Here is a 144,179-nt window from a genome sequence, read left to right on the forward strand (position 1 = left end):
GCAAGTGAGTCCCGGTGGGAGGGTGGGAGGGTGGGAGGGCCAGTGATGCACGTCCGGGGCGGTAGGCAGGGTGAGGGGTATTTAACCTCCCCTCGCCATCTTTACTGCCTCTTTACTGCTCCGGACGTCGCGCGATGCCTCCTAGGACACTCTTTTGCTTGGCGGTGAGTGCAGGCCTTTCGGCCGGTTCCCCCTCTGCCTACTCCCTCTTCGTGGAGGTTGAGCAGGGCTAGGCGGCCCGCTTATCGACGGGCCACTGAGGAGGCGTGGGTTTTGAGCGTTTGCGTGTGCCGTCGCAGCCGACCTCGTGGTCGTGCTTGTGGTGGCCGAGCAGGCTGAGTCGGCCGGTTTGTCGCTCGGGCCACGTGTCTCATCTCGCCTGCTACAAGGCTTTCGGGCCGCTCCCCTGGCATTCGTTGGTTTACAAGATTGTGCCCCGTTGTGGGGCGGGTTGTGGGTGCAGGATCCAACTCCCCGTCCCCGTCTGCCAGGCGGAGCGGACAACGTTAGCACGCTTAGGTCGGGGGTTTGGGGGTTGCCGTGGCTGGCGGTGACTAGTGGCTGTGTTCCCCCCCCCTGGCACCTCTACCCGAGTGTTCGTGGGGGCTTGCTCGGCTCTGAGGAGCGTCCGCCGGACCACCCCCGCCTCCCCCCTCCAATACGGTCGTCTGTCCCCAGTTTTCTCCTTTCCTGGAAAGGCGGAAGGGGCCTGGGGCGGCGAACGGGCCCTGAGAAGCTGGTTCACTTGTCGACCCAGTCCCACGTGCTGGTGGACCGGCTTGCCCACAGGGTACTGTCCAGGGGGGCGCCGCCGCTTTGTCCCAATTGTGGTGGCGGCGGCGCCTCCTCGTGGTCGGGCCTTGCGGGAGTAGAAGTACACACAGTGCTCGAATCGGATATTTTGTTGTTTGCTCCCAAGTTATGGTGTTATGTACCATCGTCACATGCTCTGCGGGTTTCCTTGCGTTGGGCGGCTAGCCACTATGCAGGTTTGAGCACTATGCCTCCCCCTTTCCGCCCCCCCCCCTGGAACTGGTCGTGAGCGGTCGCCTTCCTGCCGGAGCACGCAATGCCTGCATGCCTCTGCCGAACGTCTGTTAGGCTCGCCCCGGTGTCGGCCTCTCTCTGGAGCCTCTGCCTATTGCCACATTAGGAGGTCAGTGCTTCCAGGGAGAGGGCACGACAGGCCTGTCCTCTTCGAGCGGGGGCTTGCCTCCACCGGCGGCTCGTTCCTGGCGGGGGCGCGTGCCTTGGCTCGCTATTTGGGATCAGTTCAGTTCGGTTGAGTCTCGGTGGCTGGTGGTCCCTCCGCCTCGCTGACCGGCCTCTGCTGTATTATGCTGGTCGTCCCGCTGTGCCCTGCTCCTTTGCTGAAAGCCCCCCCCCCTACACGGATAAAAAATATAAAGGCTGCAAAGGTGCAGGTTGCGTGGTAATCGGCGCTGACTGCAATCGACGGAGTCTCTTGGCCCGTGTTATGTGGAGGGTATTGCATTTTACTAGCATTGAAAGCGCTTCTAAAATCGTGAAACAAAACATTGTCACGCTAGTAGCGGGCGGGGGACTGCAGCCTTGGGTGGAAGCGGGCGACAGGTACGGGGGTTTCAGGGCCATGCAGCTATGCCATACCGCGGTGCTTTGCAACTCTTGGTGTCCACGAGACTCTCCAAGTTGACTGAAATTTGTAACTTGTTGGGGGCTATCTTCGAGCATCCCATGTCCCGGGCCCCAGATCAGGTCTATTGCCCGGTTGTACATGCTGTGTGTCATGCTTCTCACGTTCATTGCTTGCTTAGACCCTGTGGGCCCACACGGGACCACGCACTTGTGGGCCTCGCGCTCATGTTTTCCCGGGCACCCAGTTATTAGCCTGTCTCGTGTTTTTCTCATGCATTACTTTGCTTTTCAGACCGACGTCGTGCCCGCTCCTGTCCGCTCACGCTTTTGTGCCCCATTTCTCGCTTTAGGACCCAACAGTCAGAGGTATGTATGGGGCCTGCGGTGGCCATGTTGCGCCATTCGGGCGAAGCACGTGCAGGATGAATGGAGGTTGAACTAGGATTACCTGAGGGGTGGCCATATTCCTGTCCTTCTGCCAGCTCACACTGACTTTCTTTTGCAGGGAAAGAGTCCGAGTCGGAATGGACAGCCAGGGTTCCCCCCCGCTTTTCACCCAGACGTCTCAAGTCGTTGAGTCATTGCTAGGACCCTCCCAGGACGCGCAACTGAAAGCTGTCATGGATTTGATAAAGGCCAAGGGGGTTGCCTGGGCAAGTGAACTTTTGAATGCCAGCAATCCCGGGGACTCCGGGGTCGACCCGTAGCCATCGGCATCTGAACATGAGATTATAGAGGATGCGGGGCCCTCCAGGCCCAAGAGGGTGCGTAGGGCTACCGTGAAGGACTTTCCCGCGGACCCAGCACCTGCCAAAGCCCGTGCACCTGAGTTGGTCAGAAATGTAGTCGTGCACGCGGCCGCTTCCCCACCTCCTCCTGCCAGAGCATCCCCTCCTCCGCCGGCTGTTGCTCACTCCTCGGACTTTGTCACACATGAGGACCTAGGTAAGCTCACGAACTCCCTCGCGGACTTTATGGCCGAGGTCAGAGCTGGCCTTCGGGCACCACTCGCTTCAACGGGGGCAGCAGCCAGGGCCCCTAGGGATGAGTCCTTGGCACCTGCACCAGCAGTCCAGCTCCCAGCCGACGCAGCGGTTACACACGTGTGGGGCGGGCTCCCTGACCTGAGTGGGCCTAGCACTAGCAGCACATCGAGCACCCCTCTCTCTGCCCACGCTACCCCGCCTGCCTCAAGCGTCCAGCTAGGCCCAGCACCTACACCGCTCCCTGCGCTAGTTCAGCCAACCGCCACCCCGGCCTGGTCAGCGCCGTCTGCCGCGCTTGCACCCTCTCCCAGCCCGGCTGCCACCGCCCAGCCGGCATCCATGACCATGGCTCTCTTGCTATCGGGCAAGTGCTCCCTCGCATGGCAGGTACCCCTGGCGGCCAAGGAAGGCATCTGGCGCAGGGAGTTCATTGACATTTTCTCCCTCCTCATGCTGGGGGCAGAAGGGGTGGACATCAGGAAGATGGGGGGCAAAGAGGAGGAGAAGAAGGTTAGCTTTCAGGCATGGCCAGAGAAATCGATCAAGAACTGGAGGCAGGCTTTTTCTATCTTAGCCATTACAGATTGCTTTCCTGAGCAGGCTCATGGCCTTTTCCAGTATGCAAGCGTCATAACGGAAGAGGTTGAATCTACTGCGGGCATGGGTTGGTACAGGTACGACTGTGAGTTTAGGATGAAGATGGCTGTCTGTCCAGAGTTAGATTGGGACCAAATGGAAGTTAGGCTCTGGATGCAGTACATGGGCAAAGGTAGGGCAGACGTGGCGGACAAAGGCAGCTCCCTCGATAAAAAGGGGGAGGCAGGTAAGGGCCAATACCTAGAGAGGAGAGGGCAATTCAAGCAGCCCTTTCGAGGGGGACGTGGTGGGGGGGGGGGGGGGGGGGGGCTCCACAGACACGGTTTCAGAAAGGGCGCTCCAGCAACGTGCAGGTTGTTCAACGGAGGTAATTGCACGTTCGGCAAAGCTTGCAGATTTGCGCACTCCTGCAGCAAGTGCAGCAGATCTTCAGGTAGGTGCTGGCAATGAGAGAGACAAAATGTAGTGACTGCATTATAAACAAGGAGATTTTCAGGCGCGTGCTAAGACCGGGAGATGTTTCTGGTTTTAGCACGCGCTATTGAGAAGACCTCTGGGTGGAGTGTTAACAGTAATGCATTGTGGGAGAATGCTGCTTCGTAACCACAGCCTGGGCGTCAAAGCGCTACCAGGGGCGCCGCGGTAAGGCTGATTATTTAAAAAGCACCACACGGGCATCCAGAAAGGCGCAAGGCACATGAAAGAAGGGTATCGTAATTCAAATGAGGGCCTGTCACTGACAGGACCAAAGCCAGCATAGAGTGTGTAAAGAGTGTGGCCAGGCGCTTCAGACAGCTCTCCTTGTCTAACTCATACTTACATACTCTGATGTCTCCGTCTCTACCCTCGCACGTGCCTGGACACCGGTCATAATAAGCAGCAGAGGAGTAAACATTCAATGCCACAACATATGATACTTAACAGCTACGTATAGTTTTCCTTCTGTGAAGTTAGTGTAGTCAGAGAACACTTTTCACAATTGGCCTGTGTGTGGAATTCAGGGAGGCGCCTTTAACGTCGTCCATCCTCGCCGCTCCTCGGCAGCAGGCTGAATTTATTGGCCCTCAAGGTCTTCCCTGGCTCTGGGATTGTGGACTTCTAGAAAAAAAACTTCATATTTCCTGTTCTTAAGACTCACCCCCACCCCTAGAGCCGCGAGCTTCGGCTGGAACAAAGAAACCGCAGCCGGGGACTGGGGCGCGAGCGAGAGGGGCGCGAGGAGGAGAGCTGGGATAGGCTGCGCGCGGGACGGTGAGGAGAGAGCAACACCAGGACACCAGCGCGCGCGGGGCAGACACTGCGCGCGAGACACAGCAAGCAGAGGGAGCCAGAAACACCGTGTGAGATTGAGGCAAGCACGAGACTGTGTGAGACACGAGAGAGAGCCGGGCTGCGTGACACTGAGAGAAGGAAGATTCTAGAAAGAGACTGCGCGATACAGAAGAAAGAGAGAGCAAGAATCTTTGATTCTTATTCCTGCCGAGGCGAGACACTGCGTGAGACACTAGAGAGTGCGCACGGACTGTGTGACACTGAGAGAAGGAAAAAGTCAAGAAAGAAACTGAGCGAGATATCACAGAGACACGGAGCAGGTTTAAGTGTGTGAAATTGGGTAAATTGAAGAGTCAAGAAACGAAATTCATAAACTGCGTGAGACACTGAAGAGAAAGAGTACAAGCAAAGTCTGTGAGACTGAGGCAGTAAAGAGAGTCAAGTGAGAGACTGTGTGAAACCGAAGATAAAACTAGCACGGGTCGCGTGTGAGACTGCGAGGCAGCACGGGCAGTCAAGAAAGAGACAGCGCTTGAGACCGAAGAGGTGGGTCGAGGAGGTGAGGGAGACAAACGAGAGTCAACAAAGAGACGCCGAGACACCGAACAGAGAGCAAGCAAGGTGCAGCTTGTAAAACTGTACATCGACAGAGACATACAGTGTCGAAGAGACTGCGTGGAGAGACAGTTGTGAGTCCTTGGGTGCAAGAGGTCCATTCTAGCGCTCCAAGTACACCCCAACTCCAGACGATGGGAGGGTGCTGGAGAGGCCTGCTCCTCATACTCCTGTGCCAGAGCTGGGCCCGCGGGGGCCAAGGAGCGGAACCAGCGGCAGAGGGGCCCACGGCCGAGACACAGCTCAGGAGAGGAGACTCGCTGACTGAGGACGAGATCGAGCGCATCCTGGGGCAGGTGAGTCCCGCACTTGGCTTAAGATGGGGTTTTGCAGGTATTGGGGCCGAAAGGATGGATGGGTGGTGTGCTGCGACATCAGAAGAGCTTTGGGGGGACCATGGCGCCGGAAAAAAGCGGAAAACGCCCAAGAACTTAAGGTTTATGGAGGTGGTTATTTCTGAAAAACAACTTATAGTTCTTGAGGTCTCGGAGTCCTGTGAATTAAAGAAACTGCACCAGTACTCAGCATCAAAGAACCTGCACCTGGAGTAGGAATCAAAGAACCTCTTTGATTCCCTACTCCAGGTCCAGGTTCTTTGATGCTGAGTCCTGGTGCAGTTTCTTTAATTCCGAGTCCTGGTGCAGGTTCCTTAATTCCTAGTTCTGGTGCAGGTTCTTTGATCTTGAGTCCTGGTGCAGGTTCTTTGATTCCTAGTCTTGGTACAGGTCCTTTGAATCAAAGAACCTGCACGGGGCTAGGGTTCAGAGTCCTGCTGTGGGTTCTTTGATTCCTAGCCCTGATGCACGTTCATTGATTCAGAGTCCTGGTGCAGTTTCTTTGATCTTGAGTCCTGGTTCAGGTTCTTTGATTCTGGTTCCTGGGTGAGGTTTCTTTGATTCTGATTCCTGGGTGAGGTTTCTTTGATTCCGAGTCCTGAGTGCAGGTTCTTTGATTCCAAGAATTGGTCCCTGTTCTTTGATTCCGAGTCCTGGTGCAAGTTCTTTGATTCCTAGTCTTGGTGCAGGTTCTTTGATTCTGAGTTCTGGTGCAGGTTCTTTGATTCTGGTTCCTGGGTGAGGTTTCTTTGATTCCGAGTCCTGGGTGCAGGTTCTTTGATTCCAAGACCTGGTCCCTGTTTTTTGATTCCGAGTCCTAGTGCAGGTTCTTGGATCTAGAGTCCTGGTGCAGGTTATTTGATTCCGAGTGCTGGTGCAGGTTCTTTGATTCCAAAACCTGGCCCCTGTTCTTTGACCCCGAGTAGTGGTGCAGGTTCTTTGATTCCGAGTCCTGGTTCAGGTTCATTGATTCAAGTCCTGGTGAAGTTTCTTTGATCCAGAATACTGACGGGGGTTCTTCAATTCTGAGTCCTAGTGGAGGTTCTTTGTTTCCAACTCCTATTTCAGGCTCTTTGATCCCTAGTTCTGGTGAAGGTTCTTTGATACTGACTCCAGGTGCAGGTTTTTGATTCTGAGTCCTGGTGCAGGTTTTTGATTCTTAGTCCTGGTGCAGGTTTTTGATGCTGACTCCAGGTGCAGGTTTTTGATTCTGAATCCTGGTGCAGGCTTTTGATGCTGACTCCAGGTGCAGGTTTTTGATTCTGAGACCTGGTGCAGGTTTTTGATGCTGACTCCAGGTGCAGGTTTTTGATTCTGAATCCTGGTGCAGGTTTTTGATGCTGACTCCAGGTGCAGGTTTTTGAATCTGAATCCTGGTTCAGGTTCTTTGATTCGGAGTCCTGGTGCATGTTCTTTAATTCCTAGTTCTGGGGCAGGTTCTTTGATTCCAAGACCCGGTCCCTGTTCTTTAATTCCGAGTAGTGGTGCAGGTTCTTTGACTTCGAGTCCTGGTTCAGGTTCTTTGATTCGGAGTCCTGGTGCATGTTCTTTAATTCCTAGTTCTGGTGCAGGTTCTTTGATTCCAAGTTCTGGTGCAGGTTCTTTGATTCAAGTCCTGGTGCAGTTTCTTTGATCCAGAATACTGATGGAGGTCTTTAATTCTGAGTCCTAGTGGAGGTTCTTTGATTTCAACTCCTATTCCAGGTTATTTGATTCCTAGTCCTGGTGAAGGTTCTTTGATTCCAAGTTCTGGTGCAGGTTCTTTGATTCAAATCCTGGTGCAGGTTCTTTGATTCCAATTCCTGGGTGAGGTTACTTTGATTCCGATTCCTGGGTGAGGTTACTTTGATTCTGATTCCTGGGTGAGGTTACTTTGATTCCAAGTCCTGGGTGCAGGTTCCTTGATACCAAGAATTGGTCCCTGCTCTTTGATTCCGAGTCCTGGTGCAAGTTCTTTGATTCCTAGTCTTGGTGCAGGTTCTTTGATTCTGAGTTCTGGTGCAGGTTCTTTGATTCTGGTTCCTGGGTGAGGTTTCTTTGATTCCGAGTCCTGAGTGCAGGTTCTTTGATTCCAAGACCTGGTCCCTGTTCTTTGATTCCGAGTCCTAGTGCAGGTTCTTGGATCTCGAGTTCTGGTGCAGGTTATTTGATTCCGAGTGCTGGTGCAGGTTCTTTGATTCCAAAACCTGGCCCCTGTTCTTTGACCCCGAGTAGTGGTGCAGGTTCTTTGATTCCGAGTATTGGTTTAGGTTCATTGATTCAAGTCCTGGTGCAGTTTCTTTGATCCAGAAGACTGATGGAGGTTCTTCAATTCTGAGTCCTAGTGGAGGTTCTTTGTTTCCTACTCCTATTTCAGGTTCTTTGATTCCTAGTCCGGCTGAAGGTTCTTTGATGCTGACTCCAGGTGCAGGTTTTTGATTCTGAATCCTGGTGCAGGTTTTTGATTCTGAGTCCTGGTGCAGGTTTTTGATTCTGAGTCCTGGTGCAGGTTTTTGATTCTGAGTCCTGGTGCAGGTTTTTGATTCTGAGTCCTGGTGCAAGTTCTTGATTCTGAATCCTGGTGCAGGTTCTTGATTCTGCGTCCTGGTGCAGGCACTTTGATTCATAGTCCTGGAGCAGGTGCTTTGAGTCCTAGTCTTGGTGCAGGTTCTTTGATTCTCAGTCCTGATGCAGGTTGTTTGACTCCAAGTCCTGGTGCGGATTCTTTTATTACGAGCCCTGGTGCAGGTTTTTTTATTATGAGTCCTGGTGCAGGTACTTTGATTCTGAATCCTGATGCACATTCTTTAATTCCGAGTCCCACTTCAGGTTCTTTGATTCCTAGTTCTGGTGCAGGTTCTTTGATCTCAAGTCCTGGTACAGGATCTTTGATCTCAAGTCCTGGTATAGGTTCTTTGATTTCAAGTCCTGGTGCGGGTTCTTTGATCTTGAGTCCTGCTGCAGGTTCTTTGATTCCTAGTTTTGGTACAGGTTCCTTGATTCCTAGTCCTGGTGCAGTTTCTTTGATCTTGAGTCCTGGTGCAGGTCCTTTGAATCCTAGTCCCGGTGCAGGTTCTTTGATTCAGAGTCCTGCTGTGGGCTCTTTGATTCCGATTCCTGGATGAAGTTTCTTTGATTCCGAGTCCTGGTGCAGGTTCTTTGATTCCGAGTAGTGATGCACGTTCTTTGATTCCTAGCCCTGATGCACGTTCATTGATTAAGAGTCTTGGTGTAGGTTCTTTGATCTTCAGTCCTGGTTGAGGTTCTTTGATTCTGATTCCTGGGTGAGGTTACTTTGATTCCAAGTCCTGAGTGCAGGTTCTTTGATTCCAAGGATTGGTCCCTGTTCTTTGATGCCGAGTCGTGGTGCAGGTTCTTTGATTCCTAGTCCTGATGCAGATTGTTTGATTCTGATTCCTGGGTGAGGTTTCTTTGATTCCAAGTCCTGACTGCAGGTTCTTTGATTCCAAGACCTGGTCTTTGATTCAGAGTCCTAGTGCGGGTTCTTTGATCTCGAGTCCTGGTGCAGGTTATTTGATTCCAAGACCCGGTCCCTGTTCTTTAATTCCGAGTAGTGGTGCAGGTTCTTTGACTTCGAGTCCTGGTTCAGGTTCTTTGATTCGGAGTCCTGGTGCATGTTCTTTAATTCCTAGTCCTGGGGCAGGTTCTTTGATTCCAAGACCCAGTCCCTGTTCTTTAATTCCGAGTCCTGGTGCAGGTTCTTTGACTTCGAGTCCTGGTTCAGGTTCTTTGATTCGGAGTCCTGGTGCATGTTCTTTAATTCCTAGTTCTGGTGCAGGTTCTTTGATTCCAAGTTCTGGTGCAGGTTCTTTGATTCAAGTCCTGGTGCAGTTTCTTTGATCCAGAATACTGATGGAGGACTTTAATTCTGAGTCCTAGTGGAGGTTCTTTGATTTCAACTCCTATTCCAGGTTATTTGATTCCTTGTCCTGGTGCAGGTTCTTTGATTCCAAGTTCTGGTGCAGGTTCTTTGATTCAAATCCTGGTGCAGGTTCTTTGATTCCAATTCCTGGGTGAGGTTACTTTGATTCCGATTCCTGGGTGAGGTTACTTTGATTCTGATTCCTGGGTGAGGTTACTTTGATTCCAAGTCCTGGGTGCAGGTTCCTTGATACCAAGAATTGGTCCCTGTTCTTTGATTCCGAGTCCTGGTGCAAGTTCTTTGATTCCTAGTCTTGGTGCAGGTTCTTTGATTCTGAGTTCTGGTGCAGGTTCTTTGATTCTGGTTCCTGGGTGAGGTTTCTTTGATTCCGAGTCCTGAGTGCAGGTTCTTTGATTCCAAGACCTGGTCCCTGTTCTTCGATTCCGAGTCCTAGTGCAGGTTCTTGGATCTCGAGTTCTGGTGCAGGTTATTTGATTCCGAGTGCTGGTGCAGGTTCTTTGATTCCAAAACCTGGCCCCTGTTCTTTGACCCCGAGTAGTGGTGCAGGTTCTTTGATTCCGAGTATTGGTTTAGGTTCATTGATTCAAGTCCTGGTGCAGTTTCTTTGATCCAGAATACTGATGGAGGTTCTTCAATTCTGAGTCCTAGTGGAGGTTCTTTGTTTCCTATCCTATTTCAGGTTCTTTGATTCCTAGTCCGGCTGAAGGTTCTTTGATGCTGACTCCAGGTGCAGGTTTTTGATTCTGAGTCCTGGTGCAGGTTTTTGATTCTGAGTCCTGGTGCAGGTTTTTGATTCTGAGTCCTGGTGCAGGTTTTTGATTCTGAGTCCTGGTGCAAGTTCTTGATTCTGAATCCTGGTGCAGGTTCTTGATTCTGCGTCCTGGTGCAGGCACTTTGATTCATAGTCCTGGAGCAGGTGCTGTGAGTCCTAGGCTTGGTGCAGGTTCTTTGATTCTCAGTCCTGATGCAGGTTGTTTGACTCCAAGTCCTGGTGCGGATTCTTTTATTACGAACCCTGGTGCAGGTTTTTTTATTATGAGTCCTGGTGCAGGTACTTTGATTCTGAATCCTGATGCACATTCTTTAATTCCGAGTCCCACTTCAGGTTCTTTGATTCCTAGTTCTGGTGCAAGTTCTTTGATCTCAAGTCCTGGTACAGGATCTTTGATCTCAAGTCCTGGTATAGGTTCTTTGATTTCAAGTCCTGGTGCGGGTTCTTTGATCTTGAGTCCTGCTGCAGGTTCTTTGATTCCTAGTCTTGGTACAGGTTCCTTGATTCCTAGTCCTGGTGCAGTTTCTTTAATCTTGAGTCCTGGTGCAGGTCCTTTGAATCCTAGTCCCGGTGCAGGTTCTTTGATTCAGAGTCCTGCCGTGGGCTCTTTGATTCCGATTCCTGGATGAAGTTTCTTTGATTCCGAGTCCTGGTGCAGGTTCTTTGATTCCGAGTAGTGATGCACGTTCTTTGATTCCTAGCCCTGATGCACGTTCATTGATTAAGAGTCTTGGTGTAGGTTCTTTGATCTTCAGTCCTGGTTCGGGTTCTTTGATTCTGATTCCTGGGTGAGGTTACTTTGATTCCAAGTCCTGAGTGCAGGTTCTTTGATTCCAAGGATTGGTCCCTGTTCTTTGATGCCGAGTCGTGGTGCAGGTTCTTTGATTCCTAGTCCTGATGCAGATTGTTTGATTCTGATTCCTGGGTGAGGTTTCTTTGATTCCAAGTCCTGACTGCAGGTTCTTTGATTCCAAGACCTGGTCTTTGATTCTGAGTCCTAGTGCGGGTTCTTTGATCTCGAGTCCTGGTGCAGGTTATTTGATTCCAAGACCCGGTCCCTGTTCTTTAATTCCGAGTAGTGGTGCAGGTTCTTTGACTTCGAGTCCTGGTTCAGGTTCTTTGATTCGGAGTCCTGGTGCATGTTCTTTAATTCCTAGTTCTGGGGCAGGTTCTTTGATTCCAAGACCCGGTCCCTGTTCTTTAATTCCGAGTAGTGGTGCAGGTTCTTTGACTTCGAGTCCTGGTTCAGGTTCTTTGATTCTGAGTCCTGGTGCATGTTCTTTAATTCCTAGTTCTGGTGCAGGTTCTTTGATTCAAGTCCTGGTGCAGTTTCTTTGATCCAGAATACTGATGGAGGTCTTTAATTCTGAGTCCTAGTGGAGGTTCTTTGATTTCAACTCCTATTCCAGGTTATTTGATTCCTTGTCCTGGTGCAGGTTCTTTGATTCCAAGTTCTGGTGCAGGTTCTTTGATTCAAATCCTGGTGCAGGTTCTTTGATTCCAATTCCTGGGTGAGGTTACTTTGATTCCGATTCCTGGGTGAGGTTTCTTTGATTCTGATTCCTGGGTGAGGTTACTTTGATTCCAAGTCCTGGGTGCAGGTTCCTTGATACCAAGAATTGGTCCCTGTTCTTTGATTCCGAGTCCTGGTGCAAGTTCTTTGATTCCTAGTCTTGATGCAGGTTCTTTGATTATGAGTTCTGGTGCAGGTTCTTTGATTCTGGTTCCTGGGTGAGGTTTCTTTGATTCCGAGTCCTGAGTGCAGGTTCTTTGATTCCAAGACCTGGTCCCTGTTCTTCGATTCCGAGTCCTAGTGCAGGTTCTTGGATCTCGAGTTCTGGTGCAGGTTATTTGATTCCGAGTGCTGGTGCAGGTTTTTTGATTCCAAAACCTGGCCCCTGTTCTTTGACCCCGAGTAGTGGTGCAGGTTCTTTGATTCCGAGTATTGGTTTAGGTTCATTGATTCAAGTCCTGGTGCAGTTTCTTTGATCCAGAATACTGATGGAGGTTCTTCAATTCTGAGTCCTAGTGGAGGTTCTTTGTTTCCTATCCTATTTCAGGTTCTTTGATTCCTAGTCCGGCTGAAGGTTCTTTGATGCTGACTCCAGGTGCAGGTTTTTGATTCTGAGTCCTGGTGCAGGTTTTTGATTCTGAGTCCTGGTGCAGGTTTTTGATTCTGAGTCCTGGTGCAGGTTTTTGATTCTGAGTCCTGGTGCAAGTTCTTGATTCTGAATCCTGGTGCAGGTTCTTGATTCTGCGTCCTGGTGCAGGCACTTTGATTCATAGTCCTGGAGCAGGTGCTTTGAGTCCTAGGCTTGGTGCAGGTTCTTTGATTCTCAGTCCTGATGCAGGTTGTTTGACTCCAAGTCCTGGTGCGGATTCTTTTATTACGAACCCTGGTGCAGGTTTTTTTATTATGAGTCCTGGTGCAGGTACTTTGATTCTGAATCCTGATGCACATTCTTTAATTCCGAGTCCCACTTCAGGTTCTTTGATTCCTAGTTCTGGTGCAAGTTCTTTGATCTCAAGTCCTGGTACAGGATCTTTGATCTCAAGTCCTGGTATAGGTTCTTTGATTTCAAGTCCTGGTGCGGGTTCTTTGATCTTGAGTCCTGCTGCAGGTTCTTTGATTCCTAGTCTTGGTACAGGTTCCTTGATTCCTAGTCCTGGTGCAGTTTCTTTAATCTTGAGTCCTGGTGCAGGTCCTTTGAATCCTAGTCCCGGTGCAGGTTCTTTGATTCAGAGTCCTGCCGTGGGCTCTTTGATTCCGATTCCTGGATGAAGTTTCTTTGATTCCGAGTCCTGGTGCAGGTTCTTTGATTCCGAGTAGTGATGCACGTTCTTTGATTCCTAGCCCTGATGCACGTTCATTGATTAAGAGTCTTGGTGTAGGTTCTTTGATCTTCAGTCCTGGTTCGGGTTCTTTGATTCTGATTCCTGGGTGAGGTTACTTTGATTCCAAGTCCTGAGTGCAGGTTCTTTGATTCCAAGGATTGGTCCCTGTTCTTTGATGCCGAGTCGTGGTGCAGGTTCTTTGATTCCTAGTCCTGATGCAGATTGTTTGATTCTGATTCCTGGGTGAGGTTTCTTTGATTCCAAGTCCTGACTGCAGGTTCTTTGATTCCAAGACCTGGTCTTTGATTCTGAGTCCTAGTGCGGGTTCTTTGATCTCGAGTCCTGGTGCAGGTTATTTGATTCCAAGACCCGGTCCCTGTTCTTTAATTCCGAGTAGTGGTGCAGGTTCTTTGACTTCGAGTCCTGGTTCAGGTTCTTTGATTCGGAGTCCTGGTGCATGTTCTTTAATTCCTAGTTCTGGGGCAGGTTCTTTGATTCCAAGACCCGGTCCCTGTTCTTTAATTCCGAGTAGTGGTGCAGGTTCTTTGACTTCGAGTCCTGGTTCAGGTTCTTTGATTCGGAGTCCTGGTGCATGTTCTTTAATTCCTAGTTCTGGTGCAGGTTCTTTGATTCAAGTCCTGGTGCAGTTTCTTTGATCCAGAATACTGATGGAGGTCTTTAATTCTGAGTCCTAGTGGAGGTTCTTTGATTTCAACTCCTATTCCAGGTTATTTGATTCCTTGTCCTGGTGCAGGTTCTTTGATTCCAAGTTCTGGTGCAGGTTCTTTGATTCAAATCCTGGTGCAGGTTCTTTGATTCCAATTCCTGGGTGAGGTTACTTTGATTCCGATTCCTGGGTGAGGTTTCTTTGATTCTGATTCCTGGGTGAGGTTACTTTGATTCCAAGTCCTGGGTGCAGGTTCCTTGATACCAAGAATTGGTCCTTGTTCTTTGATTCCGAGTCCTGGTGCAAGTTCTTTGATTCCTAGTCTTGGTGCAGGTTCTTTGATTCTGAGTTCTGGTGCAGGTTCTTTGATTCTGGTTCCTGGGTGAGGTTTCTTTGATTCCGAGTCCTGAGTGCAGGTTCTTTGATTCCAAGACCTGGTCCCTGTTCTTTGATTCCGAGTCCTAGTGCAGGTTCTTGGATCTCGAGTTCTGGTGCAGGTTATTTGATTCCGAGTGCTGGTGCAGGTTCTTTGATTCCAAAACCTGGCCCCTGTTCTTTGACCCCGAGTAGTGGTGCAGGTTCTTTGATTCCGAGTATTGGTTTAGGTTCATTGATTCAAGTCCTGGTGCAGTTTCTTTGATCCAGAAGACTGATGGAGGTTCTTCAATTCTGAGTCCTAGTGGAGGTTCTTTGTTTCCTAATCCTATTTCAGGTTCTTTGATTCCTAGTCCGGCTGAAGGTTCTTTGATGCTGACTCCAGGTGCAGGTTTTTGGTTCTGAATCCTGGTGCAGGTTTTTGATTCTGAGTCCTGGTGCAGGTTTTTGATTCTGAGTCCTGGTGCAGGTTTTTGATTCTGAGTCCTGGTGCAAGTTCTTGATTCTGAATCCTGGTGCAGGTTCTTGATTCTGCGTCCTGGTGCAGGCACTTTGATTCATAGTCCTGGAGCAGGTGCTTTGAGTCCTAGTCTTGGTGCAGGTTCTTTGATTCTCAGTCCTGATGCAGGTTGTTTGACTCCAAGTCCTGGTGCGGATTCTTTTATTACGAGCACTGGTGCAGGTTTTTTTATTATGAGTCCTGGTGCAGGTACTTTGATTCTGAATCCTGGTGCACATTTTTTAATTCCGAGTCCCACTTCAGGTTCTTTGATTCCTAGTTCTGGTGCAGGTTCTTTGATCTCAAGTCCTGGTACAGGATCTTTGATCTCAAGTCCTGGTATAGGTTCTTTCATTTCAAGTCCTGGTGCGGGTTCTTTGATCTTGAGTCCTGCTGCAGGCTCTTTGATTCCTAGTCTTGGTACAGGTTCCTTGATTCCTAGTCCTGGTGCAGTTTCTTTAATCTTGAGTCCTGGTGCAGGTCCTTTGAATCCTAGTCCCGGTGCAGGTTCTTTGATTCAGAGTCCTGCCGTGGGCTCTTTGATTCCGATTCCTGGATGAAGTTTCTTTGATTCCGAGTCCTGGTGCAGGTTCTTTGATTCCGAGTAGTGATGCACGTTCTTTGATTCCTAGCCCTGATGCACGTTCATTGATTAAGAGTCTTGGTGTAGGTTCTTTGATCTTCAGTCCTGGTTCAGGTTCTTTGATTCTGATTCCTGGGTGAGGTTACTTTGATTCCAAGTCCTGAGTGCAGGTTCTTTGATTCCAAGGATTGGTCCCTGTTCTTTGATGCCGAGTCGTGGTGCAGGTTCTTTGATTCCTAGTCCTGATGCAGATTGTTTGATTCTGATTCCTGGGTGAGGTTTCTTTGATTCCAAGTCCTGACTGCAGGTTCTTTGATTCCAAGACCTGGTCTTTGATTCTGAGTCCTAGTGCAGGTTCTTTGATCTCGAGTCCTGCTGCAGGTTATTTGATTCCAAGACCCGGTCCCTGTTCTTTAATTCCGAGTAGTGGTGCAGGTTCTTTGACTTCGAGTCCTGGTTCAGGTTCTTTGATTCGGAGTCCTGGTGCATGTTCTTTAATTCCTAGTTCTGGGGCAGGTTCTTTGATTCCAAGACCCGGTCCCTGTTCTTTAATTCCGAGTAGTGGTGCAGGTTCTTTGACTTCGAGTCCTGGTTCAGGTTCTTTGATTCGGAGTCCTGGTGCATGTTCTTTAATTCCTAGTTCTGGTGCAGGTTCTTTGATTCCAAGTTCTGGTGCAGGTTCTTTGATTCAAGTCCTGGTGCAGTTTCTTTGATCCAGAATACTGATGAAGGTCTTTAATTCTGAGTCCTAGTGGAGGTTCTTTAATTTCAACTCCTATTCCAGGTTATTTGATTCCAAGTTCTGGTGCAGGTTCTTTGATTCCAAGTTCTGGTGCAGGTTCTTTGATTCAAATCCTGGTGCAGGTTCTTTGATTCCAATTCCTGGGTGAGGTTACTTTGATTCCGATTCCTGGGTGAGGTTATTCTGATTCTGATTCCTGGGTGAGGTTACTTTGATTCCAAGTCCTGGGTGCAGGTTCCTTGATACCAAGAATTGGTCCCTGTTCTTTGATTCCGAGTCCTGGTGCAAGTTCTTTGATTCCTAGTCTTGGTGCAGGTTCTTTGATTCTGAGTTCTGGTGCAGGTTCTTTGATTCTGGTTCCTGGGTGAGGTTTCTTTGATTCCGAGTCCTGAGTGCAGGTTCTTTGATTCCAAGACCTGGTCCCTGTTCTTTGATTCCGAGTCCTAGTGCAGGTTCTTGGATCTCGAGTTCTGGTGCAGGTTATTTGATTCCGAGTGCTGGTGCAGGTTCTTTGATTCCAAAACCTGGCCCCTGTTCTTTGACCCCGAGTAGTGGTGCAGGTTCTTTGATTCCGAGTATTGGTTTAGGTTCATTGATTCAAGTCCTGGTGCAGTTTCTTTGATCCAGAATACTGATGGAGGTTCTTCAATTCTGAGTCCTAGTGGAGGTTCTTTGTTTCCTACTCCTATTTCAGGTTCTTTGATTCCTAGTCCGGCTGAAGGTTCTTTGATGCTGACTCCAGGTGCAGGTTTTTGATTCTGAATCCTGGTGCAGGTTTTTGATTCTGAGTCCTGGTGCAAGTTCTTGATTCTGAATCCTGGTGCAGGTTCTTGATTCTGCGTCCTGGTGCAGGCACTTTGATTCCTAGTCCTGGAGCAGGTGCTTTGAGTCCTAGTCTTGGTGCAGGTTCTTTGATTCCTAGTCCTGGAGTAGGTTCTTTGATTCTCAGTCCTGATGCAGGTTGTTTGACTCCAAGTCCTGGCGCGGATTCTTTTATTTTACGAGTCCTGGTGCAGGTTTTTTTATTCTGAGTCCTGGTGCAGGTACTTTGATTCTGAATCCTGGTGCACATTCTTTAATTCAGAGTCCTACTTCAGGTTCTTTGATTCCTAGTTCTGGTACAGGTTTTTTTGATCTCAAGTCCTGGTACAGCATCTTTGATCTCAAGTCCTGGTACAGGTTCTTTGATTTCGAGTCCTGGTGCGGGTTCTTTGATCTTGAGTCCTGGTGCAGGTTCTTTAATTCCTAGTCCTGGTGCAGGTTCTTTGATTCCGAGTCCTGGTGGAGTTTCTTTAATTTCGAGACCCGGTCCCTGTTCTTTGATTCCAAGACCTGGTCCCTGTTCTTTGATTCCGAGTTCTGGTGCAGGTTCTTTGATTCCGAGTCCTGGTTCAGGTTCATTGATTCAAGTCCTGGTGCAGTTTCTTTGATCCAGAATACTGATGGAGGTTCTTCAATTCTGAGTCCTAGTGGAGGTTTTTTGTTTCCAACTCCTATTTCAGGTTCTTTGATTCCTAGTCCGGGTGAAGGTTATTTGATGCTGACTCCAGGTGCAGGTTTTTGATTCTGAGTCCTGGTGCAGGTTTTTGATTCTGAGCCTGGTGCAAGTTCTTGATTCTGAATCCTGGTGCAGGTTCTTGATTCTGCGTCCTGGTGCAGGCTCTTTGATTCATAGTCCTGGTGCCGGTGCTTTGAGTCCTAGTCTTGGTGCAGGTTCTTTGATTCCTAGTCCTGGAGCAGGTTCTTTGATTCTCCGTCCTGGTGCAGGTTGTTTGACTCCAAGCCCTGGCGCGGATTCTTTTATTTTACGAGTCCTGGTGCAGGTTTTTTTATTCTGAGTCCTGGTGCAGGTACTTTGATTCTGAATCCTGGTGCACATTCTTTAATTCAGAGTCCTACTTCAGGTTCTTTGATTCCTAGTTCTGGTACATGTTTTTTGATCTCAAGTCCTGGTACAGGATCTTTGATCTCAAGTCCTGGTACCGGTTCTTTGATTTCGAGTCCTGGTGCAGGATCTTTAATTCCGAGTCCTGGTGGAATTTCTTTAATTTCGAGACCCGGTCCCTGTTCTTTGATTCCAAGACCTGGTTCAGGTACTTTGATTCTGAGTCCTGGTACACATTCTTTAATTTCGAGCCCTTCTTCAGGTTCTTTGATTCCTAGACCAGATTCTTTGATTCCTGGTGCAGGTTATTTTGATTCCGAGTCCACGTGCAGGGTCTTTGATTCTGATTCCTCTGTGAGGTTTCTTTGATTTCGAGTCTTGGGTGCAGATTCTTTGATTTCAAGACCTGGTCCCTGTTCTTTGACCCTGAGTAGTGGTGCACATTCTTTGATTCAGAGTCCTGATTCAGGTTCATTGATTCTGAGTCCTTGTGCAGGGTCTTTAATTCTTAGTCCTGGCGCAGGTTCTTTGATTCCAAATTCTGGTGCAGGTTCTTTGATTCCGAGTCCTGGTTCAGGTTCATTGATTCAAGTCCTGGTGCAGTTTTTTTGATCCAGAATACTGATTGAGGTTCTTTAATTCTGAGTCCTAGTGGAGGTTCTTTGATTCCAACTCCTATTTCAGGTTCTTTGATTCCTAGTTCTGGTCAAGGTTCTTTGATGCTGAATCCAGGTGCAGGTACTTGATTCTGAGTCCTGGTGCAGGTTTTTAATTCTGAGTCCTGTTGCAAGTTCTTGATTCTGAGTCCTGGTGCAGGTTCTTCATTCCTAGTCCTGGTGCAAGTTCTTGATTCTGAATCCTGGTGCAGGTTCTTGATTCTGCGTCCTGGTGCAGGCACTTTGATTCCTAGTCCTGGAGCAGGTGCTTTGAGTCCTAGTCTTGGTGCAGGTTCTTTGATTCCTAGTCCTGGAGTAGGTTCTTTGATTCTCAGTCCTGATGCAGGTTGTTTGACTCCAAGTCCTGGCGCGGATTCTTTTATTTTACGAGTCCTGGTGCAGGTTTTTTTATTCTGAGTCCTGGTGCAGGTACTTTGATTCTGAATCCTGGTGCACATTCTTTAATTCAGAGTCCTACTTCAGGTTCTTTGATTCCTAGTTCTGGTACAGGTTTTTTTGATCTCAAGTCCTGGTACAGCATCTTTGATCTCAAGTCCTGGTACAGGTTCTTTGATTTCGAGTCCTGGTGCGGGTTCTTTGATCTTGAGTCCTGGTGCAGGTTCTTTAATTCCTAGTCCTGGTGCAGGTTCTTTGATTCCGAGTCCTGGTGGAGTTTCTTTAATTTCGAGACCCGGTCCCTGTTCTTTGATTCCAAGACCTGGTCCCTGTTCTTTGATTCCGAGTTCTGGTGCAGGTTCTTTGATTCCGAGTCCTGGTTCAGGTTCATTGATTCAAGTCCTGGTGCAGTTTCTTTGATCCAGAATACTGATGGAGGTTCTTCAATTCTGAGTCCTAGTGGAGGTTTTTTGTTTCCAACTCCTATTTCAGGTTCTTTGATTCCTAGTCCGGGTGAAGGTTATTTGATGCTGACTCCAGGTGCAGGTTTTTGATTCTGAGTCCTGGTGCAGGTTTTTGATTCTGAGCCTGGTGCAAGTTCTTGATTCTGAATCCTGGTGCAGGTTCTTGATTCTGCGTCCTGGTGCAGGCTCTTTGATTCATAGTCCTGGTGCCGGTGCTTTGAGTCCTAGTCTTGGTGCAGGTTCTTTGATTCCTAGTCCTGGAGCAGGTTCTTTGATTCTCCGTCCTGGTGCAGGTTGTTTGACTCCAAGTCCTGGCGCGGATTCTTTTATTTTACGAGTCCTGGTGCAGGTTTTTTTATTCTGAGTCCTGGTGCAGGTACTTTGATTCTGAATCCTGGTGCACATTCTTTAATTCAGAGTCCTACTTCAGGTTCTTTGATTCCTAGTTCTGGTACATGTTTTTTGATCTCAAGTCCTGGTACAGGATCTTTGATCTCAAGTCCTGGTACCGGTTCTTTGATTTCGAGTCCTGGTGCAGGATCTTTAATTCCGAGTCCTGGTGGAATTTCTTTAATTTCGAGACCCGGTCCCTGTTCTTTGATTCCAAGACCTGGTTCAGGTACTTTGATTCTGAGTCCTGGTACACATTCTTTAATTTCGAGCCCTTCTTCAGGTTCTTTGATTCCTAGACCAGATTCTTTGATTCCTGGTGCAGGTTATTTTGATTCCGAGTCCACGTGCAGGGTCTTTGATTCTGATTCCTCTGTGAGGTTTCTTTGATTTCGAGTCTTGGGTGCAGATTCTTTGATTTCAAGACCTTGTCCCTGTTCTTTGACCCTGAGTAGTGGTGCACATTCTTTGATTCAGAGTCCTGATTCAGGTTCATTGATTCTGAGTCCTTGTGCAGGGTCTTTAATTCTTAGTCCTGGCGCAGGTTCTTTGATTCCAAATTCTGGTGCAGGTTCTTTGATTCCGAGTCCTGGTTCAGGTTCATTGATTCAAGTCCTGGTGCAGTTTTTTTGATCCAGAATACTGATTGAGGTTCTTTAATTCTGAGTCCTAGTGGAGGTTCTTTGATTCCAACTCCTATTTCAGGTTCTTTGATTCCTAGTCCTGGTCAAGGTTCTTTGATGCTGAATCCAGGTGCAGGTACTTGATTCTGAGTCCTGGTGCAGGTTTTTAATTCTGAGTCCTGTTGCAAGTTCTTGATTCTGAGTCCTGGTGCAGGTTCTTCATTCCTAGTCCTGGTGCAGGTTCTTGATTCTGAGTCCTGGTGCAGGTTCTTGATTCTGCGTACCGGTGCAGGTACTTTGATTCATAGTCCTGGAGCAGGTGCTTTGAGTCCTAGTCTTGGTGCAGGGTCTTTGATTCTTAGTCCTGGTGCAGGTTCTTTGACTCCTAGTCCTGGTGTGGATTCTTTTGTTACGAGTCCTGGTGCAGGCTTTTTTATTATGAGTCCTGGTGCAGCTACTTTGATTCTGAGTCCTGGTGCACATTCTTTAATTCTGAGTCCTACTTCAGGTTCTTTGATTCCTAGTCCAGGTGCTTTGATTCATACTCCTACTTCAGGTTCTTTGATTCCTAGTCCTGGTTCAGGTTCTTTGATTCAGAGTACTGAAGCATGTTCTTTAATTCTGAGTACTAATGTAGGTTCTTTGATTCCAACTCCTACTTCGGGTTCTTTGATTCTCAGTCCTCGTGTAGGTTATTTGATTTCCAGTCCTCGTGCAGGTTCTTTGATTTCCAGCCCTGGTGCAGGTTCTTTGATTCCGAGTCCTGATGCGATTTCTTTGATTCCGAGTCCTGGTGCGGGTTATTTAATTCTGAGTCCTAGGGGGGTTCTTTGATTCCAACTCCTACTTCAGGTTCTTTGATTCCTAGTCCTGGTGCAGGTTCTTGATTCTGAATCCTGGTGCACATTCTTTAATTCAGAGTCCTACTTCAGGTTCTTTGATTCCTAGTTCTGGTACATGTTTTTTTATCTCAAGTCCTGGTACAGGATCTTTGATCTCAAGTCCTGGTACAGGTTCTTTGATTTCGAGTCCTGGTGCAGGTTCTTTAATTCCGAGTCCTGGTGGAATTTCTTTAATTTCGAGACCCGGTCCCTGTTCTTTGATTCCAATACCTGGTTCAGGTACTTTGATTCTGAGTCCTGGTACCCATTCTTTAATTTCGAGCCCTTCTTCAGGTTCTTTGATTCCTAGACCAGATTCTTTGATTCCTGGTGCAGGTTATTTTGATTCCGAGTCCACGTGCAGGGTCTTTGATTCTGATTCCTCTGTGAGGTTTTTTTGATTTCGAGTCTTGGGTGCAAATTCTTTGATTTCAAGACCTGGTCCCTGTTCTTTGACCCTGAGTAGTGGTGCACATTCTTTGATTCAGAGTCCTGATTCAGGTTCATTGATTCTGAGTCCTTGTGCAGGGTCTTTAATTCTTAGTCCTGGCGCAGGTTCTTTGATTCCAAATTCTGGTGCAGGTTCTTTGATTCCGAGTCCTGGTTCAGGTTCATTGATTCAAGTCCTGGTGCAGTTTCTTTGATCCAGAATACTGATTGAGGTTCTTTAATTCTGAGTCCTAGTGGAGGTTCTTTGATTCCAACTCCTATTTCAGGTTCTTTGATTCCTAGTCCTGGTCAAGGTTCTTTGATGCTGAATCCAGGTGCAGGTACTTGATTCTGAGTCCTGGTGCAGGTTTTTAATTCTGAGTCCTGTTGCAAGTTCTTGATTCTGAGTCCTGGTGCAGGTTCTTCATTCCTAGTCCTGGTGCAGGTTCTTGATTCTGAGTCCTGGTGCAGGTTCTTGATTCTGCGTACCGGTGCAGGTACTTTGATTCATAGTCCTGGAGCAGGTGCTTTGAGTCCTAGTCTTGGTGCAGGGTCTTTGATTCTTAGTCCTGGTGCAGGTTCTTTGACTCCAAGTCCTGGTGTGGATTCTTTTGTTACGAGTCCTGGTGCAGGCTTTTTTATTATGAGTCCTGGTGCAGCTACTTTGATTCTGAGTCCTGGTGCACATTCTTTAATTCCGAGTCCTACTTCAGGTTCTTTGATTCCTAGTCCAGGTGCTTTGATTCATACTCCTACTTCAGGTTCTTTGATTCCTAGTCCTGGTTCAGGTTCTTTGATTCAGAGTACTGAAGCATGTTCTTTAATTCTGAGTCCTAATGTAGGTTCTTTGATTCCAACTCCTACTTCAGGCTCTTTGATTCTCAGTCCTCGTGTAGGTTCTTTGATTCCCAGTCCTCGTGCAGGTTCTTTGATTTCCAGTCCTGGTGCAGGTTCTTTGATTCCGAGTCCTGATGCGATTTCTTTGATTCCGAGTCCTGGTGCGGGTTATTTAATTCTGAGTCCTAGGGGGGTTCTTTGATTCCAACTCCTACTTCAGGTTCTTTGATTCCTAGTCCTGGTGCAGGTTCTTGATTCTGAGTCCTGGTGCATGTTCTTGATTCTGAGTCCTGGTTTAGGTTCTATGATTCTTAGTCCTGGTGCCGGTTCTTTAAATCCCAGTTCTGGTTCAGGTTCTTTGATTCAGAGCTCTGGTGCACGTTCTTTAATTCCTTGTCCTGGTGCAAGTTCTTTGGTTCTGAGTCTTGGTGTATGTTTGTTGTTCCTGAGTCATGATGTAGGTTCTTTGATCTGGAGTCCTGGTGTAGGTTCTTTGATTCTGACTACTAATGCAGATTCTTTCATTTTGATTCCTGGTTCAAATTCTTTGATTTCATGTCCTACTTACGGTTCTTTGATTTCTAGTCCTGGTGAAAATTATTTGATTGTGAGTCCTGGTGCTTGTTCTTGGATTCCTATTCCAGGTGCAGGTTCTTGATTGTGAGTCCTAGTGCACGTTCTTTGATTCTTAGTCCTGGTGGATGTGCTTTGATTCCTAGTCCTGGTGCAGGTTATTTAATTCAAAGTTCTGATGCAGGTTATTTAATTCAGAGTTCTTGTGCTGGTTTTTAATTCATACTCCTACTTCAGGTTCTTTGACTCCAAGTCCTGGTGTGGATTCTTTTATTACGAGTCCTGGTGCAGGCTTTTTTATTATGAGTCCTGGTGCCGCTACTTTGATTCTGAGTCCTGGTGCACATTCTTTAATTCCGAGTCCTACTTCAGGTTCTTTGATTCCTAGTCCAGGTGCTTTGATTCCTAGTTCTGGTGCAGGTTCTTTTGATTCCGAGTCCTGGTTCAGGTTCTTTGATTCAGAGTACTGAAGCATGTTCTTTAATTCTGAGTCCTAATGTAGGTTCTTTGATTCCAACTCCTACTTCAGGTTCTTTGATTCCCAGTCCTCGTGCAGGTTCTTTGATTTCCAGTCCTCGTGCAGGTTCTTTGATTTCCAGCCCTGTTGCAGGTTCTTTGATTCCAAGTCCTGATGCGATTTCTTTAATTCCGAGTCCCAGTGCAGGTTATTTAATTCTGAGTCCTAGGGGGGGTTCTTTGATTCCAACTCCTACTTCAGGTTTGATTCCTAGTCCTAGTGAAGGTTCTTTGATGCTGAATCCAGGTGCAGGTACTTGATTCGGAGTCCTGGTGCAGGTTTTTAATTCTGAGTCCTGGTGCAGGTTCTTGATTCTGAGTCCTGGTGCAGGTTCTTGATTCTGCGTCCCGGTGCAGGTACTTTGATTCATAGTCCTGGAGCAGGTGCTTTGAGTCCTAGTCTTGGTGCACGTTCTTTGATTCCTAGTCCTGGAGCAGGGTCTTTGATTCTTAGTCCTGGTGCAGGTTCTTTGACTCCAAGTCCTGGTGTGGATTCTTTTATTACGAGTCCTGGTGCAGGCTTTTTTATTATGAGTCCTGGTGCAGCTACTTTGATTCTGAGTCCTGGTGCACATCCTTTAATTCCGAGTCCTACTTCAGGTTCTTTGATTCCTAGTCCAGGTGCTTTGATTCCTAGTCCTGGTTCAGGTTCTTTGATTCCAAGTCCTGATGCGATTTCTTTAATTCCGAGTCCCAGTGCAGGTTATTTAATTCTGAGTCCTAGGGGGGGTTCTTTGATTCCAACTCCTACTTCAGGTTTGATTCCTAGTCCTGGTGAAGGTTCTTTGATGCTGAATCCAGGTGCAGGTACTTGATTCGGAGTCCTGGTGCAGGTTTTTAATTCTGAGTCCTGGTGCAGGTTCTTGATTCTGAGTCCTGGTGCAGGTTCTTGATTCTGCGTCCCGGTGCAGGTACTTTGATTCATAGTCCTGGAGCAGGTGCTTTGAGTCCTAGTCTTGGTGCACGTTCTTTGTTTCCTAGTCCTGGAGCAGGGTCTTTGATTCTTAGTCCTGGTGCAGGTTCTTTGACTCCAAGTCCTGGTGTGGATTCTTTTATTACGAGTCCTGGTGCAGGCTTTTTTATTATGAGTCCTGGTGCAGCTACTTTGATTCTGAGTCCTGGTGCACATCCTTTAATTCCGAGTCCTACTTCAGGTTCTTTGATTCCTAGTCCAGGTGCTTTGATTCCTAGTCTTGGTTCAGGTTCTTTGATTCAGAGTACTGAAGCATGTTCTTTAATTCTGAGTCCTAATGTAGGTTCTTTGATTCCAACTCCTACTTCAGGTTCTTTGATTCTCAGTCCTCGTGTAGGTTATTTGATTTCCAGTCCTCGTGCAGGTTCTTTGGTTTCCAGTCCTGGTGCAGGTTCTTTGATTCCGAGTCCTGATGCGATTTCTTTGATTCCGAGTCCTGGTGCGGGTTATTTAATTCTGAGTCCTAGGGGGGTTCTTTGATTCCAACTCCTACTTCAGGTTCTTTGATTCCTAGTCCTGGTGCAGGTTCTTGATTCTGAGTCCCGGTGCACGTTCCTGATTCTGAGTCCTGGTTTAGGTTCTATGATTCTTAGTCCTGGTGCCGGTTCTTTAAATCCCAGTTCTGGTTCAGGTTCTTTGATTCAGAGCTCTGGTGCACTTTCTTTAATTCCTTGTCCTGGTGCAAGTTCTTTGGTTCTGAGTCTTGGTGTATGTTTGTTGTTCCTGAGTCATGATGTAGGTTCTTTGATCTGGAGTCCTGGTGTAGGTTCTTTGATTCTGACTACTGATGCAGATTCTTTTATTTTGATTCCTGGTTCAAATTCTTTGATTTCATGTCCTACTTACGGTTCTTTGATTTCTAGTCCTGGTGAAAATTATTTGATTGTGAGTCCTGGTGCTTGTTCTTTGATTCCTATTCCAGGTGCAGGTTCTTGATTGTGAGTCCTAGTGCATGTTCTTTGATTCTTAGTCCTGGTGGATGTGCTTTGATTCCTAGTCCTGGTGCAGGTTATTTAATTCAAAGTTCTGATGCAGGTTATTTAATTCAGAGTTCTTGTGCTGGTTTTTAATTCATACTCCTACTTCAGGTTCTTTGATTCCTAGTCCTGGTTAAAGTTATTTGATTCTGAGTCTTAGTGCCAGTTCTTTGATATGTACTCCTGGTGCAGGTTCTTGATTGTGAGTCCTGGTGCAGGTTCTTTGATTCATAGTCCCAGTGCAGGTTGTTTGATACAGAGGCTTGGTTAAGGCTCTATAATTCTGAGTCCTGGTGCAGGTTCTTTCATTCTGAGTGCAGGTGCAGAGTCTTTGATTTGTGTCCTGATTCCATTATTCCTAATGCACATTCTTTTTTCAGAACAAAATGTTATTGTTTTCATGAGAGAGATTGCATGTAACACCGGAGGGGCTGTGAGCATATATTCAAAATGCACAGAGTTGCAATCAATACATTCGTTCAAAGAAGCATATTTATCACAACTCTCCCACCCCCCTGCTCTTTATTACCTACCCCCACCCGGATCCCACCCTAGCCCCTTGCACGATGTCCTCACAGGTCCAAGAAAGAAGATAGTTTTGTAACAGGTAATGCATATTTTCCTCCACCCAGGTTCTTACAGCACCAGTCCTTCATCTACATCACGTTGTGCTGGCGGTTCCAGCCACTAATGCACATTTTTTGATTCTGAATCCTGGTGCAGGTTCTTTGATACCGAGTCCTGGTGCAGGTTCTTTGATTCAGAATCCTGGTTCAGGTTCTTTGATTCACAGTCCTGGTTCAGGTTCTTTGATTCAGAATCCTGGTTTAGGTTTTTTGATTGATAGTCCTGTTGCACATTCTTTTATAACGAATCCTGGTACAGGTTCTTTGATTCCGAGTCCTAGTTCAAGTACTAATTCAAGGTTTGTTTTTCCCAAGTCCTGGTGTAGGTTCTTTGATCCAGAGTCCTGGTGCAGGTTCTTTTATTCCAAGTCATCTCGCAGGCTCTTTGATTCTGAGTCCCGCTGTAGGTTCTTAGATTGTGATTCCTGGGTGAAGGTTCCTTGATTATTAGCCCTGGTTCACGTTCTTTGGTTGCAGTCCTGGTGTAGGTTTGTTGTTCCAGAGTCCTGGTGTAGGTTCTTTGATTCCGAGTCCTACTTCAGGTTCTTTGATTCCTAGTCCAGGTGCTTTGATTCCTAGTCCTGGTGCAGGTTCTTTTGATTCCGAGTCCTGGTGCAGGTTCTTTGATTCAGAGTACTGAAGCATGTTCTTTAATTCTGAGTCCTAATGTAGGTTCTTTGATTCCAACTCCTACTTCAGGTTCTTTGATTCTCAGTCCTCGTGCAGGTTCTTTGATTCCCAGTCCTCGTGCAGGTTCTTTGATTTCCAGTCCTCGTGCAGGTTCTTTGATTTCCAGCCCTGTTGCAGGTTCTTTGATTCCAAGTCCTGATGCGATTTCTTTAATTCCGAGTCCCGGTGCAGGTTATTTAATTCTGAGTCCTAGGGGGGGGTTCTTTGATTCCAACTCCTACTTCAGGTTTGATTCCTAGTCCTGGTGAAGGTTCTTTGATGCTGAATCCAGGTGCAGGTACTTGATTCGGAGTCCTGGTGCAGGTTTTTAATTCAGAGTCCTGGTGCAGGTTCTTGATTCTGAGTCCTGGTGCAGGTTCTTGATTCTGCGTCCCAGTGCAGGTACTTTGATTCATAGTCCTGGAGCAGGTGCTTTGAGTCCTAGTCCTGGGGCAGGTTCTTTGATTCCTAGTCCTGGAGCAGGGTCTTTGATTCTTAGTCCTGGTGCAGGTTCTTTGACTCCAAGTCCTGGTGTGGATTCTTTTATTACGAGTCCTGGTGCAGGCTTTTTTATTATGAGTCCTGATGCAGCTACTTTGATTCTGAGTCCTGGTGCACATCCTTGAATTCCGAGTCCTACTTCAGGTTCTTTGATTCCTAGTCCAGGTGCTTTGATTCCTAGTCCTGGTTCAGGTTCTTTGATTCAGAATACTGAAGCATGTTCTTTAATTCTGAGTCCTAATGTAGTTTCTTTGATTCCAACTCCTACTTCAGGTTCTTTGATTCTCAGTCCTCGTGTAGGTTCTTTGATTCCCAGTCCTCGTGCAGGTTCTTTGGTTTCCAGTCCTGGTGCAGGTTCTTTGATTCCGAGTCCTGATGCGATTTCTTTGATTCCGAGTCCTGGTGCGGGTTATTTAATTCTGAGTCCTAGGGGGGTTCTTTGATTCCAACTCCTACTTCAGGTTCTTTGATTCCTAGTCCTGGTGCAGGTTCTTGATTCTGAGCCTTGGTGCATGTTCTTGATTCTGAGTCCTGGTTTAGGTTCTATGATTCTTAGTCCTGGTGCCGGTTCTTTAAATCCCAGTTCTGGTTGAGGTTCTTTGATTCAGAGCTCTGGTGCACGTTCTTTAATTCCATGTCCTGGTGCAAGTTCTTTGGTTCTGAGTCTTGGTGTATGTTTGTTGTTCCTGAGCCATGATGTAGGTTCTTTGATCTGGAGTCCTGGTGTAGGTTCTTTGATTCTGACTACTGATGCAGATTCTTTTATTTTGATTCCTGGTTCAAATTCTTTGATTTCATGTCCTACTTACGGTTCTTTGATTTCTAGTCCTGGTGAAAATTATTTGATTGTGAGTCCTGGTGCTTGTTCTTTGATTCCTATTCCAGGTGCAGGTTCTTGATTGTGAGTCCTAGTGCACGTTCTTTGATTCTTAGTCCTGGTGGATGTGCTTTGATTCCTAGTCCTGGTGCAGGTTATTTAATTCAAAGTTCTGATGCAGGTTATTTAATTCAGAGTTCTTGTGCTGGTTTTTAATTCATACTCCTACTTCAGGTTCTTTGATTCCTAGTCCTGGTTAAAGTTATTTGATTCTGAGTCTTAGTGCCAGTTCTTTGATATGTACTCCTGGTGCAGGTTCTTGATTGTGAGTCCTGGTGCAGGTTCTTTGATTCATAGTCCCAGTGCAGGTTGTTTGATACAGAGGCTTGGTTAAGGCTCTATAATTCTGAGTCCTGGTGCAGGTTCTTTCATTCTGAGTGCAGGTGCAGAGTCTTTGATTTGTGTCCTGATTCCATTATTCCTAATGCACATTCTTTTTTCAGAACAAAATGTTATTGTTTTCATGAGAGAGATTGCATGTAACACCGGAGGGGCTGTGAGCATATATTCAAAATGCACAGAGTTGCAATCAATACATTCGTTCAAAGAAGCATATTTATCACAACTCTCCCACCCCCCTGCTCTTTATTACCTACCCCCACCCGGATCCCACCCTAGCCCCTTGCACGATGTCCTCACAGGTCCAAGAAAGAAGATAGTTTTGTAACAGGTAATGCATATTTTCCTCCACCCAGGTTCTTACAGCACCAGTCCTTCATCTACATCACGTTGTGCTGGCGGTTCCAGCCACTAATGCACATTTTTTGATTCTGAATCCTGGTGCAGGTTCTTTGATACCGAGTCCTGGTGCAGGTTCTTTGATTCAGAATCCTGGTTCAGGTTCTTTGATTCACAGTCCTGGTTCAGGTTCTTTGATTCAGAATCCTGGTTTAGGTTTTTTGATTGATAGTCCTGTTGCACATTCTTTTATAACGAATCCTGGTACAGGTTCTTTGATTCCGAGTCCTAGTTCAAGTACTAATTCAAGGTTTGTTTTTCCCAAGTCCTGGTGTAGGTTCTTTGATCCAGAGTCCTGGTGCAGGTTCTTTTATTCCAAGTCATCTCGCAGGCTCTTTGATTCTGAGTCCCGCTGTAGGTTCTTAGATTGTGATTCCTGGGTGAAGGTTCCTTGATTATTAGCCCTGGTTCACGTTCTTTGGTTGCAGTCCTGGTGTAGGTTTGTTGTTCCAGAGTCCTGGTGTAGGTTCTTTGATTCCGAGTCCTGGTGCAGGTTCTTTGACATTGAGTCCTGGTTAACGTTCTTTACTTCTGAGTCCTCTTGCATGCTCTTTAAATCTGAGTCCTGGTGCAGGATCTTTGATTCTGAGTCCTCTTGCATGCTCTTTAAATCTGAGTCCTGGTGCAGGATCTTTGATTCTGAGTCCTGGTGCAGGATCTTTGATTCTGAGTCCTGGTGCAGGATCTTTGATTATGAGTCCTGCTGCAGGTTCTTTGATTTTGAGTCCTGGTGCAGGTTCTTTGATTCTGAGTCCTGGTGCAGGTTCTTTGATTCTGAGTCCTGCTGCAGGTTTTTGGATTCTGAGTCCTGCTGCAGGTTCTTTGATTCTGAGTCCTGGTGCAGGTTCTTTGATTCTGAGTCCTGCTGCAGGTTCTTAGATTATGATTCCTTAATATTAGCCTAGTTCACGTTCTTTGGTTGCAGTCCCGGTGTAGGTTTGTTGTTCCAGAGTCCTGGTGTAGGTTCTTTGATTCCGAGTCCTGGTGCAGGTTCTTTGACATTGAGTCCTGGTTAAGGTTCTTTACTTCTGAGTCCTCTTGCATGCTCTTTAAATCTGAGTCCCGGTGCAGGATCTTTGATTCTGAGTCCTGGTTAAGGTTCTTTACTTCTGAGTCCTCTTGCATGCTCTTTAAATCTGAGTCCCGGTGCAGGATCTTTGATTCTGAGTCCTGGTGCAGGATCTTTGATTCTGAGTCCTGGTGCAGGATCTTTGATTATGAGTCCTGCTGCAGGTTCTTTGATTCTGAGTCCTGGTGCAGGTTCTTTGATTCTGAGTCCTGCTGCAGGTTTTTGGATTCTGAGTCCTGCTGTAGGTTCTTTGATTCTGAGTCCTGCTGCAGGTTATTTGATTCTGAGTCCTGCTGCAGGTTCTTTGATTCTGAGTCCTGCTGCAGGTTCTTTGATTCTGAGTCCTGCTGCAGGTTCTTTGATTCTGAGTCCTGCTGCAGGTTTTTTGATTCTGAGTCCTGCTGCAGGTTCTTTGATTCTGAGTCCTGCTGCAGGTTCTTTGATTTCGAGTCCTGATGCAGGTTCTTTGACTTCGAGTCCTGGTGTAAGTTCTTTGATTTCAAATCTTGGTGCGGGTTCTTTGAGTCTGAGTCCTCGATTGAGTTCTTGGATTGAATGTCCTGGTGCCGGGTCTTTGTTTCCGAGTCTTGGTGCAGATTCTAGTAAGCTTCTGATGATATCATGCAGGTCTTTTGGGGGTTTCAAGTATGAAGGGGCTTTAAAATAAAGGCATGGTGCAGGTCCCTGTAGAGCTTCAGACACTGGGATATATAAATATAAAGTATGGTGCAGGTGGGGGAGGGCTCTCAGAGATGCAGTGAAGGTCAAGTGACATGGAAGGACTGGTCCAGCTCCAGTCTTTTTGTCTAAAAGAAATTTCCTTTGGGTACACATATGAAACCGTCTACACCTTTTACACTCTCTTTGGGTCTCCACTCACACTATGATCACATGGAAATTTGAACATTCTCATTGCAATATTTCAAACAATATTGGTTTCTTAATTTTTCGAAAAATTGATAGCTTCAACCGATGAGTCTAACATTAGTCACATTACATAAGCCAATTACAAAGTTAAAAACATTGTTATATCATCGCTTAAAAAACTTTTTTCATAAAAATAACACTTAAAAACATGATCAGTACAGAAAAGTCAACACAAAATGGGAGAATACAACAGACAAACAGATATACCTTTTTGTCAAAAGAGGTGTGGCGCAGCAGCCAGGGCGACTGACTCCGGAGTCTGGGGGAATCAGTTCGATCCCCGGTGCCAGCGGCAGATTAGCCAAGCACCATGTGACATTGCTTAATCTTCCCGACGGCCCCCAGCGCCCATTGCTTAATCTTCCCGACGGCCCCCAGCGCCTAGAGACCCTTACGGGTGATTGTTCGCGCTTTACAAATGTGGATTATTATTATTATTATTATTTGTCAGTAATCTGTTTGGTTCCCTTTTTTACACAGGGTATATTTAAAGAGTCAAAATCCACTGTACCCGTCAACGTTCATCAGATTTAGTATATCTAAGGGCATTGTGGGGCTACTCAAATTTCCATGTGATCATATATGAAGTGTGAGTGGAGCTGCAACGTGAGTGTTAAAGGTGTAGGGGGTTTTATATGTGTACCCAAAGGGAAATTTCTTTTTGACTTTGCAGTCTGACGGTGCTCTGTCCATTTGGGAAAAGTGGGGCCCCTCTCTATCGATTGAGACCAGTTTCAGTCTTGCCTTGAGGTGCATTAGACTGTAAATGTAGGGTCACATTATGAGGCATTGGCTTAGGGCGGGAATGCACTGTAAATCTGAAATAAGGTGCATTCCTGTTCTTTCCCCCTGCGCTGGTGCCAATTTGCTTCCATGCACTAATGTAGCCACCCATGCATGCTGGTGCAAGGGTGTCTCGGTTGCAGGCAGCATAGCGCATAGTAGGAGCGATGGAGGATCATTAACTAGACCAGTTGGAAGCCTGATCATATAGCCACCTCCCTGGGCTGCGTGGGCCTTCTTCCATTTTCCATCCTTGAGACCGCCCCACCTCTCAATCCCATTGATACCATATGTGCTGCAGGACATCTGATGTGTGGCTCAGTAGTTTTTTATAGGTCAGTGATGTGGTCTTTTGGGGCATGACCTCGTCCAATAGACTATCCTCTAACTATCCTTTGGTAGCACAGCTCTAAGCGCATATCGGAGTTGCATATATCTGTATGTCTCAGAGGGTGCTAGCTGATATTACCTCTGCAAGTCGGGCCAGGGAGTGACATCTCCCTGGGGCCATACATCACCCACTGTGGAGTTTCCTATGAGTTCCCATTTGTCAAACCCCTGCAGCTTCTTCATTGTACCCAGAATCTCAGCGTCCCAGAGTGGAGCCGCCTGTGTAAAATGTTTTGGCACCCATAATGGCTGTTTTTCAAAGCTGCACTACTGTCTTGGCGTAGTCAGTCCAGTCCACTATCCTCCCACTGCCATATGGGGGATTAAGGTGTCTCTGTGGCAACTGTAAATGCCTACTATCCATATAGAATGCTTGTTCCATCTGTGGGAGGAAAACCCAACTGTTGATCGGGCTCAGCTGTGTCGCCCAATGGTATTTCCGAATGTACGGCAAAGCGATGCCTTTATATTACCAACCTCGTGTTAACTTGGGTAGCGCTATTCGTTCTGGTCCTCCATTCCATAACAGTGAGCGGACCTCCACCTCAAGCTCTTTGAAGTAGGAATTGGGGACCCTGAATGGGGTGTTCTGTAGTGCATATAGAAAGTGCACTGAAGACATAATTTTAAATAGCGCCACTCTCCTTAGTAGCAAGAGCGGCAAAGGTTGCCAATGTCATACATCTTGCTAGTCTGTCCAATAGCCAGGCCGGACTGGGAAGCATAACTGACCCTATCAACCTGCTGGCGGCCCCCTTGGGGCACAGCCGAGCTGTGTCCTAGGGCCTGTTTCGGCCGATTTTGTTACAGGGGGCCGATATTTCCGGCTCCCGGTAACAAAAACGGCCCCACAGGGACCCAAAATTGGCATCCACCCTCACGGCCCGACGGTGAAACGCCGGGTGCCCGCTACGGCCAGTCCGGCTCTGCCAACTCTGTGGAGCGGTGTGGCTCACTGGTTAGAGGCGGCAGACCCGAGAGCAGAGAACCGCCCGGGACCAGGGTTCGATTCCCGACGCGGCAGGGTCTCAGACCAGGATCAGCGGACTCGATAATTCTCGCATCAGTGCCTACTCCAACCAGAGATCACACTCAGCAACTCTGGGCATTAGCTTGCCTCATCCCCACAACGGCCCCTCACAAACGCCGGGGATGCCTGGTTTCACCTTGGAGACTCCCAGGAGGGACTATCTCACAGGGAAAGCCAGGACGGGTTCCCCAGCGGTCTATAGCGCTACGAGGCCTGCGGTGTGGGTAGAAGTGCGCTTTATAAGACACACACAATTTCAATAGCGGCCAAGTTACTTTTGAAAAAGTGTTAAGTGACTGGTTTGATATATATTCCCAAGTACCGGAAGCCCGTCCTCGCCACTGTTACTGCACAGTCGGGCGGCAGGCACGCGATCAGACCCTTGAGCTGATATAGCAACGATTTGCTACACATACTAATTTGAGTTCCTCTGTTCTTTGTGGTGAAGAAGATTGAAAAAAGATGTGCCTTACAGCAGCCTTATTTTTGTAGAGATTACAGTAATTATCTATTGCAAAACAGAGAGGCGCATGTTTAAGAGATGGCAGCAGCAGGTGCAGATACAGGTGTGGGGATGATCAGCAGGCGGCTTAACAATCTTCCAAGAAGCCCCATTGGCGGTCTTGTCCCATTCCAGAAAACATCACTGCACTCTTCAAACCTTTGGATGAAGGTCACACTCTTCTCTGAATCAAGCCTTTAAGTAGTCAGTGGATTGCAGATAGATGCATGATCAACACGTCTTTTTATCCAACAGGGAGATGCAGTCGCTATAGAGGAAGGTGAGCCAGATGGACCCTTTCTGGGTTTACCACTGTTCTTGCTCCGCTGGTGAGAGGTGCCTGATACTAGGCAACTGTTGACAATTTTCTGGAAGGTTTCAGGGTTCCTGTTTTGCAGCATCCAAGTATCCCCTTTCTCAACTAATACGAGCAATGAAACTGCCCAAAAACCATCTTGGTGTTCAAACTATAGCCACCCTCAGTATTGCAGAATTTTGTGAGGTTGATGGGCATTGGAACAGTACCCGCAAATACTGCTGTAGAGTAATAGTCAGATTCCGAACCCGCATTGAGGGCTGCTAAGTGATGGTGCTAATCTGGAATGCACTCAGTTTTTCTGAATTATGGTGCAAACTTCAGTATGCATTGAGTATTACAGAATGATGGTGCAAATCTAGGTACCTACTAGGGGATTACTGAGTGATGAGGTGACTCTAACCATGCAAAAAGGATTAATGAGTGATGAGGTAATACTAACCAGCACATAACGGCATTCCCTTCCCAGATTAATTCCTCCTGGACTTACTGTGTCTGTTGTCTTGTAAAACAGGGTGCACTGCCCCACAATACAATGGATGACTGAGCGACATGCCTGGGGGATTGCGGGTGCGGGGAGTTGCACAAGTGGGGGGGGGGGGTAGTTTAGTTTCTTTTATTATATGTTATGCTCCTAAGAAGTCTGAATTGGGGCAGACAGTCGAAATATTGATCTCCTGCTGTAAGGATGGCGAGCCTAGCTACCCTGAGAATTCATTTATGAGGCCCCTTGCGCCATCGGAACGTCACTTTTTGTGACGTTCTATGGCGCAGAAGCCTGCGTGATATTTATCAGGCAGCGCTAAGCCACTTTTTTGGGCTTACTTCTGCCTGATAGATATCAGTCCCTTTAACGCAGTGTTCTCCAGTATTGGGGTGTCTTTCATAGATTCACATGCGTGAATATTCCCCGTCGTCGGAGTGGGAGTCCCACGGTAAATAAAATAGCAATAAATACTAAATATATATATATATGCATATATACCCATATATAATTAGAAGAAAAAAACAGAAATATGTAAAGAAGAGGCATAGGTCGCCTGCCCAAAATTCTACATAGGAATGCATGGGAATAGAAAAGACCTAATGCAGCCTATCCTTGTCATTATGTTGGTCCAAACTGCAGCCAATCAGGTGACAGCAGCCCTCTAGAACCTTCTCCTCAGAGCTCAACACCTCAGATTTTCTACCGCACGTCGTGTGTAAGGGAGTCTCCCTGAGCTCTGCTCAGTTTCTTTCTCTTCAGGTTTTTTCCTGTTCTCTACAATGTCTACTAGCAAGAAGTCTCTTTTCAGAGCCTGTTCATCCTGTGGAAAGCTTAGACTATTTCATGAGGGCCCACACAGTAAGTGTATTTACTGCCTTTACCCTGACCATGAGGTGGGAAGCTGTAAGTTCTGAAGAACTTTCTCCACTAAGACTCTTAAGGATAGAGAAGGCCGCTTACGACTCAGGCTTCAGAGGCTGAAGGATAAAGACAATGTACTTTCTGATGCTGAAAGTCTCATTTCAGGCCAGTCTAAAGCAGCTTCAAAGCGTGGTATGTGCAGGAGGTGCCTTCTCCATTTTTGAAAAAGAAGAGAATCTCTCTCTCATTAACCCCTGCGGTGTCTTCCCCTTTGCCTACCACTTCTGGGCCCACGAGACATGGCTCTCAGGCTCCTTCTGCTTCCACTTCCAGTTTTTCTCTGAAGAAAACTGATTTTCCGTCGACGACGGTGGCTTCTACTCCGTCGACGAGAATGGCTGTCTCTGGATCAAAGTCGGCAACGACAGTCACGACGCCGCTGGCCTCTGGATCGTCATCAGCCCCTGCCTCGACGTCTTCGTCGTCGATGAGGGTTGTTCTCAGCTCCAAGACTGTTTCTTCAATTATTCCAATTTCGTCCTCGTCGACGAAGAAACTTCAGTCGTCGACAGTCCGATCGTCGTCGACGAAAGGCTCGAAGATGTTGGTTTCATCGACGCCTTCGCCGACGAGTGTTCCATCGACTGTTGCCCCGTCGACGAGAGTGTCTGCTTCCTCTGTCCCGTCGACGGCTGCTCCGTCGACGGCTGCTCCGTCGACGACTGTCTCGTCGACGAAAAAGTTCAAATTGAAGGTTCCGTCGACGACTACGTCCATAAAGGTTCCGTCGACGGCTCCACTGCTGACGTCTCCGTCGACGATGTCCTCGTCGACGACGATTTCAATGACAGCTCCCTCAAAGAAGACGACCAATAGATTGCCATCGACACGGTCGCAAGATGCGGTTTCAATGTCAGCTTCTTCATTTGCCTCACTGCCTTTGTTACCGCTACAGTCCAGCAAATCGGACCATTTCGGAACTTTCACAGAAGGGGAAATGGCTCTTCCACCCTCTCCTTCGTTTGCTACTGACTCAGATCAGGAGTCTGACGGCCAAGCTCAAAGTCTTTCGGACTTGAATATAAAGTGCCAAGACTTCAGTAATGATGAAGAGGAACAGTATGGCCAACATCATGAAGTTCACTCTCAAATACCAGCTGCGATGTTGCCTTTATCTATGATTTCGAGCCTCCAAAGCATGTTGGAGAATTACAATCGGCGATTCCCACCATCTCCACAAGTAACTACTGTCCCATCGGTTTTGAACCCGATTACGGAGCGGTCACCTGCTCCTTCACAACCAGCACCGCCTGTTACCATTCATAGAAGCACATCAGTTCAAGTTCACGCAACTCTTTATCCCGATGATGATGATGAGAATCCTCCAGAGCGTGAGGATGGAAAAGTTTCGGATGTGGATGGTGATGATGATCAGATGGCGGAGTGGGATGACTATAGTGCACAGATACCATCCCCATCTCAGGTGACGCCAGGAGATTCTCCTCCGGTGGATATTGCAGGCTTCCACCAATTAATGGACAGGGCGGCACAACGATTCAAGTTACCACGAGTCCGGAGAGAGGAAGATTACTTCCTCTATGATTTTAAGAACCAACCGTTCAAACAGATTCACACTGTCCCGATTATAGATTTCATCTGGACTGAAGGGGTTAAACTCATGAAGACCCCAAACTCTTTACCAGCACAATTGCCAAGGTTGGAAAAGAAATATAAGGCGCCGGTGGGATCCCCGGCATGCCTTACGGGCCAGCCTAAGCCTGATTCTGTCGTTACGCAGGCAGCTCAGAGAGGATCGAGAAATCCAGCATCTACTATCACCGCTCCTCCAGACCGAGAGGGCCGACGCCTGGATGCAATAGGGCGTAAGTTTTCCTCCATGTCCTCTACAACTGTACGAGTGGCTAACGCTATAGCCATTTTAGGTCGCTATGACTGTCAGGTTTGGGCGGATATGTCCGCCTATGTGGCGTTACTTCCAGATGCTTCCAAGGCAGAAGCACAGCAGCTTCTGCAAGAAGGTGAGAGAACTTCCGAAGAGCTCATTGATTGTGCAGTGGATGTGGCCTGCACTGGTTTTCGATAACTCGCTGGAGCGGCCGTCCTACGTTGACAAGGTTGGCTGCGCTCGACTTCTTTTCGGCAGGAAGTTCAAACAAAAATTCTAGATATGCCATATGACGGCGAATCACTTTTTGGAGCGCATATTGACGAAGCGTTGCAATCCATAAAGAAAGACACTGACACTGCACGTGCCTTAGGTACCCTTCAATTTAAGAAGCAGCCCTTTCGGGGTGCTCGAGGACGAGGCACTACCTCCACTTTTCGAGGAGGAAACAGTCAATATCGGTCCTAATACCAAGGCAACCAATGTTTCACCGGAAACCGACAACAGTCTTCTCGTCAGCAGCCTGCCAGAAACTATCGAGGAAAGTCCACTTTCAGGGGAACTTCCAACAAACGTCAATGACTTGCCTGTCAATCTGAGAATTGGAGGTCAAATCTCTCTGTTTGGTTCTCAATGGTCCTCCATTACAACAGACCGTTGGGTACTCGACATTGTGGAAAAAGGCCATGCATTGGAATTTGTCAAAGTACCTCCTCCAACACCACCTTCCGGACTACCACCTCCGCACCTCAAGGAACTATTTCATCAAGTTCGCCTTCTCATTCAGAAGGGTGCGGTAGAAGTAGTGCCAAGGTCTCAGAGAGGGAAGGGGTTTTATTCCCGTTTTTTCCTTATTGTCAAGAAAAACGGAGAATAGAGACCCATATTGGACTTGAGAGTGCTCAATCAATATCTCAAGGATCAATCCTTCCGTATGCTGACGCTTGCAGAAATCTTGCGCTTACTCTCGGTCGGAGATTTCATGACAACCATCGACCTCCGAGACGCCTACTTCCATGTCCCAATGCTCGCAGGTCATCGGAAGTTCCTGCGCTTCAAGGTGGGGCACCTGCATTTCCAGTTCAAGGTCCTTCCATTTGGCCTCCGGTCGGCCCCCCGAGTCTTTACCAAGAAATTGGCTCCGGTCATGGCCTTCCTTCGCCTCCAAGATATCCAGATATTCCCATATCTCGACGACTGCCTCCTGAAATCGCAGTCCCGCTCACAACTGCTGCACCATACCTCCATTTGTCAGACAGTATTTTGTTCCTTGGGTCTGTCCATCAACCTGGAAAAATCTCAATTGCAGCCAACAACTTGCAAGGATTTCCTAGGAGCCACGCTGGACACCAAGCTGGCAAAGGCGTTTGTTTCCCTGGAACGTCAATAAAGGATTCTACGCCTAGTCTTGCTTCCACTGACAAAGAGGTGCATTTCAGTCCGTCTGTTGAAGTCCTTTCTAGGGATGGCTTCTTCGTGCATCGCTCTTATCCCTCATTGCAGACTACGGACATGACCTATTCAAGAGGGACTGGACGGACAGTGGCGTCAAGTCACCGGATCCTTCAACTATCAGATCTCTGTCACCATTCCCATGAGGAAACCGCTCAGATGGTGGGCACAGCCACGTCATCTTGCAGCAGGGATGTCCTTCCTGTTCAACACCCCAGATCTGACACTAACTACGGACACATCTCTGGAGGGTTGGGGAGCGCACCTCCAAGACCTGCCCATCAAGGGGAAATGGACTCTGCACCAGAAAGCCTGGCACATCAACAAATTGGAGCTCATGGCTATCTTTGTAGCCCTGAAATCGTTTCAACCTGTGCTGCAGGGAGAGTCTGTCCTCATACAGACAGACAACACAACCTGCATGCACTACATAAACAAGCAGGGCGGAACGAAGTCTCCAGTGTTATCCAGCCTAGCACAGGCGATTTGGGACTGGTCCATCAATCATCAAATCACAATCACTGCAGTTCATCTTCCGGGGTTGTCCAACCTCCTGGCAGATTCCCTAAGCAGATCCCGATCATCCACTCACGAGTGGGAACTACATCAACGGACACTCGATATGATCTTTCGTCGCTGGGGTCACCCAGGGCTGGACCTCTTCGCAACTCCAGAGAACCGCAAATGCCCCGCTTACGCAAGCTGGCATCCCCACAAAGGGTCACAGGGCAATGCCCTTTTGATGGATTGGTCGAATCTCTTTGCTTACGCCTTTCCTCCAATCCCTCTGGTGCCGCGAGTGCTTTGGAAGATACGGAGAGAACCCTGCCACATCCTTCTCATTGCTCCCAGGTGGCCACGGCAGGCGTGGTTCTCAGAGCTGCTCCTCCTGTCTCAATGCAAGCCCATCCTTCTTCATCCTCGGATGGATCTTCTTTCCATGGACAGGGGTCTAGTCTACCATCCGGACCCCTCTTCTCTGAGCTTATCGACCTGGAACCTGAGCACTGTGAATTTGCACATCTAGCCATTCCTCAAGAGTGTTGTGACATCCTTGCTCAGGCCAGAGCTCCATCAACTATAAAGACTTACAAGTTAAAATGGAAACGTTCTGCCATTGGTGTGCTGAGGCCGGTGTGCATCCCTTGCGTGCAACGCCCGCTCAGCTCCTCCCTGTCTTCTTGTATTTAGCGCAATCAGGATTGTCTCATGCTACTTTAAGAGTTTTTCTGGCGGCAATTTCAAGCTTCCGCCATAATGGCTCCACCTCCCTATGTTCCTCCAGGATATTACGCCAATTTTTCAAGGGACTCTTTCGAACATTTCCTCCAGTTCGGCGTCCCCCTCCCGAGTGGCGCCTCAACATTGTCTTAACACAGTTAATGAATGCACCATTTCAACCAATCCATAGAGCAGACCTCAAGTATATCACCTGGAAGGTCGCTCTTCTTCTTGCTTTGATGTCTTCACGTCGAGTGAGTGACATGCATGCATTCACGATCAAACCACCTTTTCTTCAGTTTAAACTGGATTCTGTGCTATTACGCACTAACCCTACTTTTCTTCCAAAAGTGCCTTCAGACTTCCATATTAATGAGCCTGTTATCCTGAAGTCTTTCTTTGCTAACCCGCAGTCTCCTGCGGAACAACGCTTGCACTCCTTAGACATTAGACGGTGCTTGAAGTTCTACATCAGCAAAACAGCCCAGTTCTGAAGATCGGATCAGCTCTTCGTGGCCTATGGCCGCTTTCAAAAGGGACGACCAGTCACCAAACCTACAATAGCCCGATGGGTGGCTTCGGCTATTGCTTTCTGCCATCACAAGGCGGGAAAGCCTTTGTAGACTGTAGTAAGGGCCCATTCCACCAGATCTATGGCATCTTCTACTGCACTCTTTGCCGGTGTCCCATTGCATCAGATTTGCAGAGCAGCCACGTGGTCCAGCAGGCACACGTTCACGAAGCACTACTGTCTGGGTGCCATGGCTGAAGGGGATACCGCAGTAGGACAAGTGCTCCGTAATCTTTTTCAATAAGGTGAGCCTTTGTTCTACCCTCCTCCTATTAGTTTCCATATGATTTATGTCTATTTATTGTGTATACATATGTGTATATATTTTCTATTGCATGTGTTCTTACACCTAAAATTGTTTTTCAGTGTTTGTTTATGCATTGTATTATGGAAACTTTGTGTTATAGTACGGACTGCTAACTATTCTATATTCAAGCATGTGAATCTATGAAAGACACCCCAATACTGGAGAAGAACAATTGTTCCTTACCTGTAAACATGTGGGGCCCGATTCACAGAATGAACTTAAGACTCAATCCTAAACTTACTACTATTTTGGTATTCACAGAATGCACTTACTACCTGTGGTATTCACAAAAGTTAGGATTTTGTCTTAAATCTGTCTTAAGTCTGTCTTAAGTTTGTCTTAAGACAAACTTAAGACAAAATCCTAACTTCTGTGAATACCAAAAGTAGTAAGTTCATTCTGTGAATGCCAAAAGTAGTAAGTGCATTCTGTGAATACCAAAATAGTAGTAAGTTTAGGATTGAGTCTTAAGTTTATTCTGTGAATCGGGCCCGTGGTTCTCCAGTATTGGTGTCTTTCATAGATTCACATGCGACCCTCCCTCCTCCCCTCAGAGGCTCTCTTCTCCTCATAGACTCTTTGGGTCACTCTGTGCTACGAAAATCTGAGGTGCTGAGCTCTGAGGAGAAGGTTCTAGAGGGCTGCTGTCGCCTGATTGGCTGCAGTTTGGACCAACATAATGATAAGGATAGGCTGCATTAGGTCTTTTGTATTCCCATGCATTCCTATGTAGAATTTTGGGCAGGCGACCTATGCCTCTTCTTTACATATTTCTGGTTTTTTCTTCTAAATATATATGGGTATATATGCATATATATATATATATATTTAGTATTTATTGCTATTTTATTTACCGTGGGACTCCTACTCCGACGACGGGGAATATTCAAGCATGTGAATCTATGAAAGACACCAATACTGGAGAACCACCTGTTTACAGGTAAGTAACAATTGTTCTTCTGCAATAAAGGCAGTGCAATGGGTGTTGCTGGGGGCGTTCCCAGCAACATCCATGGCCTTTTGACACTGCCCCAGATTTATGAGAAATCGTAAATTTAAGGCAGTGCCAAAAGAATAGGGAGGCGCAAGGGGGAGAAATAGCTTTATTTCTCCTTGTTTTTCCTTTTTAGGTCTCGCTAGAACCAGCGCATGCGCTGACCTGGCAAAACATGTAGTAAGCGAGTATTTCAAGTGCTACCAAAGGCAGCCACCAGCTTGCTGTTACGCGCACAAGCACACGCACGCGCACTCTCTTTCACTTTCGCGCGCGCACACGCTCACACCTCCCGTTTGCGCCTGCAATTCACTTCCCCTTTTTAATGCTGTTGCGCCTGCGCGAGCATCACTAGATCAATGCTTGTTCTACGGATTATCTGGTTACCCTCCATGTGCACCTCCTCTGACGTTTAGGCCCTCAAGGTCCCGCCGCTGCCAGCACCAACAAAAGGCTCCCCCCTACTGGTGTGTTCCGCCTCCGCTGGCCAGGCCTCACGCCTCCCGCCAGGTAGCACGCGCTCTGAGAGGCTCCACCACTCGCTGCCATTCTCTCTCACCCTTGCCGCCGGGCCTACAGCGCCACCTCCAGGGCGCCCCACCACAGTCCAGTGGAGTCCGAGTATGCAGCACTTGTTGGCACTGAATCTCTTTGTCAGGTTGGCTTCCGCTCTCTAGAAGCTTTACTTGTCTGAAGTTCTCACCTTGCTGACTGCCGATTTTTTATGTTTGGTGGAGCAGTTTTCTCGGGCCTGCCAAATCTGCTGCTTGTGTTCCGAACTTGGCGCCTGCTCGGGAACACCCAGGTGCCCCTCCTTCCTTTCACATGTGCCCCTCCACCCCCAGGTTTTTACTGCGGGATTTTGGGCCAGAAGGCAGACGGTCGAAGCAGAATGATACAACTTGTGGCCTACTCCAGGCTGACCCAGGTCACTCCCAATCCTGAGTTTTTAGTGAGTACTTTTAATTGAGATCTGCTTCGACTCCTGGCATGTGAAAGTTACGTAAGAACATGAGCTTTGTCAAGTAAAAACTTGAGTAGCTGTAACTTGAATATCTTATATTTATACATGTGTGTGTGAATCAGCCCTCAGTCTGAAGTGCTCTTATATTCGGAGATTTATATTAGGATTTAGATTATAAGAAATAATTTAAGTATCGATGGAAATCATTAAAAACAAGCATTTACATAGCCAATAGGTCTCACCTTTGGGACCTCATAAGTGTTTAGCCATGCAACAGTTAATCTTGTTGCATCAAGGATTTTGTGCTGCATAACTAAATACTTATAAGGTCCCAAAAGCGAGACCTATTGGCTATGCCAATGCTTGTTCTATGTGTACCGTATTCTGCAGCACACATAGAAAGAGGAAAATCCTCTTGTGAATATTTTTGTACAGAGAGGTTTCCCTTCCTGTACAAAAATAATCATCCCCGCAAGGCCGGCATACTTGCACCATTGTGCAAAGGTGCCTGCGCTGGCGCAGGCAGCCCATTGTGCGCCGGCGCACAAGGGGCACATTCAGCCGTATTGCGCATTGGTTGCAATACGGCCTATTCCTGCCCTTTTCTTTTGCTGTAGGGTAGCGCAGCAGGAAGGCCTGCTGTGCTGCCCTACGGCAAAACCTCATAAATGAGGCCCTCTGTATTGACCGCCAGACTCCGCTCACATTTTGTACCTGGGTCTCATAGAGTGGGATCCTGCGCCAGGAATGGATGTTCAGCAGACATAAATGCAGATATCTGATATTTGGACACATGATGCATGCTCTAAACTCCATTGTAATACTTGTGCACTTGAAAATTGCTGAATAAAATAGGTTTAAAAAAACAAATGAGGTAATCCTAACCATGTACAAAGGATTACTGAGGGAGGAGGTGATTTGAAACATGCACTAAGGATTACTGAGTGATGAGGTGATACTAAACCTGCACTAAGGATTACTGAGTGATGAGGCGATTCTAATTATGCACTAAGGATTACTGGGTGATGAGGTGATTCTAATTATGCACTGAGGATTACTGGGTGATGAGGTGATTCTAACCATGCACTAAGGATTACTGAGTGACTAGGTGATCCTAACCATGCACTAAGGATTACTGAGTGATGAGGCGATCCTAACCATGCACTAATGATTACTGAGTGATGTGGTGATCCTAACCATGCACTAATGATTACTGAGTGATGAGGTGATCCTAACCATGCACTAATGATTACTGAGTGATGAGGTGATCCTAACCATGCACTAAGGATTACTGAGTTATGAGGTTATGTGAAACATGAACTAAGGATTACTGCATGATGAGGTGATTCTAACCCCGCACTAAGGATTACAGAGTGATGAGGTGATCCTAGCCATGCACTAAGGATTACTGAGTTATGAGGTGATCCTAGCCATGCACTAAGGATTACTGAGTTATGAGGTGATTCGAAACATGTGATAAGGATTACTGCATGATGAGGTGATTCTAACCCCGCACTATGGATTGCTGAGTTATGAGGTGATCCTAGCCATGCACTAAGGATTACTGAGTTATGAGGTGATTCGAAACGTGATAAGGATTACTGACTGATGAGGTGATCCTAACCCTGCACTAAGGATTACGGAGTGATGAGGTGATTCTAATTATGCACTAAGGATTACTGGGTGATGAGGTGATTCTAATTATGCACTAAGGATTACTGAGTGACTAGGTGATCCTATCCCTGCACTAAGGATTACTGAGTGACTAGGGGATCCTAACCCTGCACTAAGGATTACTGAGTGACAAGGGGATCCTTACCCTGCACTAAAAGTCACTGAGTGATGAGGTGAATCTAACACTCTACTAAGTATTACCGAGTGATTGTCCATACCTAAACATGCATTTAGGATTGAGTATTGGGATACATCTGACATGTACTAAGGATTGGTGACTGGCAGTACAATTGGGCACCCGTCCATACAATTACTTAGTAATGGAGCAAATTTAAACACAAACTAAGGATTAATGAGTGGTGGTGCAAACTTGTGAATGCATTCAGGATTTATGGATCCTGGTGGAAATTGGGCAAGTACTCAAAGATTTCTGAGTGACGGTTAAAATATCAGCATTCAATGAGAATTACTTTTTGCTGGTGCAAAGATGGCTGAGATGTTATGAGTGATGGTGCAAATCTAATCTTGCACTAAGGCTTATTGAGTGATTGGGCCAATCTGAACTTGCACTAGAACACTTCTAAACAAATGTAAACAAATACTAAGAATTGCTCAGTGTTGATAAAAATCTGAATATGCACAAATGATTAAAGAGTTATTATGTAAATATGGGAATGCAGTTGCGATTTACAAATAAAAGAGCAAATCTGGACAGCCTCTCAGGATTTCAAAGTGATGGCGAAACTTCCAGCTGGACAATCACCGTTGCTTTATGAAAGATGGTAAAATTGCCGAAGGGTTATTAAGTGAAAGTATACTGATGTATATGTACTAAAGAGTAGTGAGTAATGACAGATATACAGATATCATGCACTTAATATAAATTAGTGATGGAGCAAATTTAAACATGTACTGGGATTACTGAGTGATGGTGCAGATCTGGACATGTACGAAGGTTTAACGAGAGGGTTAACTTTGTATATACATTCAATATTTCGAAAACTTGAAAATGTAGGCAGGCACTCAACAATTCTGAATCACTGTGCACATCTAAACGTACATTTAAAATGAACGAGAGATGGTGTAAATCTGAATATGAATTTATGATTACTGACCATTTGTACCCCCTTCAATACAGTCTCACACTTTTGATCGCTCCAGTATTCCAACTCCTCTCAAGGGAAGCTCCTAAGATGATTTCCATCATCAAAGTTTTCCATGGAGAGACTCTCACACCTTCTCTATATTGTCAATTCAATCTTAAGAAAAGATACTCCTAAGATAGGTCAGATACTTCCCCTACTAACGATACATCCTTGGAGTCAGCTGACCTCACAAACATCTGCTCTGTTTCCCACTTTTTATTCATAGGAAAAATAATTGAGAAAACAGCTATTACCCATATACAGGAGCACATCAGCAAGAATAATCTTCTACAGGGCTACCAATCAGGCTGATGGCCTTGCTGCAACACTGAGACATCTACACTTTAAGCAGCCAACAGAACTCTCCTCCTCAATGACAGGAACAACTCCTGCCTCATGATCCTGCTTGACATAGCCTTGGACATAGTCGAGCATCCAGCTCTGATCAACACCCTGAAAACATACATTGGATTTTCAAGCACGCTCTTGACATGGTTCACATTCTATCTCACAAACTGGTTTCAGCTTGTGCAGATAAGCTCCACAAGACCACGGATACTCCTATTTACTGTGAGTATGCTAGGTCTCCATCCTTTCTCTCATCAACTTTTACTTCTTGGATCCTTTCTTGAAGTCAGCAGAATCAAAATCCACCAAGGCACAGATGATACCAAACTCTACCTTCAAATATCATCACCCAATGACATACAGAGACTCAGATTAGCCTCAAACTCCCGATCTTGGATGTCAATTAACTTAAACTAAACCCCACAAAGACCGAATTCCTCCTGTGTACCAACAGCACCAAACAACCCCAGATTCAAGCCTGGCTCTCCAACTTAAACCTACCACGTTCCACTCCCCAGCTGACATAAACATGCAAAGTCTCTGGAATTCACCATCAACACAGACCTTTCATTCAAGCAGTACATTGCCAAACCCAATCAGTTTGATGTAAACTCTTCCTCTAGAAGAATGTAAAGCCATTTCTCCTGGTAGATCACTTCAGAGCGACCATACAAGTCTTACTCTTCTTCCATCCGGTCGGAGGCAACGCCCTGATCAGTGATGTCCCCGATACCACCTTAGCACACTTTAAATGTGTCCTACATGCAGTGGCACAACTCATGAATCGCTCAGAAAAATCAGACACATCACCAGCATGTTAAAAGAACTACCGTGCCTCTCCCTTCCAACCTGTATCATCTTCAAGACGAACTGCATCACTTAAAATGCCCTCAACAACAAGACCCCAGCTTACCTGACAAAAAAGTTGAAATGTCCTGGTGGTGGGGATGGGGGGAGGGGTAGTTTGAGGGTCATTGGCAGCCCAGGAGTCAGGATACCGCTAGACTGGAGACAAAACGTTGCAAGAAGGTAAAAAATAGAAGGCAAGCCTTTTTTGGTTATGCTCCCAGGATATGGAACAGTATCCCTATCGACATGACAGCAGCACCAACTCTCCTATAATTCAGACAAATTTGAAGACACACCTCTTCAAGGAGCACTGTCCCTAAGCCGACAATCTACTTTTGATCGTCTCCCAATAATTGTACTTTTCTGGAGACCATGCCCCCTGTTTAGCTCTCTGTTGATGTCACACTGACTTCACGCTCTACAATACCAACACAAACATACATACATCCAAGGCACACTCTATAGCTGTCCTTTAACTGCCCTTTAGCTGCCCTTTCACTGGTGTCTCTGATTACGCTTAATGACAGTCTCACTTGTGTGTCTGGCACTGATATCACTGGTTGTCAGTTTTACTGGTGTTTATGCATGGCGGTCTCATCAGTGTCTACGAATGACAGCCTCCCTGGCAACTTCAGCTTATGGTCACACTGTTGTCTTTGGCTGAAAGTGTGTGTGTTTGGTTGTCTGTGTCTCTGTTGGTCACAGTTCTGCCTCTTGACTGTCTATTTGGTGTGTATGGCAGCCAGTCTCACCAGTGTCTTTCTTCCTTTTTTATCTATCAAAAAGGGAACAGCAGGGAGCATATTTACAAGGAATTAACGCCACTAAAACGTCACTTTTTTAGACATTTTGGTGGCGTTAACTCCTTCGCCTTATTTACAAGGTAGCGTTTTGGTTTTTTTCCACATTTTTTCATTTGGTTTTTACTTTTCCACGCAATGAGTATACCAACAACAGAAATTATTTCATCTTGGAATTACACTGATCTTTGTCTATTAGTTGTCGAGAAATCACATAAAAAAATCACTCGTACATGTTTTAACATTGCGGACACAGTATAATAGTCGTCTTGAGGGTTATCTCATGACCGACCTCTGATGAGGTGAAAGCCTTCGGCTGTGCACGTCAGTTTTTGAGTCAGAGACCTTTGTGTGTCCCTTCTGTGTTCCCTTATGGTGCGTTCTCGCTGGGTATTGGATTTGCATGTTTCCATTGATATTTCATCGGATTCTGGATCTTCGGTGTGGGAAAAAAACCATGAACCATGGAGGTGAACTGGGGGGGTCTGGTGCGGAGTTACTGGTGGAAGGTGATTGGCTGTGGTTACTGTCCATGGTACTATGTCAGCCACCTGGGGATTTACAGGCAGCGTTAAGCCACTTAATGTGGCTTAACGCCGCTTTGTTAATAATGCACCTTAGCTTAGCACTTAGCTTGAAAGATGGAATGCAATGGTGTGTTGCAGGGGCCGTTCTGCCCCAATACCCATTGCTTTTTGACTCTGACTTATATTTTTAAAGGTAAGGTGCTGTGCCAAAAATACAGCCAGGAATCCTAGTCTAAAGCAGGTGATAGTAGGAGAAATGTTTTATTTCTCCTCGTATTTTGCTCTTTCTATGTGCGCTGGGTTCTGCAGCACATATATATATAGAGGAAACAGCCTGTAAAGGGTTATGTGCAGGAAGGTGTCCCTTCCTGCACATAAACAGTTGCCCCAACAGCGCAAGCACCTAAGCAAAACGGCGCTAAGGTGCCTGCTCTGGCACTAGATAGCTTTGTTAACGCTATGGGTAATGCAGGGGTGCGCCGCATTCTTGTGAATATGGTGCATTCCTGCGCTTTTAAACTGTCAGAGCGCTGCGTTACCAATTTTGGCGTAACCCCCTTGCACTGCCAGATTATTGTAAATATGCCCCCAGGTGTATGGAGTTAACTTTCTTCTCACTTCGCCCTGCACAGATTGACACTATCTGAGCAATGGGCAAGTGGAGATCTGGAGCAGAGGAGCAGGAGGAGTTAATTGTATCCTAGTTCTCTGTGTGCATCTTCCTTAAATTAAATCCATTCGCACAGGAATATATCCTCTCTCCCTTTGCCATATTGTTTTAAGAAATGCAACTTGGAGACAACTAAAAAACAAAACAAAATGAAACGCGGCTAAAAAAACAGCTGGGTTGTTTTGGCCCTTTTTTTGCGTGTAGCAGATGTAGCTTTAACCCATACACTGAGCTTGTGTACTCTACAAGAAAAGGGGCACGAGGGGAGGCCGTCGTATTCATCATTTTGTTATTGTGTAAGGGAACTGGCTAGTCCATTGGTGCAGCAGTGAGATGTGTCCCCAGAGGAAGGAACTAAACTTTTTTCGATTTATTTGTGTAGTGCAGCTGTTTTCTGACTTGGAAAAACAACATTTTTATCATATTTTGAGTGTCTGGAATGGTACATGATTAATATGTTTTTACACAGATGTCAGAGAAAACACACAAACGTATCCTTGGTGACTCTGTATTTGGTTTTGAATATGCTGTAGTGCAGTATTAAGATGTGCCCATTTAGCAGATGTTTTTTTGCCAAACTCAGCAACAGTAGGCAGAAAGGATGATTAATCCATTTTGATTCGCCATATTTCCATCTGGGTACCATGGTAACACCCTCTTAGTAGAAGGGTGATTTACTCGGACCGGTGAGATGCATCCCATGAGTAGTCGTCTCGGATTCACAGGGCCTGCGAACTGAAGCTAGTTTAGAATATCTGCTCTTTTTTCTCAATCGCTTTACCATGCAACCTAAATTTAAAATTCCAATTTCAGCTCTACAATAACTCGTTCAGAATCAAGGTCTCTTTTACATGCAGTGCTGGCTGCCCCTCTTTGTGGCTTCATAACGCTACACGCGACAAATGTTAGTATTATCCAGGTTCTTGGAAGGTGATTTATTCTGCTGCCATTGAAATCTATTCTGTGAAAGTCACACAGATCTTTCGGCAATAGGTGATTTACCCACTGAGGTATTTTATCAGCTTTGGAAGTAAAAGATCCACAATATTCAGTGGCTCTATGTTGACTCTTGTCTCTGATGACACCTGCTCCAAGACATTCGAGATCAAATCTACCATAAACAGAGAAGGTGGAAGGATCCAGAGAAGGTAGAAAAATCCAGAGCCGGTAGCTACAACAAGGGTTTTGGTCCTGGTAGTATCCAATCCAGGGTTTTCATTGTAAGGTTCTAAACACTCTGAAAACTCCTGACCAGCTTTTCTGACCACACCATGGCCACCTCTGAATATGCCTTCCAGATTGATTGTGTTCTCCAAAGGGTTCATGCAGTCTAGACCTTTGTTCTATATGAAGAGTCATATGTTCCTGATGAAGGACTACCACACCCTGACATGTTTTTTAATATGGCCGGGATGCCCGTCACCCCCTCCCAACACAATCCCCAAGGATGGGAAGTCGGACGCAGTTCTGAACTTTTGGAAGGCGGGAGGGAGTCACCCTCCCGGCCGTATTTATTAAAACGTGAAACAAAATTTAAAACATTAAATAAAAGTTTCATAATCATGTACAATTTTCATTTATTACATTTCGATGAAGACATGTTCTTTGGCTAACCTTAACAAATCTCTAATACAAAGGTTTCCTAGCCGAGTCTAACATCCAGCAAATGCATACATTCTAAATTAAAATTGTACATCCTAGCATTAAGACCCAACGGCAAGGTCTTAACCGGTGTCAGATCCCTACTACCAAAAACTCTCGCCCTCACGGTGTGAGTGGCGGCCGCGCAGAGGACTGTACCCTCCTTGCCAACTCTAATTTCCCTTGTCTTGTTGGGGGCCCCCCTTTCCGCTCGACGCCATCTTAAAGGTCGTCCGAGCTCCCGTGTGAGGTATCTGTAGGAAGGACAGCGTGGACTCCCCCCCCCCCCATCCCCACACTCTCTATCATATCCGCCGTCGCTGATAACCGGGCCCCGGGAAATTCGTAGGAGGGGCATATAGCCGCCTCCTCCCCTGGAAGGGGCCTATGGCCGTCTCCCATTAAGCGACCCATCCTTAGTGGGTGCCGCCTCCCAGTGGGAGGGGCCAATGGCCGCCTCCCCCCGGGCGCTCCCATCCATAGTGGGTGGCGTCCCCCTCTAGGGACCTTGAAATTACTGCTCACCGATCATGACCTTACCGCCCGACCAAAATAAATACAACATTTGTTCACCTACTAAGGAAGAAAATATCAGCATGAATAATTGTATCAAGACTGTTTACTCCTAAAAGAAAAAAACAGTATCCTACAGACTGAAGTCACATCCTCAATCTAAACATTCATTTACTTCTATACGGAGGAAAAAAGGGGCCTATCGAGCAAAAACTTTATTGCAAAACCAAACATTGCCATAAGGAACTGGTGGGTGGGTCAAAATTGCTCCTTGTTCCGTCGAGGGCTCACGAGCAGCGAGTGGGTGCAGCCTTCCAAGCACAGGAACAAGATGACGCTTCTTCGGATTCCCGCTCTATTTATTCTTCTTCGGGAGGGCGTGTACCCTCCTCCGGTACACCTACTGGGCGTGGCCATCGGTGTAGGTGTCTAGGACAACCCCTCTTGGGCGGAAAAAGGCGCGCCCCGGCTACGCCGCTTCGGGCATACCAGCCGAGACACGCCCCCCCGCCCAAAATGGTTTCCCGGGAGGATCGGGGCACCCAACCATACGTTCGGGGGGACCGAGTGGTCGCCCCTTTCCATATGGCCGGGATGCCCGTCACCCCCTCCCAACACAATCCCTAAGGATGGGAAGTCGGACGCAGTTCTGAACTTTTGGAAAGCGGGAGGGAGTCACCCTCCCGGCCGTATTTATTAAAATATGAAACAAAATTTAAAACATTAAATAAAAGTGGGGGGCGTGGCTTGGACGCCGAGGAAGATGGCGGTGTAGAGCGTCTCTCCTCCCGGCACGAACTCTGCCATCGGGAATTGGGACGCTTTGTTAAGCCTGCAGCACGGATGTGAGCGAGGGTTTGGGCACCGGATCATCCCCAGTATGCGGTGAGCCGTCCTGTGTGGCCGTAGCTGAAGCGGTGCGAGAGTTACACTGAGCGAAGCGCCGAGCGAGGCTCCGGACGCTCATGGCGGGAGCGCCGGCAAAAGAAAGGAAACGAGGCGCGGAGTAACTCCGAGGGTGCAGTGAATCTGCCAGCGTAAAGAGGATTGTGGTAACGGCGATGCCCAGCAATGCTTTGAGATGCGGGGCAAAGACAAAGTAAAGGCAAAGGAAGCGTGAGTAAAGTATGATCGGCCATGTCCGGGCTTCATTAAACCTAACCAAGATGGCGGCCGCCACTCGAGAATGCTCGATAATGATCTGAAATGCCCTAAAATCGAAACGAAACGAAGTGGCTTTCCACTTTATATCTCGCTTAATCCAGCATAAACACAACGCCAGGCGAGTAAGGTTAGCACCTTTTACTAACACCTTGGAAGGAAAGTAAGCACATCATTTCCAGTTTGATCATGAGGGCATAATGGGATTATGCTGAGTGCCTGGACTGCCTGTTACCAGACCACAGTGGTAAATTCAATGACACAGTGCTTTCTCAAAGCACTCTCTCTTCAGTGATTTCCCCGGCAACAGTGAGTGCCTGGATTGCCTGGCATCAGACCACAGTGATCTCTCAATGTTATAGTGATCTCTACACAGTGATCTCTCCAATGACATTACATGAACCATGTGTACACCTGAATGAATGTATGTGAAGCTCTATACCTCAGGTTCCACTTGACGGACTGCTATATGTACGATGGTGAACAGAGATCTGGGTGACCATTCTCTCCTATAGATCTGTGTTGTCTAATCTACCCCACGTGCTTACCGAAGAGGGGCTGCCAGAGCACCGTTCAAGGAACTAAGCATTCACAATGGATACCAAAGACCAAGGAACCCTTAAGAGACTTAAATCGGACCACTCGAACCCGGGGTCACCAAACAAGCCAAAGAAAGTCACTCCGGATGCACTGGATATGATACTAAATAGGTTAGACGAGGTGAAAGAATTAGCCAAGGTTACTAAGGAGGAAGTGGTGGCAATCCGTCAAGATATCCGAGACACTAACGCGCGCCTAACAGAGACAGAATCCCGGATCAGTCGCCTGGAAGACATAGAGGTCAAAACCTCAACGGCCTTGAAACACCTCCACATCTCCTCTGACCAGACAACCAGACGACTAGCCGAGTTGGAGGACAGGAACAGGAGAGGGAACCTACGCATCTTTGGAATTCCGGAAGGATCAGAAGATTCGGACGGTTCATGCATCAAGTTCTTGGAATCCTGGTTCACTAAAGCCACGAACATGACTTTCGCAAATCCTCTGGAATTTGATAGGGCACATAGAGTCCCAGGAAGAATCACTAAAACACAGAGAGGACCAAGACCCATCGTATGTAAGCCCTTACGCTACCAACATGTGGAGCAAATCCTAGCCTTCGTGAGAAAACACAATCATATTCTATGGAAGGACACCAAAGTTTACATCTCTCAAGACTACAGTAAGGAGACCGTCGAAACAAGGAAGGCTTTCCTCGCCCTTCGTCCGCATCTGTCAGTGAAGGGATACCAATTTGGCTTTGCGGGCCCAGCGAAATACCGGGTGACGATACGAGGATCGGCTCACTACTTTACGGACCCAATGAAGCTCAAACGCATGCTTGAGGATGTGGAAGAACGAGACATGGAGCGCGACATGGAAACTAATAACCCGGATGGTCTATCGGCCTCGGCTTCTGCTTCAGGATACAAGTGACCACGTTAGGTCTCATCATAAAGTTTTCTGTGCTCTGTTGTTATTGAAAGCCTGATGGGCTTATATGTTGCTGGGTTCCTACCGGATAGGCCTCAAGTCTACGGATGTACTGGAAGTTTGTTTAATTTACCTCTCTGGTTCAGGCTCGCGTGGCCCAGCTGCTATTGATCTGATCTTCTTGTTTAAAGTTGGCTCGCCTGGTTGGCTCCAATGAGACGATGGCCGGTAATGTATACATTGTAAAGTGTTGTCTAACTCCAGACTTTGGTACACTGTCAGGCTACCCGGAGTAGACCGGATTCGTTCTGGCAATACTGTGTCTCTTTGACTATTGATTACTGATGTCCTACTGTTCTCTGTTCAGGTTCTTCGCCACTGATGCGATGACTTAGATTCTACTAGCCACTTCGTACCTTGATGTGAGATATGATGCCATAATATCTTCTAATAGGTCATGATGATGTCTTCTCAAATTTCTGCCCGATAATCATAGTTTAGTGTGCACTCAGAAATTATTCTTCCTTACCAGGAAGATATAATGAGTGAGTGTGCTGTTGAACACATGTCGGTTTTGCTGCATTACTTCAACGTTCCACTGCTTGCATAGCCTTTTATATGCATTTTCCGTTATGTATTGCTGTTCCAATGTCTTTAAATGACTACGTTTAGGCGGGGGGGCTACTGCAGTTTTCCTCACGTCGCCATGCTTCTGTATTACAATTGGGGTGGGTGGGGTGGGGGGTTGCGTGGGGTTGGGAGGGGTGGGTGCTGTGTTCTGTGTTTTGTATTATTTTTCCTTATTTCTCCTTCATTCTCCTTCTCTCTTTTTCCTCTCCTTCCCGTATCACCTCTTTCTTCTCTTACCTGTCTCTTTGCTCTTGACTGGACAAGTTGTATCATGCATATGATGTGTTTATATATCTATACTCAGACTAAGCGTGCTATATCATCAGGTATCCAGGTATCTGGTGGTGGTTTTCGACTGTATCTCATCTTGAGTGGCAGAACAATATGTCCTTTACATGATGCGCCGAATACCATGTTTTCCCTTGGGTCTCTTGGTACAACCATGACACATACACCATTGTAAATGTCACATAGAACGCTGTCCACTCCACTTGGTACAACCTCTCTTGATCGATTGAAAGTTTTATCCATGAATGTTAAGGGTCTGAATCAACCCGTTAAAAAACAAAAGATATTAGATTATTTGCGGAGACAAAAGGGGGACATTGTTCTGCTACAAGAAACCAAATTGGATGCTAAACAATTCTATACTCTGCGCAACAAGTTTTATACAGAGGTTGTAGGATCAGGTGCACTCGGTAAAAAGAATGGGGTTCTGGTATTATTGTCAAAGAAGTCCAAGGTAGAGCTACTATCATCCTCGTCAGATGAAAAAGGTCGCTGGGTTACGGTGAAACTCACTAAGGATAACACGGAATTCTTTGTCACTAATGTTTACGCACCTAACACTAATGATTTAGAATTCTGGCAGGATTTAGTCAAACAGATTGCAACGGTTCCTGACACGGCGATACACATAATTGGGGGGGGACTTTAATCTTCCGTTTGACCCGACCTTAGATAGGGACTCTAAGTGTACATTCAAGCCAAACAAATCACATAATGCCTTCATCAAACTATGCCAACAATTCCACTTAATTGATGCGTGGAGGATACAAAACCCTACTGATAGAGACTACACATTCTACTCTTCCCCTCACGACTCGTTCTCCCGTATTGACTACATTTTCATTACACAAAATGGCGTAGCAAGGATAGAGGATACTTCAATTGAGCCAAGGGTACTGTCGGACCACTCATGTATATCTCTATCCATCAGTAACATTAAACCATCCCCTAAACAAACGGCCTGGAGACTTAATGAAGAAATCCTACACAAAGAACAGAATAGGACTAAAATCTTGGAGGCTATTAGATCTTATTTGGAAACTAATGTGAGGGGGGACACCTCAGAACTAGTGCGATGGGAGGCCCTAAAAAGCACAATAAGGGGGGTGTGCATCAAAATCCGTTCAGCAATGAACAGGGATTGTAATGCGAAGTTAGAAGGGTTGGAAGCTGAGATAGCTACTTTAGAGAACAAACACCAAATGACAAGAGACCAGGAAACGTTCAATATCATGACCCATAGAAAATACGAATATAACAAGCTAGTGAGCGAAAGGGCGGGAGTGTGGCTGGATAGGAAGCGAAGGTTTAAGCTATGTGAATCTAATAAAGCCGGTAAGAGCCTGGCAGCATACTTAAAATTTAAAGTACAAAGGAATGCTATTAATGTTATCAGGGACTCGGCGGGAGTTGCTCATTCGGACCCTCAAAAGATATCCGAGGTCTTTAAAGACTTTTATGAGGACCTATACGCTAAAAACGAGTTGGTGATGGGGGACAAAATTCAGGAATATCTACAAGAATGTGAACTACCAAAGTTAAAGCCTGAGGAACAACTCAGTCTGAATGGGCCGATCTTGGCTAATGAGGTGGAAAAAGCGATCAAGGGGTTGAAATGTGGGAAAGCACCAGGTCCGGACGGCTTCACGGCCAAATTTTATAAAAGTTTTGCATCGGACTTGGTTGATCCTCTTCTAAACCTCTTTCACGAATTTACGGAGTCAGGAGAAGTCAAAGGCACGTTGGCAGAGGCAACTATTGCAGTCCTGCCTAAGGACGGCAAAGACCCATCACTCCCAAAGAACTACAGGCCGATTTCCCTGATTAACCTTGATTGTAAATTATTAGCCATGATCCTGTCAGCCCGTCTGCAAAAAGTCCTCCCCACCCTAGTACATCTGTCTCAAGCGGGTTTCTTAAAACATAGACTATCTAGTGATAACACCAGAGTACTGGCCCATGCTCTAGAAAAAGCGAAGCTTTTGACGACCCCCACGGTGGCAGTCACACTGGATGCGGAAAAAGCCTTCGACAAGGTAGATTGGTCCTACCTTGAGGCAGTTTTACGCAACTTCAACCTAGGAGAGACGTTTACTAAACTCGTAATGGCTCTGTATGCTGGCCCCACTGCTAAGGTCAGAGCGGGCGGCTCCTTCTCTTCCTCTTTCTGCCTAAAACAAGGGACGAGACAAGGCTGCCCACTATCGCCTTCTCTGTTCTTATTGGCAATAGAACCCTTTTTGTGGCATATCAGACACAAAGAAGCCATTGCTGGGGTTCCATTTGGTGATTGCACTGTAAAATTGACTGCATACGCCGACGATGTCCTGATCTTGTCGGAAAAAGCTGACGAGGCTATCCCGGCCTTGATGGACACAATTGAGGGGTTCTCTAGAGTCTCAGGATATAAATTAAACAAGGATAAAACAGAGGTTAAGTTACTAAACAACATCGGGGATAAAGGAATTCTGGGAACATCTGGCCTTACCTGGCAACCGAAAGCTTTTAAATATTTGGGCCTAGACTTTGAGAAGGACTTGATTACGACTCTGAAGTTAAATGAAGACTCAACATTAAAAAAGATATCCACTTTGCTAGACAGTTGGTCACCAAAATTCTTGTCCTGGTGGGGTAGGGCTGAGACTCTAAAAATGATGTGCACGCCTCTAGTTAACTACCTGGCTAGCATGCTCCCCATGACTTTCTCAGACGAATTTATTAAGAAGGTGGACAAGCTGTTCGGAGAGTTCCTATGACGAGGGAAAAAAGCCAGGATATCACTTAAAAAGCTGCAGCTAGCAAAAGATAAGGGCGGCCTGGGCCTGCCCTCGTTTAGGAACTACCAAACGGCTTTCCTCTGTAAGCAAGGGGCCCTTTGGTTGGTTGAGGATACATCCTACACTCCAGTATGGCTAACTATTGAACGGTCGTTAATAGCATTTGCACCCCTCTCGTCTCTCCTCACCATGGATCTGGCCCATATACCTCACTCCAAATACATCCTTCTAAATACCAGAAGAGCACTTCTCCGACTTGACCAGTATCATAAGACTGCTCTGGTGATTAAGAGATCCACCCTACTCTCACTATGGCATAACCCTAAGATCCGGATAGAAGGGAAAACCCTTTACTGGGAAGTGTGGGCTGGAAAAGGTATACACATAGTGAATGACCTCTATGATAATGGCAGACCCCTGCCCTTTTCGACATTGCAAGAAAAGTTTAGCTTACCACCCATAGAATTTTACCAGTTCCTAAAACTGAAGGCCGCTATCTCCAAATGCCCCCTCAACACAGACTTACCCTGGCTTGTGTCCCGGCTACGAATACTATACCATGCTGACCATTTTGTATCAAGAATATATAAATTGCTCCTCCCCCTACCCAAGACACCACATAGGCTGACCGAAATTAAGTGGGAAGCGGAACCTAATTCCACAGGCATTGCATTAGACTGGGAGGTGATACACAACACCGCACTGACAAACAAGATATCCCCGATCCTATGTCAAACGAAATATATGCTGTTAAATAGAGTGTTCTGGACCCCCCAGAGACTGTTTAAATGTAAATTGAGGGATACGCCTACCTGTTGGAACTGCCATGAAGCTCCTGGTGACTTGGCACACATGTTTTTTCATTGTTCCCTATTACGAACATTTTGGAGTAAAATATTTACATACATTCAACAAGTGCTTGGAATCACGCCTGTCCAAGATTTCATATATGTCATTTTAGGTCCTCTGGAAACACAATTGCCGGACATTCATGACAGGCAATTGCCGGACATTCATGACAGGCAATTGCTTGATATTATGCTGACATTGGCGTGCAAGGTCATTCTTTACAAATGGAAAAAGTTTGACGAAGTCAACCTCAAAATGTGGCTGGAATGGCTCTCATTTTTAAGAGGGGCAGATAATCCTGCACTGCAGTCAGCCACTTGGAAGCCCTCGAACAAAAAACTCTGGACATCCCTGGATGCGTCATCCTCCCACTTTGAACCACCATGATATGCACCTCAACAATTGACTTTCCTAGACAGTATCTAGGCGGAATTTGAGGTGTTTGCTTTTGGTTTTGTATACTTACTGTATATTCTCTGCTACGCACACAGTGTACCGAGTCTGGGTAAACCAACTACTACTGCCCTATGGATACACCTGTCCTCTCTCTTCTCACCTCTCTCTTCTCTTCTTCTCTATCTTTTCCCTTCTCTACCTCTCTTTCTCTCTCTCCCTTTTCTTATCTTCTTCCCTTGATTTGCTTTTTGATTATTGTAAGTGTCATGATACCAAGAATTTGTTCATTTGTACCTTTAAAGATTTATTGTATTGTCTTTATTTTTATCCTTATTCTTCAATAAAAAAGATTTGAAATAAAAAAAAAGAAATGAATGTAGGGTGCACAAGGTGAGGCTGCAGCATTTTTGCGGGTAATAGGTTGACCGTAGTCAAATGATTAGTAAGTTAACATGGCTATAATGGTTCTCTTCATCATTTGAGATGCGAATTACTCTGCCAAATTAATACATTGGATACCCTCTTTCTATATTTATAGTTGTAGAATGGGTGTGGGTTACCAACGGTCAATGGTTTACAGTGCAGATCTTGTATATTATATGATCAAGTTTGTAGAGCATATGCAAGAAAGTATTACACATACTCGTGAATGTCCGTGGGGCATCTTGTATGTGTCCTTATGTAACAACATGGATCCATCCTGTTATTCATGTTCCTTGGGTACAATATATGACTGTTATCATATCTGTATTTCTTTTTTCAACATCCATGAATACAATTTTGCCTGCAAAAAAAAAAAAAACCATTAAATAAAAGTTTCATAATCATGTACAATTTTCATTTATTACATTTCGATGAAGACATGTTCTTTGGCTAACCTTAACAAATCTCTAATACAAAGGTTTCCTAGCCAAGTCTAATACCCAGCAAATGCATACATTCTAAATTAAAATTGTACATCCTAGCATTAAGGGCCAACGGCAAGGTCTTAACCGGTGTCAGATCCCTACTACCAAAAATCTCGCCCTCACGGTGTGAGTGGCGCCCGCGCAGAGGACTGTACCCTCCTTGCCACCTCTAATTTCCCTTGTCTTGTTGGGGGCCCCCCTTTCCGCTAGACGCCATCTTAAAGGTCGTCCGAGCTCCCGTGTGAGGTATCTGTAGGAAGGACAGCGTGGACTCCCCCCCCCCCCATCCCCACACTCTCTATCATATCCGCCGTCGCGGATAACCGGGCCCCGGGAAATTCGTAGGAGGGGCATATAGCCGCCTCCTCCCCTGGAAGGGGCCTATGGCCGTCTCCCCTTAGGCGACCCATCCTTAGTGGGTGCCGCCTCCCAGTGGGAGGGGCCAATGGCCGCCTCCCCCCCGGGCGCTCCCATCCATAGTGGGTGGCGCCCCCCTCTAGGGACCTTGAAATTACTGCTCACCGATCATGACCTTACCGCCCGACCAAAATAAATACAACATTTGTTCACCTACTAAGGAAGAAAATATCAGCATGAATAATTGTATCAAGACTGTTTACTCCTAAAAGAAAAAAACAGTATCCTACAGACTGAAGTCACATCCTCAATCTAAACATTCATTTACTTCTATACGGAGGAAAAAAGGGGCCTATCGAGCAAAAACTTTATTGCAAAACCAAACATTGCCATAAGGAACTGGTGGGTGGGTCAAAATTGCTCCTTGTTCCGTCGAGGGCTCACGAGCAGCGAGTGGGTGCAGCCTTCCAAGCACAGGAACAAGATGACGCTTCTTCGGATTCCCGCTCTATTTATTCTTCTTCGGGAGGGCGTGTACCCTCCTCCGGTACACCTACTGGGCGTGGCCATCGGTGTAGGTGTCTAGGACAACCCCTCTTGGGCGGAAAAAGGCGCGCCCCGGCTACGCCGCTTCGGGCATACCAGCCGAGACACGCCCCCCCGCCCAAAATGGTTTCCCGGGAGGATCGGGGCACCCAACCATACGTTCGGGGGGACCGAGTGGTCGCCCCTTTCCATATGGCCGGGATGCCCGTCACCCCCTCCCAACACAATCCCTAAGGATGGGAAGTCGGACGCAGTTCTGAACTTTTGGAAGGCGGGAGGGAGTCACCCTCCCGGCCGTATTTATTAAAATATGAAACAAAATTTAAAACATTAAATAAAAGTTTCATAATCATGTACAATTTTCATTTATTACATTTCGATGAAGACATGTTCTTTGGCTAACCTTAACAAATCTCTAATACAAAGGTTTCCTAGCCGAGTCTAACATCCAGCACATGCATACATTCTAAATTAAAATTGTACATCCTAGCATGAAGGGCCAACGGCAAGGTCTTAACCGGTGTCAGATCCCTACTACCAAAAATCTCGCCCTCACGGTGTGAGTGGCGCCCGCGCAGAGGACTGTACCCTCCTTGCCAACTCTAATTTCCCTTGTCTTGTTGGGGGCCCCCCTTTCCGCTCGACGCCATCTTAAAGGTCGTCCGAGCTCCCGTGTGAGGTATCTGTAGGAAGGACAGCGTGGACTCCCCATCCCCACACTCTCTATCATATCCGCCGTCGCGGATAACCGGGCCCCGGGAAATTCGTAGGAGGGGCATATAGCCGCCTCCTCCCCTGGAAGGGGCCTATGGCCGTCTCCCTTTAGGCGACCCATCCTTAGTGGGTGCCGCCTCCCAGTGGGAGGGGCCAATGGCCGCCTCCCCCCCGGGCGCTCCCATCCATAGTGGGTGGCGCCCCCCTCTAGGGACCTTGAAATTACTGCTCACCGATCATGACCTTACCGCCACAGGCCGGATAGTTGACCGGCTATCCGGCCCCCCCAAACTCCTCCTAAAGGCCATGCTTCCTCAAACCCCTTAGCCATGCTATGAAGTCTCCTATGAGTAAAACATTCCCCTCCCGGGACAGGTGAACCCCATCATTCAGATACATGTGATCACCGCGAATACACCCATGAGGAATGCTATGCAACTGCGCAGAGCGAAACAATCTACCAATTTTGTTGTTAACCTTCTTCACCGAATGGTTCAGTGCTGACACTGAAAGGCCCCCACGCCATACCTTCCTGGGAATCATGTGGGACCAGGCAATCGTGCACCCCGGGATTCTTTTTGCCAACCAGCTAACGGCAGACAAAACCTGCTCGAGTAATACTCGTCTACCCAGTGTCACCAAGTCATTGCCCCCCAGGTGTACTATGACTACAGATGGCGGTGACCTCTGCCGCCCTAAGAGACCCTCAACAAAAGATTCGAATTGGTCAATACAGAGCCCGCCCCTTCCGTGGAAGGCCACTCTGTACCCGTATTCCCCAGCTGCGCGAGTCGCGTCACCTGCTTTGAATACGTCCCCGGCCCGCCTCACGTATGAGTGGCCCACGACCCAAACCACTCTCTCCTCAGACGGTGATCCATGACCGCTGGTCCCCTGGTACTGGGTCGACTGCAAATTCCGCCCCGCATGACATGCTCGCGAAACTGTCAATCAAACAGAAGACAAGAAGCGTGAGTGCATGTCACTTGACTTCACAACATGTGCAATCGCACATACCTTTTGAAGCAATTCGAGGACCATCGTCCCAACTGTTTCACTTCCTCAGCACTCTGACCCCTGGCTGTAGCCTCAGTAGCAGCCCCTATCCTAAAGGAGAGGGTCCCAAAATCGCACGGGTCCATGCCCGCTGCAGCGATTGTCAGTGCTAGCACCCTCTGGAACTGAAACCTCGTCAGTGGGGTGCCATCGATTTGCCTCAGCAAACTCCCCCCCCATGTATCCGCCCTCAGTGCCAAGTATTCCTCTATACACATTATCGGGCACGTGGGGGACCCTCGCACGCGCTGGACAACAACACTGTTTCCCATAGCTCCCTGGTCAGTCTTGGACCTAGCTATCGTGACTACCATCGAATCACCCCTAATTAGGATGTGATCCCTGCACAAGCCTCCATCCACATCTTTCTTATTCCTTGCGACCAGTTCGCTCACCCCCATAGCCCCATGGAACGCTAATGCGAAAGCTGCCTGGAACAGAACTGCTTCGAATTGGGAGGAGCATGTCGTGACTAGTTTCGCAGTGAGTAGGGACAACCTTTCTAAGCCAATCAGGCGCCTCTCGTCTTGCTTGCGACCCTCGAGGCGCTGCCAGCCGCGAAGGGCTTTTTTCGCTAAAAAGGAACCTGTTGGGTCTTTGATGCCATGCACCTGCGCCATGAATGAGATGGCCGCCCTGTGTCTATTGGCCGTTGCCGCTGATCGGCCTTCTCTGTGCAGTGCTACCAGGAACCCTAGGAAGGAATCCTCCTGACCCCAGTTCTGATTCCCTGTCGGACCCAAAAATGCACAATAGGAACGAAACGCTCCTTCGTATGCCTTCCTCGTCCTGGGGGCTAAGCTTGCTGCCAGGAGGTCTTGTAATCCGGGGCACCGATTAGCCAGAGTGCTTCGGGGAATGGTGCCGCCGCTAGGTCCGCTGTAGGTAGATAACCCCTGAACGCCTGCATATGTGAACGAGAGAGTGCATCAGCTGCATGATTCAGTACACCCGGCACATGTTTCGCCCTGAACTGTACATTCAGTCTCATGCAAAGCAGCACAACTTCCTTCAACAATCTCAAGATCCATTTGCAGCGTGCTGCCTGATTGTTAATGCATTCGACAACAGTCATATTATCAGACCAAAATACCACAGAGCGGTCTCTGAACTCGTCCGGCCATGCCATCAGAGCAACAAAAATATGGAATAGCTCAAGGAACCCTATGTTACCTGTGAGACCGCTGGTGTGCCACCACGTCGGCCATGTTTGCGCCGACCATCGATTACCAAAGATGGCGCCAAATCCCACGCTCCCCGCTGAGTCAGTCCACAAACCCAGCTCGTCCGAAGACGCTGGCAGCTTGTTCCACACTACTCGACCGTTGAAGTCCGCCAGAAATGCCAACCAAATGCGCATATCCTGGCGAACCTCTGCAGACAGTCTCGTGCGGTGGTGTCCTTCCTTGAGACCACCCATAGCTTGTGCAATAGAGTGTGAAAAGGGGCGGGCCATTGGTATCACTCTCAAGGCAAAGTTAAGCTGACCCACTGTTTGCTGTAACTGGTGCAGGGTCACTTTCTCATTACTAAGGCAAAGTTCCAGGGAAGCCCTAAATGTAGCTACCTTTCCTACTGGCAAACGGAAACATCCCTCCACAGAATCGAGCTCAATTCCCAGAAACTCCAGTGAAGTAGATGGTCCAACCGTCTTACCTGGTGCCAATGGCACTCCAAACTCCCTCATGAGGATGCAAAAGTCCTGTAGCGCCTGCGCACATTTCGTGTCGCCGGCTGCTCCCAAGAACAGAAAGTCATCTAGATAATGCATAACATGCCTATGCCCTGTGGCCTCGGTGAATGCCCACTCTAAAAAACAGCAGAATTTTTCAAAATATTCAGAAAAGGGGGTGGTGATGAACAGAGTGTCTGAATTAAGCAGACCACTCTTACCCAGTCCAAAGATCAGGGCTTGATCCATCACCGTTTTTCAGCTCACTGCACCATCCCAGCTCAGAACTTGGCTATATGCAAATTAGTCTGAACCTGGCCCAGTGCATCATTGGAACAGGGCAGACCGAACTACCAAGCCAATTCTTATACTGGGAAGGAAACAAGCTACCGGGGACCGGTTTCTGGCATTTCAGCCGTCTTCGGCCCGGCTTGCTTGAATCCTGATGGTGCAATGAGCTAGGGACTCACATCTGAGTATACCCTTCCACGCTTATGGTGGACAAAAATTATTCAGAAAAGGGGGTGGTGATGAACAGAGTGTCTGAATTAAGCAGACCACTCTTACCCAGTCCAAAGATCAGGGCTTGATCCATAACCGTTTTTCAGCTCACTGCACCATCCCAGCTCAGAACTTGGCTATATGCAAATTAGTCTGACCCTGGCCCAGTGCATCATGGGAACAGGGCAGACCAAACTACCAAGCCAATTCTTATACTGGGAAGGAAACAAGCTACCGGGGACGGGTTTCTGGCATTTCAGCCGTATTCGGTCCGGCTTCCTTGAATCCTGATGGTGCAATGAGCTAGGGACTCACATCTGAGTATACCCTTCCACGCTTATGGTGGACAAAAATTATTCAGAAAAGGGGGTGGTGATGAACAGAGTGTCTGAATTAAGCAGACCTCTCTTATCCAGTCCAAAGATCAGGGCTTGATCCATCACCGTTTTTCAGCTCACTGCACCATCCCAGCTCAGAACTTGGCTACATGCAAATTAGTCTGACCCTGGCCCAACATGGAACGCTAATGCGAAAGCTGCCTGGAACAGAACTGCTTCGAATTGGGAGGAGCATGTCGTGACTAGTTTCGCAGTGAGTAGGGACAACCTTTCTAAGCCAATCAGGCGCCTCTCGTCTTGCTTGCGACCCTCGAGGCGCTGCCAGCCGCGAAGGGCTTTTTTCGCTAAAAAGGAACCTGTTGGGTCTTTGATGCCATGCACCTGCGACATGAATGAGATGGCCGCCCTGTGTCTATTGGCCGTTGCCGCTGATCGGCCTTCTCTGTGCAGTGCTACCAGGAACCCTAGGAAGGAATCCTCCTGACCCCAGTTCTGATTCCCTGTCGGACCCAAAAATGCACAATAGGAACGAAACGCTCCTTCGTATGCCTTCCTCGTCCTGGGGGCTAAGCTTGCTGCCACGAGGTCTTGTAATCCGGGGCACCGATTAGCCAGAGTGCTTCGGGGAATGGTGCCGCCGCTAGGTCCGCTGTAGGTAGATAACCCCTGAACGCCTGCATATGTGAACGAGAGAGTGCATCAGCTGCATGATTCAGTACACCCGGCACATGTTTCGCCCTGAACTGTACATTCAGTCTCATGCAAAGCAGCACAACTTCCTTCAACAATCTCAAGATCCATTTGCAGCGTGCTGCCTGATTGTTAATGCATTCGACAACGGTCATATTATCAGACCAAAATTCCACAGAGCGGTCTCTGAACTCGTCCGGCCATGCCATCAGAGCAACAAAAATAGGGAATAGCTCAAGGAACCCTATGTTACCTGTGAGACCGCTGGTGTGCCACCACGTCGGCCATGTTTGCGCCGACCATCGATTACCAAAGATGGCGCCAAATCCCACGCTCCCGGCTGAGTCAGTCCACAAACCCAGCTCGTCCGAAGACGCTGGCAGCTTGTTCCACACTACTCGACCGTTGAAGTCCGCCAGAAATGCCAACCAAATGCGCATATCCTGGCGAACCTCTGCAGACAGTCTCGTGCGGTGGTGTCCTTCCTTGAGACCAGCCATAGCTTGTGCAATAGAGTGTGAAAAGGGGCGGGCCATTGGTATCACTCTCAAGGCAAAGTTAAGCTGACCCACTGTTTGCTGTAACTGGTGCAGGGTCACTTTCTCATTACTAAGGCAAAGTTCCAGGGAAGCCCTAAATGTAGCTACCTTTCCTACTGGCAAACGGAAACATCCCTCCACAGAATCGAGTTCAATTCCCAGAAACTCCAGTGAAGTAGATGGTCCAACCGTCTTACCTGGTGCCAATGGCACTCCAAACTCCCTCATGAGGATGCAAAAGTCCTGTAGCGCCTGCGCACATTTCGTGTCGCCGGCTGCTCCCAAGAACAGAAAGTCATCTAGATAATGCATAACATGCCTATGCCCTGTGGCCTCGGGGAATACCCACTCTAAAAAACAGCAGAATTTTTCAAAATATTCAGAAAAGGGGGTGGTGATGAACAGAGTGTCTGAATTAAGCAGACCACTCTTACCCAGTCCAAAGATCAGGGCTTGATCCATCACCGTTTTTCAGCTCACTGCACCATCCCAGCTCAGAACTTGGCTATATGCAAATTAGTCTGAACCTGGCCCAGTGCATCATTGGAACAGGGCAGACCAAACTACCAAGCCAATTCTTATACTGGGAAGGAAACAAGCTACCGGGGACCGGTTTCTGGCATTTCAGCCGTCTTCGGCCCGGCTTGCTTGAATCCTGATGGTGCAATGAGCTAGGGACTCACATCTGAGTATACCCTTCCACGCTTATGGTGGACAAAAATTATTCAGAAAAGGGGGTGGTGATGAACAGAGTGTCTGAATTAAGCAGACCACTCTTACCCAGTCCAAAGATAAGGGCTTGATCCATCACCGTTTTTCAGCTCACTGCACCATCCCAGCTCAGAACTTGGCTATATGCAAATTAGTCTGACCCTGGCCAAGTGCATCATGGGAACAGGGCAGACCAAACTACCAAGCCAATTCTTATACTGGGAAGGAAACAAGCTACCGGGGACGGGTTTCTGGCATTTCAGCCGTATTCGGCCCGGCTTCCTTGAATCCTGATGGTGCAATGAGCTAGGGACTCACATCTGAGTATACCCTTCCACGCTTATGGTGGACAAAAATTATTCAGAAAAGGGGGTGGTGATGAACAGAGTGTCTGAATTAAGCAGACCTCTCTTACCCAGTCCAAAGATCAGGGCTTGATCCATCACCGTTTTTCAGCTCACTGCACCATCCCAGCTCAGAACTTGGCTACATGCAAATTAGTCTGACCCTGGCCCAGTGCATCATGGGAACAGGGCAGACCAAACTACCAAGCCAATTCCTATACTGGGAAGTAAACAAGCTACCGGGGACCGGTTTCTGGCATTTCAGCCGTCTTCGGCCCGGCTTGCTTGAATCCTGATGGTGCAATGAGCTAGGGACTCACATCTGAGTATACCCTTCCACGCTTATGGTGGACAAAAATTATTCAGAAAAGGGGGTGGTGATGAACAGAGTGTCTGAATTAAGCAGACCACTCTTACCCAGTCCAAAGATCAGGGCTTGATCCATCACCGTTTTTCAGCTCACTGCACCATCCCAGCTCAGAACTTGGCTATATGCAAATGAGTCTGACCCTGGCCCAGTGCATCATGGGAACAGGGCAGACCAAACTACCAAGCCAATTCTTATACTGGGAAGGAAACAAGCTACCGGGGACCGGTTTCTAGCATTTTAGCCGTCTTCGGCCCGGCTTGCTTGAATCCTGATGGTGCAATGAGCTAGGGACTCACATCTGAGTATACCCTTCCACGCTTATGGTGGACAAAAATTATTCAGAAAAGGGGGTGGTGATGAACAGAGTGTCTGAATTAAGCAGACCACTCTTACCCAGTCCAAAGATCAGGGCTTGATCCATCACCGTTTTTCAGCTCACTGCACCATCCCAGCTCAGAACTTGGCTATATGCAAATTAGTCTGACCCTGGCCCAGTGCATCATGGGAACAGGGCAGACCAAACTACCAAGCCAATTCTTATACTGGGAAGGAAACAAGCTACCGGGGACCGGTTTCTGGCATTTCAGCCGTCTTCGGCCCTGATTGCTTGAATCCTGATGGTGCAATGAGCTAGGGACTCACATCTGAGTATACCCTTCCACGCTTATGGTGGACAAAAATTATTCAGAAAAGGGGGTGGTGATGAACAGAGTGTCTGAATTAAGCAGACCACTCTTACCCAGTCCAAAGATCAGGGCTTGATCCATCACCGTTTTTCAGCTCACTGCACCATCCCAGCTCAGAACTTGGCTATATGCAAATTAGTCTGACCCTGGCCCAGTGCATCATGGGAACAGGGCAGACCAAACTACCAAGCCAATTCTTATACTGGGAAGGAAACAAGCTACCGGGGACCGGTTTCTGGCATTTCAGCCGTCTTCGGCCCTGATTGCTTGAATCCTGATGGTGCAATGAGCTAGGGACTCACATCTGAGTATACCCTTCCACGCTTATGGTGGACAAAAATTATTCAGAAAAGGGGGTGGTGATGAACAGAGTGTCTGAATTAAGCAGACCACTCTTACCCAGTCCAAAGATCAGGGCTTGATCCATCACCGTTTTTCAGCTCACTGCACCATCCCAGCTCAGAACTTGGCTATATGCAAATTAGTCTGACCCTGGCCCAGTGCATCATGGGAACAGGGCAGACCAAACTACCAAGCCAATTCTTATACTGGGAAGGAAACACGCTACCCGGGACCGGTTTCTGGCATTTCAGCCGTCTTCGGCCCGGCTTGCTTGAATCCTGATGGTGCAATGAGCTAGGGACTCACATCTGAGTATACCCTTCCACGCTTATGGTGGACAAAAATTATTCAGAAAAGGGGGTGGTGATGAACAGAGTGTCTGAATTAAGCAGACCACTCTTACCCAGTCCAAAGATCAGGGCTTGATCCATCACCGTTTTTCAGCTCACTGCACCATCCCAGCTCAGAACTTGGCTATATGCAAATTAGTCTGACCCTGGCCCAGTGCATCATGGGAACAGGGCAGACCAAACTACTACCCTCTGAATCGTTTTTGGCCACTATAGGTGTGGCAGGGTATACTCAGACATGAGTCCCTTTCTCACTGCACCATCAGGATTCAAGCAAGCCGGGCCGAAGAAGGCTGAAATGCCAGAAACCGGTCCCCGGTAGCTTGTCTCCTTTCTGGTGAAGAATTGGCTTGGTAGTTTAGTCTGCCCTGTTCCCATGATGCACTGGGCCAGGGACAGACTGATTTGCATATAGCCAGGTTCTGAGCTGGGATGGTGCAGTGAGATAAATAACGGTGATGGATCAAGCCCTGATCTTTGGACTGGGTAAGAGTGGTCTGCTTAATTCAGACACTCTGTTCATCACCACCCCCTTTTCTGAATCGAATTTTTCAAAATAGGCACAAGAAATGGAGCAACCCATCGGCATGCATTTATCCATGTAATAACTCCCTTGAAACGCAAAACCTAGCAAACGCTGATCCTGTGGGTGTACCGGGAGCAACCGGAACGCTGATTCGATATCTGATTTCGCCATCAGCGCCCCGGGGCCCAGGCGATTTAACATGGTGACGGCATCATCGAATGATGCGTACCTCACCGAACAAACTTCTGGGTCAATAGCATCGTTTACCGATAAACCCCTTGGAGCAGACAGATTATGGATCAGCCTAAACTCCCCCGGGTCCTTCTTGGGGACCACCCCTAATGGGGAACAGATGAAACCTGCCACGGGCGGGCGCTGAAAAGGCCCAGCCACTCGGCCTAGGCTCACTTCCTTAGCAATTTTTCTCGCCACCACACCTGGATTATGCTGTGCCGAAAGCTGGTTTTTACAAAAAGGTTCCCCACGAAAATCCCCCGCCGGGATGTGGAAGCCATATAAGAATCCCTTCCTCAACACCCCAGCAGAGACATAATCAGGGTATTTGTTTAACCAAGGAGTCATATCCATGAGATCAACGGGAGTAGGCAATTGTACACAACGATCCACCTCAGTCTTGCTTGGACCCTCCTTTACCTCCCGACCCGCTATTTTTCGATCTGCATGAACTCTCCGGGTGTGACGAATTCCCACAACCCGCACACACATGCTTGAACCTACATGTACCTTGCGGTCTGTTACAGTTGCCTCTATTGAAGCCCCAACAGACCCCCCGCTTTCCACCATTCCTGCCGTTTTTCGGCTGGTGATCACCACCGGTGCCTGCTCGAAAGGGCACCGCGGGCTTTTGGCGGGAAACCCCCGACCCATTCCCACCTGGCGAGGATGTCCCTGCCGTCCCAGGCAGGAGCTGCTTATGCCAAGAAATTGAATCGAGGCAATCCCATGTCAGAGAGGAATCATACTCTTTCGCTTTACGAAATTTCATGTCGTAACCTTTCCATTCGTCCCCCTCATACATTTCATAAAAATCCATTATACGTGCCTGATAACAAGACAGTTCGGTCAATACCTCGGGCTTACGCTCACCAATAATCGCAGTAAACATTGCAAAGGCCTTCGCCCAATTCGTTATCGTCTCTTCCACCCTGAACTCCGCCATCTTGGCGCGCCAGACGCTCGGGTGCCACAAATCTTTCTGTGTTTTAGCATATTCCATCTCGCGATGGTCAGTCAACAACGAAAACATATTGACATACTTGTCTGCCCATATTAATTCTTTCATGGCCATCGGGATATGTTGAACCACCCTCTCCCGCCTTGAGGGCAATGTGCCCTGCCCTGCCACTGGCAAAGCGAGCTTACCCGGTTCGGTCGTTGTTCCCGCCGTTTTCTCGAGACCAGCTGCCGGTCCTTCCGGTGTCACCTGTGGGGAAACAAGAGGGAGATTCGCCTTTGTGGCATCTCGCGACTGCCGTAACTGCTGGATTAGTAATTTGGCCTCTGTCGCCGGGCGCCGTAGCACCCCCTGCCTTCTTATTGAGCCATGCGGCCAACTGGGTGGCCAATTCAGGAGGCATATCCTCATCGTTAGCGGGCGTAATCACAACCGGAATCGGTTGACCCGCGTCTGGGGTTGGTACTGGGTCATCAGCTGGTATGGCAGGGATGACCGGGGGCACCGCAGGGACAGGAACCTCCCCTGCAACCGCCCTCCTCTTGACCCGTTTCCCTCTACCCTCTGGGACGACTCCCGGCAATGCCGGGCCTATTACCTTCTTCGGGTTACCAGGCTTGTTCAATGCGGCCAGTTGCTTCTTGACGCCCGCCAAATCACGACCAAGCACTGGGACTTGTCCGATGTTTCGTTCCATTCTCGCCATTCTGGTCACCAACATGCGAAGCATCTTGTCTGTCTCGGAACCCTTTCCTGCCTTCTTGCCGGACATGGTTTCGATTATCCACTCTGAGTCGATCAACACAGTCCTGGATCCTTCGCTGTAAAGTCACTGAAAGAGAAACACAAGAATTACAAGTTCTCAAAATTGCTCCTTGTTCCGTCGAGGGCTCACGAGCAGCGAGTGGGTGCAGCCTTCCAAGCACAGGAACAAGAGGACGCTTCTTCGGATTCCCGCTCTATTTATTCTTCTTCGGGAGGGCGTGTACCCTCCTCCGGTACGCCTACTGGGCGTGGCCATCGGTGTAGGTGTCTAGGACAACCCCTCTTGGGCGGGAAAAGGCGCGCCCCGGCTACGCCGCTTCAGGCATACCAGCCGAGACACGCCCCCCGCCCAAAATGGTTTCCCGGGAGGATCGGGGCACCCAACCATACGTTCGGGGGGACCGAGTGGTCGCCCCTTTCCAATAGTATGATTATGAATTGTTACTGGATGCACTTGTTAAAGATTTTTTGATCATGCCAATTATGGAACCGGATTCGCTAAGCAGAAGATGATTCAGGTCTGAGAGCCACATTTTGCAGGGGCATGCACTTTACCTGGTGGACACACTTTGCATTGCTATCTACCTTGTGGGGGCATTTAACTGCATCTATCGCAGATTGTAAGGCCTCTTACAGATGTGCGTCCAAGGACAAAAGCTACTTATGTGGAGAGGTATGTAAACCCTAATTTGGAATAACTATGATCTAACTAGTCATGGGATGACATGCACAGCCTAAAAATACCTTTTAGAATCAACCTGGGAGGAAGAACGGATGAAGCACCAATCAGTATGGGCATATAAACGGCTAAAGAATGCAGGCTCCTTTTCCGAGAAGGAATTTTGGGAGGATGCAACAGTCCCTGCAATCAAATGTTCCCAAGATTGCTCAGACTACAAAGTTCAGAGGACAGGAAAGAATCCTTCAGACCCAAGAGGTTGCATCTCATATACCGTCGTACACTTGAGATCCTGATGGCTGGAAATAAGAGCCAGTACGGTAGAGATCCCAACAGTGAGCGGGGCAACATCAGGCATCCCCGTCCATCGGATTGGATTTGCCCATCAAGGTAACAGTGTGCAGTATCTGCAGAGCATGATAAGGAGCTGTTAAATAATGAGGTGTATAACTGGACAGACTATCATACGGCAGCGAGTAAAAGGAGTGGTACCCATAATCTAGAGGTGGATCTGAAGATAATCATTCATTTTCAGAGTCGTTGTTTGCAAAGCCTCAACACAGGAGCCAAGGAATGCTGCAGTGCTTGCTAAGATGAGCTCCTTGGCCTTGCAGGTTGCTCACTAAGATCTTGAAGATGGCGGACATGGCCAAAACCTCTGGTATCAGTGTGAGAGGTCAGTTTGTTTGCATGCAATTTAAACTATTTAATCTCGGTCAAGAGGAGTGGAAATCATATTTAGATGAAGCACAAGTTTGCACTGCTGGCTTCCACTCCAGTCTCCTGTGGGCAATGTTAGCAATTTGCGGGTTATCTAGGTTTTTCCAAGAGTTTTTGGTATGGGTGGTGGTAATCGTGTCCACAAGTCCATTTAGGCTTAAAGGGCCAGATGCATCAAGCATCCATTTTGCGATTCCTTATTAGCGAAAAATAAGGAATCGCTAATAAGGAATAGCAAAATGGAATGCATCAAGCAATCACTATAAAAATAGCGATTCCTTAGAATTCCTTAATTGCGACTCGCAAATTGCGAGTCGCAATTAATGAATACCTCCCCATTAATTCCTATGGGCCTAGAGCAGAGTTCTTCAAACTGTGGGGCGTGCCCCACTAAGGGGGCGCAACACCATCCCAGATGGGGCGCGCACTCCACTCTAATTTTACCTTTGATCCCTGCAAGTCGAGGGAGGGGAAATCGACGGGGCACGAAGTGCCCATGCTTTTATTCTGTTCACCGGCCCAGGAGGGGGTTAACTCATTCAGCTTCAGCTGCAGTGAGGAGGCATCAAGTCTCCTCTGCTGAAACCGAACGGACAGACAGCCACTTCCTTTGCATTCGAAATTATAGTGGAGGAGACTCCTAGCCTCACACTGCAGCTGAAATGCCTGTCTGTTCGTTCGCCCTCACTTTAAGCAGTGGAGACATCCTGCCCCTCACTGCAGCTGAAGCATTTCAGCTCTAAGAATTAACCCCCTCCTGGGAGGGTTAGCGCTTCCCAGAAAGGAGACCGAGGGGCAGATTTACAACCTTTGCGCCTCTTTTACGCCACCGTTGCGTCACTTTTGTGACTAGCAGTGGCTCAAAAGATGCGCCATGGTGCGGGGTATTTACAACGTGACACTTCACGTTGTAAAGCCCTGCGCCAGAAGTAGCCGTTCCTGTGCAGTGGGTGGGGCGTTCCGGCGCAGGAACGCCTCCTAAAAGTGGCTGAGTGAAATCTACAAGATTTCACGCAGTCACTTTTGGGCCCATGCTGCGTCAAAACCCTACGCCTGCTTGAAGCAGGCGTAAGGATTGACACAGCATTCTACACATAGGGCCCCCCAGAGCATTGCCGGAGCTGCGTCGCGCTTGCGACGCAATTCAAGCAATACTCTGCACGTATATCTGCACCCAAATTCATACGGTCACCTCGCTCACCCTGCAGTCACTCCTCTTACCCTACTCGCAAACTGTTGCATGGCTCACCGTGCACTCACATGAGCACTCCTGCCACCCACACAGCGCAGAGGGTTAATGTGCCTGCTCCATAGAATGTGTACCATGCAGGTCACAGGACTAAGTGTGAGTAAACAATGAGTAGCGCTATAACAAAATAAAGAGAGATGAGGTGCATCGTTGGTGAGTGGAAGTGAGGGAATTCATGGAGAATGTGGGAGGGGACACTGTCTCTGTAACAGTCCCTCTTTTGGCTGAAAATGTCTGCAGATTTTTCAGCTTTGAGAGAAACTGCTCTCAAAACTCTCTTGCATTTCAGCTCGTCCTATTTATGTGAGATTGGGTTCTCTGCACTTGTGGTATTAAAGGCTAGGGGGCAGATTTACAAGCACCCTGCGCCACCAATACGTCACTTTTCGTGACGTACTGGTGGCGCAGGGGGTTCCTCCATATCTACAAGGACGGGAAAAGCCACCCAGCGTGATTTTTCCTCTCCTTGTAAACACGGCCCTTTCACACAGAGCACTTTGTTTTGAAGGGTTGTTCCATGGGTATTGCTGTGGGTGTTCCCACGCAACACCCATGGAACAAGACACATCTCCAAACCTACGAAGAATCGTAAATCTGGAAATGCGTCTGAATGCTACGCCACCCCAGAGGTGGCTTAGCGAGGTGCAACGAGGAGAAATGTTTTCATTTTTCCTTGTTTTTCACTCTTTCAATGTGTGCTGCATTCTACAGCATGCATTGAAAGAGGGAAATGCCTGCAGTGATTGTTTATGTGCAGGAAGGTGCCCCTTCCTGCACAAAAAACAATCTCCCCACGACGCAGGCATCCTTGCACCATGGTACAAGGATGCCTACGCTAGTGCATGGCTGCAGTAGTGTGCGCCAGCGCAGGGGGAAGCACAGATATGCATCATATTCTTGTAAATATGTTGCATCTCAGTGCTTCGGAAGTGCCGCAGCCAAGAGGCTTGCGGTGCCATGCTGCGGCACTTCCTTGTAAATCTGCCCCTGGATGTGGAGCACAACCGGAGGATGACAGTAGCAAAAATCCATCCACAGATTGACCGTCTGTGGCGAAAAACAGGCACACAAGTCACATTTATGTTGGTGGAGTTATCAATCAATGTCATGTGTAAAACAAAGCATCCTAGTAAAAACTATTTGTGCACATTTTATCTAGGAAAATATTGGTTTGAGCTATGTAAAAATCTGTCATTTCAGCACACACACTCACAAACCTGCACTTAACTAAACACTCATTATGGTGAACATTATTTGCTGGATATGTCCCAGGATATGCATGCGGCGGTCAATTATGTAGTGTACCAGATTCAAGAAATTTCTGTCAGGTGTTGGGGGTGGCCCAACAGCTAAAAAAATTGAGTTGGGGGGGATCGACCTACAAAAGTTTGAAGACCTCTGGCCTAGAGGCCCATAGGAATGAATGGGAAGACAATCTCAATTTGCGAATCGCAATTAGCGATTCGCAAATTGAGATTGCGAGTTCAAGGGTGCAGGGGTGTCCAAAGGACACCCTGTTACACCCCTGAATGTGATCTGTACACATATGTTGCGCACACACATGCCCTTAGGGCATGTGTGTGCGCAACATGAAACTTTGAAAAATGCACAAAAGTGCATTTTTCAAAGTTTTTGAAAATTACCATGAAGTTGTACTTCGTGGTAATTTGCGCGCCCTATTAGCGAATTCGCTATTTTTGATACTTTCATGCATTACATCTAAGGAATGTCAATTTGGGATTCCTTAAATGCAAACAATCGCAATTTACCGAATTCTCTATTTGCGATTTTTGTATTTGGGATGATGCATCCCAAATGCAAAAATTGCACTCGCAAAGGGCCAGATTCTGAGAATCTGGCCCTTTTGCGAGCGCATTTCGCTTGATGCATCTGGCCCCTAATGCTTTACTTCAGAGACAAGCCCTGCAAGTGACATCACTAGAAGCACTCATTACTTTTACTGCAATGTTTTCGGACCCTTGGCTTTTCCACCACCTCATGCCGAGGTGAGCTTGATATTCTATTTTAGTGTTTATGACTATTAATGAATATCCTGTGGTGGAGAAGAAAAACTGGCAAATGTATTTCTTCATTCTGGGTATCTTCTTTATGTTTATAAATGAGCCACTCTCCTGCCTGGAGAGTAGGTGGAAACTGATGTAACAATTAACATCATACTCTGAATCAGGTGTCAGAATGTACTGAGGACTGACATTGCACCATGGGACTACGGCACAGCGCTCCCATGTTGTAGGCATAGTGTCAAATCCCTTAGTTTGAGGTTGCTATCTCTCTGTTTTGTTTTCGTAACTTAACTAACAGACTGTTGCAAAGTCTTCACTTTTTATAGGGCAGAAGGAAATACTACACTTGCAGGCACACACGAGTATCCACATACGAAACACACACAAGGAGTATACAGATAGGCACACATGCTCACACAGCCATCACTGTAGGCCCACACAAACAACCCCACATTATACATTCGTTTCTGATGTGTACTTTATAAATGAGTTAAATAAACTAATGTAAATGCATGATAGTTGAGACCTGAGTAGCATCCATAACTTAGGGTAAACAAGAGAGAGAATGGGTTAGTATTCAAAGCATACCACAGTCTACTGACATTTAAAATTGAACGTAGGATTATCTCACAAATATTAAACACACTTTTTTAGTTAGCTTAGAATATTTGCTGGTTTCTGAACTGCTATATTCTGCCACATTAAAAACAAATATTGTAGATGTATTAATGTACAATACTTGTTTCACTCATTCCATTTTGTATGTGTGATAAGGCGAAGAGGGCCCTTTTAGTTTATCTTGTATTGTTAAGCATATTACTAGCTAGACAGTCATGTTTCTCACTTCCCTATCCCCAGTCCTGCACTGACAGACTAGCTGCCCCCACATGTCCTGCTGAAAACTAGTTGGAGCCCTATAATGCTATGGAGCAGCCCAGAATAATCCGAACAGAATGCCCATATAAGATTTGTCCCGTCCTCTACCTTTACCCCTTCTCCTACACTTGAGCCGATACAATGCTGTGATATATATGGCCTGCCAGTGCTGGTGATCCTACCAGCTGGTGAACTTACTCTCCCAGCAGAGTATATGGAGGTATGACGTCCCACCCGCCGTCTTCTGCACCACTGGAACTAGGTTCCACATTCAAAGCTATTCCCTCTGAAACTTGCCACCTGGCCCAAGTGTGGCTGCCCCCACTCCTGTGCTCATCTTCCTCGTCCTCAGGCCTTCTATGTCTTGGCCCATTGCCTATCTTTCCCATCCTCGATAAACAGAAACCAGTTTAGCACTAGGAGACCTATCACTAAGGTCTCCTTTAACTCAACCCCTACCCAACTGCCCCACCCATGGGAGTGGAATCCATAAACTGCACCACAGGTGGCAAGTAGAAAAGAGATATACTCTGGTTTGATGTTTATTACACAGTGGCATTTGCCACTGTCGTTATAGATAGGTCAGAGTTTCCTATAGGAAGATTGTTTTTTGCAGTGTTCGCATGCATTAGGATTTCTCAGACTCTGATGCATAAGCCCCTGCTCAGCCTTTGCACTGATTCCTTGCTCGGCTGTGTGTTGGAGTGCGATACTGAGGCCGTGTAGCAGTATGGGGGTTCCTCAAGGTCATGGGGGGTCATGTCCATAACTCTGAACTACTGGGGAACAAAGATGTACTTTGAACAGCGTATGGATCACATCACTGGACATTAGATTGCTTCAGCAAGCGACCTCATTTGATACACATATCTCTCTTTGACACAAGGGTTACTCTTGGTAACTAACAATGGCAGGATACTGCAGCCGGAACACCCTTTCCTGCGATATTTTTGGGTCCTTCTCTGCTCCTCCCCCCTTTTGCAGGAACCTGGGCATTTGCATTTTTCTCGTGCCAGATTTGTATCATTACCAATGCTTGTGGCCTCTGGCGGACGACATTTGGGGTTGTGTTCTTGATTATAAAGTTCAGAATATTAATGTACGCGCCAGAGCGGGTGTAGAATGATACTGGGTACCTATTGTGAGTATGTTACCCATTTCTTTGTTCTAGTAAATACATGTTGCAAAAAAACACAGAACTGTAACATGTTGATGGATGAAAAGATACAATGTTGACACTTTACCACAGACTAGAAACAGCCAATCAGTATGCTCAGATTGGCACACTTAATGAAGAATCCACAAATCTAAAGCTACACTGGGTATGGATGAGGACTGTACAGATTCATAATCGCTGCCTCTTGATTGGGGGGCGGGGGGCTGCCTTCAATGGCCTTTTGTATTTGGAATTCATTGGGTGCCTAAAGTGTCTATTTTGCCAATGACAATTCTAAGTTGATTCAAGGTGATTGTGATTAACTCTTCCTTAGCACACATCTCTTGAGGGTCACTATTCTGCTATGTGTAACCCCTTTTGTCTCTGTTTCGTGTCCCCCAGATTATTCACGGAGACTTACTGGAAGTTGAACCCACCAGGGAACCCCCCTTACCAGTCCCAGAAGCAGAGGAGAGGACAGCCAACACCGCCGAAGCAGCAGGAGATTTGGAGGACAATGCGAGAGTGGAAGTGACGGATAAAACAAAAGAAAAAGATGGGGCCGAGGAAGAGGCAGAACAAGAGGAGAAGGAACAGGAGGAAAATGAACAAGAGAGCGAACAAGAGGAAAATGAACAGGATGGAACAGAGCTAGGCGGGGATGAAGAAAAGACAGAAGAGGAGAGAGAGGAGGAGGAGACTTACGATACCTCTGAAGATGTTTACCCAACCACGATGGAGAGCCCTACATCCGCAGTAGAGGACAACTTCTCCTACATCTGTGAGTACAAAGAGCAATTACGGTCGAAGCTTAAGCCATTTGAACTCAATAGGATCACTGCTGGCTCCAAGGCTCAGGTCAGTGACTTCATCAAGTTGAAAAATAGGAATATAAACTATCTACTCGAAATGCAGGGCTACAATCATCTCAAAAAGGATCAATTGCTATCTCATATGAGTATGAAGGGAAAATAAAAATGATGTTGTGAAAAAATGTAATCTATTCTGAAACTAAGGATACATTTTCAATATTTATGCTTTTTTTCCTGCCTACATTTCACAGCTCAGCCATGTAAATAAAATGCTTGGCCTGAGGACTACACCTCAGTGTTAGCCCCTATCCACCCTTCACCCCCACCCCCCAAATGAACCCGGGGGAGTGCTCATGCCCAGAGCCTGTGCATCATGCCTAGCTGGAACCTGGGCTCGATGACAAAAAAGTAACCACAAAATAATAACACACCCCACTTTGAACCACACCTTGAGCTCAAGCCTTCGTGAACAATCCTATCCATGCTTCCATCCCCCCCCCCCCTTACTATCTGGGCATCCGCTACCTTTCCTTCTGCTCACTTCTATCCCCTTCCTTCAATCCTGGCACCATTGATTTTTTTTCTTCAATGCTTCCCTTCGTTCCTCCCTTACTTCCCTCCATTTTTTCACCCTTCCTTCCCCCACTTTCTTTCCACCTTCGTCAACCTTTCTTTCTTCTTTTATTCCTTGCTTTTTTATTTCCTCCTTTCCTTTTGTTTCCCACCTTTCTTTCTTCTTCCTGCTCCATTTGCTTCCCTCTCCAACCTCTTTTTCTCCCTGTGCATCCTTTCTTTGTCTCTGTGCGCGTCTCTGTACTTGGTACCCTCAGCCTGCACGCCTCCGCTTTGCCATGATGTTCCCTTACAGTGTAAAGCACACATCTCCTTCTGCAGCCATGCACGTATAAGAGACTCAGAAAGAACGGGCCAACTCTAGCTCCTAGAGTTGGCGGCTCATGACGGCCCTGCTTCAGGATAGCCAATTTGGGATCAGTGGAAACATCCCCCATCACCACCCACCCCTGCCCACTACTACCAGGGAACCAAATGGAAAAATTATTCTGCTACCACTGCACCCTCCACCTCAAACCAGCCACAGGAATGTAGCTTGCAGCATGGAAAGATAACTGTTCGCGTTTTCCACCCTGCCCCCATATTTCTCTAGCAGCTTACAGACATCAGACAGACAAGATTTGCAGGAGATGCAGAAACACGAAGAGGCCCACTCTGGACTCATCACTGTCGAACCCTTTGAAAAGAGAAGGCACAGATTGCTGAAGGGTAGATTCATCTCTCAGGTGGTGGCGCTGGCATGGTGCCCGGGCAGCTGCAGTCTCCCCTCAACCGCAGTCTGCAATTAGAGGGCTAGGCCTCAGCTGGTCCTCTGTGCTGGGGTGGGTCTCCAGGCCTGCCGAGGCCCCGAGGTTGCCCACTGACAGCCTGCCAGAGAGGCCACAGGGCTGTGGAATTACTTGTTTCGGGGGTGAGAGGAGGGGGCTTGTGGTGGATGGGTTTTACAGCCTGGCGGTACCATGACGTCACAGGCAAATACAGGAAAGCGGAGCCATCATCCTGGCACGCGGCTCTCCCCGAACACTGTAACAGCAGCAAAAAAACTGAATTGCAGTCTCTGCACTCCAAGGGGAACTATACTAATTTGTCACTAACTGTTGTCATTCAATAGCGGAACAATGGTTGTTTCCTTCATGCCCCTTCCCTCGTAAATTTCATTGTAGCCTCTTCTTCGTGTTCATGGTTTTCAAATTTCCCCAGTTATTTGGCTCTCTAAATTATCTGTGCCTATTTGAAGAGGCTTTCAGTTCCATCGAGATGCTACCTCTCTTTTGGGGACTCCCACCTCGGCCCTGCTGCCATTTCCAGGACTTCTTTCTAAATTTGACTTCGCTCCACGCTGTCTCATTTATTCACTTTTAGATATGGCATAAATACAACTTTATCTGTCTTGCCAGTCTCGTATAATCAGGCCCACTGGGTCTGGAATTATGGATTGTGTGGCCGCGGCGATTTGCGCCTAATTAGAGATTTACCGCATTTGCCACATGATCCACCATCTGCCGTATAAACTGCAGATTTTAACAATTTTTTTATTTATACCTCAAACAGCTCAAAGTTCGTAAAAACACAGCAAAAAATGTTGTACTGTAGTGGAAAGCCCCCTGGAAATGTTGAATGGTCACCTTTCTGTAGCTTATTGCTATATCTGGGTGTTAAACTGATACTAATGAGGTACAGCTAATGCCCGGATATTTCTAACAAGTGTAAAAATGACAAAAATAATTAAGTAATACAATCACAAAATGTACAGAAAATGCCGCATAATTTGCCTTGCCACATAATTTGGCCCTCCCCTGCCACACAAAGTGGCCCTCCCTGCCGCATAATTCCAGTGGTCCTGCATAAAACCCAACAAAAACTTTTGGTTTTGTGAAATATTGCTTACTTTCATCATTTTAATAAAACTTTATTGATAGGGGCACTGGTTGTCCCCAGTTAAAATATAAAGTAAAAAAAATTGGCTGAAATCAAAAATATTTGTTTGGCCTCAAAAACGCATATAGAGTCTGTATAGTCCCTGGCACTAAGGGGAACTAACTTGTATGCAGGTGTGCTCCTTGTAAAAGATCAGAATGCAGTCTCCCCCAGCCCCCCCTTTGAAATGAACCCATGGCTAAAGTAGGCTGGCCCACTGTTCCATGCAGTATACAGTAGTAGGCAGAAAGATAAATGTGAATGACACAACAGAATACCAATGGATGAAGATGACTGGCTGTAAGCCACTCCTGTAAGTAAGGGGAAAAATAGCTGAACATCCATAAATAATACAAGCATATATACATAAGGGGCTTTGCCTAGTCCTTTTCATTAATTGGTCTGTTCACCTGTTATTCACATTTTATTTCTGCACAGCACAGCAAACATCCTTTGGCTCTCTTCTACTGTGAGTGCAGGTGCATTTTACTTTATTGCATGTGCTCATCTGCCAGAAAAGAAGTGTACTTAATACCGGGGCTCTTGGGTCATTAGTTGACATTGCCAATGCATTTGTCTATCCATTGTTTGTTCTTTTTTATTTAGTTATCCTTGAGTGTTTAATCTATATTTGTAGGTTAAATTAACTCAAATGGAATATTAAACTTTCTCTACACAAAGAATAAGCGTATATTCATGTGATATGCATAAAACGAAAACGGGTCTCTAGACCAATTTTAAGTACGCTTGACTGCTAGGTAATACCCATAGCATTATATGTCATTGCTAATTATTTTAATTTATCATTTTTATTACAAGGAATAAGTACCATGTGTAAAAGACATGTGTTCTTTTTATTCTTGTTAGAACCACTAGGGGTGTGGCTCCGCACTCTGTGGATTTTTATATATGATGTTCAAAGTTTGTAGTCTGTTCAACTGTGTAGTTGGTGCCTCATGTGATACTCCCACTGAGCATGGGAGGTGATTTCTGTATAAACGCGCGTTACTTGAACCCAAGCTCCACAATCATATGGCACTCAAAATTATCTTTTCATATTTTTATGAAATGATTGTCTTCACATATTATTTATGCTTGCTTCTTCTTTAATTTCCATTAGCATGTTAATTATTTCATCATTAACTTTTCAATTAATCAAATGTTTTTTCACATTTCTTAAATGCCCGATGCATTTCAAGCAATAATGCTCTTCCTCAGGGGACTTTGTTCTGAAAAAATATAGTAATATGTCGGTACATTCCCATATCGGTATGCAAACACGTAATAACTCATCACATTGTAAACATCATCAAAATTATCAATAAACCATTTCGCGTTCCCACTCTATTGTGGAACAGTGACATTCAATAGTCATGTCACACCTTATAACCCTTGTGTGAAACTAAACGTATTGCCAGGTCTCACCCCATATCACATGCACTGTAAATATGTGTACGCTCACTATGATATACTCCATCACTGACCTTGCTCGGAGTTTCTCTATTCACATCCTTATATACATCTATTCCACATGAACTGGGAATGACAGCCGTGGAAAGTTTCTTGGTAAACGAAGAAAAAAGCGAAGAGTTAAAAGTATTTATCATGGAACTCATCCATTTCACCTTGTTATTACGTGTTTGCATAAATGGAGGCTAGCCATTGGAAGTGAGATCTGTCTGTCATGGTTCGAGGCGATTCGTGGGCGCTCCGGCGATGTTTTTCTCATCCTGCCACTTTTATCACGTCAGTGCGGCGGTGGGCGGGGTTTATTTTTTGGGTCGTCCATGTTTCTTTTGGTTATTCCGCGGCCAACCGCCGCCGGAGGAAGTCCAGGTCCAGGTGAGTGCTTTGATCGTTCCCGCCCCCCCTCCCGCTGTCCGTGCCTTTTCCCCCCCTCCCGCTGTCCTGCCTTTCCCACTCGTCTTTTACTCGTCTCGTGTATCCCGTCTTATGTTGCCTGCCCGCCCCCCCTCCCGCTGTCCGTGTGCCCGCCCCCTCCCGCTGTCCGTGCCTTTCCCGCCCCCCCTCCCACTGTCCGTGCCTTTCCCGCCCCCCCTCCCACTGTCCGTGCCTTTCCCGCCCAACTCCCGTTGTTCGTGGAACCGTCCCCCCTCCATTCACTTGGACAGTCGCTCACATTGTTCAGGTGCTATCTGAAAACTTAACTGTTTAAACAAGCTTTCAATTCTTTATATTAACTTTACCTGAACTTGTGGGTTGTTCTCCTTCTCTTTATACAGAGAGAAAGGAGCGAGTTAGCACTCTAGTTCTGTATTAGATCTCTGTGGGATCGTTGTCAGGTCCCTCGGCAGTCCTTCTTCGCTGTTTAGTACTGGTCTGCCTGTCTCGGTTTCCAACTGGTGTCGCCGCTGTTTCCGCTTCCTGCATCAGTTGTTGCTCAGCAGAAATGGCGTCTGAAGCGGAGTTGGATGTACCCGATGTGGACACTGCCCTGCAACAGTGTTCTGCGTGTGAGGTTGCCACGGTATGTGAGGGGGGGAGGGGTGTGTGGAGCTGTCATAGGGAGGTGCAGCTGTCAACATGTTATTCTGAGTCTAGGCAGAGTGCCGGCGAACTAGCATAGCTCCCCACACTGTGCGCTGACAGATAAAGTTGTAGCACTAGTTTGTAGGCACCAACATTCCCATCACCTCCCAGTCCGCAGCGAAACCCGTTCTGTCCACCCTTGTGCGCCGAGCACTATCCTTCCACTCATTAGTGTATCATTCATCCACCGACTCTGCCTGCCCGCAGTGCCCTTTCTACCAGCCGTCCTGATCCCCACGGTGTGAACCGCAGTATGTTGTATCCAAAGACTGTGAGTCTATAATGCGATATGTCTTCTGTCAGACACATTCGTCAGTTCGCTCCATATCCCCGGTTGCTGCAGTTGTTGGCACCGAGTCTCGAACACGCACTGCCTGCTCGCTCTCTCATGATGGGCTTATGTAAACAGTTATCCGGTACTGTTTTGGCGGACGCACTTTACCACCTTTTAAGCACAAATTGGTATTTTGAAGGTATGACCATCATCCAATGGACACCTGTTAAATCCATTGTCCGTGCCTTTCCCGCCCCCCTGCTGTCCGTGCCTTTCCTGCCCCCCCTCCCGCTGTCCGTGTGCCCGTCCCCCCTCCTTTCACTTGCTTGTGCGACTTCAAAAGGGGGGTACTTTCTCTACTGGCAAAATGTGCATGTGAATTCCTTGAATGGTGAGACTTTGGCAGAGGTGTTTCCCTACACCACAGAAGGGGAAATGTGTTGTGTTGCATTGTATTGTAGCATCTATATAGTGATTACTAACCCTGTGTCGAGGGCTGATGTGCTTGCCTACATAGGTAGTACACCGTGTTCGGGGTTTGGAAGGAAAGGTGGTACGTTTGTTTTTCGATCTCATGTGAAAAGTGTTTTCATTTCGTACAGGGCAGGGGTGGGTTGCGCGATGTCCCACTGTCCATGTGCCCGTCCCAGCCCCCCCTCCCGCTGTCCGTGTGCCCGTCCCCCCTCCCGCTGTTCGTGTGCCCGTCCCCCCTCCCTTCACTTGCTTGTGCGACTTCAAAAGGGGGGTACTTTCTCTACTGGCAAAATGTCCACGTGAATTCCTTGAATGGTGATACTTTGGCAGAGGTGTTTCCCTACACCACAGAAGGGGAAATGTGTTGTGTTGCATTGTATTGTAGCATCTATATAGTGATTACTAACCTTGTGTCGAGGGCTGATGTGCTTGCCTACATAGGTAGTACACCGTGTACGGGGTTTGGATGGAAAGGTGGGACGTATGTTTTTCGATCTCATGTGAAAAGTGTTTTCAGGTCGTACAGGATGACCACCGAGGCGCTGTTATTGTGCTATGGGAAGCAGTGCTTACAGTATGATGGCTTAAGAAGTGTGAGAGACAGGAGTACAGTATATGGTTTCTAGTATGCCGCCATCTTTGGTCAGCTCTGAGGGTCTCTTTGTGGTATATCTCAGGATCATAGTTCACTAATCTTTGTATACATATATGATCCTGAGCAGGCATAAGCTGGAGGGAGATTATTGGATGGCCTTCATTACATGAGCAGTGGTGCTGGCTTGGTTGCTGCCATGTCGTCGGTTCAAACCTAAAACAAATTGGATGGACATAGCTGGTACTCAGGGGAACATGAAGAAGCGGATGGCAGTTTGCGGTCAGCCAAATAGCCTTAAGTCAAGTGGATAGTGTCCACATATTGACTTAACCCAGATTTGAGTCTCACATAAGTACTTAGATAAGCGAGGCGTCCACTTATGTACCTCACCAAAAGAAGCAATCGACAAGTTCTCAATAACAGGAATCCACTCTGGTAGCTAAATCAACCAACTGTGCAGCCAAGTATTCTGTTGCAGTAGAGGTCCACATATGTATTTAACCGAGCTAGATGTTAATAGGGGTATTTAACGAAGCTAATTGTCTGCAGCATTTACACAAGCCGTGTGTTTACATGTATTTACATGAACCAGGTGTTCACACGTTTTTAGCTGATCCAGGTGTTGACATAGGCTTTTATCCAAGATAGAAGTCCACACAAAAAATAGATTGTTACAAGTGACTACAGATGTGTCCGCAAATATATTTGTCTGAGCTTTATGTCCAAACAAGTATTTACTCAATCTTATACTTGAAAAGTACTACAATATAGAATGTATAGGTAAACACACCTATGTGTGCGCTCACACCACACACTCACGCATTCTTCCAGCTGGGTGATGACATAGGTATTTATGAATCATGTGTGCACCCAACTGTTTAATTGAGACACATGGCCACACAAGTGAAACATACTCCCCGGTTGAAAATTTACTGTGTAGTTAAGTGCCGATGCATACACAGCTATCTAATTGTGCGCTGTACGTAATCAGTTATCTATTGATCCACACTACCACACGTTTATTCCCAGGCACTGTATACACGCAGGTATTTACCTGACCCAAGTGTACAGAGCATTATTTATCTGAATGAGATACCTCTGACAGTATTTAAATGAGCCAGACTTGTACACATGGGTTTAGGTCAGTCAGTTATGCAGTAGAGGTGGGGGGAATGTTTTGTACCGCACGCAGAGTAGACAGAATTCAGGTCACTCTGCCTTACTCTTTAATGGGGAGTCCTGGCCAAATTCTATCATTCGCCATGTGGCAGATTTTTTCTCCAGTGAGGCTCCAGAAAATACAAGCTGGTGCATGCGAGCAAGCTTGAGCATCCCCTAGCGTGGTTTTCTAACGCGGGCGGTCACGGGCAGTCGCAAGCGTTCAAAGGGCTGCCATTCATGTAGATTTGCTGCCACTCGAGTAGGTTTTCTATTCGAGCTGCAGCAAAATCAACTCAAATGGCAGCGTTCTCTATCACAATCCATGGTGCCATTCACGCTTATTTTCGCGTTACTCGCACTACCAGTACTAAATTGCAGTGCGAGAAGCGCAAGCTTCATATTTCTCTGTAGAATATCACCGTTTTTATGTTACTCCGCTAGTTCTGCCCACTCCTAGTATGCACACAGAGAGTTACCCTACCTAGATAGGCCCACATGTTTTTCCTGAAAACATGTGTAGAAACAGATTAAAATTAGCCAGTTTCCCACAGATCAATTTTACATGAGGCAGGTGTCCATGTGGGGATTCACCTGAACAGGGTTTTGACACGGGAATTTGCCTGAGCCTGGTATCCATACACCACGTAACTTAATAGGTACAAAAGGAATGCATTTAAGTCCGGTATACATAGGGGTATTTATTTGATCCATGCATCTATTCAGGTTCTTACCTGAGCCAGATCTCTGCAAACCAAATGAACTGTACTAGATTGACACTCTACAATTGACCTGAACAAGGAGTCAATCGAGGTATTTAACTGAACCAGCTATCCATACAAGTACTTAATTGAGGCATATGTTTCCAAAGATTTTCATGGTATGGTAGCGGAACATAGATAGCGTAATGTTCACTGAAACTTCTTGCCGTTCAAAGTATCGCAACAGAACACTAAGGTGTTCTCTCTACAAACCTGAGCATAGTAAAACAGTCACCCGCAGAGTAGTGAGTGCAGAGTGACTAGGGAGTGCAGAGTGACTAGGGAGTGCTAGAGAGTGCCGAGTGACTAGGCCGTGCTAAGGAGTGCAGAGTGACTATGGAGTGCTAGGGAGTGCAGAGTGACTGCAGAGTGCTAGGTAGAGCTAGGGAGTGCAGAGTGACTAGGGAGTGCAGAGTGCTAGGGTGTGCTAGGGAGTGCAGAGTGCTAGGGAGTGCTAGGGAGTGCAGAGTGACTGCAGAGTGCTATGGAGTGCTGAGTGACTGCAGAGTGCTAGGGAGTGCAGAATGACTGCAGAGTGCTAGGGAGAGCTAGGGAGTGCAGAGTGACTAGGGAGTGCAGAGTGCTAGGGTGTGCTAGGGAGTTCAGAGTGACTGCTAGGGAGTGCAGAGTGACTGCAGAATGCTAAGGAGTGCTAGGGAGTTCAGAGTGACTATGGAGTGCTGGGGAGTGCAGAGTGACTAGGGAGTGCTAGGCGGTGCAGAGTGACTAGGGAGTGCTAGGGAGTGCAGAGTGAGTGACTAGGGAGTGCAAGAGAGTGCAAGAGAGTGCAGAGTGCAAGGGAGTGCAGAGTGCAAGGGAGTGCAGAGTGCAAGGGAGTGCAGAGTGACTAGGGAGTGCAGAGTGACTAGGGAGTGTTAGGAAGTGCTAGGGAGTGCAGAGTGCTAGGGAGTGCAGAGGGCTAGGGAGTGCAGAGTGACTAGGGAGGGATAGGGATTGCTAGGGAGTGCAGAGTGACTAGGGAGTGCAGAGTGACTAGGGAGTGCAGAGTGACTAGGGAGTGCTAGGGAGTGCAGAGTGACTAGGGAGGGCTAGGGAGTGCAGAGTGACTAGGGAGGGCTAGGGAGTGCAGAGTGACTAGGGAGTGCAGAGTGACTAGGGAGTGCTATGGAGTGCTAGGGACTGCAGAGCGACTGCAGAGGCTAATGGCAATGTAAATGACAATGCCATTTATTTATCTGTTTTCAAAACCAACACATAAATACAAATTTTGTCATTTACAATGCCAATAGCTCTAACTTTTCCAAAGGCGAAACCATTGCATTGTAAATGCTTGTTTGATTACAGTTGGAAAGGCTGATATTACCCTTCTCGGTATCCAAAAACAGTTATTCCAAGGTCTATAATTTATTCTTCTGATGTAAGCTAAAAAAATATGGGTAATATTTCCAAACAGTTAATCGCTACTGTGCTATAAATGAAAGAATATCTGTTCCAGTTGAAAGGAAAACGATAGTCCTGTGAAGTTGAGGCATCACTTCCCTGATGGCATCGGAGCACAGGGTTGGATTGGGGCATGCTAAAATAATCAACCAATTAATCAAGGAATTGTAAGCGCGCTGAGGGTCTCAGGGCAGGGAGGGGGGAAAGAGGGGGGGGGGGGGTTCGACAGAGCTGTTTAGCCGAAGAGCCAGGTCTGAAGAGTCTTCCTGAAGGTGTTCAGGGAGGGGGCGCATCTGATGTCTGCCGGGAGCTTGTTCCAGGTCTTGGCCGCAATGTAAGAGAAGGAGTCCCGCTTGCTTTGGCTATGTGGATGCGAGGGGTTTAGGCCAGTGCGAGGTTGGCTGATCGGAGGTTTCTTTTGGGTACGTGGAGGGTAATTCTGTTGTTGAGTTATTTGGGTCCGGTGATGTGTAGGCATTTGTAGGCGTGGGTGAGGATTTTGAAAGTGACTCTTTTCTCCACATTTACATATTGTCTTTCTGCAAAACACTGCTTCGGCAAAATTTTTATTAAAAAGGGGGGGGTAAAAAAAAATGCATGGATTAGTGTACACTGGTGAAACACAACTGAATGCAAGTGAGGCCACTTCTGCCCAGGCCCTCTGCCCGAGCTCAGTATGCATACATCGATGGGCAGACCCAGCCAGAGAAAGTGAGTGACACCTCTGCCCGTTGATAAAAGGGAGGTAATGGACGCCCATCTGCCTCTAGAAAGGCCTCTCAGGCACCCACTGGGCCGCTGGCGGTATCGAACAATGCAGAAACCACCCAAATCAGCCCCCCAGACTGCTTAAAAAAGCAGCCCACATTTGGAACCGGCCCTTCGGGCATTGCCCGAGTGCCCACGTTACCAATCCGACCCTGCGGAGCAGTGCTATATTCAAAGCTCTCAGAGTAGTAAATTGACAGCATAAAAACAGCTGTGAGTTCAGCCTCAAGCCTGCAGTGCCAACCAGCCCTACTCACAGCTGTGCAGTTCCGGAGCGGGAAAAAGTGTTCATTGGTTTATGCCGTTAAAGTGGAAACAAACGCAGGGCAAGAATGGCCACGTAATGGGATGTGAATGTACTCCTCAACACAAAGAAGCCATGTTGTAAGGGACCACCACGCTGTTAAGTTCATAGGTGGCTTAACATTTGGTAAGACGGCGGGGAAGTATTTATGATAATTTGTGAATACATACTTAAAAGACAAATTCTAAAGCTTTGTAACACATTTCTATTTAGTGTATGAATTGTAAACCTGTTTGGTGTTAATAATATTTGGCAAATAGTGTAATATTAAATTATTATGAAAAAGAATACGGATGAGCACCTGTTACACAGAGTGTTTTGTTCTTTGAAATGCCCTGTGTTCATAACAAGGAATGGTGAGACTGTTGAGGGCCATTGCCATTTCCTGCTCCAAGTCTTTTTTCTCATGTTTCAGCAAGAAAAAAAGGTGTTTTTATCACATGACACTAGGGTGATATGGCAGCTTAAGAAGGAAAGAAGTACACTTGGCCAATTGACATTTGAGTCAAAGTACAATGTGATGACCATTTTACAGAGGGCACTCCATTAAGTAGCCGCACCCCGCAAACACAGCCAGGTATTCCACCAATTTCTAGAAAACAAAACCACAACAGTAGCAATAGCAAAGTTTGAAACCAAGTTGGAAAAGCGAGGGAAGCATATTATGTAAATTCTTTGATACTTTAATATTGTAGAAACCTACCTTGATACACAACAGTAGCTTCTCTGGGTTAAGGTCAAGTGGGCAGCCAAAAGAAGCTGCTCAAGCAAAGTAAACAGAACACATGAGCAGAGACAGGCCAACAAAAAAGAGTGCTCTCATAGCATGATTTTAATTATCATTGGGACAAGACGCTAATATGATCTCAATAACCCTGACAAGAACTCCGCAGGCACACGCCGGGAGCTGTGATTCATGAAACTTTTTAAAATTTGATGATTTACTCTGTTTTAAAACTAAAAACCCACCTAAACAGTCGAGTGTGTCACTGAGAACACGCAGGCTGCAACGATTCCCGACGCCACTCCTGGCGAGAATTTCGGCCACGCCCCCTACAGGCCACGCCCCCGGGCTGACTACTTAAGCGCCAATACCGAGCGCTGTTAGTTAACCCTGACAAGAACTCCGCAGGCACACGCCGGGAGCTGTGATTCATGAAACTTTTTAAAATTTGATGATTTACTCTGTTTTAAAACTAAAAACCCACCTAAACAGTCGAGTGTGTCACTGAGAACACGCAGGCTGCAACGATTCCCAACGCCACTCCTGGCGAGAATTTCGGCCACGCCCCCTACAGGCCACGCCCCCCGGGCTGACTACTTAAGCGCCAATACCGAGCGCTGTTAGTTAACCCTGACAAGAACTCCGCAGGCACACGCCGGGAGCTGTGATTCATGAAACTTTTTAAAATTTGATGATTTACTCTGTTTTAAAACTAAAAACCCACCTAAACAGTCGAGTGTGTCACTGAGAACACGCAGGCTGCAACGATTCCCGACGCCACTGCTGGCGAGAATTTCGGCCACGCCCCCTACAGGCCACGCCCCCCGGGCTGACTACTTAAGCGCCAATACCGAGCGCTGTTAGTTAACCCTGACAAGAACTCCGCAGGCACACGCCGGGAGCTGTGATTCATGAAACTTTTTAAAATTTGATGATTTACTCTGTTTTAAAACTAAAAACCCACCTAAACAGTCGAGTGTGTCACTGAGAACACGCAGGCTGCAACGATTCCCGACGCCACTCCTGGCGAGAATTTCGGCCACGCCCCCTACAGGCCACGCCCCCCGGGCTGACTACTTAAGCGCCAATACCGAGCGCTGTTAGTTAACCCTGACAAGAACTCCGCAGGCACACGCCGGGAGCTGTGATTCATGAAACTTTTTAAAATTTGATGATTTACTCTGTTTTAAAACTAAAAACCCACCTAAACAGTCGAGTGTGTCACTGAGAACACGCAGGCTGCAACGATTCCCGACGCCACTCCTGGCGAGAATTTCGGCCACGCCCCTACAGGCCACGCCCCCCGGGCTGACTACTTAAGCGCCAATACCGAGCGCTGTTAGTTAACCCTGACAAGAACTCCGCAGGCACACGCCGGGAGCTGTGATTCATGAAACTTTTTAAAATTTGATGATTCACTCTGTTTTAAAACTAAAAACCCACCTAAACAGTCGAGTGTGTCACTGAGAACACGCAGGCTGCAACGATTCCCGACGCCACTCCTGGCGAGAATTTCGGCCACGCCCCCTACAGGCCACGCCCCCCGGGCTGACTATATTATGTGCAGCCAGAGGAAGCGCAGCGGACGAGCGCAGCGGGAGCGCCGTTTGCGCGCCAAAGGCACGCCTAAGGCAAGCCTGTCTGCGCCCGTCCGCGACCTATCGGGACCAGGGGCCCGAACCCCTTCACCTCCCACACGCCACAAACACTGCTATTCAAGCAGTAGATTGAGAGACCTTTGTCCCATCATATCCACCCTCTGTCATAATACAATGGAGCCACAGGACCTAGGTCCATGCCCTCATTGCTCATTTAGAGGAAGCAGCTTAGCGCCAGCTGCCATTAACCCGGAAATGACTCTTGTCAAGGGGGGTCTTTTAAACTGCAGGTCCATTAGCAAACACACTCTTCAGCTATGGGATCTCATACTGGAGGAGGACCTGCACGTACTGTTCTTGACGGAGACCTGGTTGGGAGAACATTCAGACCCAGATATAGTAGACACCATCCCACCAGGCTATACCCTCCACAGACTTGACAGGACAAAAGGCGGTATCGCCATCATCGTTAAACACCCATTCGAGTGTGTTTTAAAGCCAGCAAAAATTGATGACAGCGAAGCAGGCGAATTCAGCATAAAAATGACTCAACATGAGAACATCTCGGGCATCCTAATTTACAGACCCCCTGGGTCCTTGGGCAACTTCCGCAGTAGCTTACTAGAGGGGGTTGCTCAGACCGCGATTAAACATAAAAAAGTTTTGGTGCTGGGCGACTTAAACCTACACCTAGAGGATCAAGGACACAAGGAGGCAGAAGACGTGCGTCTGGTCCTACAAGAACTACAATTTAAACTTCTAAGTGTCGCAGCCACTCATCAAAGAGGGCACTGTTTGGACCCCATCTTTGCAAGCTGGGATATGATAAAAGTTCTCACTCCATGTCAGCTTCCGTGGACTGACCACTTCCTGGTCCCATTTCAATGCTTCTACCATACTGCTAGGACCATTGATCATGGGAAAGGAAACATTAAGAAACGCAAATGGAGATTATACTCCAAAGAGAACTTTATAAACGTAATCCAGAAAGCACTACCCCCCCAGCCCACGGACAGTGAACAGGCGAACAAGGATTTTAATCTACTTGTTACCACCACCTTAGACGAGATAGCCCCCATGTGCAAGGGTAAAACCAAAGAGGGCAGACAGCGCACTGCCCCTTGGTTCACTACAGAACTACAGCAACTAAAATCGAACTGCAAAAAGCTTGAAAGGACCTGGAGAAGGAACCCGACTGTACAAGCCAAAACCAGCTATAGCTCAGCCCACCGAAGCTATCAGTACGCGGTGCGTAGAGCAAAAGCTAAATACTTTCAGACGCGGATCGAGGATGCTGAATGCTCCTCACGAGAACTGTTCAGGATTTATAAAGAAATCTCTCTAGTTTCTAGCTCTAATACCCCTACGAATACCTCCACGGAGGGCTGCAACAAAATTGCAGATTTCTTCTCTAATAAAGTCAAAAAGATCTACGCCTCCTTCTCTCAGCAACCAGAAAAGGGTTCAGACTTCATAGCAGACAGTCCATCGACAGCCCCAGAGTCCTCACTACGAGATTTCAATGTCCCCGCAGCTGATAAACTTACAAAGATATGTCGAAGTGTGAAGTCTGGGTCCCCTAATGATCCGGCCCCGGCCTGGGTATTCTCAGAGGGCCTAACAGCCCTGGAACCTCACATTAGACATGTCCTACAAACCTCCTTTTCCACTCAACGGGTACCGATGGAGTGGAAGAAGGCCATAGTATTGCCTATTAGGAAAAAACCAACAATAAGCCTGGAGGTTCTGGATAACCTCAGACCCATTTCCCTATTGCCATACGTGGCAAAGGTGGCTGAGAAGGTGGTCAACGCTCAGCTCACAGAACACCTGGAAAAATGGAATGCACTCCATCCTTCACAATCAGGTTTCAGGGCGGGCTACTCCACGGAGACAGCCCTCCTTAGAGCTACTGAGACCTTAAGAGCAGGGGCAGATGCAGGTCATACTATGGCCTTGATTATGCTTGACCTTAGCGCGGCTTTTGACACCGTAGCACATTCCATCTTGCTACGGTGTCTGCAAGAAGCCGGGGTCGTTGGTCCTGCGCTGGGCTGGCTACAATCATTTCTGACAGAAAGATGCTTCCAAGTACAGCAAGGGACTTGTCGATCAGTGGAGATGTCTTTAGACCAGGGAATTCCTCAGGGCTCAGCCCTAAGCCCTACTCTTTTTAACCTATATATGGCCTCACTAGCGAAAGTTGTACATTCCTATGGGGTGGAACTGGTGTCGTACGCTGACGACACCCAGCTGCTCATCTCCCTATCACAGAACTCCACCAACACCCCTCACAACTTCAAAGCCTGTATGCAGGCCCTAGCAGAATGGATGGACGCCCACTGTTTAAAACTTAATGGCTCTAAAACAGAGGTGTTGGTGGTAGGGGGAAAAAGGGAAAACTGGTCGGATGAGTGGTGGCCTTCATGTCTGGGTCCTACCCCTATACCATGTCAGGAGGCAAAGAATTTAGGGATCTGGATGAACCCTGCCCTCTCTTATGATGGCCACATCAGGCGTCTTGTAGGCAAATGTTTCGGAGTACTGAAGACTCTAAACAAAACTTTAGACCTCCTCCCTTTATCGGCCAGAAGAACACTAACGCAGGCACTAGTGACCTCGCGATTAGACTATGGCAATATCTTATTCCTAGGGGCTACCGAAGGCAGCATAGGTCGCCTACAAGTCATACAGAACTCCGCCGCCAGACTGGTGCTAAGAAGACCCAGGAGAGCCAACTCGAAAATGGCGCTGGATGCGCTTCATTGGCTACCTGTAAAGAAGCGTGTGCGATATAAGTGCCTCCTCTTCTGTCACTGTATCGTCTGGGACAGATCACCAACTTACCTCAAGGATTTAATCAGCAAATACGAACCAACTAGGTCCCTACGATCAGAGGGCGCCGGACTGCTGACAGTACCTAGAATTAAGAAGGCTAGAATGGGTGGACGCTCATTTGCACTCCAAGCAGCCCAACAGTGGAACAAACTCCCCTGTGCACTGAGACTGGAGAGCAGCGAAACGCGGTTTAGAGCCCTGCTCAAAACTCATCTATACTCCTCATAAATCCGGGTAGTCTGTATGCTGATTTCTTGGACAGTGTCAGCGCGGGGACACGCCGTGATGGCGTTACTGTGCGCTCTACAAACTTTATATTATTATTATTATGGATCTTTAGCAACTGGTGAACAGTCCTACCCACATTAAAGGTAACACTTTAGACCTAATCTGGTCTTCACAGCCGCGGGCACAGTTAACTGATATCAGCCCCTGTGCCTGGTCGGATCATTCGCTGCTAAGATGTTGGGTCCCTAGTGACAGTCCACTCTTGCGGCCCCCACCTTTGTGGAGGAAGGTCAGAACGTGGAAAAATGTTGAGGCAGATCCTCTATTAACTCTGCTACACTCAATTCCTTTCCCTGAGATGAGTGAGGACAACCTGGACCACAAAAGTGCAGCCCTATTCTCCCGGCTACAGCAGGCCATTGACTTACTGGCACCTGAACGGAAAGAAAGGGTTAGAGACAAAGGGAAAGAGGACCCAATGGTTTGACGATACACTAAGGGAAAAAAAGCAACTCCTCCGCCAAGCTGAGAGGCGGTGGAGACTTAACTATGAGCCAGCAGAATTAAAAACCTATAAAGCCCTTTTCGCTACGTATAAATCTGCTATCCTAGTCAGGAAAGCAGCATTTTACAAAGAAAGGATTGCTCTGGCAGGAAATAAACAAATTCTGAAGGAACTGAGTCAAAAAGGGGAAAAATGCCCACAATCGCTCTTCCAAACTGTGTTAGATTCCAGGATTTCTTTCTCAAGAAAGTTATGGACATCGTTTTGGAAATCACCACAACCCCCATTGACTTCTGCTCTCTGGATCAGATTAATCCCCTCTGCCCTAGCAGCCAGTTGTCTAGTTTCCCAAGCTTTGATTCTGCCACCCTGGCTGCATTAGCAAAACAGATCAAATCGGGCTCTCGAATGGACCCTTGTCCTCCGAGGCTTTTCCAAATGGCTCTCCCTGGATTGGAAAGTAAGGTTCTGGGATTACTCAATGAGTCTTTAGACCTGGGCTATCTACCAACTAGCTTGAAGGTAGCAAGGGTCACCCCCCTACTGAAAAAACCGGGGGCGGATACGGCAGCCTTAAAAAACTAACGGCCCATCTCACAGCTCCCCTTTCTAGCAAAAATGTTGGAACAACATGTCCTGAAAACACTTGCAAAATACTTAGATGACCAAAAATTGCTCCACACTAGACAGGTGGGCTTCAGAGCACATCATAGTACAGAGCTGGTGATGGTGTCCGTCTTGGACAAGCTCAGAGTTAGGGTCGATAACAAACAGCCGAGTGCTCTGATTTTATTAGATCTGTCAGCAGCATTCAACGCGGTCAGCCATAACATTCTGCTGAACCGGTTTTCGAATCTGGGCATAAAGGGGCAAGCACTTCAATGGCTAAGATCCTTCCTGACTGCTCGCACTCGGAGAGTTCAAATGGGTGAGCAGCTGTCGACCTTGGGCTCCCTGACCTGTGGAGTCCCCCAGGGTTCTGCATTGTCTTCACTCCTCTTTAATATCTATTTGCAGCTCTTGGTGGAGGCTCAAATACGCAGAGACTGCCAGGTCTTTAACTACGCTGACGATACCCAACTTCTGGTCCGGCTTGACAACACCGGCCAGGCTCAGGAATCAGTAAAAAGTCTGCTTAGGTTTACTGTTAACTGGATGGCAGCCAATTCCTTGAAAGTCAACCCGGATAAAACAAGGTGCTTATTATTCCAACTCATAATAGCCCTTGTTTTGACCTTTTTTGGCCCCCAGAATTAGGTGTGGTCCCAGTCCCAGTGCCAGTAGTAAAAAGCCTGGGACTGAAAATTGACTCGGAATTGTCCATGTCCTGCCAGGTTTCTTCGGTTGTGGGAATCTGCACGGGCTTACTTAGGCAACTGCGGAGACTTGTTCCTCTCCTCTCTACTTCTGCTTTACAATCAGTTGTTTCCGCCGCTGTCATCTCTCGGCTGGATTATGGGAACGCCCTTTATTTGGGCATTCCCTAGAAGCTCCTCAGGAGATTACAAGTTGTACAAAATGATTCGGCCAGGCTCATTTTTAGACTCCTTAGGAGAACGCGAGCCACTCCATTACTACATAAATTGCACTGGCTGCCCATTGAACAGCGCATGCCATTTAAGAGTCTTTGTATAGCCCACAAGGCTATCTATGGGGATGCACCGAAATATATAAAAGATCGAGTGAAGAAGTACGTTCCCGGCCGGGCTCTATGTTCTTCTGAGGTCTGTAGGCTAGCCTCGTCTAGGTACAATCGTAAAACCAAAGGGGGCAGAGCGTTCACGGTTCTCCTTCCACAGATCTGGAATGATCTACCGGAGAACCTGCGAAAGGAAAGAAAAATTATGGTGAATCTTGCTAAGATGAACATTTTTGGAAGGTACAAGTACATCTTAAATTTGGAGAAGACATTTCACCACACCTGATCCAGAATTAAACTAGATTATAACAGTGGAATGTTGAGACCTTCATCGGAGCCAATGGAGGAGCTGCGGGCTTCTGATGGCTGGTATAAACCTGGGGCTTCAACATTCCAATGTATGTCTTCATGTTCCCCCATTTTCCCCCTTGTTAATTTAGAACATTCTCCCTTTAGTGAGTGGAATGTTCCAATAGCCTTCCTTATAGCCCTTCTGCTTCGGGCTATACTGGTTTTAAAGGTTCTCTCCCTCGTTATAGGTCCTCAACTGTGGATAGGGCCTGTAAGTCAGGTTCAGGGTCTTTAACAACAGGTGTACCCTGGCAGCAGCCAGTAAGGCTATAGTGATGCAAAAGCTGGTTTGGGGATACGCCCTCCATGTGGTTTAGCGCACCTACTTTAGCCGGAGGTCAGCAGTGAAAAATAAAAAATAAAATGATAAAAACAAAAGTTTATTATTAATTGTTTTTCCTCGCTCACTTCCTGCAGCTGTCTAGGGCAGAGGAGGGCCATCTATTCTGACGCGACACAGCTGCAGGAAGGAGGAGGAGTAGTGGCACTGCTTGAAGTGCGCATGACAGTTCAGCCAGACGTCTAAGGCCAGCCAAACCATCACATGCACTTCGATCTCTCCACCCAAGTTGTGCTTTACAGCCGGGTGGAGAGCAAGCACAGGGTCGTAGTTCCTAAGTGAGCGCCTAACTAGGGCGCTCACACCAATCACCAGTCTGAGACTAGCATCTGGATTGGCGTAGGGGAGTCTGTGGCATGCCGGGATTCGAGGAGCAGAGGCCAGAAGAGCACCAATGCTGCAGATGGCAGGTAAGCATTTTTTAATTCTTATCCCTGCGCTGCCCCGAGTTGCCCCCAACCCCCTGCGCAGCCCCACAACTTTAATGTCTCTGCAGCTGCCACTTCTAAAGGTGTATGAGTGGAATTCAATATTTTAGGTTGCAGATGTAGCAGAGGAATAAGCTGACAAATTCAAATATCACATACAAAAACCCCCATATGTGCTCTGTATTTATTATCAATCATAATAGGTACAGTTAATTAAGAGGTAAGCTGTTGCTGAGACTCGTTACCCAAGTGAACAAGTACGCTGTATTCTGGCATGAAAGATAAGTATTTTAGTCTACTGGGCCCAAAAATATCTAAATCTTGAGTGTAAGGGGTAAAACCCTCTAGCTCAGGGTGAAAAAGGAACTTTTGCATAATTAAATAAAACATTTTCAAAGTTTGTTACACGTTATCAGCATCTTTATCCAAATCCATATGCCTAGACAGGCTAGGGTTCTAATATCTTGAAGCAGAGCTGCAGCTGGAACCAGTGCCTGAGGTTAAAGTGTTAGTTCAGGGTCCAGCACCGGAGTAGCCAAGGCTGGGCCTCGAGGCAGCACCAGAGAAGCCGGGGCAGAGTCTTGAGGCAGCACCAGAGGAGCCGGGGCTGGGCCCTGAGGCAGCACCAGAGGAGCCGGGGCTGGGCCCTGAGGCAGCACCGGAGTAGCCAAGGCTGGGCCTCGAGGCAGCACCAGAGAAGCCGGGGCTGGGCCCTGAGGCAGCACCGGAGTAGCCAAGGCTGGGCCTCGAGGCAGCACCAGAGAAGCCGGTGCAGAGTCTTGAGGCAGCACCAGAGGAGCCGGGGCTGGGCCCTGAGGCAGCACCAGAGGAGCTATGGCTGGGCCCTGAGGTAGCACAAGAGGAGCCGGCTGGATCCCGAGCCTGCATCATAGTAGCCGGGGCTCAATTCCGAGGCAGCAGCACAGAAGTCAAGGCTCAGTCCTGAGGCAGCACCAGAGGAGGGAAAGTGGATTGGATCCTGAAATGCAGGCACCAGACCGGGTTAAACACCTGCTTTATGATGGAAGGGAATTAACATAACCCCAATAATGCAACTAGGGGTCTTACGGATGGATGGATGTGGCAGTGCTTGGGCTTGCGGTGTCTGACACATCTCACGAGAAGTGTTAGGGAAATGTTTTAGAATCACGTCCACTAAAACCTGAAAGCTGAATTATCGCAATGCTACCAGATAGTGGCCCACTGAAGAAGACTTAGAGACATATTTACAAGATATTGATGCAGCACGGCTCTGCAAGCCATCTTGCTGTGCCCCATTGCATCATTAGGAAAGTGCAGGGATGCATCATATTTACAACAATACGACGCATGCCTATTCTTTCCTCTGCGCTGGAGCACTATAGGCTGCCTGGCACCATTGCAGGCATCCTTGCACCATGGTGCAAGGGGGCCTGCGTTGCAGGGATGATTGTTTTTGTGCAGGAAGGGACACCTTGATGCACAAAAACAACAATCATTGATGGCGTGTTCCTCCTCCTATGTGAGCTGCAGAATGCAGTACCCAAAGAAAGAGGAAAAATAAAGGCATTTCTCCTTGTTGCGCTACTTTTATGCCTCCCCTGGGGAGATGTTAGCATCTGGCACATTCCCAGGTTTACGAAAACTTGTAAATCTATGAATGCATCAGAATCCTATGGATTCTGATGCATTCCTAGATTTACAAGGTTTCGTAAAGTTGCTTGGGAACACCCACAGCAATCCCTATGGAATGCCTCTTTCATGCTAAAGGCTGGTTCATGCAATCAGGCATCCCCAGAATCCTACTACCGAAGTCAAAGGCTTAAGCTGCCATTTCCTAACCTGGGGGCTCCCAAAAAGGAGGGAACATTTCTTCCTGGTTAAAGGCTGTAAGTAACGTATAGCCCAAGGGTAAGAAGGACAATTATCAAAGATGCACCTCTTGTAGTTTTACCTTGATGGAAGGTAGTCTCTTGCACAATAGTACCTTTGTAAAAATAGCACAAGGACTGGTCTCTCAGGATAGCTGCTGCAGGGACCTTTGGTGTCTGGATGCAGAGAATCTGCGCCTCAAGTCTATTGAGGGGAAAGGGTGTAAGGATCGCTGGCGCTGGGTATGTAATAGATGAAGTGGGGAATTTGACTGTAAGGATGGACAGATGAGGTTGAGGACGGGGATGTTCAGAGTTGACAATGTGGGGTATCTGGCTGTCAGGCTGGATTCCAAGAGAAATCTTGCTCTCAGGATGTATTATATGAGGACACTACATCACAATGCAGTTACAGTACACTTCTGGTCCAAAACCCCACGTACCTCTCTATCACACTATAGGCTCGCCTTTGACCCTGTACAGTCCTTTGCTGCCTTCTAGCTAGGTTCTTGGTATACAAATACTGCATACATACAGGTAATCTGCTTGTCAGGAAGGATGATGATGGGATGGTGTAGGAAAGTGCCCCTTTTTGCATGGTTACCCCCTACTTTTTGCATGACACATGATGCACTTTGACTTGGTGTGCCCTGAGTCGCTGCCAACAAGGTTCTCAGGGCCTGTGTTCTTTCCCAAATTTGTACCTTTGTACTCACAATTTGCCCATCGCTGGCCAAAGGTAAGCCCCTTGTAAAAGGTACCATGGGTACCAAGGGCACTGTGACTGGGGAAGGCCTCTAAGGGCTGCAGCACTTATTGTGCCACCCTTAGAGGCCCTGTACATTACAGTGGCATGAGCCCTGTACTCCTACATTGTCTAAGTCCATTCTTAGACATTGTAAGTATAGTAAAGCCATAAAGAGTATATGGTCTAGGAGTTGGTCGTTACAATCTCCACAGCTCCATAATGGCTTTACCAAAACCTGTGAAGGTTGGTAGAAAACTTCTCAGCACATTAAAACCACTCTGATGCAAGTGTGCGATTTAATGTAAAATGTACTCAGAGAGCATCTTAGAGATGCCCCCTGAAAAATGACCAGCCCCAGTGTGGGTCCTGAATGGCTGCCCGCCATTTGCCACAGACAGGTCTCTGGACCCCTGGGTAGAGAGCCTCTGCTCTCTGGGTCCAAACCAAAGTCCAACCTGGGGCGAGGTGTCATGCTTCCTCCCCCAGGATGGGCTGAGTCCATATCGGGAACCTTCAAAGGCCTGCCGCCTTTCTAAGATGTCCCTGCCTTTTGCTGCCCCCAGCAACTGGTTCCCTCCAGTTCTGTCCCCCACTTTGCTAGGAAGAGAGGTGTGCCCACCTTTGACAACCCCACCCCTTAGGAGGGGGAGGCGAGGTGAAGCACACATCTCAGACCCCTCCATCTTGAAGATGAAGGGACCCATCCAATTAGGGAGGCCCATACCATCTCTCACTGGAGTGTGTCATAATAGGGGGTATACCCACCCAGAGGAAGGGACCCATTGGTCCCGACCTACACACCCCTTTAAGCATTTAGGGACAACCCTGAACCTGTGGCTCCCCAGATTCAAGGAGGATAGAAGAAGGACCAAAGAGCCGTGCTGACCCAGGAAGAAGAGGACACCTACTGCTTTGGCCCCAGCTCTAACAGCCTGTCCTATAGCTAACTTACCTACAGCAAAAAAAACAGCATGTCCAGCAGCCCCACAGAGACTGGAGGACCTGCCCTGCAACCATCTTACAGACTCTGTCTCCTGTGAGCACCGGATGTGTTCAAGCAAAGACTCACCAACAGAATCCAGAATCCGGTGGCTCCACAATTCTGCACCACTCTGCACCCAAGGCACACAGCCCGAGTTCGAATGGCCCTACACAACGAGGAGGTCTCCCCACTGATCCTGACCTGGAATATGGTGGTCCTTCAAACCTCAAGATGACTCTTGCATCCTCAACCTGAAGGATGCATCGGCCGCAACTGGAACGGGCAAGAAAACCTGATTCTAGAAGACACCCCTGCATCCAATGCAACATAGCCTTGGATTACCCAACCAACAGTGTCCAGGCATCCCCCAAGAACCCAACTTATGTCTCCAGGCAGTGGTCGCCTTCACAAAGTCTCCTTGCTCGAGCTTGCAGCCTCTTTGCCGAACTGGAGGTCTCCATTGGAAACCACAGGGTCCCCGCTGTCTTTTTAGGCACACTGCAACCGGCCACCCCAGTGCCGCTTGTGGTGCAGCTCCTGTGCTTATTGTTGGCCATTGCAGTGCTGACCTTAACCTCAGGAGCTTTGCTCCCACTACTGAGGTGCCTGATCGTAAGCAGTCCCTGACCGAAAGGCCTCCTTAGCCCCATTGGCTAACATTGGGTTCCCGGAACTCTTCACCAAGCACCCCCAGTGCCGCTGGTGGTGCAACTTGAGGCCCTACCTAGAGTTTGGGGAACCTTGGTACTAACCCCTAAAACTCCCATTCGTGAGATGTTTACTTACCTGTGAAACCAATAACCATTTTTCTTCCATCAGAACCCATGTTATGAGGTTTTGGTCCAAAAATGTTTTAAGTGTTGAACTGTTGTTTTGTATGGAGGAGAAAGTACCTATAACTTGAACCAAAAAAATGTCTGACTTAACTTGTATTGTGAGATCCTTCGGTGTGGTATCTAGGCACACCACCCCAAGTAGTCAATGTTATCTGAAAATAATCAAAAAGTATTCTGAAAGTAATTACTGTGTAATTTAAACCGTTTTTTGAAGTCATATCAACCTGTAACGAATGCAAATCCATTCTCAATTGCATTTCTGTGTAAAGGTTTGCAATTGTAAGTACATTTGACCTACCTTTACCACGCCCTGCTTGGTTTTAGAAATAAAATACATGTATACTGTTTTGTACTTACCCAGTTGATCTGTATTCGGTCTCAGAGTGTGTGTAATCAGTCCTGAGTGAGTGAATACAATAAATGCTTAACACATCCTCTGGCTAAGTCTAACTGCTTACCCACACTACCACAAAAAGTTGTTAGTCCTTACCTAATTTATCCTCTGCGGTACTTCTGGGGACTCCCTGGCCACTGTGCACACTATACCTTACTCTGGTATAGTATATACAGAGTCGGCTTCCTACAGATGGTTGATGTGGGAATCTGGGGTTATCAAGGACGATGCATGGCTCTCAGGACTGATAATGGATGCAAGGGACACTCAAGATGGACCAGGTAAAAGATTTGTCATATTAATGATGTGGGTTGATGGCTATCAGAGCGGATGATGTGGAGAAAATAAAAATTGGGTTAAATTATCTAGAGAATCAGACTGACAGGATAGATTTGTTAAGGAATTATGCTGTGGGAATGACAATGTAGGATTTTAAGCTGTTGACAAGGATGATGTGGGAATTGTGTAGTCACAGCACTTTCAATGTCTTCAAAATTTTAACTCCTTATCTTTCTCCAGTCAACAGACTTAGTGCCATAGAGTCTGCCATCCATCGCCTCAATGTGCAGTTCTACGGCATGGATGTCAAGATGTCGCAGTTTTCCCAGACCATGACGAAGCTTCGGACCAAACTTGATGACACACAGGATACACTCACCACTGTCTCCGAGATGAACAGCAGGAACCAGAGGCACATAGGACAGATTGAAGGTAAGGCCTACAAGAAAGATGTGTATACAGGCTGTCTGCTAATGGGAGTCGATAAAGGTCTTACGCTTGTAGATCTCATTGTGCTTGACATACTAAGCATGTAACCTTTACCATCCTTGAAAAAAAGATTTGCATTTCAGTTCTCAAGAACTAGACATATTTTATGAGAGCGCACTCAGAGAGACTCATTCAGCCTGCAAACTTCATCTATATATTGCAGGTCACCACCTGCTGGCTGCAGCAACCGCCACAGTGCTAAATGGAGACACCTGACAGATCCCTGCATTACGTGGCAGGCACACAGCGGTGCCTGCCATGTGGTGCAGGAATATGTAGGGGGCAACATAGGTGCCCCCAAAACTCACAGCTTAGGGCCAGGGGGGGGCCGCTACGGGCCCCCAAAGTCTTTTTCCTCCTGCTTTTCATGGTGGGATAACCGCCATGAAAAGGCGGGTGGAAAGAAATATCATAATCCCTATGGTGGTGCCCGTTAGGCACCACCACTATTCTAGGGATATGATTCCCCTACGATGCACCAGCAGGCTCAAGGAGCCCATCGGATGCGTCACGGTTGGTCTTTCCGACTGCCAACAAACCACCCTCCATTGTAATATGGTGGGCTGTCGGTGGCGGTCTCACTGTCATCATAATCACCCCTAAGTCTCTGAAATAGAAGTTGAAATCTTCCAGCATGGCATGGTTGGGGAATGTATTTGACCAAGTCCTCTCAAGGCCGTATAGCTGTGGGACGAGGTGCCCCTGAAGCCATGGTTTTGACAGGAAAAGCTCAGAATAAGAGAAATCCAAATTTCAGAGCCACGAAGTCCTCGCATCGGGCGGATAGTTTTCACATCTCTGCCCAGTAAAGATTTCTACGTTTGGATTAGCCTTTTTTTATGAGGCTCAAAATCCACCTGTAGGGAGAGCATGAAGGTCTATCAACAGCTGAAATTGTAAACCTTTGCCACAAGATACAGCTGGTCTTAAAAGTTCTAAAAGTTCCTAAGTCCCACCTTTTCTGAGTTTCTGGAGCAGCTCCTCTTGGCCAGTTCTAAGGCTCCCAAGACCTTTTGGGCAGTAATTAAGGACCAGAAATCACTCCAGACAAGCACATCAACAGGGTACGGTCCAGGTCCAGTTGCTAATGGTCATGGTGTGTGTGAGGAAAAAGGACTCTTGAAGCTTATTGTGTCCATGTAGCCACATAGGAGGTCAGCCAGCTCACCACTTGAATCCTCTTCGTAGTTCTGGTTATAAGTGGGATTAGAGCCTGCTCTTCAGGTCTCAAACAGGTTTCATACACAAGTCCAGTCTTCTCTTCTTCCACAGGTCTAGAGAGTGTTGTGATGAGCTGTGGGTAAGGTGCCACTTTTGTGAGACATACTAGCCAGTGGGTGGGGATGACTGCAGGACACTACCTAATCTATGAGAAACATTTTCCTATGGGCAACGTCACAGTTTTGCAGCACATCTTGTTTGACTTACTGCAAACTATCCCACCATGCACGATTCTATGTAAAATTCCAGATGACACAGCGCTTCAGCCTTTGAGGCAGCATACATGCCAGCCAGGGGTGTGTTTAGGGAAATGACCAGTCCCCTCCTCCTCACCTACACCAAGCTGGTTATGGGGCAAGCTCCTCCTCTCACTGGCCTGGTGCAAAACAGACTACTGAGAACTCAAGAGGTAAAAAGGCTTCTCTTCCTCAGATCCCCCTTTATACTTAACTATGAATGAGCAGGTCTCACTCTAGTCTCTTTCAAGTTTATGAAGTTCCTGATCCATCCCCAGCAGCCCTTCCTGAGTGGATAAGTATTAATAATAATAATAATAATATTAATAATAATAATACCATGTATAAAGCGCCTGGTTACCCAAAAACAGTGTGTCCCGCGCTAAATACTGCAAAATAGCTCAAAGGGAAGAACAGGGGTGAGTCAAAAAGGAGCAGAGGAAGGAGAAGGGATTAGACACGGGGAAACAGGAAAGTTTTAAGTTTTCCCCGGAATCTAATTTCAGAAGGTTCCATCCGGAGCTCGAGCGGGAGTTCGTTCCAGCACTTGGCAGCCAGCTATCTGAACGAACATCCTCCCATCCTAACTCTGGTGATTTTGGGGAGTTTGAACATCATCGTTCCAGAAGATCTTAGGTTCCTGATGGGGCGGTGTATTGTGAGAAGGCTTTGTAAATAGCCTGGTCCGGTGCCATAGGCAATTCGATGAGCAAAACAGAGGGACTTAAATTTAATACGTTCCTTGATAGGGAGCCAGTGAAGTTTAGACAGAGCGGATTTCCCTGAAGCTCTGCGAGAAAGTTTGAGCACAAGTCGCGCTGCGGCATTCTGAGCACACTGCAGTTGGTGAAGTCCTTTTTTGCTGAGACCTAAAAGCAGAGCATTCCCATAATCAAGATGGGGGGTTACTAGAGCGTGGACAATGGTCTTTCTGGAATCGATGGGGAGAAGATCTAAGACATTACGGAGAACTTTGAGGAGCTGAAGCACCTAGCTGTTACTTTGTTGACATGTGACTTGTATGAGAGGTCGGAGTCAAGTGTTATGCCCAGATTACGCACCGAAACCACAGGACAGGGAGGACTGCCTAGTTCCGCAGGCCACCAAATGTGTGACCATGCTGAAGGTGATTTCCCTACCACCAGCAGACCGGTTTTGTCGCCATTGAGGCGTAGGCAGTTGCTGTTCATCCAAGCTGCCATAGATGAAAGACAGTTGGAGAAATTGATGGCATCTTCTCTGTGGTCGGGCGTGAGCTTGAACATCAGTTGGGTGTCATCAGCGTAGCTAACAATGCCCACCCCAAATGTCTCAGCTATGCAAGCCAGGGGTTCCATATAGGTATTGAACAAAGTAGGGCTCAAACTCGAGCCCTGAGGAACCCCATGGCTTGCCTTCCTGAGAGAGGATTTGAAGGGGGGGGCAGTGCAGCTGAAAGCTCCTGTTGACCAAGGAGGACTCTATCCAGGCAAGAGCTCGTCCCTTAACTCCCATGTCCGACAGCCGAGACAGCAGCATTGAGTGCAGCACGGTGTCAAAAGCTGCACTTAGATCTAATAAAATCAACGCTGCTGTCTCTCCTTCGTCCACTATGCACCTTATGCTCTCGGTGGAGAAAAGTAGGGCTGACTCTGTGGAATATCCAGCTCTGAATCCCGATGTGTGGGGTGCAGAAGAGATTGCTCCTCCAGATAACTCATAAGCTGCCTATTCGCCACCTTTTCCACAATCTTTGCACAGAAGGGGAGGAGAGAAATAGGACGAAGGTTTTGAAATTGGGAGATATGGATGTTGGGCTTCTTTTTAAGGGGGATTACCTGGGCAGTTTTCCATGCATCTAATACCTGACATTCTTGAAAAGAGAGTGACACAATGAGGCTGATATGGTCAATTATTATGGTCTCCAGAACTCCTTTACATCGAGCCGGCGGGCAAACATCATTCGGTGAGCCAGATTGTATGCTGTTGGCGATGCTTAATAACTCTTGCTTCTCAGGTGTGATAAAGCAAGTGAGACCAGAATTCCCCGTGTAGATGTTTTTGGCTACTACGTGTTTGCTTGGATAGGCCTCATCCCTTGTGAAGGTGGCATGGATGTTATCGATCTTGCTTACGAAAAAAATCGGCAATAGAGTCGCACAATTCTTTCGAGTAGGTGTCTGGAGCTTCCAGTCTGGTTGGGACCGTGAGCTCTCTATAGATGGTGAAAAGTTCTCTGGTGGGATTATCCGCGGAGTCAATTCTGCTTTTAAGGTGGCAACTTTTTTCTGATCTCACCAATTTATGGTATTTATTCAATTCCTTTTTGTACAATAGTTTATCCTCAAGATTATAGTGTTTTCTCCAGCTGCGCTCCAGATTTTTACATCTGGCTATGGCAAGTTTAAGTTTTTCCGAAAACCAGGGAGCGGTTTTGGATTGCCTAGCAGGGGGCTTGGATGTCCATGGAGCTATCTCGTCCAGAGCAGAGGACACCCATTTTTCATAGCTCTTCAAAGCCTCCTGAAGAGACTTACTTTGCGGAGGGGGATTTTTTTGTAGTGCACATCTGAATGCTTCTTGATTGAAAGTTTTCCAGTTTCTCTGTTTCAAGGAGGGGGGTTTAAAAAGTCTGTTTTCTGGAAGGGTATTATCTACAGAGAACGGGATGATGTAGTGATCTGACCAGATTATTCTAACCGGAGGGAAGACTTTGATACCCTCCCAGTTAGCGAAGATGGGATCCAAGAGATGGCCATGTTGGTGTGAGGGGGCAGTAGATTGTAGATTGAGCCCCAAAGATGTCAGTGCTGCCGCCACATCCTGTGCCTCCCTACATTCCCTATCATCAAAATGGAGATTTAAATCACCTAAAATGATGAATTTTTTGTATCGGAGGGCTGGCTGAGTGATGTAGTCTAAAAGCTGGTTTCCAAACGGTCCCGCTACTCCAGGCGGGCGGTACGCTAACAGACCATTCATAACATTTCTCGGCCCTGTTTTAATAGTGAATAGGCCACTCTCGCTATGAGGTAAAGTGGCTTTCACTAAAGTGCATTCCAGCTCGGATTTATGAATGAGAGCTAGCCCCCCCCCCCCTCTTTGTTTGTGTCTGTCTATTCGAAGTAGGCAGTAACCAGGAGGAGTGGCCTCGAGCGCTTCAGGAGATGAATCTTCGTCCATCCAGGTCTCGGTGAGAAAAAGCACGTCAGGGCTATTTATAGTTAGTAAATCATAAATTTCAGATTTATGTTTTTTCATCGACCTGCAGTTTAGTAATAGCATGTTCGGTTTGGATATTTCGTGTGTATTCTTCTTCGAGAATTGAAAGGTCTGATCACAAAGACCGCATGACAGAGGTAGTAAATCAGCTTGAAAGAGGTGACCACAGCTGTTGTCACACTAGGGCGAAGTGACAGTAGCTCCTGTTGAGTATATCGTAGATTGTGCCTGGCCGGTCCCAACATGTCAGGCGGCATCGGAGGACTAGGAGGACTCGCCCCACACCCCGGTCTGTCGTGGACGGGCGCAGACGGGCTGGACTCTGGCTTGATTCCGGCGCGAATTACATACCTCACACCCAAGTCTTCCTGACAAAAGGCCTAAGCCATTGTTTCTGCTCCGGGGGCTGTTTTCACACCTCATTAAGGGAAAGAACTAGCAAGACCATTTGCCAACACATTAATGTTAATGAGCTTACTAGAGGTTTAAGCATTCAGAGTCTCACCTTAAAAGAAAATACATTGAAATTCATCAGTGAAATGGATTTTTATTACACATTGAACATTGTCTTTGAATTATTCCTGTAGCTGTTCCCAGACCTCAGATAGCAGAGTTGTATTCTGAGCTTTCTTTCTCAGGACAGCTACTGCTCATCACAGTAAAATAGCTTTTGGGGGCTAGTCACTGTAGGTACATGCCAATATTAAATTATTGCATGTGCCACTTTTAAATACTACGCATCCTATGCTGTGCTCTACAAGACCTAAGTAGGGCTGATGTATTTAATATTTAAAATCATGGTTCTTTCCTGCCAAAAAGGGTTCTTTTGACAGGTTCCCCTGCATGTTTAAACAGGTAGACCTGAAGCCTTGTATCCTTTGGCTAGCCTAGTGGATGGTAGAACATGTGACATTTAACTTTCCCATGCCATTGGTGTATCTTCTTCACAATTTATCTTAGCCTTACTGGAAGGTTATGGAGGACAGCTACGAGTTAGACCATTTTATCATGTTTTAATGGTTAGGGCTTATAAACGGGGGCCTGAGCAGCAGTTCTCCAGTGTGTAGATTTAAAAAACACAGTAATACCAGCCAGCAAAAAATAATGGATGACCACTCAATAAAAGATGCACCTTCTCCAAAGACCTTTAGGGCTATATAAGTAGCAGAACAACAACTTACTAATGTATTCTTTATAACATTCTAGATGCTGCAAAATAGCGATATTTCCTATTCTATAGACTCTTCAGTAATACAGTTATAGTTTAGATACGTAGACCCACATACTATGGATGGGAAAAAAGTTATTAATGTTGAGAAGTTTATTAATATTGAATGTAATGCACAGCCTCCTTGGTTGCCTAGGTCCCTCTCAATGGGGGACATTTTCCATTCACTGTATCTTCCACCACAGCCAAAAAGGGAGTGGCACAGAGAAAATAGATTCCATTTAACAGAGCACGAGTTACGACAATGCCCCTTCACCCACATTCAAGCAACACTGAAAACCAGATGCAGGCTCTGAAAGACAAAACTTTCCTTCTGGCTACAAACTGTTGCAGTACTCACAATAAGCACTGCCAGAAAATGCTGCAGGAGACTCAACCCCTATGGAGGGACAAAGCAAGAACGACAGTGCAGAACAATGAAGAGACTGCTCCAGAAGTGGCTTAGTGTTCACATCTTATTCAAACATCCCTGCAGGAAGGTGAAGGTTCACTCTAATCCAAGAGGAGGGGGTGTAGGAAAACAGAATCTGCGAGGACTGCCATACTGATACAGCATCTGAGGATTATGAGGCAGGCACATTGCACACTACACCATCTGATAAGGTGAGCCCATAGCATACCATGTGGCGCATGGTGTACAGCCAGGACTTGCTTTATTTCTATCTGGCATGGAAAGCAAAAAGTTGTGACTGGAAAGAAAGTATAGACATCTGCAATCACTCAGCGACAAAAATGTAACAGCCGTCCTCAATCACTATGGAAACCAGCAATGTAAGTAGACTAAGGAACTATTCCAACATTTGAAACAAGGCGACAGAAAGAAGAACTAAGCTGTTTTGAGGGATGTAAGCTAATTGTGAACATTTTTCTGGAGCCTCTTCTTTCATTCAGAAGAAATGGCCAGTTGGCAGCTAACCAGTGAATTAATACTCTGGCAACCCTACTCGCGGAGCCTTTCCGACTTTGAGTCAGAATCATAAAGACATAGGGGCAGATTTACAAGCCCCTTACGTCATTTTTTGCGCCGCTATTGTGTCATTTTTTTGTGTTGCAGCAGCAGCGTAAAAATGAGGCCCATTTACAACGTGACACACCTAATGAGGTGCATCACGTTGTAAAGCTCTACGTCACATTATACCTGTGTCAGGTATAACGTATGCAGGGAGGGCGTTCCAGCGCAAAAAAGCCTTGTAGAAGTGACGCAGTGAAATCTACAAGATTTCACTGCGCCATTTCTAGGACGCCACCGTGTCAAATTCCTAGTACAAAGCTCCTGCGCTATGAGGAAAATGATTTCTATGTCCCCAATTGTTTTATCCACGGCTCCTCTTCATATCGAAATCCCGAATTCAGAAACAAAATCACTATCAAGCCCTTATTTTCTGGCAAATATCTGGAAGTGGAACTCTCCCCCCTCCCTTGCAATAAGCTAAGCAAATGTAATCAACTTTTTCAGAAAATGCCTCTATAACTTTATATGGTGCCTTTCCAACTATATACCTAAACTGTCCCCTTGCAGCTATTTGCACTGTACTTTGACTATTATTTTACAATGTATTGTACACCGGCATGGCAAGGATTCTGATATATGAATAACTACTACACTAATTCCACCAGAGATTATTTTTGGAATGTTATTTTTGGAATGGAATGCCCTGAAAGTACACTTGCTTAGACTACTACCACGCTGGGTGGCATCACGTATCACACCTGTGCCATGTCCGGTTATCTTATCATTCAAGGCTTATGTGTGTGGAGGATGTGGGAGCTCCCCACCTTTCCTATGCGATGGCTGGGGAGCAGGGCTAGGGAGGGAGAACGGGAGGGTGGAGGGGGTGCCACCGGCACGGTCCCAAGGAGGAGGCAATAAAAAGGCAGAACACGCAGTGGCGAATGAGGGCCCGGGATACCTCTGGTCTGAAAGCAGTGAGTAGGGGACAACACAAGGTGACACGCCCGTGACCCCGCTGCACACCCGGTGTTTCTTGCCACCGGCGCTGTTGACCCTCTCCTCTCCCCCCAGGCCAAAGTCGCTCTGCCAGGCTGTACTCACCAGCAGCTGCTCTGCGGGTCATAGGCTCGCTTTGGTCCTCCAGTCACTTCACGTCCGCATCTCGTTGACTTTCTCAGGACTGTGAAAACCAAAAATAAGACCCACCTTCTCCGAAAGAAGCACACAACGCGCAGCACGGACTACCGAAAGAAGCCCAAAGCAAGCCCAGCCTCCCAAGCTCGCGAAGAACGCTTATAAGGTGATGAAAGTCAAAGATAAGTGTGCCCGTTTTGGATTGGTAAAGCGGGCATTCTGGCCATGGGCCGATATCGGTGTTGCAGGTGTGGGCCGCTGTTTTATGGCCAGCGCAGCGGCCGATATGTGCAGTGTCTGTACTGGTTAGATTACGCCAGCGGCACAATGGGGGGGCCTGAGCCGCCTTTCCTGAGGCAGAGGGGCAAAGGCCGCCATTTCTCGCTCCTTGAGCCCTTCTTACACTGCATTGTTTTTGGTGCCAAGAGCCTCATCGTGTTCGCCTGCTGACTGGGGAGCTGGGGGTCGTGCGGGCTGGGGGCCTTCTTCGCTGTTCCCTGGGTCATGAATTAGCGAGCAGCAGTTGCCAACGAGTAGTAGCGGGTGGGGGGAGTGGGGATAGACATGCTGCTTTCTCTTTAAGAGCCTGACTTCCCGCTGATGTAAAAGCTTTCTTATCTTCTTTATGGGGCCATCTGTTGGCCCCATAAAGAAGATAAGAAAGCTTTTACGCCAGCAGCAAGTCAAGGAACCCCGACTGAAAAGGACGGGGCTTAAAGAGAAAGAAATACGTCATGGTGACCTCTTCTCCAATGGCTGGCCACCGTTCGAGAGGCCAGCCAATGGAGAAGCGGGGCGCGGCTTAACCCTTGCAAGTGTAACTCACCCTAAAACATAAAATCTTGCAAGCTCGACTGCGCATGTGCTCAGTACGCCACGCGAGACCTAAGAATCATAGGGTCATATTACCAAGCAATAGCGATAATTATCGCTATTGGTTGGTTAGAGACAAAAATTTACCGCTGAGCTGCGGCGATTTTTATCGCAGATAAACCTTGGTATTACCAAGGTTTATCACAAATGCGATAAAAATCGGCCGCAATGCATGAATATCGCTGAAAAGTCAGCGATATTCATGCATTACCGAGCTAATGCTCTTAGCTATGTTATCCACCTCCTATTGGATAACATGGCTAAGAACTGCTCAGGGCAGGTGTTAGCTTTTGGGGATATTCACGCTTAGCGCGAATATCTCCAAAAGTTGGTAATAGGAGATAGCGATGTTAGCGACGGTTTCCAGTCGCTAGCATCTTGGCACGCCCACTTTGCATGTCATTAGTGATAAATATCACTGACATGCAAAGTGGGGCCCAAGATGGCCGCTATCTCCTACTAGCTGTCGCTAACTGGTGTTAGCGACAGCTAGGTAATAGGGAGATAATTTTATCTCCGCTTTCTTGGCTTTTAAAGCCAAAAAAGCAGAGATAAACCCCCTTGATAATATGCCCCATAGTGTTGTAGGACGTCACTGTTTTAGTTCAAGAAGGCAGCCTGGCGACGACTGACTCAAAAGTACTGTACTCCATGGCGTCCTCCTCCCAGACAAATGTGGGCCACCCTTGATGACTACTTCATCAGACACAAACCTCCTTGAAGTCCCCACCCCATCACAATCACACATACTCTTAAAACACCTTGCCCTTACACTCTCTCTCTGCGTTACACCAATGAGTCCATCTCTCTCAACGAATGTGATCACCTGCAGGCACTACACCTGTGTGGATACTACCGATGCAATACACTTGTGTTGATACTACCTATGCAATGTACTAATGCTGATGCTACCTATGCAATGTATAAGATTGTTGTCATGCTTTTTCTTTTCTATTCCTAATTTCCATTTTGTCCCTCTAGATTCTACTATCGCCCAAACATTTATTTCTGATTATTTATGCAGCAGGCCATTATTTTTATTGTACCCATCATTGTCTTCTGGGCTTGCTTTATTGTATGTACATGTCAATAACAACTTTTGAATTTAAAAAAAAAGTACTGTATTTCCATGTTTTTATGCAATAGCAGCATGGAAAATACCTTTGTTTTGTTGGAAAACTATATCCATTCATGGTGGTGTCATTTAGAATAAAGTCTGCTCCAAGAGTGTTCATCAAATGACTGCTGGTTGTGGTGGCACACCTGTCCCGCATAGCTATACAAGTTTGGTTGTTTAGTGAAGCAGAATTAATTTCAGGAATATCAGGGCAGCAAAACTGTACCTGTTTGACTTCAAAGTTACCCTTCAGACATTGTGCCTGCATCCCACTCAACTAAAGGATTTTTGAGGGTAGATACTCAGGCATTGGCAGCTCTGACAGCAAAGGGCTTACTATCGTTCGCAAAACACCATTACTCTTTACCAGAAAACAGTAATGAAATTGTTAGAAATGACCTTGCACTGTATTCACCTGGTACCGCCATATGAGACGGCATCAGTAGTGTCTCATTAGTCAACGGTTAAAGGCCCTGGGGAACTGAGGGATCTAGTGATTATGCTACAGACAGCACAGAACAGCTTGAGATGGTGGATACTTCAGCTTTTGCTTCTAGGTAGACCTTTCAAAGATCCAATCTCCACAGTCTTTATGACAATTATTTTTGTTAGACCTGTCAGCCTTTGGGTGGTCGTCGCCTAAACCTTCTGCCTTTACTACTCCATTCTTGTTGATTTTGTTTTTGTTGGTCCTAGGACTCTGTACAATTCACCACTGCTCACCAGTGCTAAAGTGCTTGTGCTTTCTCCCATGAACATGGTAAAATTGGCTTACAGCCAATTGGCACATTAAATTTACTAGTAAATTAGTACTACATGTGCTGCAGGCCTGTAAAGTATATGCTACTGTGGGCCTGAAGCACGGATTGTGCCACTCATTTAAGTAGCGCTTTAAACATGTCTCAGACCTGACACTGCAGCCTATGTGTGTAGTTTAAGTTGCCATATCGACTTGACAAAATAAACCTTTTTAATACATATGAATCACATATAAGTCACCCCTAGTTTATCCCCTAAATAGCCTTTAGGGCAGGGTGCAGTGTATTTAGAAAGTGGAACATGTACTTTTAAAGTTTTACATTCTTAGTAGTGAAAAACTCTTAAATTCTTTTTTCACTACTGCAAGGCCTACCTCTCCCGTAGGTTAATATTGGGGTTCCTTATTACATTAATATGTGATATTGTTCAATTGGGAGCAGGAAGACAGTTTGAGTTTGGTCTCTAAAGGATTGTAAATAAAAGCCAATTTTAATGATAAAGTCATATGTTAAATCACAATTTCGAAAATGTCAGTTTTAGAAAGTTGCCATATTTTTGTACTAACTATTTGGTGCCTGCGGCCTGTAACTGGGTCACATAACTAGGTGTTGCTGGCAGTTGGTCTTTGTAGATAGGTGTAGGAGGAAGGATAGGCCACTCTGATTTAACACGGGGTAGGGGATGTCACCTACCACACTTGAACTTCACAAAGGCCCTGCCTGAACACACTCACAAAAAGTTTGTCACTGGCCCTTTGTGTCCCCATACAACCTGGGAACAGGGCAGGGAGGAAGGGGATGCATGGCACCTTAGGGGGTAGAAACCTCTACAATCTTCTCCTACTTCAAAGTGGGCACCAGGTATACATATTGAACCCCCAAAACTAACTCTTCAGTACACACCTTGACCTGTGGATGCTACAGAAGGACTGCTGTGCTGCTCCGCTGGCAGAAGGACTGCCCTGCTACTCTGATGGCTGCTGCCCTGCTTGCTAAGAAGGAAGACTGGACCTGTACCCTTGATCCCCGGCTGAAGAAACTCCAAGGGTCACCTACCTGACCTCCTGTTATGAGCTACAGCAACATAACATGCTCCAGAGGCTCCCTGCAACTGCCCAGCTGACTTGCTGCCTGGACCTGCCTGTGTCCTGCTGGCGTCTGCTGCGGTGAGTTCCTGACCCCTATGTGGTGCCACTCAGGTCCTGGACCCTTCTTGTGGCCTCAGTTGAGCGCCTCTGAAATTTTGGGCTCTTTAAGAACGTGACCGGGCCCATTTGTTACAAGATCTTGCCACCCGCCAACGCGAAGTTTCGGTGAACCTGACTCTCTGCGGCACAGCAACCAGCAACAACTCCCGGCAGTGCAAGATCCGCACTTAACTCTACAGCATCAACAGCCTGCAGTGACGCCAATGTGAAGCTCAAGCAACGACTGTCCATGATTCTGAACAGAATCTTTGTGGCGCACCAATGACTGTCCGCGATGCATGGTCTGCTCTTTGCGCTACACCGTCGACCATCCGCGATGCTCTCCCTGTTCTCCTCGGTACCCTTCCACCATAAACGGGACTCTTCACGCTTGACTTTGAAGGTAACTCTTTCAGCAGGACTAACCTGAATCCTGTATATGGCCCTTGCTCCATCGCAGTCGACCTGAACTTTTGACATTCACCGGGTTTCGCATGACCAGATAACAGCGAGTGGCGGTTTGTGCTCTTAGGCACTTTCTTTACCTAAAATCTTTAAAATTGCATATCTGGTTCTACTGATTGGATTTTTGTTGTTTTGGTCTCAAATAACGTATTGACAGTTACTCTGTTTTAATAAAATGGTGTTGGGATTTTTCTTGTGTTGTGTTTTTCACTTTATTACTGTTAGAAGTGCTGCATGAATACTTTACACATTGCCTCCAAGTTTAGCCTGACTGCCTTTGTGTCAAGCTACGAGAGTGTTAAGCACAGGTTAATTTGGGGTTGCTGTGACTTCACCCTAACAGGAATTGTGGTTGCTTCTGGAGAAGGGTTTAATCCCCCCATCCCCCTCAACCAGTAACCTGATTTCCAACACTTTTCATATGGGATGGGGAAGGTACATGGGAGACCTGACAGCCAGAGGCCACTGGCTGCCTGCCGCAGACCATCAACGCATCAATATCCTGCCTTTCAAATCATGATCGCCCTACAAGGCAGCGTTTTCCAGCTCTAGATTGACAAAACCACAACACTTTTTATGTGCACAAACAACAGAGGGTGAAATCGCTATCCCTCTCCAGATAGAGAGAAACACATTGACATTAGATAAGCTGGAACAAGGTTTGGCTTGTAGCCCAACACATTAGGAGAGGCCACAGTCCGGCAGAGAGTCAGAGGGTATTTATGAGGGTCAGCTCAAAGTGGAACTTTGAGACGACATCTTTCCAGAGTGTAGTCTGCACGCTCTCTGTGAGGAAATGGGGGTGTATTATATGGTGTGGTTGCGCGACCTCACTGTGTAATACACTTACCAACCCTTTAGGTCCAGTAGGTTTCGTCTGTAATACCCTCAGCTCAAATCTAGATAGCTGTGGCTCTGAGCAACAAGGCTTAGACAGAGGAACAAGTGTTAAGCATTTAAAAAACACCAAAACAATTGAAGAAGAAATAGACAACACTCATAGATTTTACAAGCAATAATAAAATAAAAGCAATTTCACTCAACCACAAACAAGCCTTGGCAAAGTCAACGAATGAGACACTTAGAAACTTTTTCAAAGAACACTTAGGTGAGTGTCAATGGTGTCAGTTGTAAGTACCAGGGATAACCAACTCCAGTAGTGAGCTAGTCAGCGGGACCAGCAATGTCTTCAAGAATAGCCACTTTCACAAGAGAAGCAGTCCTTCAGCACTTCTAAGCACTTTATCTGCGTTGCAATGGATTCCTATGGAGTGATCCTGATGCAAGGGATGAAGGATGCTGAAGATACTTTAAGTATGCTGTGGTTGTGATGCAGTCAATGGGGGTCTTCTAGCAGGGATTCCTCAGTCCACGAATACGGGGAGGGGGTCCTGGTTCCAGGTTCAACGTTCCACAAAGTCCTCTCCGATCTGGCCGAAGTCCAGTCACACTGGACTATGAGTCGCCTGTTGTCATGGTCACAGGCCAATCCTTCTGGGGTCAGTGAACTCAGGTGCAAGTTTGTGTGTCGGGTCTTGGCCCTCTGTGCTGCACAGTGGTGGTGGTGGTACCGGCCGGCTTGAGGACTTTGGGCTACTAACTTACTCCAGCAGGTTTCTTCTTCGGTTGTATCCCTGTGCTGTGAACAGGAGGCCAGTCAGCTGGCCCGTAAAAATCTCTTAGTTTGACCGGACTCTTGGAGACAGTTTCTCCTTGAGCAGGACATCGCAAGCACAGTCCTTCTCTTTGCTAGCCACCAGGTGCAGCAGGTACAGGCCACACCGGTGCAGCCCCTCTTTGCTTGTCTCTCGATGCAGCAGGCATTCCTTCTTCCAAATCGGTCGAGATCTGATGTCTGGGTGCCACAGGTGCCCCCTTTGTGCTTGTAAAGTACTCTCTGGTAGGATGCGGTTGGTAGCCAATGTGCTACCAGGTTTCCTTCCACCTGGTGACCACTTCACCACTTCCTGCAGAGTGTGGCATCTGGCTATCCAGGATGCACCATTCTGCCTACTCCCAAGAATGGCATCATCCCCCTCTCTGTGTTCAGACCTCCCTAGCCCACCCCTGGGGTGAGGCTACCTCAAAGCTAAATGCCCCTGGTTAAACCAGTTTGTCTCATCCTTGCATCCTTTGCGTAGTCTCATTCTTGAAACCTTTGTGTATTCTCTTCCTTGCATCCTTTGTGTAGTCTCATCCCTGCATCCTTTGCGTAGTTTCATCCTTGCATCCTTTGCGTAGTCTCGTCCTTGCATCCTTTGCGTAGTCTCATCCTTGCACCCTTTGCGTAGTCTTATCCTTGCATCCTTTGTATATTCTCATCCTTTCATCGTATGCGTAGTCTCATCCTTTGTATATTCTCATCCTTTGCGTAGTCTCATCTTTGCAGCCTTTGCTTAGTTTCATTCTTGCATGCTTTGGGTAGTCTCATCCTTGCATCCTTTGCATAGTCTCATCTTTGCATCATTTGCGTAGTCTCATCCTTGCATCCTTTGTGTAATCTCACCTTTGCATCATTTGCCTAGTCTCATCCTTGCATCCTTTGTGTAGTCTCACCCTTTCATCCTTTGAATAGCCTCATCCTTGCATTCTTTGCGTAGTCTCATCCTTGCATCCTTTGAGTAGTCTCTTTCTTGCATGCTTTACGTAGTCTCATCCTTGCATCCTTTGCTCATCTTTGCATCCTTTCCATAGTCTCTTCCTTGCAGCCTTTGCGTAGCCTCATACTTGCATCCTTTGTGGTCTCATCCTTGCATCCTTTGCATAGTCTCATCCTTGCATCCTTTGAATAGCCTCATCCTTGCACACTTTGCGTAGTCTCATCTTTGCATTCTTTGCGTAGTCTCTTCCTTGCATGCTTTGCGTAGTCTCATCCTTGTATCATTTGCGTAGTCTCATCTTTGCATCCTTTGCATAGTCTCATCTGTGCATCCTTTGCGTATCCTCATCCTTGCATCCTTTGCATAGTCTCATTCTTGCTCCTTTGGTAGTCTCATCCTTACATCCTTTGCGTAGTCTCCTTCTTGCACCCTTTGCTTAGTCTCATCCTTGCATCCTTTGTATATTCTCATCCTTGCATCCTTTGCGTAGTCTCATCCTTTGCATCCTGTGCGTAGTCTCATATTTGCATCCTTTGCGTAGTTTCATTCTTGCATCCTTTGGGTAGTTTCATCCTTGGGTGCTTTGGGTAGTCTCATCCTTGCATCCTTTGGGTAGTCTCATCCTTGCATCCTTTGCGTAGTCTCATCCTTGCATCCTATGTGTAGCATCACCCTTGTATCCTTTGCCTAGTCTCACCGTTGCATCCTTTGCATAGTCTCATCCATGCATTATTTGCGTAGTCTCATCTTTGCATCCTTTGCGTAGTCTCCTCTGTGCATCCTTTGTGTATCCTCATCCTTGCATCCTTTGCTTAGTCTCCTCCTTGCATCCTTTGCTTAGTCTCATCCTTGCATAGTCTCATTCTTGCATCCTTTCGTAGTCTCATCCTTGCATCATTTGCGTAGTCTCATCCTTTGCGTAGTCTCATCTTTGCATCCTGTGCATAGTCTCATCTTTGCATCCTTTGCGTAGTTTCATTCTTGCATCCTTTGGGTAGTTTCATCCTTGGATGTTTTGGGTAGACTCATCCTTGCATCCTTTGCGTAGTCTCATCTTTACAGCAATTGCATAGTCTCATCCTTGCATCCTATGGGTAGTCTCACCCTTGCATCCTTTGCGTAGCCTCGCCCTTGTATCCTTTGCCTAGTCTCACCCTTGCATTCTTTGCATAGCCTCATCCTTTGCATTGTCTCATCCTTGCATCCTTTGCATAGCCTCATCCTTGCATCCTTTGCGTAGGCTCTTCCTTGCATCCTCTGCATAGCCTCATACTTGCATACTTTGTGAAATGTCATCCTTGCATCCTTTGCATAGTCCTATCCCTCACTCATATGCTTCCATCCAAACCAGACTTGAAGCTGTTTGAATCCGTCTGCCTACAGCGATAAGAGTGACGTGTGCGTGTCTGTGAACAAGAACAGCTGTCCCCACATCTTATGACATGGTTTTCTTTTGAAGAATTTTAGGGTGTTTTTCAAGGATCCTCTTTCATGCTCTTCTGGTATGCAAGGACAGCTCTATTATCCAACTCTGGGGGTTTTCAAACGTGTCCGACACCCAGTTCGTCTCTTATTCTTGGTATCTCCTTTTGTCTCGAAGGCCTTCCTTTCTGAAGTTCGCACTCAAAACTATTCTCCGTAACAGAAGGTTAATCTCAAGATGTTACCTGCTTTTTTCTATTCTCGATGTGATGCTAAATGTAAGTTATTCTTAGCACGTATGCACATTGCACTTTATCTTATTTAAATGCACAAGTGCCTGTATTGTACTTGTATCATAATCTAAACTCTCAATAAAAAATGTAAACACGAAAAAAAAGATGTTACCTTTTCTCTCTTTGTTTTCAGGTTGCTTGAAGGGACGGAGGACCCCCAGGCGGTGCTACTTTCTCTTCCGACACTTTGAGAGTTACAACACTTCCCAGACGCTCTGCCACAGCAGAGGGGGCAACCTGGCCATGCCTACAGACCAGGAGGAGTATGCCGCCGTGGCTAAGTACATCCATGATACTTTGTACCCCTTCAATTGGCCGGTCTGGATTGGAATAAATGACCTCCGCTCCGAAGGGATGTACCTTTATCAAAGCGGCCACCGCGTGTCCTTCTTCAACTGGTTCAAGGACCATCTGGTGACCCAGCCTAATGGTGGTGCTCTGGAGAACTGCGTCTCGGTCTCCTCAGACGATGGCAAGTGGTGGGACAATGACTGTACCAGGAGGATGTACTATGTGTGCGAGTACTGATCCTGAGCTAGGACAGGAGAACGAGAACAAGATAAAGTCATATGCCACAGACAGCAAGACAAAGCAATGTCTTCAGTGAAAGGTTCCCCAGTGTCCTTCTATTGTACGAGCTGAAATTGTTTTTCTGATTAGTTTTCTGTGTTTCCCAGGCACTAATGCATGAAGGCAGGGCAGGTTCCCCTTTTAGTACTATATAAAATGTTGTAGAGCATCATTCTGTCTGCATTGTACATTTTCTTCAGATTATAAATAAATTACCTTATATAGACAACAAGCATTATGTTTATATTTTGAGGGTTGCCAGAAAAGGGGGTAACCTCTATGGTTGGAGAGGACTAATACGTTGAATGGATAAGTGGTGAACGTTTCCTTTAATCATTTCTGCAAAACCTTACAGGTAGCAGGAAGGTGAAGCTAAAACAGAAACTCTTAACTTAGAGTAGCTTGGAAAAAAGTATGTTATCACAGCTTGATTTCTAGGTTTTCACCTCATTTAGAAGCAGGCGCTTGAGGCTTTCGCGATATAATGCGCCTCACAAATTTTCAAATTATAATACTAATGAGTAACATCATTTTCTTCTGGTGTGCAGTCACACTACACAATTTCTTTTTGGGATATTCATGGTGGTGGTTCCCCGTGGTTCTTCCATTGTCTTCCCGCCAGCCCCTTAAGGAATGCTACATCTCTGATTATGGTTGTAACTTAATAGAAAACCCACTTTAGATGCAGGAAACCACATGAGGCGACAATGCTGGAAATACCTTCTGTTGAGAAAGGTACAAGACCCCATACTTGGACTGTGAACCAGACACGCGCCGCTCAGACCACTCTAAAACTCCGGGCCTCGAGAGCCTCACACGGACATATGAGTGAATACCTCCATGGACATATGGAACTGGTAAAATGATATAACGCAGTGGGTGATGGAGTGGTATGATCGTCTGATACTAAGCAGGTACTCTGGGGCATATAAAGCCAGGGAGGTACGACTGGCCTGTGGGAGGGCAACACGATGCACAGGACATTCAGTTACTGCTTGTTATTCTATGTAGACAATCCAGGGGGATGAAACACGGAGTACGTTTATCCTGAATCCATTCACGTTGGCAGGTGCAGCGCACCGTGCGGTTAGATGCGAAGAAAGGGGCGACAGGCACTCTGCAAGTTGAGGCTGCGGGTGGTTTTAAACTCATGATGCAGGGACGGAGGGAGGGGGAGTTAAGGGGGTTTGAAAAGTTACCTACTATATTTGGTTATAGATAGATAGATAGATATATATGTATGTGTATATATATATATATATATATATATATATATATATATATATATATATATATATATATATATATATATATATATATATATATATATATATATATATATATATATATATATATATATATATATATACCAATTGACATCTGATGGGGGCTAGGGAGAGGGGGGACACAGTGTAGGCTCAGCGCAGAGTCTGACCATGATACCACCGCCCTTGGCAGACCCCTACCCATTCACACTATACCATCGTACCAATTGCAGGAAACAAACAACGGGAATTGAATTCTGCACATGGAACGTCAATGGCTTGTGAAATAAAATGAAATGCACGCTGGTACTTCAATACATGCATCGGCATGCTCCTGACCTAGTACTATTGCAGGAGACACACCTCAAGGGTAACCACCATAAAGCCCTTGACCGCATTGGCTACAGACTACTGGCACATGTGGGTTTCACCACAGATTCAAGAGGAACATGTATACTGGTCAGGAAGACCCTTCTGGTTAGTCTGTTGCACACTTGGCACGATACTCAAGGGTGCTATGTAGGCCTGCCTGGAACTTAAGGTTCACCCGTCTCTAAAGGAAGCCGGTGGGTTGAGGGTTTGGCATGAGAGTACTCTGTTGTGTTTATGATAGAGCACCCTGTCCATCAAACGCTAAATCGGGCCCTTAGTTCTATTCCTATTCACCAATATCATTAATGTATACGAGGAAAACTGAACTCAAAGGGGCTTATTCACAAGTCCAATATGTCACCTCACTTTTTTGATGTACCGGCGGCGCATTGTGCCTGCCCATATTTACAAGGCCATGTAAAACCACACTGCATGGCTTTTCATGGCCTTGTAAATATGGCCCCCTTTCACGCATTACTCTGTGTGAAAGGGGTGTTGCTGTGGGTGTTCCCATGCAACATCCATGGCACCTGATGCATTCCCAGATTTACAAGGTTTTGTAAACCTGGAAATGCGTCAGATTCATAAACTTTCCCAGTGGAGGCGTAAGGGAGAAGCAACAAGCAGAAATACCTTTATATTTCCTCATTTTTATGTTGAGTTTAGGCAGCGCATACGCTATCTGGAAGATCTGCTGTATTCGATACAGGACTTTGCTCCCACCTGCTGGCTTCTCATTGGTTGAAGGCAGTGTCACTCTTCTTTGCTGCCTCATAAGTGGTTAACACAGTGATACCTCACTTCTGTTTTTTGCAAAGCAATATTGCCCAACTACAGTGTCTGTCCACTTCCATTCTTGATCAGTTGTTGGTAAGAGCTTTTTTTTTCCTTCTAATTTTTGCACCGGGCACCCTGCACTGTATTCTTTGAATATGGCGGCTGCGCTTTGCTTTGTCCTGCGCGGCACACCACACAGCCCATAGAGCAGGGCAAGCGCTTTGTTGGGGCTGCCATTGATAGCGGAGTGCCCTTAAATGGGAGGTCGGCAGCGTCCTGCAGGAAGTACCTTCCCTGGTCCATCATCATACTGCAGCAATCCGGGTGCTGTGCTGCGGATAACTCACCTTTTTAATGTATTCATACTTGTTCAGAAATGGTTGCAGCGTGGCACATGCTTTATCTTTATATATTGTGTGGCGGCCACAGCTGCCCCTCTCCCCTCTCTAAATCTTCCTCCTTTTCCCTCTCTTTTTGTCTCCTCCTCACTTACTGAAAAAAATCACTTTGGCTTCTCCTGCTCTGTCGCTATCATCTGCCCCTTCGTGCTCTCTCTTTGATCCCCTTATTCCCTCTCCTGTATCTGTCCTACTCAGTGGTCACAAAGTGCCCAGATTGGTTTGAGACCAGGTAACAAACTGGACCATTCCTGGAGGGACTATAAAACGGGGTGCAGCCTCGGGAGGGATACAAAAAAAGATAAAAGTACCAAAAGCTGCCAGATTAATTGTATACACAACCACATTCATTAGCACCACTTGACACAGGGTTCCTATGAAGCACTACTTTAGTTTTATAGTGTTTGTTTAAACAAAAATGTTCACTTCAGCTTTGCCGCTAGCAGCTGCCCCTCCCACCTCTATCTTTCTTCCAGGTATTGCCTCTCCTTCTGTCTCGCTCCTCCTCCTCCATGGTCGTAAAGTAGCCAAACTGGTGTTACAACTACACACATAAGCGCCACTTTATGGAGTTTGCCAGTAAAGCGCTTCTTTAGTTTTCTATTCTTTCTTAAAACAACATGGTTTTCCCCGGATGAGGACGCACACCATTTCTAGAGGTACTGCAATACCTGTGCAGCCTGGGCAGAGAGAAAAAAAAAAAGGTTCAGAAGACAAAAAGCGGCTGGGGTCATGCTCAGCTTTATTCGGCTTACATATTGGCACTAATGGCGGATTTGTTAAATATTATCAATTCAGCAAAGCTAATAGGATTCTCTCCAGTCTCTCTCCGGTCTCTCTCGCATAACCAAGTTCAAGTTAAGGAATTTATATAGCGCACTACTCACCCAGAGGGTCTCAAGGCGCTTGGGGATGGGTATTCATTATTTATCGAAAAGCCAGGTTTTAAGTTCTTTTCTGAAGGAGATGTGGTTCTGTGTAAGACGGAGGTGAGTGGGGAGTGAGTTCCAGGTCTTGGCTGCTAAGTAGGAGAAGGATCTACCTCCCAAGGTGGATCTTTGGATACGTGGAACTGCAGCGCGGCCTTGATTGGAGGATCTTAGTTGGCGGGTGGGTGTGTAGAAGGATAGTTGAGTGTTGAGGCATTCGGGCCCTAGTTTGTAGAGGGCCTTGTGTGCGTGGGTGAGGAGACGGAATGTTATTCTCTTGTTGACGGGAAGCCAGTGGAGGTCTTTCAGGTGGCCGGTGATGTGATCTTGGCGAGGGATGTCCAAAATGAGTCTCGCTGATGCGTTTTGGATGCGTTGGAGTTTTTTCTGCACTTTGGCTGTAATTCCGGCGTAGAGGGTGTTTCCGTAGTCTAGTCGACTCGTAACCAGTGCGTGGGTGACAGTCCTTCTTGTCTCGGTGGGGATCCAGTGGAAGATTTTTTTGAGCATACGAAGTACGTTAAAGCAGGAGGATGAGACGGCGTTGACTTGTTTGGTCATCGAGAGTGAGGAGTCTAGAATGAAGTCAAGGTTACGTGTGTGGTCTGTGGGTATGGGTGCTGAGCCCAGATCTGAAGGCCACCATGAGTCGTCCCAGGCAGAGGGGGATGATCCTAGGATGAGCACTTCCGTTTTGTATGAGTTGAGTTTTAGGCGGCTGTGTTTCATCCATATGGCAACTTCTTTCATGCCTTCGTGAAGATTGGTTTTGGCGGTGTTGGGATCTTTGGTGGGGGAAAGGATCAGCTGGGTGTCGTCGGCGTAGGAGATGATGTTGAGGTTATGTTGACGCGCGATGGAAGCGAGTTGACTCATGTAAACGTTGAAGAGGGTGGGACCGAGTGATGATCCTTGTGGTACACCGCAGATGACTTCCGTGGCCTCTGAGTTGAATGGAGGAAGTTGGACTCTCTGAGTTCTCCCAGCTAGGAATGAGATGATCCAGTCCAAGGCTTTTCCTTTTATGCCGATGTTGCTGAGGCGTTGTCTGAGGGTGCTGTGACAGACAGTGTCGAAGGCGGCGGAGAGGTCGAGTAGAATGAGGGCCACTGTTTCTCCGTTGTCCAGTAGTTTTCGAATGTCGTCTGTTGCTGCAATGAGGGCGGTTTCGGTGCTGTGTTTGGCTCGAAAGCCGGACTGTGAGGGATCGAGGGAGTTTTTGGATTCGAGGAAGACGGCGAGTTGGCTATTGACGGCTTTCTCGATGACTTTGGCCGGGAATGGGAGGAGGGATATGGGGCGGTAGTTTTTAAGTTCAGAGGGGTCTGCTGTGGGTTTCTTCAGGAGGGCGCTGACTTGGGCATGTTTCCAGCTTTCTGGGAAGGTAGCAGAGTTGAAGGAGCAGTTGATGACATCACGGAGATGGGGTGCGATGATGGAGTCTGCTTTGTTGAAGATGTGGTGGGGACATGGGTCGGTTGGTGAGCCAGAGTGGATGGAATTCATTAGGCGGATGGTGTCTTCAGTGGTGATTGGGTTCCAGGAGCTGAGGGTGTTAGAGGGCGGTTTAGGTTCAGAGGGGGGGTGGAGAGGATTGTTCGTTGGAACTGTTTTCGAAGCTGTTATGTATGTCTGCAATTTTGTTGTAGAAGAAGGAGGATAACAAGTCGCATAGGTCTTGGGAGGGAGTGATGTTGTTTGAGTGCGGTGGGGTTGGTGAATTCTTTGACGATGTTGAATAGTTCCTTGCTGTTATGGGCGTTGTTGTCAAGTCGATTCTTGAATGCTGATTTCTTAGTGGATCGAATCAGCTGGTGGTGTTTGCGGGTGGCTGTCTTGAAGGTGGTCATGTTGTCAGAGGTTGGGTTTTTTCTCCATGTTTTCTCGAGAGCACGGCAAATCTTCTTGTAATTCTTGCAAATCTCTAATAACACAATCCTTGTCTTATTACTCTATCTCTCCTCTCCTCAAACACTATCTCATTAATCCCCATCTGCATCCATCACTCTTCCCCCTCCCTCATATTTATTTCCTGCTGTACCCATATCCATCCTTTTCCATCCAACCCTGCTCTCTGCCACTACATCTTGCGATGCACTCTCAACCTTCCCCTCTGTATTTCCTCCTGTCCACTTTGTCCACTCCAATCCACACAAAAACACATTCATTAAAGACATTAATTTACAATGCCAATATCTCTAACTATCCCAAATGAGAGATCTATTGCATTGCACATGCTTGTTCCTTTTCCTATGGGTGCTGCATCATACAGCACAGATAGAAAGAGGAAAACACCTCTCGAGACTGTTTTTGTTTTCCTACGCAAAAACAATCACCCCTACATCACAGACAACCTTGCACCATGACGGGCCTGCGTTGGCGCATGGCAACCCAATGTGCGCCAACGCAGGGGAAAAGAACAGGAATGTGCTATATTTTGTTGATATGGCGCATTCCTGCCCTTTTCTTTTGACACACGGCAGTGCAACAGGAAGGCTTACTGCTCTGCCATGCGTCAAAATATTGTAAATGAAGCCCAAAGTTCTTTAAGCCTCACAACAGTCTGCTGCAAGGTTCACTTGTGTGATAAGATGCCAGGAACATAGCTCTCAAACACTGGCCTCCTAAAACCTCATTGTCTTATGAAACACGGATCTATTTTCCACAAAACACTTGCTGATAAAGTTCAGCTGAGGAAAGGTTGAGCACAAAAACGGAAGTGGACCCAAGTTATAAGACATTACAAGCCACATGTTATAAAACTTCATTATTTCACTTCCAAACAACTGAAAAGGTAGCAGGGTCAGAATATTTTTTCTTAAAGTGTGATTTTGTGGCCTCCCACTGAGATTGTATCATGCTGAGAACATCAGTAGCTAAATAGCTGAACATGAGATATTTTTGTGTGAAACATAAACACAAACTGTTTTCTTTGTTATGTGTTTTTTCTTTGGAAAATAAATTATACCTAGTAGGTAACAGCTAAAAACAAAAAAATGACTAAGGCCCTTCTTTGGAGTCTGTCAGAGCTGGATTCCGCATTAAATTGGTCAGTCAATGTATGTCAGAAGTAAAAATGCTCAGTTATCCGACAGACAACAGAACCGCCTGGAAAAACCCGGCTGTCCCAAAGAGGAAACAGATATCCACTGTTCACTGTGAGAAAACTCCCAGTGTGTCAGGCCCAAGATTTGTTTGTGTTTCAGAAACACCCCAGTTTGCTGCGAGGGACCAAAACAAAATTGTGCCCATTCGGCAAATTCCTCTCCCTTCTGTACCAGTGGCGGCCACAACAAAACTAAAGGGGGAGGGGGAACAGGGAACGGGGTTGACTGGGAATAATAAATTTGCTAGCATTCACGCCATGAATTTTCAATTCCATTAAGGACACGGAGGCAAGGATTATTGCTTCTCTTTCTTTACTGTTAAATTCACATTAGCCAATGAAAACATTTCAACATGTAAATAAACTACATTTCCCATGATGCTTCACAACCAATCTTGTCCCAACAGACCCTATAAGAGCCACCATCTCATTCCCATGAGCCACTTTCTTTGCTCGATAGTCTTTTAGTCCAAGTGCGTAACCAGTCATCCAAAACCAATGTTGTCGATCTTTCAACATGAAAACCTCTTAACCAAGATCTGGGACGACGTCCAGTATTGTCGACCAGAGGAAAAAAATCACCCTCCTTTCTTTTCTGAACCTATAATAGATCAAAAGACGAAACCCATAATATCTGTGGACAAATATATTTCAAATTGAAACGAATCGGGTGGAATAATTCTCACCTCTGTGTCCTTAATAGAATTGAAAATTCTTGGTGCGAATGTTAGCTCTGATTATTGCTTGTTTAACGCTTATCAAACACCACAGTAGTTATATCACCCACCGGTTTATATTAACATTGGTTTAAAGTAGATTCTGGTGTCCAATCAGTAGATTTCATAATGTCCTGAATGGTTGAACCTAGCATAAAAGTCTTGGATGTCATGGCTCCAAATACAGAATGAGCACCAAAAACCTGTGTATCAATACCTGCTTCCTTCAATACTGCCGCTACTGGTTTAAACGTTTTTCGCAATGCAATTAACAGTAGAGTGGAACTCTCTTTTCGCAAGGCCAGTGTGCTTTCTTCGTAAGCTTTTAGACATTGGACTACACACAACTTAACATTACTGGGAAAAGCATTATACTCTATGCTGCATGAAAAGGTTTTTGTCCTGCCAGTAATGGTAAAAGAAACACCTTCTGGAGAGAACACTCTACCTGTAAGATCCAGAGCTTTCACATCCGAAGAAGGTCTGCAGGCAGATAAACACAAAAGCATGGCTAGCTTAGCAGACAATTGTTTCCTGGATAAATGTGCTTTATCCGGCCATTCGTCAAAGATGGATAGGAACAAAGAGACGTCCCATAAATATGAATTCTTTGGTTTAGGAGGGTTAGCCATTCTGATTCCCTTAAATAACTTGCACACCACTGGGTGCATACCTACCGGTTTTACGTCCACCTGGCTAGGGGCTGCTGATATTGCAGATCTGAAATGATTTACTGATCGGTAAGTCAAACCCTCTGAAGCTTTGTCCGATAGAAAATTCACAACATGGAATAACTCCGCCCCCACAGGATCCACATGCTGTTCCAGTGCAGGTTGGCTAAGGCTTGTGTCTGGGCCATGATAAGTATATGGTCGAAGTACACTATCATGCAAATGCCTTGTTCTCTCAGATAGGCTATCACTGGCTTCATCACTTTGGTGAAGCACCATGGAGCAGAGAAACACCCGAAAGGAAGGGCCAAATATTTCAACCACAGTTTCCTCCATCAGAACCGCAGGAAGCGCCGATGGGGAGGAAAGATAGGGATCGCCAGATATGCATCCTTTAGGTCCAAACGGACCAGCCAATCTTCCTTCTTTAGAAGATGTGCTATAAGATAGATACCCTCCATCTTAAAGTGCTTGTACACCATGAAGTGATAGAAGTCTCTTAGATTTTATACCAATCTGTGTCCACCACCCTTCTTCTGAAGCAAGAAGACGTTGCTGCAAAATCTCCGAGGTCTGTTGTCGCAGTAGGCAACTATGCATTTATGCAGCAATTCTTCTAATTCTGAATCTATAAAAGCACATTCTTGTTGGGAAAAACTGAGTTGGCTTGGATAAGAATCCTGCTGAGGAGTCTGATCAAGACCGAGACCCCCAATTGTGCAGGAAGAACTGGGTACGACCCTCAAAGGGTAATTCTGACATATCGATAATTCTTACCTGTGGAATTCTGGTATTGGAATCCCGCTCTATTTCCACCTTTATTGAAGCAGTGTTTGTTGAATCTTTGTTGTGTTGGATAGAAGGTGCCACCTCTGGTAGAATCCCAATCACCTCTACCATGTCCGTAGTCTCCTCTGGTGGGACCTTGATAATACGGGTGGGCTGACGAGCGGCCCCTGCCTCACCCAACCCTGTTAAGAAGACCTGCCAGAAAGACCCTCTTGATGCTAGATTGACCTTTGTTTAAAGATATAAATGTACCTACATATTTCAAGACGTCTTTTACAAACTTGTCTCCGAAAAGATTACCCTCAGCTAATGAACCTGGTTCCGCCAAAGCCAGTTCTGTTAAATTGGAGTCCATTCTCATGAGTAAAGATTTGCGTTGTTCCATGGAAATGGTGCAATTCGCATTCCCCAGAAGGCATACTGCTCGTTGCGCCAGCCAGCTAGGATATCTGAGTCCACTGGACTAGTTGATTCTTTGGCCGCTAGGGCCATTTCCAGGATCTTGGCTAGTGGTCCTGCCACATCTAATAACTTGTCCTGGCAGCCCCGCCAGACACGTTCGATACCTTTTTAGGGATCTTTTGCAATGTTTTCTAGGAAGGTTAACATGCTGGCATCAATGTCTAGTGTTTCTACCACTTTGGAATGTCTAGTCTAAGGCACTCTGATCGTAGCCGCTTACATATCTCTTTATCAAATCCCTTCCTGAGGTTCTCATGCAGATAATCTGCTAGCTCTGGTGCCAGAGCCCAGTCTGAGGAGCGTGGATGTTTAATGTCTGCAGGGTTAAAGGTAAATGGAGTGGATGGATTGTGGGGCACCTTATCGGGCATTAGAATGACCGTTTTCTTCGCTTTTTTCTTTTTATGTAGTTACCATCATCTGACTTGGTAAAGTCAGTATCAGTAGTTTCAATGTCGATGTATACTTTTTGCTTAAGCTTCGCCTTTCATCCACTGGTGGCAGTTGCGTTAGAATAACCATGCTCGTCCTAGGGGCCTTGGGGTATATTAGCTAGGGCACTTGCAGGAGACCACGTTACTGGTTTAGCCTTGTCTTTACTGTAGCCTGAGGCATCGGTTTGGGGCTCAATTGCATGAGGGTTCTGAAACCTGTGACATTTTGCGAAGCTCTATAACTGTTTAGTGATGGGTTATAGCGCTGCTGCTAACGCCTGTTGTACAGTGTTCTCAATGGCCCTGTTGACGGAGAGCTGGACCGAGGCATCCAGAGCGTCAACAACATTATCCTCCAGTACAGAGTTCTGCAGTTCCTCATTGTAGGGTTCACCCCCTTCATCCTCAAATCTGACCCAATCGTCCATTTTGTATTCAAATGTATTAATTAGTGATGTAATTTTTTTTATGTATAAAGTCTATTTAATGAAGGGGTCAAGGGGGAGCGAACCTACGTGCACTCAAAATATTATTGGGAATGATCTAATCTCCTCAACAATGCTAATGCTGTAGTCTCCAATTATTGCAGACCCACCAACAGGACGTCAAGAGCCGTGTAATTTGAATTTTATGGAGCATGCACTCACTGCCAGGGCCGATTCATATTTCAGCTGGTAGGGCGTAGTGGAGAACAATACTTTCCGACCAAAACTCTGGGCTTTCTGAACTCCGGTGGTCTTTGGGGAAGCAAGAGATGTGCGTAGCCATAATATAGCTCAATTGAGCTATGCACGTTCGGCCACGCAAAGGCTCCTTTCCCTGATATCGGGCCTTATGAAGGGAGGCTCCGATAACGTCACGCGTAAGACCATGAAGTAATCCCCCTGGGCTGACACCGCTTACCTCGGTGTGTAACGAGGCTTCACCCGCAAGGGCGGCTGGCTAGTCATGCGCTGCTAAAGCGCTGCTTCCACACAAGGTAGACAGTAACCAATAGCAATCATGCAGATAAGCTGAGCAAGTTCAATATACATTACATACATCAGCAGCTAGTTCCAAAATGACCGTACGCGTGTGTAAAGCAGCTGGTAACTAATTAGCATAAATATAGTTTTAATAATGGTATGAAAAAATAGCACTTATATCTGCCAAGAGCAGAAAAGAAAGAGGCTCATGGGAAGGAGATGGTGGCTCCTATAGGGTCTGATGGGACATGATTGGTTGTGAAGCATCGTGGGAAATGTAGTTTGACATGTTGAAACGTTTTCATTGGCTGCTGTGAATTTTACAGTAAAGAAAGAGAAGCAATAATCGGAGCCTCCGGTCCTGTAATAGAATTAGGGAAATAATAATAAAAAATGTAAAAGTACCGGTCTTGCCGCTGACGCTGCCGGCAATCTCAGTGCTTCTCTCCTCCCGGCAGTCACTGGGGCACAAAGCACAGGCTTCCCACCCAATCCAAATACTGCTCTCAATCTATACCAAGCATGAGAGCAGCGTGGGGATTGGCCCAACAGGGTATTCTTACCCTCGCTCAGGCACAGGGAGGCTGTGGCTTTTATCCAACACAGCTTTCAACACAACTGGGTTGGAGAAACCTAAGTATGCATGCCTCTTTGACCAGCCCAAGACGGCCCACCAAACCAACGTGTGCCATGGCCCAGCCCCAACCAAGACTTCCTTGCAAAGTCAGTCAGCAGAAAATAAAATGATAATATTCTTTTATTATCATTTTATTTTTTGCTGACTGACTCTGACCAGTAGGGCGATGCCACCCCACCATTACGGGTAAGCCGCCTCTGTTCTGTACACCAGCTGCAGTGGAAGATGCACAGAAGATAGTGACTTCCTCAGCAGGCATCTCAGGATATCATAATAGTGAAGGCTGTTTTCCATAAAGTGGAACCTGAGATATGGCGTACCATGACATGATATGCCACCTGTTGTGCTAATATGACCTCCTTAGTATATTGAAGGAACCATATGAGTGGGCCATTTAGTCACCTAGAATTCCCGCATACCAGGATCTACCACTACCACAGGTATCGATACTTCTCTTGAATATTGTGAAAATCGGTATTTCTGTGCCTATTCCTGTATGCAGTTCTCCATTTTCATGTACATTTCCACTTGGATACATCACCTACTTTCAGCAGCCAACGTGTCCTGGTGGGAGACTCCGAATATGAAGCACTTCTATGTTACATGTAATTTTGACGGGGCAGTAACTAACATTACTGCCCTTTCAGAATTAAACAGGCACTCATAATGAAGTCCTAAGTGTGCATATAAATCAACAGTGACCCATGGAATATGTTAAATGTTACTATGTTACTCTGATGATTTTGTGTCTTGATGTTAATCCATGCACAAACAGATCATTTAAGTAAGAGGAAAGTTGTATGGTGCCTCACAAAAAGTAAATTTTCATTCAAACCTTCATAATATAGGATTGTGTAACTCAAAAACAGCTTTACCAAATTAGTCCCTCATTCAAAATGTACTGTGTTAAGTATACTTTATTTTAAATGTTGAAGGTATGTACACAAGATATACATGCTCATTTGGATTCATTTCAGGTATCTTATTCAGCATAAAGGATTAAACCAGAAGACAGGAAAAACTTGCTTAAAGCTTTTTTAAAAGATGTCACAGATACCCAGGCCACTCAACAACAGTTCTCTCCTGCAACAAATATACAAACAGCAAAGCAAATTCTTTGTCAAATACTCTGATACACACGGTGCTCCAACGATGACCTGCAAGGAATAAATTTGGCTGCTCCACACTTTAGTACAGGTATTGGGGTGTTGGGGAGCACTCCCCTTTAACTATTTCTGATGCCAATAGTTTCAAATGTTTAAATTTGGTGCAGCGGCTGATAAGGGTTGTCACCCCAGGGAAACTATAACTCTGTTAGAACAAGTAATAATACTGTGCAAGTAATAATGCAATAGTGCAGTCGCGCACTGTTCACTTGGTGATGTACACCTAAACTTATTAATAACTTGACCACAGTGTTTCAATTTGTATTGTTCGGTTTATCTCTCATTATCTATTCATCATGACAATCAAAAACTTAATACATTCATTATTGTCCTTGTTGATCACAAATCAATACTCAAATTAATAATCATTGATGATCATAGTACATTATTCATTATTCTCAAATTTACAGATTCAACATCAATTCAACAAATTTACAGTGCATGCCCAATGCATTTCGGTACCAGCCTGGTACCTTCTTCAGGGGCCAATCTGTATGAAGTGATGTGTTGCTCTAAATCGCCACAGTCTAATGTGTTGGTAAACTGATTGTGCTGCACAAAGACCTGATGCTCTTTAAGCATCTAACTCAGTCGGTTTCCTCTATAAAGATTTCTCCCGCCGATGTAAAGTCATCACTGTCACGAAAACAAACTCCACACTTTAGACCAGGTAGGTCTTTAGATGGAAGCCGATTACATTCAGAATCCAGACATGAGAGAATACTCTATGCAGTCAGTGAGGCACTACCACAAGGCCTTGTTCAAAGACATGGAAGCCGAAGAGGCCTTAGCTCTATACCTGAAGACACCACTTTCTGCTGAATACAATGCCTTCTTAACCGGAGTGTGGTATGTGCAGATCACACGTACACACATTTAAACTTCACAGTTGCGTGAAAATGGCAGGGCCCGAGTTACCTGGAACTGTCGCACAAGTTACTTACCTTCGGTAACAATATATCTGTCAGAAACAGTAGTTAGTGTTAGATTCCTTGCCTTAGAATGTCCCCAGGCGTCATACTGGATCCAGAAAGTTTTCGTCAGCAGTACCCCTGCGCATCGGTAGGCGCGTCTGCGGCTCCGCGTCCGTCATCAGTGTTGTAATCGCTGGGATGACATAGTCGGAGTACTAAGACGCCGACTCACGCGCTGGCGTCAGTTCTGTACATAGCTTTCCGCGCAAGAAACGCCGAGCCATGCAAGAAACCGACACTGGTGCCATGAAACTAGGGCCCTCAAAGGGAGATACCTTAACCCTAGATATTGGTTCGCAGAACCGGGAGGATAGGTGGGGCGGTAAGGAATCTAACACTAACTATGGTTTCTTACAGATATATTGTTACCGAAGATAAGTAACTTGTGCATCTGAAAGAAACAGGTTAGTGTTACATTCCTTACCTTAGAATAGATACCCCAGCAATACCAACCCCGGTGGTGGGTCTGCGAACCAAGATCACACCAGAAAGTCCTGGAGAACGGAACGGCCGAAAAAAACAGCTCTCCGGACTTGGCTGTCTAGGCAGTAGTGCTTAGCAAACGTGTGCAGCGAAGTCCACGTAGCTGCCTGACAGATATCCTGCAAGGGGACTCCCCGACCTAGGGCAGTAGTAGCCGCCATGGCCCAATTCGAATGGGCGCATAGCCCCACAGGAGGCTCCTTTTTCGCCAAGAAATAACAGACCTTGATGCACAAAATGACCCACTGAGAGGTCCGCTTGTGCACCGCCTGTCACTTCTTAGGGCCCTTGTAACCAGGTCTAGATAAAAGGAGAGTGCACATTTTGGGTCCAGACGGTGGAGCCTCTCTTCCTCTTTAGAGGGATGCGGAGGCAGAAAGAAGGTGGGCAAGGTGATGAACTGCCCAATATGAAAGGCTGTAACCACCTTGGGCAGGAAAGAAGGATGAGTCCTCAGAACAACCTTGTCCGGATGGACAGAGAGGAAAGGAGGCTTAGAAGATAGAGCCTGTAGCTCACTCACTCTCCTGGCATAGGTGATGGCAACCAGGAATGCAGTTTTAAGAGTCAGAAGATGAAGAGGACAGTTATAAAGTGATTCAAAGGGAGCGCACATCAGATAAGTCAGTACAAGGTTCAAGTCCCACTGAGGGAACATGAGGGAACATGTGAGTCATGCCTTTCAAGAATCTATTTACAACAGGGAGCTTGAAAAGAGAAGGCTGATCAGGAAGCCTTAAGAAGGCTGAAATGGCCGAGAGATAGCCTTTGATAGTGCCCAGAGTAGAACCCTGCTGGGCAAGAGAAAGAAGGAAGAGGAGACCCTCTGAAAGGGGGCCAGAAAGTGGATCCACAGCCTCTGCTGTGCACCATGCCACAAATTTGTTCCACCTGCAGGCTTATACCGTTTTTGTGGAGGGACGCCTGGCTGCCAGAATCACATCACAGACTTCAGGAGGCAAGTCAAATTGCCTCAACTGTCGCCGCTCAATCTCCAAGCATGTAGATGGAGACTGGACAGGTTCGGGTGGAGGACCGTTCCCTGCTGCTGCGACAGAAGGTCCTCCTGAAGAGGCAGACGAATCGGGGGATCTACTGATATGCTGAGTAGCTCGGGATACCAGTATCTTCGTGCCCAGTCCGGAGCCACAAGGATGACTTGGGCCCGGTCTCTCCTGATCTTCTTCAGCACTCTGGGCAGAAGTGGTATAGGCGGAAAGGCGTACAACAGACCGCAGATCCACTCACGACGAAAAGAGTGAGTGACGCCGTGAAAATTCCAACGCGCAGGACTGATGACATTTTGCGTTCTTTTCGGTGGCTAATAGATCTAACCAAGGCTCTCCCCACTGCCTGCTGAAAGAGACCAGAAAGAGTCTGAATGAGAGCAGAGTCCAAGTTCAGATGCCATTCGTGATCCATCATGCACCGGCGGCTGAGTTTGTCCACCCTGGCGTTCAGGAAACCTGCCGGGTGTTGAACCACCAGGGTGACACCCTTGGTTCCAACCATGTCCAGAGAGGCGCAGAGCCTCCTGACAAAGGGTCCACGACCCCACCCCGCCCTGTTTGTTGCAGTACCACATGGCGGTGATGTTGTCTGTGAACACCCGCACTATACTTCCCCGGACAGAGGGAAGGATTGCCTTCAGTGCAAGCCGGATTGCCCGCAGCTCCAGACGGTTGATGTGGAGCCGGGACTCCGCCGGAGACCAGAGGCCTCTGATCTCCGCCTCTCCCATGTGGCCCCCCATCCCAGGAGGGACGCATCCATCACAACTACTCGCTCCAGTCGGGAAAGGGAGAGGGATCTGCCGCTGACCCAATCGCGGTCCGTGAGCCATCTCTGCAACTGACTCGCAGTGCCCTCCGAGATCAGGACATGGTCGGACAGGTTGCCCTGATGATGTGCCCACTGAAACTCAGGTCCCACTGCAGAGCCTGCATCCGCCACCTGGCGTGATGCACCAGCAGGATGCAGGAGGCCATGAGCCCCAGAAGCCGCAGCGTCAACCTGACCGAGACTCAGGATAAAGGCTGAAAGATCGAAATCAGAGCCTGAATATCCCAAACCCACTGCTTGGGAGGATAAACCCGAAACTGCGCCGAGTCCAGAACCGCTCCAATGAAAAGGAGCTTCTGAGAGGGGCACAGGTGTGACTTCGGCACGTTGATGGAGAACCCCAGTGAGTTCAGGAGATCAGCCGTAGTCTGAAGGTGGGAGACGACTGTCTAGGGCGAGCCCACCTTCAACAACCAGTCGTCGAGGTAGGGTAAGACGGACACCCCTGACCTGCGCAGATGAGCTGCGACCACCGCCGACATTTTCGTGAACACCCGAGGGGCACTGGTGAGGCCGAAGGGGAGCACGGTAAACTGAAAATGCTTGTTGCCTACTGTGAACCGCAGGTAGCGCCGGTGGGCCGGCAGGACGGGGATGTGTAAATATGCATCCTGCAAGTCCAACGCTACCATCCAGTCTCCAGGGTCTAGGGCAGCCAGGACCTGAGCTAACATCAGCATCTTGGTTGACGTTCTGGAAGTCCAAGATAGGGCGCAGGCCTCCTTTGCCCTTCTTGGGTACCAGAAAGTAGTGGGAGTAGCAACCACGTCCTACTTCTGGCCCCGGAACGCGCTCAATGACCCCCTTGGCCAAGAGGGCCGTAACTTCCTCCTGCAGAAGTTGCTAGTGATCCCCCGACACACTGTGGTACTCCGTTAGCATGGCTGGGCCTCAAAGGTCGGACTAGGAAGGCTTTGAGGCAGATGCTGCGGGAGTGGATGTGGACTGACCTTGCCGTTGTCCCCCGGCACCGCCACTGTGGTTACCCCGTCCGCGCGGAGGTTGGTCCTGTGGCTGGCTGGACGTGTGGGGGCGCCCCTTCCTTGGCCACGAAAGGGGTGAAAAGTAGAAGTCTGCTGGCGTTGGCCCGACATGACTTGGCCCTAGCCCTGGAGTCCTTGAAACACTCAAGCGCACTGTCTGCTTTGTCGCTAAAAAGGCAACGGCCCTCGAAGGGCATGTCCATGAGCGTGGCCTGGACATCCCCTGAAAAATTGGCAGACCTCAGCCAGGCTTGGCGGTGGACCGCCACCATCGTGGAAATCGCCCTGCCCAGCGAGTCCGTGGTATCAAGTCCACACCTGATCGAATAACGTGCTGCATCCCGCCCCTCAGCAAGGGCTTCTGCGAGCCGTGCCTGGGCCTCCTTCAAACACTGGGGCAGCACGTCCGCAATCGTGTTCCACAAGGAGTGGGTGTATCGGCCCAAAAGGCAAGCAGTGTTGATAGACCGGAACCCCAAACGCAATGAGGAGAACAGTTTCTTCCCAAACTGGTCAAACCTTTTGGATTCCCGATCCGGTGGAGCGGTCGGGAATGCGGTCTGGGACGTAGAGGCCTGGATCACCAGGCTCTCGAGGTGGGGTGCACGTACAGAAAGCTGGGGTCGCCTGGAGCCGGGCAGTGGTGTCGGGCCACGTTCCGATCCACAGGGGGCACTGTGGAGGCCTTGGACCAAGTGCCCATCAGAACGTCCGTGACGGCTTCATTGAACGGCAGCAGAGGCTCTGAAGAGCTTACTGGTGGCTGAGGCCCCTCGGTGAGGAGGTTAGTCCTCACGGCCGCGGCAGGGAGCTCAAGAGCCAAGGCCTTGGCTGCCCTGCGCAACACCACACTATAGATAGATCCCTCCTCCGTAGCTACGGAGGGAGGAGAGATGAATCCAGTGTCGGGCGATGTATCCAGACCATTGGCCTCCCCAGCTCATCTGCCCAGTCCTGGCTCAACTGGCAATGTTGCACCAGAGGGTCCTCAGACCCCTCCCAGTCCTCCCCCTCATCCTTGTCCTGATAAACAGGCAGAAATGACGGAGCCGGGTCATAGATGAATTGCTCACCCTTCAGCGTTGGAGACAGCGCCGAGCAGCTCCGTTCCAACGACGGACCCGGACCAGGGCTGAAACTGGGGATGGCGCCGTCCGAAGACGGAGCCAGGAGCGACACCATCGGGATCGGGGCCAGCGGAGGAGTCGTGAGGTCAACTGGCGTCGACCCGGATCCAGGCCTGGATCCCTCTGGGCCCTCCGTCGAGGCCTGTCAGCGTGCCTTCAGGCCCCGGCAACGTCGGGTGCTTCGGCTCCGACGCCGTTCTTGACTTCGGTCCCGACGGAGGGAAGTGATTCCTCATAGCCACGAGGAAATCACGTATCTCTTCCGGCGTTGCATGCAGCCCAGGGACCGGAGGGTATGGGGCTGGATGCGATGCGCAAGCGGCGAGGGTAGTCGGAAGAATGATTTTGCCTCTTCGACTTCATTTTAGAGTGCTTCGACTTACCAGAGGACTTGGAGCCCGATGAGTGGTGATGGCTCGACAAGCAGCGATGACTACGGCTCTGCGACCGGTCCCTCGACTTCCTCCTCGACAGGGACCTTGAGCAGCGCGGAGCCGACTGCCGAATCTCAAGTAGCTTACGGGACCGCTCCCACCTAGTTTTCGAGGTCAAGGCCCGGCAGTCGGGGCACGACTTGTTGTCGTAGTCGGCCCGAGGCAGTAGAGACACCGACGGTGAGGGTCGGTCACCGTCATCAGGCGGTGACAGGCGTCGCACGGCTTGATGCCAGGCATCCCTACGGCACCAGGAGTCGAAGTCGACTCAAAAAGAGATCAAAAACGTTAGTCAAAAAATGACTAGAAGTACTGCTCTTCACGGATCTGCGCTTGCTGGCGCAGAAAAAAGAAGAACTGACGTCAGTGCACGAGGGTGGTGTCTAAGTACTCCAACGACATCATCCCAGCGATAACGACGCGGACGGCGGACTAATAGCCTCATACAACACCAACCGACGCGCAAGGGTACTGCTGGCGAAAACTTTGTGGATCCAGTCTGACGCCGGGCAATATTCTAAGGTAAGGAATCTAACACTAACCTGTTTCTTTCAGATACATAAACCAAGAGGGTTAGTGAACACCTCTCCAGGGTGACTGGTAGAGAAAGGTTGTACCCCAACTATCAATGAGCTAGTGTTCCCAGAGCCCAATGAGAGGACTATAGCAATCCTCCAAAACTCTCTCAGGAAAACAATCTCAAAATGTATATACTATCCAAAGTACCATGCCTTATAAGGCAATATGGAGGCAATAACAGTATCCTAGGGAGAGTCAGCTAGGTACTCAAAAAATAAAAAATAAATTAAAACAAAAAAAGATTCTGCAGAACTGTCGAAATAATTGGAGTTTGAATAGAAGGGATAGAGCAGCCTCTTTGACCACTTGTAAATAAGCATTTTCCTGGGGTCCTGATGCACACGAGACAAACTTGTCTCATTTTATCATCTGGTGGGTCACAAATGTGACTGAGTCTGATAATTTTCAGTCCTTGAAGTCAGTTGCAGACTGGTGCAGTTCCTACTCACTGGATAAAATCAGGTGCCTGCTCATGCTGTCTACTCTCTGATGCACTACCCATATATGATGAGTAGGAGGAACATGTCCTCAGAAACAGTCTACTTTCACATGTCCATTGACAGCTGCCAGAATTGTGACGAACAACTTTCTCCCTGTTTTGTGATAAAGAAAAGGTCAGGTGTTGCGTAACTTATGATCACGCCAAACTTTGCAGCTGGCTTGGAGACCTTAAACTCCAACACATGTATGTAGAGGGATGTGTGAGGTCTAAACTATTAAGTGCTTATACTTAAGCACCCACAGTGATGACCACCCCATATTTGTAAAAGTACATCATAATGAAAGCCTGCACATGTGGCTGCTGGACCAAGGTTCCGCGCAGACGTTCGCTCATAGATGGAAGGACTTCGATAAGCTTGGATTGGCCATCAAGCAACTGATTCCCCTGCGTAGCCAAGTGACGCCGTAGGGATCACACTGAAGGTTGGCATGGAGAACCACCCCAAGCAGCACCCCTGATCACTGATACTTTTGGAACCACAACTTACCATGAAGGTTATTTTCCTGAAAGAGATACACTCTTGCCTTAATGGATAATAGTCACCCAGAGGTCAGTATCCAGAATGGCATCTCTGAACTGAATATTTGGTGGGTCGTGCCACTCCCCTTCCCTGGCCACAATGCATGGGAACCCCGCCATCCCCCAAACCCGAAGTAAAGAGCCTTGGGATATGGCTGGACCAGGAGCTCAGTTTTAGGACTCGAGCTAGGAAAACCGCGGGAACCTGCTTCGGCCTGATAAAGATGGCACGAAAGATTCTACATCTACTCCCCCTCCAATCCAGGAAACTCCTTATGCAGGGGCTGGTGAACTCCAGATTGGATTATGGCAATGTCCTCTATCTGGGGGCCCCAGCTTCTGTAGTCCACAGACTTCAATGTGCACAAAATGCGGCCACCAGAATCCTCACAGGAACCGCAGCAAGGAACTCGGCCAAGCCAGCCCTTAGAAGCTTGCATTGGCTGCCAGTAAAGGAACGGGTCAACTTTAAATCCCTGTGCATAGCTCATAGAATAATGAACAACGAAGGCCCTCCCATCCTTAGGCCACTTGTGACAAAACAACAGTCTAGTAGACAATTAAGATCAAACTCCCTCTCCCTTGCAAACGTTCCCAGAATTAGGAAGTCCAGAACAGGCGGTCGCCTGTTCTCGTACAACGCCCCCAGACTATGGAATGCCCTTCCTCTCTCCCTAAGGCAAGAACACAATCACCTCAGGTTCAGGAAACGACTAAAGACCCTACTCTTCCCCTGAGCCCTCCTCCCATGTTTCCTCACCCCACAGGACAGTGGTCACTAGCGCTGGGATGCCCTAGGGTAGCTATGCGCTCTATAAAACCCAAAATCAAATCTATAAAACCCAAAATCAATGAGAAGATGTTGGGAAGTTCACAGTGAACACAAGACTGAAGAGGATCTGGAGGAGTAAAGATCAATTAGACATCTACAGAGCTCTGAAGGACAGCTTCATGAGGCAGTCATCCTTATTGGGGTAGCACTGGACCATTGGTAGTCAGAGAAAGAGTGGCATTTAAGCAAAGAACTGCAAACTACATTCATAACAATGGGCCCTGTTATAATGATGGTCCTGAATGGTAAGTCAAGAAAGTTCCTGTGATCCCAGCAAAAGGGCGTATTAAAGTTTTGAACTAAGGCAGAGATGACCCGTGTTATGAAGTTAGCATACTAGTAGCTGGGAGTGGGTGGAGCTAGGGGGCCAGAGGAAGAGGAGGAGCAGACACAGGAAAGGGGCAGTCAGAGTAGGGACAGGGTAGAGATAAGTAGTAGTCAATAAAGCTCCTTTAATTAAGAACCTGTGTCTGTGGTTCTTTGTAGCAGGATGCTACAACTGGCGACGAGGGTGGGATTGAGCAAGACTGCAGCCCACAGAATCGTGTGAGAGCACCCTGTCCCCTGCAGCGCTGGAAAAGAAAAGCCCGCTGCTGTGTAATGCTGCCAGCCAAAGGAGAGACCAACAGTAGGTGACCCTGCCCCTCCTGTGATCGTGGGAGCCCAGAAGGAGCCGCTACCACGAGCGTTGAAGCGCTCGAGAAAAGGAGAAGTTTCGCGCTGAAAACGCGAGCCCAGCCTAATGCGTGAGCTTTGGCACGCTATCGGCACCGAAGAGCGGGAATTCAAGAATCGAGTTGGGAGCCCACCCCAACCCGATCTGACGACTGCAGTGGCCCAGAGACGAGTAAATCCTGGGGTAGATCGCCCCACGAAGGCCTGCTGTCGAGCGCTGCTGTGCGCGAAATAATTGGAGCCTGAGCGAGCTCCAATGTCGGAGAATCTCACGCCGGATGCGTGAGGATTGGCCTGCCGCAGCCGAGGACTCTGCAAAGGAAGGCGGGAGCCCACCCCAACCTCACCTGACTGCAGTGGCGACCAGAGGGAGTTGAATCTGGAGGATACTGTTCCTGGAGACGACTGCCGGTGAGTTCTGGATGGAGAAAAGGGCTGAATGCAGAGAGAGAAAGTAGTGCCTGCAGATAACCACCGCGGCCATCTTTGAATCAGGCAACTTTCAAGACACCCTCCCTGTGCAAACTGCAGGCGGCCATCTTGAAGTCAGGCATTGAGCAAATGAACAAGCATTGGCAGCAGAAATAAACAAGCATTGGTCAATAAATAAGCATTGGCAACAGAAATAAAACAAGCACTGGTAAACAAACAAGCATTGGCGGTAGAAATAAAACAAGCATTGGCAAAGAAACAAACACTGGCAAACAAACAAGCATTGACACCGGAAATCAAACAAGCATTGGCGAGCAAACAAGCATTGGTATCTGCAATCAAACAAGCATTGATAAATAAGCAATCAGTGGCAAGTGAGCACGCAGTAGTAAGGAAACAAGCATTGGTGAAACCAAGTGAGATTGCTACAAAATGTCCGACGAAGATGACACCAATCCCAAGGCCACAGGCGGGTCGCTCCTGCGGGCACCCGCGCCCCTCAAGGTGACAACTGGAGGGAGTATGGGTCCCAGATGGCAAGAATGGCTGGAAGAGTTTGAAGACTACGTTGAAGGATCGGACATTGTAGGGGACAAAAAGAAGTTGATTGCCCTGCGCAACCTGGCGGGGCGAGAGATAATTAAAATACTTAAAGACCTTCCTGCTACTGACACGGATACTTACGGCAAAGCACGTGACGTCTTGAATAAGAAATTTCTTCACAAAAGAAATGTAGACTACAAACACCACACGTTCCACTCCGCTCGGCAAGGGAAGGATGAGCCCATGAGTGCCTTCATGATGCGTCTGCGGAGACTGGCCAAGCACTGTGAATTTGATAATTTCTCAACAGATGCTGCCATCAAATCACAAATAATAGACGGATGTTATTCTGATCAACTTAGGAGGCGTCTACTCCGAAAAGTACATGGACTAGATGACAGAGGAGATGACACGAGTTTATGATCAAGCGGAGAAGTACGCAGCCGATATTGAAACGGAACACAAAGGAAGTCATGAACAAGTGCGACGTGTGCACGCCAAAAGCGACAGTCGAAGGAGCTCAAGAGACAGACAATGGAGGTCGCACACGTCTTCCCGTCAAGAACAATCAAAATATCAGCGACGAGAACCATGGAAGAAGGAGAGAAATTTGGAAAGGGTGAGGAAATGCTACAGGTGTGGGCATGATTACCCTCATGTGGACAGCTGCCCTGCCATGGGCCAGAGATGCCGGAAGTGCGGTCGGACTAACCACTTCGAAGTGATGTGTGGGGACTACAATAAGGAGAAACGAAGTGGTACCACAAGGACACCACGGTCTGACACACGAAGCAGAGCCCCAAGAATGTCTCGGTCCAACACCCGAAGACACCATGTGCGAGCTGTCCAAGACCAGACGGAGCAGTCCTC

At 47.2% G+C, this 144,179-nt stretch overlaps 1 protein-coding gene across 1 annotated transcript; it reads left to right on the plus strand.

Moving 5' to 3' along the window:
- Positions 1–4,356: 4,356 nt before the first annotated feature.
- Positions 4,357–120,929, plus strand: CLEC11A (C-type lectin domain containing 11A). The gene is made up of 4 exons (XM_086930110.1): positions 4,357–5,383; positions 78,027–78,405; positions 103,192–103,383; positions 120,261–120,929. Exons 1-4 carry the CDS (start codon positions 5,222–5,224, stop codon positions 120,653–120,655), a joined length of 1,128 nt encoding a protein of 375 aa, XP_086786236.1. The 5' UTR covers positions 4,357–5,221; the 3' UTR covers positions 120,656–120,929.
- Positions 120,930–144,179: the final 23,250 nt, after the last annotated feature.

Source organism: Lissotriton vulgaris, chromosome 7 (assembly GCF_964263255.1).
Source record: "Lissotriton vulgaris chromosome 7, aLisVul1.2, whole genome shotgun sequence".
NCBI classification, from domain to species: domain Eukaryota; kingdom Metazoa; phylum Chordata; class Amphibia; order Caudata; family Salamandridae; genus Lissotriton; species Lissotriton vulgaris.

Bases quoted from the DNA above. Each gene is read 5' to 3' on its own strand.
- CLEC11A (XM_086930110.1), top strand. From the start codon at position 5,222: ATGGGAGGGTGCTGGAGAGGCCTGCTCCTCATACTCCTGTGCCAGAGC. The intron at 5,384-78,026 runs GTGAGTCCCGCA...CGTGTCCCCCAG, and splicing joins TCGAGCGCATCCTGGGGCAG to ATTATTCACGGAGACTTACT. The intron at 103,384-120,260 runs GTAAGGCCTACA...CTTTGTTTTCAG, and splicing joins GCACATAGGACAGATTGAAG to GTTGCTTGAAGGGACGGAGG.